At 42.2% G+C, this 105,846-nt stretch overlaps 2 protein-coding genes and 3 long non-coding RNA genes across 11 annotated transcripts; 4 read left to right on the plus strand and 1 right to left on the minus strand.

Annotated features, from left to right (window-relative positions):
- Positions 1 to 15,018: 15,018 nt before the first annotated feature.
- On the plus strand, positions 15,019 to 16,154 carry LOC138924863 (uncharacterized). The gene is made up of 2 exons (XR_011440197.1): positions 15,019 to 15,137; positions 16,037 to 16,154. It is a non-coding gene; the product is annotated as an uncharacterized lncRNA (long non-coding RNA).
- Positions 16,155 to 23,842: 7,688 nt separating this feature from the next.
- On the minus strand, positions 23,843 to 78,022 carry LOC111774033 (uncharacterized). Of its 6 annotated transcripts, XR_011440192.1 has the most exons (7): positions 77,885 to 78,022; positions 66,842 to 66,998; positions 56,753 to 56,958; positions 54,163 to 54,322; positions 35,430 to 35,637; positions 24,927 to 25,027; positions 23,843 to 24,686 (listed from the first exon to the last, which is right to left on the minus strand). It is a non-coding gene; the product is annotated as an uncharacterized lncRNA (long non-coding RNA). The 6 variants fall into 6 exon arrangements; XR_011440193.1 differs by lacking the exon at positions 35,430 to 35,637; XR_011440194.1 differs by lacking the exon at positions 35,430 to 35,637 and having other exon boundaries at positions 23,853 to 24,683.
- On the plus strand, positions 68,544 to 73,514 carry LYZ (lysozyme). Its single transcript, NM_001434680.1, has 4 exons — positions 68,544 to 68,782; positions 70,239 to 70,403; positions 71,972 to 72,050; positions 72,596 to 73,514. The coding sequence occupies exons 1-4, from the start codon at positions 68,647 to 68,649 to the stop codon at positions 72,660 to 72,662; spliced, it is 447 nt and encodes a 148-aa protein (NP_001421609.1). The 5' UTR covers positions 68,544 to 68,646; the 3' UTR covers positions 72,663 to 73,514.
- A 43-nt stretch (positions 78,023 to 78,065) lies between the features above and the next one.
- On the plus strand, positions 78,066 to 93,902 carry YEATS4 (YEATS domain containing 4). 2 transcript variants are annotated; one of them, XM_023643986.2, is made up of 7 exons: positions 78,066 to 78,326; positions 79,948 to 80,067; positions 82,754 to 82,820; positions 82,917 to 83,011; positions 85,841 to 85,933; positions 86,025 to 86,112; positions 93,255 to 93,902. In XM_023643986.2, the coding sequence occupies exons 1-7, from the start codon at positions 78,276 to 78,278 to the stop codon at positions 93,422 to 93,424; spliced, it is 684 nt and encodes a 227-aa protein (XP_023499754.1). In that variant the 5' UTR covers positions 78,066 to 78,275; the 3' UTR covers positions 93,425 to 93,902. The 2 variants fall into 2 exon arrangements, with proteins under 2 accessions (XP_023499754.1, XP_023499755.1); XM_023643987.2 differs by lacking the exon at positions 93,255 to 93,902 and adding an exon at positions 86,384 to 86,514 and having other exon boundaries at positions 78,114 to 78,326.
- Positions 88,970 to 89,922, plus strand: LOC138924862 (uncharacterized). Its single transcript, XR_011440196.1, has 2 exons — positions 88,970 to 89,093; positions 89,829 to 89,922. It is a non-coding gene; the product is annotated as an uncharacterized lncRNA (long non-coding RNA).
- Positions 93,903 to 105,846: the final 11,944 nt, after the last annotated feature.

A 105,846-nucleotide genomic window follows, 5' to 3' on the forward strand; every position in this document is an offset into this window, starting at 1 on the left:
AGGAAAACTTGAGAAAATAGAGTTTACTTCCTTAGTTATTACACTGACATCTTGATGAAGGAATAAGGCGTAGCTTGGTGAAGAGGGAAGGGAAGTACCTTCTAGACAAAGAGGTTTGCACAGAAGGCCTTTGGCACTAGAGAGCACATTGGAAGGAACTGGAAGACAGCCCGTTTGTCTGAAATAGAAAATGAGGAACACAGATTATGTCTGAGGCTCCAGAAATAGGCAAGGGCCAAGGCTGCAGGGCTTCTAAGTCACATTAAAGATTGTCCCAAGAATGATATGGGACCACTGGAGTGTGTGAAGTGTCACAGTTACATTAGCATTTCAGAAAGCTTGGCTGCAGATTAAATTGGGAAACGAATAGATGAGGTAAACCAGTGAAACTTAGCAGAGGCTTCAGGCAGATAGGATCATAGAGGCACAGAAAAGGTGATTGAGTGAAAGAGGAGGCAAAATTGATAATAACTGGAAGTTTGGATATGAGAAGGATGACCAGAGCTTGTTTAAGGGTGTGCCATTGTCCGAGATGGGAACTTTGGAAAAAGATGTACGGATAGTGTGAATTTAGTGCCTTTGAGATCCAAGAGAGAGCAGGTAGTCATGTAGGTGTATGATTTTGGAATTTAGAAGATGTGGGTTAAAGCCATAACTTTGTAGTAACAGATAAAGTAGAGAAGAAACCATCTAAATGCGGGGAGAACATGGAGAGTGGGTAAACGGGGAAACTGAGTCAGGCACAACTTCCAGGTTTTTGGAAACAGGCTGTTACTCATTGAGGTGAGTAGTAGGAAAGGAAGTGGCTTTGGATTGTGAGAGAAACACCCCGTCCTCAGGAGGGAACAAGAATAGACAAAAATACGTGGAAGTTTGTGGGCGGTGGGTAGGTCGTAGAAATTTTAAGACAAACCTAGTGACTTTTCTTTGAAATTGAAGTTGAGGGCATTGTGCAGTGGGTCGTGGCTTAAGTTTGGGAGAAGGACTGACGTTGGTATGTAGAAGGATTGTCAGGGCTTGGCTAGTCTACCTGAGCGAAGGCTCCATTTTTTGTTGGTGATCCACTTAGTAACACATTCAGTCACCCAGGAGAAGGCCGGTAGTTGGATCAAGCTGTGGGGTGGGAAAGGCATTAATAATTCTCTTCATCACTTTTCAGTTTAATGGTTGTCAACCCAGCTGTAGAATAGAATCACTCATGTACCCCTTGTTTTTTTTTGGGGGGGGGGTGGTTGCCATCAGTGTTCTTTCAAGTTGCTATTATACCACTTACCTCCATAGTTTCTTGAATCACCCTGTAGGATAGTATTCTCCGGTGGGCTCTTGAGAGGTTATGACTAGCAGAATGGTGAGTCGAAATCAGAATGGATTTTTGATTCCGGATCAGCTTCTTTCGCAATTTGCTGAATGTTACCAAACTAAACCCCCCCGCAGGAAGTGCTAACTTAAGCTGTACTGATGCCTTCCCTGTCAGCGTTTGGGAATATGCTGTGACTTTATGATGTGTGTGACAGGCCATGGCAACTTAGTAGTATCTTGTTACTCTCATTTTTGAAAATATATCAATACTTGCACAGGTTCTACCTATGTAATTACTACAGATAGCTGTCCTGTCAGATAGAAGATGGGCATAACATTTGTGGAAACTTTTGGCACTGACTCAGGAATTTGGCCTCACCCCAGTGCGGAGTAGAAATTTGAGGACCACTGTGTACCACTTGAGCTCTGCTTTCCCCAAAACTTGTTTTCATTTTACTTGATTACCTTCAGCTTTCCCCAAGTTGAGGGGCAGGGGGCAGGGGGCATCACCTTAAATGAAAACACAAAATGTGTGACTCTTCCTAAACATCTAACTCATCCTAAGTACCTGCTTGGTTTATTAGAAAGTGATTTGCCTGAAGTGAAGACTGGAGCTAGGTTACTCACTCAGTTTGGTGATGGCTGGCTTTTCACAGTTAATAGTGGATCCATTTAAACACTTATCTGTTGAAGTCACTGTTTTACAACTCAAGTTATTCCAAGATTGCTGGCGACTGTCTTCCCCGGATGTGTGAACTTAAGCTCTGTTCTGTTTCACGTGACTTGTGCACGTGCTCTGTGTATCTGCACACTGGAGGCTGCCTACCTGTGGACGTCTGCAGTGCACCATCTCCTCTTGTCCATGGCCTTCTGAACGGTCTGAGTATGTGAGTGAACACTAAAGAGAGGAGCAGGGTGAATGGCACAACGCCTCATCCCTCCTGAGGATACGTGGGCAGAAAGCTTTCGAAGTAACTTCCACCAGGTGTTCCCCTTCCTTGCTCACATACTGAGGACGCAACATGTCATTCTCTCAGAAGTCAATCAGACGATCAGTTAGCATAAATAGGCAGATAAAGCAGGGAGGCACGAATGAAGATTCTAATAGGTTTTCATTCTTCCTTACATTCCTGTCCATCTCCTTTGCAGTTTTTCTTCCCTAACCTTTCCCCTTTCGGGGCACTTCCAGGAGGCTTCGTCTTTCCATTCCATAGCACTCTTTCCTGCCTCGTGGCTTTTAAGTATTTTGATATGCTCTCATTCCTAAGTTTCTATTTCCAAATTAGACGTTTTTCCCAGACTGGAGACTTAACTGCCTAGTGGACATCTCTACTTGGATAAGAGTTATCTCAGATGCCAAGGTGGAGCTCACCTGCTCCAGCCCACGCAACACCTGGCCAGCCCAGTCTTGTGCAACAGCTAACACCAGCACCACCATTTCAATTGCTTAGGCCAAAACTGAAATCATGCTTGACTGTTCTCACACTCACATCCAACATGTCAGGAGATCTTTGTCTACCATCAGAAAATACCTAGAATCTGACGACTCAGTACTACTTTCATCCTTTGCCTGTATTATTGCAGTAATACCTAATAGGTCTCTGCTTTCTGCTTCTGCCTCTCTACAGTCTATTCTCAGAACAGCTGTCAGTTTTCTATCATGTCTGTTCAAAATCCTGCAGTGGCTCTCCATTTCTATCAGGGTAAAGCTCCAGGACTTAAAAGATTCCTCTCTGATTTGGCCCCTGTTACCTCTCAGCAGATCTCCCATAACCGTCCCCATGCTCACTCCATCCTAGCCACTGTGGCCTCCCTGTTTTTCATACAGCTAACGTGCTGCCGTCCCTCGGCTTTTGCATGGGCCATTCCTCTTGCCTGGAATGCTTTGAAGACCCACGTGACTGTTACCTTAATGAGGTTTGCTTTCACCTTCCTTTTGAAGAATGGAACCTGCTATCCCCCTTGCTCTGCTTTATTATTTTTCCAAGCATTTCCTGCCTAACACAATACATCTTTTCTGGTACAATATATATTTGCTGTCCATTAGAATGTAAAGGCCCATGAAAGCAAGGATCTTGTTTTATTTTCTCAGTCCCAAGTGCCTACATCAGTGGTGACACATAGATGTTCAGTATAGTTGAATGGATGAATGTCCTTTTAGTGTAAGTCTATCACATCTTGTTAGCTTAAGCTTATAATACTACAGTTGTAAGAGCTAATTTGGCGGCATCTTTCAAATTGTAAAATACGTAATGGAAAAATTGCTAGTTTCACCATTTTTAAGTGTACGTTTCAGTGGCATTAAGTACATTCAAAATGTGCAGCCGTCACCAACTATTTCCAGAATTTTTTCATCATCCCAAACAAACTCTGTATACATTCGACAATTCCCCATTCCTGCCCCACCTCCAACCCCTAGCAACCTATACTGCTCTTTCTGTCTATGGATTTGCCTATTTTTGGTACCTCGTGTAAGTGGAATCATACAATACGTAGTCCTATATGACTGGTTTATTTCACTTAGTGTAATGTTTTCAGGGTTCATCCATGTTGTAGCATGTATCAGAATTTCATTCCTTTTATGGCTGAATAATATTCCATTGTATGTATGCCACGTTTTGTTTATCCATTCATCTGTTGATAGACATTTGCGTTGTTTCCACCTTTTGGTTATGGTGAATAATGCTGCTGTGAACGTTGGTGTACAAATAGCTGTTTGAGTCCCTGTTTGCAGTTCTTTTGGGTATATACCTAGAAGTGGAATTGCTGGATAATATGGTAATTCTATGTGTAACTTTCTGAGGAACCCTCAAGCTGTTTTCCACAGCAGCTGCACCATTTTACGTTCCCACCAGCAATGCATGAAGTTTCATTTTCTCACATCTTGACCAACCCTTGTTATTTTCCAGTGAAGTGGTATGTCGTTGTCAACTGCAGTTTTTAAAGTGACTCATCTTTGTTGAGTCTTTCCAAGTATTTACCTCAATTTTCATTGAACTGGTTCTGTATGCACTTGCATTTCATTGGTTTACAGAATATTAAGTCATGAAATCACAGGAGAAAGTACTGTTGACATAGTTTAGGAACAAACACAACTGGCTGTTAGTAAAAGTATAATGTACTTAGAGCAGAAGTTCTTGGACACGTGTTGTGTGGGTCAGTCAGTTTTATAGGGAGAGTATATGGGGAGGTTATTTGGGAGCATTTGAATGTGCTTACTGTATCAGCATTTTCTTACATCACTCAATGGTCTAAAAGCTTGCTATTCACAAAGTGTGCTTTCAGACTGCCAGTGTCAGCTCACCTGGACTGGAACTTGTGACAAATGCCAAATCCAGGCCCCCAGACCCAGGGAGTCAGCATCTGCATTTGGACAAGATCCCCAGGTGACTCATATGCACATTAAAGATCGACAAATTCTGTTTTTAATGGCTACCTGGCATTTGAACTTACATCATAATTTTAATGCGTTCTTGTCACTGGGTATTCAGGTTATTTCACTAAATTGTTGACTAGTATACAGGATACTGCAGTGAATATCCTTATATGTAAATCTAAATCCACGTTTCTGTTTTCCAAAAAGTAGTTCCTTGGAGTGCTTAATTCAATGAGGGGGAACATTTGAGGTTTTTGACACATCAGGTTACCCTCTGAATTGCCTTCACCTCACCTGTAGTGAAAATGCACATTTCTCCACATTCTTTTCAATAGTAGGTGCTTTAGAAAAGTCTGTCAATTTTAGGGGTGAAAACTGGTATCTTATTTTTAAATATTTTGTGATTTTTGCAGTAGTTTAAATATTTTTAAATGTTTTAAAATATTAGTGTGCTGCCATCTAGTGATAGCTTTAAGTAAGAGTTAAAGGGTAGGTCATGATTTGGTAATTCCCTTTTATAATTGAGGAAACAGTTCAGTGTATGCCTTCAGGCCCAAAGTAACACAGTCGATAAAGTGCAACCACAAGAACTGAAAGATCCAAGCCAGGCTCCAGTGTGCAAGAAAGATCTGAAAGATGCTTTTCTAATCAGTGTCCGTAAGTCACAGCAGCACAGCCAAACAAAAAGGAAGTAAGAAGAAGAATACCCTGATTATTCTGGTGAAATCAGTTAATAAAACCCATTAATAATCAGTTGAAACCTTTTCTTTTTTTTCCTTACACTGGAAACATTTCTAAATTTGTCAGTGCACACAGTGAGAGTCATTTGAAGGGAAGGTATTTTGTATCTACATATATTGTACTTCTGTACATAGATATTAATTAGAGAATGTGTTGAAGAAATGTACGCATTTATCTGAAGAGGTGTGGAGTATTCTGCTTTCATTCTGAATCAATTCCCAGGGCAGCTGTAGAGTGGGCCTGGCTTGACTTAGCTGTGTAGTCCTGCTTTGTCTGTAACCCTGGCTGAAATCCTATCTTTTTTAGATTGGAGTGTCTGCTCCGTGCTAAGTATGGGATTCAGGAAGGAGGATAGGCCAAGAAATATTCTTTTAGCCCTTTGGGAGCCAGAAAATGAAATAATTCCTACTCAACACTCATAATGACTGCAATGTGCAAAAACTACCTTGAGAAAGGTAAACAAAAGAAGAAGACTGAGTGCCATGTGGAGGAGAGAGCTGGAAGGCTGACGTGTTCTGCCACTTCCCATGTCTTCCTGCATGGAAGCATCAGACACTCCTCTTGGGGCTCCTCATCTTAAAGGTGAGGAAATAAATTCAGAAAGATGCAGTAACAAAGCAGTAAACCAGGGGCTGGCCTGATGGTGTGGTTACTGAGTTTGCATGCTCTGCTTCGGCGGCCTGGGGTTCATGGGTTCGGATCCCGGGCATGGACCTACACCATTCAGCAAGCCATGCTGTGGCAGTGACCCACATGAAAATAAAGAAAGGTTGGCACAGATCTTAGCTCAGGGCTAATCTTCCTCACCAAAAACACCCCCAAAAATCAAAGCAATAGTCCACTTTAGAGTCGTGAATGTGACCATGGGACTTAGTGGTTATTAATTTACAGACAATATGAGTTGATATGAAAGAGTACAGATTCTTTTATTAGAATTAAAAGTTTAGCAAGCCCTGTGAACACAAGATCCATATAGAAACCAGAGATAAAGTAGCTAGTATTTAATAATAAAAGTGTACAAGCCCTCTTGGAGAAAGCTTTAAATCTTTCATGGAAGACATTAATATAGACCAAAGCAATGAACTTACCATGTTGGTGAATAGGATGAGTCAGTATTGTAAATTTGTCAGTTCCCCCCACATTGATCTAGCATTACTGCAAATCCAACTAAAATCCCAAGAGATTGGTTTCTTTTTGTTATTGAACTTAACAATCTGGCTCTAAACTTTATGTGAGAGTTAAAGGCAAATGGTAACCAAGAAAGAGGTGGGGAAGACTTGCCCTCTCAGATCCCGAGACCTGTGATAGGATACTACAGACTTGGTGCAGGAATAGACAAACCACCCAGGGACAATATAGAGAGACCAAAAGCCATATAAATATGAAAATTAGATTTATGCTAGAATGGAAGTTGTTGTGGACTCTACTGAGATAGAAAAAATAGGATCTTTGCCTAATGCTATATAGAAATGCAATTCTAGGTGGACTTAATGGGAGAGGCGAACTTAGGGCTGTTTTAAGAAGAAAGTATAGGACATAATTTTATGACCTTGGATTAGAAAAGGATTTCTTAAAAGTACAAATCATAAAGAGGAAGATTGATATATGTGAATACATTAAGTTAAGAACTTCTGTTCATTAAAAGACACCACAAAGAGAGTGAAAAGAGAAGCCCCAAACTAGGAGGAGATGTTTAAAACACAAAACTGACCAAGGTCTAATACTGAGAATATAGAATAAACAACAGATCTATCAGAGAACTACTGAAACCCAACAGAAAAATGGGCAACAGATGAACTGATATTTCACAGAAAAAACACAAATATTCCATAAATATGTGGAATGATAGTCAACTTCATTAGTAATCCAAGAAATGCATATTAAAATCACAGGTGCCATGTCACACCTGCAAGATTGGCAGAAGTTTAATTCATCAATTCTAAGTACTGGTTAGGACATAGTGCAATGAAAAGCAGAAGGGGTGTAAATTGGTACAACCACTTTGGAAAACAGCCTAACATTACTTTATAAAGTAAATGTGTATGTATACACTAGGGAAACTTGTATCTCTGCACTAGGAGGCATTTGCAAGAATGTTTATGGCAACATTTCTTCTAATAGCAAAAAACTGGAAAAGCTCAGATGTCCAGCAACAGTAGAGAGGACTTTTGTGCAATGCAGTGCATATACCCTAAAAATACAAGAACTCCAACTGCACAAGCAACATAAATGAATCTTAAAATTACATTGGCTGGAAGAAGCAAGTCACAGAATTCACACAGTCTTATTCCATTTATATAAAGTTCTGAAACAGGCAAAGTTGTGTGTGTGTGTGTGTGTGTAGTAGAGATTCGTATGTTAGGGAGACAATAGAAGAGTAATACAAGGAATCATTAACAAAATTCGGCATGTGGCTCTGGGGCGGAGAGGTGGAGGAATGCAACCCCTTAGGGGCTCCTAAGGTGGTGTCACGTGTTCGTTAATCAGAATGGTTGATATCCATGTGTTTTGGCTGTGAACTGCAAGTATATGTTTTAATATACCCATACTTTACAGTAAAATTACAATGATAGAAATATGCTATTTCTTGTATAAGGCTAACTGAATTCAAGCTGCCGTCATACCTGGAATATGATACTAACAAGTACTGAAGGTAATACTTAGGGTATTTCTCCAAAAAACATAAATGTCCTTTAAAACAGTCTCCTATTTATGTCTGAAATCTTATTTGAGTACAGTTGATGAAGTGGGAGACAACGAACGGTCCAGTGAAGCTGTGGAGACAGCAAATAGGTAAGGTTATAAACAGTCTCCCGCTCTGTCAGATTCTCGACGTGGAAGAAAGGGGCATGTGTGGTTTGAAAAAGCATACTTTAAAACTACCATTGCTTTGATAGGTTTTATTTCAAAATTTCAAATAATGTCAAAGGAGAGCATTGGGTTTACATTTATCAGAAGTGAGCTCATGACACTACTTTCCCACTGAACAGCCTCAAGGTTAGTCTTCACACAGTGCTGGGTGGAGGAAGCCAAGTGCCTGATCACCAGGATCCAGGGTGCTGGCCTGGGTGTGGGAGAAGTGTAGTTACTCGCGATGGTTAGTGACAAGACAGACATTCTGAAACTTTGAGTTGCATGTGAGGCTACGCAAAAGTGCCTGCATCATTGTCTTGGATGGGGTGTAGTGATGAATACAAGTAATGTGCTTTGCAGTTTCCTGAACGGCCATCCTCCCTCACCGAGCAGACTGTCTGGAATCTTATACCTCCCAGGGTCACTCTCGTGGACACCTTTGCACTTAGACGGTAATCTACCCGTGCCAAACCATTTCTGCCCTTCTTATGGTGATATGGTGTCTCCTTTTTTCAAATACTGTTTTGAAAAACAGCTGTTTGTGCTAACACTTCAAAATCTTGGATTGAGGACCTTAGTTGGAATCTGCTTCATGAAGAAATCGGCTAAGATAGAGGTCACTAGAACCAGAGATTTCCTGAGGTGGACTGGGCCCTAGCACGGTGCTGGAAGCAACTACCATTGGGTAGCGGCCAGGCTGAGTTAGGGAAGCTAGTACTGGGTGGCAATGGATAGTGTCTTCCAATACTTGAAAGGCCTCAGTTACCAGTGGGTTTCATGTGTTCATTCTCTCATCAATTACTGAGTTGCCCACTGGGTGCCAGACACTGTTCTAGGGCCAAACTAAAAAAATGCCTTCATCTCAAGATTAGTGAAGAAATGAGAAGTTGATTTTTCTGTGAAGCAGTGGATATACTGTCATCCATTAGGAGGGCTCCCAATCTACTATGACTAAGTTCTTGTTGAATATTATGGAGATAACTTGATTGAAGAGGATGTAGCGCAGGAATTTCACTTTTTGAATGCTTTTATATATATACTTTTCAGGGTTAACCCCAAAAGAGGAAGTACTGCAGTATTCAGGAAGTCTTGGAATAGGGGTTTATGTGAGGGCCATATGGGGTCTGCATCAGGACATCCTATAGTTAGCGTCTCTTTCTAGATAGGATTCATTCATTCTTTTAACAAATATACTGGCTTGATCTAGGTGCTAGAAATGCAGCACTGAATCCGCAGACACCATTCCCCTTCTCAGAGCTTATTTTTAGTCAGAAAAGATAGACAGTGGTCAAATATACCAGTTGATATTAAAGTTATTAAGTGAAGTAAAGCAGAGTGTTTTTATATAGGTTCATCAGGGAAGGCCCTCCTTGTAAGGTGCAGGTTGAACAGAGATCTGAAGATCTTGAGGGAGTCAGCCGTGTAGACCTCAAGGAGAAGACCGTTGTGGCAGAAGGAATAGTAAATGCAAATGCCCTGAAGGTAATGGAGCAGCAAACGTTGGTAGAACGGTCGGACATGGGTTCAGGGATGTATTTGAGGGCATGATTCTGTAGGGCTTTATAGGGAATGGTAAAGGTGCTAGCTTTTATTCACGGTGTGACAGGAATCTTGGAAGGGTGTGAGCAGAGGAGATACATCCTACATTTTATCACTAGTTGCTCTCTGAAGAGTAGGCTGTTAGGGAGCAATTGTGGAAGATGAGCCGATTGGAATGATTTTGCATTATTGTCGGTTTAGATGAAGGGAGAGGCAGTGGAGAAGCAGTAGGATTGTGGTTATATTGTTAATGTAGAGCCAGCTTCATTGGTTGATGGACGAGGTGAGTGTGAGAGAGAGAAGTCAAAGATAATCTCTACAGTTGTTGACCTAAGAAACAAAAAAGTGCAGTTGTCTTCTACATTACCGGAGAGTGGGGTGGGAACATTTTTTGGTGATGTAGGGGAGGAAGACATTTCCTCTACCCAATGTGGGTTCTTCTGGCCGGAGAATGAATTAAATTCACATGAGACAGAATAGAAGGAGAAAATTAAACAAAGCTTTATAACATGTATACATGGGAAGCTGAGCAACTCGCCAAAATGGCTGAAGCCCCCACCTTAAATATCACATTCAGCTAAAGACAAAGGAGGATGTTGGGGGTGAGGGGAGTCAGTTACAGGAGGTTACCAGACAAGTACAGTAAACAAATGCAGATTTAAGTCCTTGCCTTCCCCATTGATTAAGAGTTTCTAGAGATAAGGTTATCCCCCCTTCTTCCTGGTACAGAGAGGGAGACAACTTTACAGATGGAGATTTCCTTTACAATATAAACGTTTCCCAACAAAGGGCAAGCAAACTCCACTCCTCAGAGTTGCTGTTATTAAAAGTAACCAGCCCCAAACAATCCTCATGCCAAAGAGACATATCTTGGGGTGGCCAATTCCAGGCCCCCACAGTGGGAATGGGAATCCAAAGTTTTGTATTGAATATCTTGAGTTTGAGAAAACTATTGGACCACCAAGTGGAAACATCAAGTAGTCATTTGGATATCTGGAATTCAGGGACAATTTCTGGTCAGGAGATAGAATTGTGGGCGGTGTGAGTGCCCAACAGTATTTAAAGTGGTGGGACCAGGTGAGATGGATGAAGTGAGGTGAAGATGGGTGAAGAAAAAAGGGCAGCAGACTGAACCATAGGGTGCTCCTATGCCTAGAAATAGGGAAAAAAGGATGCAACAGAAAAGATTGATGGGGCCAGCATGTGAAGTGAAAGAGTCAAAAAAAAGAAAAGGAGAAGTGGGGTGGGGGAGGAAAAAATAAGAGGGTGTCTCAGAAGTCACGTTTCACAAAAGAGGGAAGGAAGTGTCACCTGATAAGGGTTCCATTAGGTGAAGACTGAATTGACCATTTGATTTGACAATCTGGAATTCATTGGTGACTGATTTTAATGGAGTGGTGAGGATAGAAGGATGGTGGGAGGGGATGGGAGGTCTTTAAAACTGTTGTTGTAAAGAGCAAAGAAATGGGACAGTAGCTGGAAGGGGAGGTTATTGATCAAGGGATGTCTGGGATGCTCCACAAACCAAGTGTCATGAGGCCGTCTCCACTTGTTGCCCTGTAAGAAGTTGAAAGCCCCCGTTTTTACAAAATATCCACCCTCCAGTGAGCTACTACTGGTCAGCAAGTAGCGGGAGTATATAAAGGTCTGGAATAGTGACCTCATGGAGGCCTCCACGGTCCTAACCTTGAAGCTTCCCATTCTTCTCACGTGGTGAACCTGCGTCCTCATAGGGGAGTGATGGATTTTACCGGGACTGTGTGTCTCCTTACAGGGCACCTCTGTTTCTAACAGTGCATGCTTCGTGAGGACATAACTCACTACAACTCAAAGCCTCACTGCTGTGGTCAGACTTAGGCTATGAAGTTCCTTTGCCTCCATGTTTGGAAATACTCCATATATACTTGTTTACTCAGGATCCTTTGTGGGTTAGCATACGGAACAGGAACTCATTCCTTTTGGGGCATTCATATAGGCAGTTCCAGTGACAGAATTCTTTTGTAAAAGTGGAGAAGAGTGGGCAGACAGCTCGGTGACAGCTTAGATCCAAAGTTCCTTCCCCTTTCTCTAGAAACCAACCAGAGCTGCGAGGGAGGGACACCGTGTGTGTCACAGACCGAGTGTTGCTGTGGCAGTACCACAAAAACAGCAAATTTGTTGACTCAGTTCCAGGGGCTAGAAGTTCAAAATCCAGGTGTAGGAAGGGCTGTGCTCCCTCTGAACGCTGTAGGGCGTTCCTTGTCTCCTGTCTTCTGGAGGTTGCTGGCCATCTCGGGCAGTCCTTGGCCTGAGCTGCGTAACTCTGGTCCCTGCCTTCATCATAACATGACGTCCTCCTCATGAGTCTCCGACTTTTCATGGCCATCTGTTTATAAGAACACCAGTCACATTGGGTTAGGGCCACCCCACTCTAGTGTGACTTAGTCTTAACGAATTACATCTGCAGTGACCCTGTTTCCAAGGTCACAGTCTGAGATACTAGGTACATACCTTCTGGGGAGGAGGAGAGCGGGGACTCAGTTCAGCCCACAACACCCTGCACACTGTTTTCAGCCGAACTAGATTACAGATCCAAGTCCACAAATGACAAGACATGTCAGTACTGTTGTAAACAGGTGTGAAAGGACAGACCTATTGGAGTAGTGGGGGTGGGGGGCAGCTCTTAGAAAGAGCCGCAAGGATGTGTGGTGTGAAGTGGTTGGCATGGCACTGAAACAAAGATATAAAGAAAAAAAGTGACCAGAAAAACATTCCATAGAGAAGATGAAAATTACAGCAGTACGACCCTCAGACCCAGACAAAAGGGGCCTTGCTCTGGGTCCCACACCTTGGAGGGACCCGCATCTCACAAGCACACAGATTTATTAAAGACCCAACAGCTGTCACTTTGGATCCGGCGCTCAGGGCCAGCATAGTGCAGTTACTGACTCTGAACTCCTGCACCTGTGGATGGCACCATTCAGGACCCAGGAAAGGGCTGCTCCAAATCCGTCTCTTCAAAACCTAGTGCTCTGTGTCCGAGCCTCAGCCCGGGGTGTGGGTCGTCCCGCCCTGACATGCTTCATACAGCAGGATTTGTGTCAGAAGTTTTAGGGAACAGAAAAGACAAATTAATTATTTTATTAAATTCTTCCTCTCAGCACAATGCCCAAGATTCCTGCGTAACAAGGTGCTGTTTCCCACTAACTGCCAAGCATTGATTTTCTTTTCTTTGTGTTCAGAGTGTACCAAAATCTATACACCTCTGTATAAATTTGGTATACTTTAAGTAAAATTATTTAAATTGGTAATCCTGTAGATAATTACTATTTACTGTAGATAATCATGTAATTTCTATTACTTAGTACTAATTACTACTAATGTAATTATTAGTAGATAATTAGTAAACTGTGTGAAAATAGTATAACAACATTATTGATGATTGTGCTGAAATAAAGGCAAAAAATAAAATTCGTAGAATAAGTAACATAAGCTATGAAGTGTGTGTGCTCGTTTTATTTCTTGTGCAAACACTGCTGGACCATCCAGAGAACACCTAGACATGTGCAGAAATGATAAAATTTAGTTATCTCTGATATTTACTGAATTTCAATCATATAAAAACCATAGCTGTACAAATCTTTTATTGTTTTGAAGGTATATTTGTCAAGGTAGAAAGGTAGAGTATATTTTACTTAATAGTTTTAAAGCTTGCTTTGTAACTTGTAAATGTAAACACATGGTCGGCAGCTCCCATTTGTGCTCTTACCCCAGAGAGCAGCCTGCCCAACATTTGCCATGAATTAAAATCAACAGACAATGAAGCAATACCGCTACAATGGGAGAAAACAACACAAAATATGAGACTGTAGATGGCGCAAGAAGATGGAATGTGAAATGAGAGAGTAAAGAAAGAAAAGAAAAAAAACCAGGGTAGAAATGAAAATAAAATTGAAAGGAACACAGGGAGATAAAAGGGTTTTTTAAAAGGTTTAAGAATTATTGCTTTTTAAAAAGGACTGAAAAATGACAGAAATAGAAAGCCAGGCAAAAAAAAGCCTAAGATTCATAATGGAAGTTCTAAATAGAAAATCAACATAATGTCCTGAACTGAAGACTCAAACCCAGGCACACCGTCTACTAGGTATACTCAAAAGTCACACCATACACTAGGAAATAGTGACCCCGAGTGGTGAGTACAAAGCAAGTTTCCAGCAATGGCAGAATAGATGGTTTAGGCCAACTCTCTCACTGCAGATAACTGGAAAAGCTGGAGAAATTAGGTATCTTAGAAAGCAAACCATGCACGAGGAATTCCAGAATTAGCCTCTAGGAGAGGAAATAGGAGTCTGGCATTCGAGACCACCTCTCTCTGCCAACTCTGAAAGTCGAGGCCAAGAGTTCTGGAAGCTGGAGACAGTTTTAACAGCTTCATGGGGCCGAAAGGACAGAAGTTAGAGTTGAGGGCTGCAAGGAAAAAGGGTGCGCCTCAAGTTTTTACTTGGCACCCAGAGGGCTCCTCCAGCTTCAGACATTTCAGTCCCTGTTTGGATTAAAGGGACTGCAGGTGACATTAATCTACCTGCCTGGCAGAAGCAAAAGTAAGTTCTCTGGAAGAAGATGAACATCATCCAGAGCTTCAAACTATCGACAGTGCTTCAAGGGCAATTCTGTCACGCGATCGAGAATAACCCGACTTACCAGAAGACAAGAGATGAACGAGAGCCCGGAGAAATAACAGACAGTGGAAACAGGCCTGTGAGGGATCTGATGATCTAAGCGAGGGGGCAGCACAATGTGGCCCACAGGCCAAACCCAGCCCCCTGCCTGTTTTTGTAAATAAGGGTTTATTGGAACACAACCACACGTGTTCGCTTACGTGTGTCTGTGGCTGCTTTGGAACTCTAACAGCATAGTAACAACAGACACTGTGTGGCTCAAAGCCAAAAATATTTACCATCTGGCCCTTTACAGAAGAAGGTTTCCTCCCCCAATCTATGAGGCTACCTCAGTAAGATGCCAGAAGAACAGCAAATTAGAAAAAAAAATAGAAGGAAGGCAGTTATAGAGATAAATGCAGAAATTGGTAACATAGTAAACAGAGAGTCAACATAGCCAACAATTGGTACTTTGAAAAGATGGTAAAATAGATAACCCCCTAACGAGAGTGATAGAGATTGTGAAGGACAAGGTAAAACTGACCAATCTCAGGAATGAAGATGGGGAGGTAAGACAAGTTTTGCATGATATAAAAGATAAGATGATTTAACAAACAAATTATGCGAATAAACTTGAGATTTTAGATGCAGTGGACAAATTCCTAGGGCGAAAACCTGACGTGAGAAGACAAGTGAGTAGTCCTTTGTTAAAGAGTTTTAATTCCATAATTCCCACAAAGAAACCACCAAGTGAATTTTTTCAAACATTTAAGGAAGAAATAATACCACTAGCCCAAAACCTTCCGGAGAATAACAAAGGGTGACCCGGCCTCCCCTGAGCAGGTGAAGAGGGAGCCCAGGCAGGTAGCTGGACCAGGGTGTGGTGTCAGAGCCCAGGCAGGGTGATGAGGCTGCCCACATGGGGGCGGCCTTACCCAAGCTGTCGGAGCCCAGATGGGGTGCACAGGGTGTGTGTGTGGAAGAGGTAGCCTGGTGTGTGTGTGTCGGGGGGAGATTAGAGCCCGAAGTCCACAAGGAGGAGCATCCTTGTAAAGTGTTACACCCAAGGCGAGTGAGGAAAGTGTCCACGGGGGCTGCACCTTGGCGTGGGGAGTCCAGGCCTGAGTAAGATGAAGGACGCCTGTTGTGGGTGGCCACAGCCTGTGGGGAGGAGGGCATCATGCAGGAGGCTGGCCGAGTGGGGGGTGGCAGAGCCCCAGTAGGGAGACGAGATATCTGGGTGGGTGAGAGGGTAGCAATGGAGGTGGGAGATGGTTACATATGGGGGAACTGATTAGGGAAAAGGAAAACAGAAGGCTGATTTCTTACTTTCTGAGAAGGGAGTTAAAAATACAGAAAGGGTGAAACTAGAATGGACCCTGTGGTTTTGGATTGGAGTTTCGTGTAAATATATACATTTTCTATCTCTGTCCACTGAGAACAGTGGCACTTTAATATCAGAGAGGACACCCAGCATCTAGGTCTCAGCTGCTAAATGTCGTATCCACTACTAGGATTCAGGGCTCCTCGAGAAATGGCTGATTTTGAGGCTGGCAAAGGCCAAGCAAATAATAACAACATCTCATTTCAGAAGGCATCAAAGAATGATGGAGACACATCAAAGCAACCCAGAAGCCAGACAGAATGGGTGCTCCCCTGGCCACACTGGGGGCGGCATGAACAGCAAAGAATGGTAGTACGGACTCAAAGAACAAGGAAACCAAACGGGAAGTCCAGACATAAACTCTTGTGTATATGGTCAAATGACCGTTGACACGGCACCTAGACCACAAAGGGGAAAGGACAGCCTCTTCAACAAATGGTGCTGGGTAAACTGGATATCCACATGCAAAAGAATGAAGTCGGACCTTTACACCATGTACAAAAATTAACTCAAAATGCATTAAAGACCTAAATGTAAGACCTAAAACTATAAAACTCCTAGAAAAAAACAGGAGAAAAACTTAATGACATTGGATTTGGTTATGATTTGTGGGTATGACACCAAAAACACAGGCAACAAAAGCAAAAACAGATTAATGGGACCACTTTGAACCTAAAAACGTCTGCATTCAAAACATTAAAGGAAACAATCAGCAGAGTGAAAATGCAACCTGTGGAATAGGAGAAAACTGTAAGTCATATATCTGATAAGGAATTCATATCTAGAAGATATAAAGAACTCTAACAATTCAACAACAAAAAATCAATTAATCTAATTAAAAAATGGACAAAGAACCTGTATAGACATTTCTCCAAAGAAAATATACAGATGCGCAACAGGTACATGAAAAGATGCTCAACATCACTAACCATTAGAGAAATGCAAATCAAAGCCACAATGGGATATCACCTCATACCCATTAGGATGGTCACCATGAAAAAACAAAGCGTTGGTGAGGATGTAGAAAGATTGGAACCCCGTGCACTGCTGGTTGGAATGTAAAGTGGTGCAGCTGCTGTAGAAATCACATGGAAGTTCCTCAAAAAACAAAATATAATTACCATGCGATCCCGCAATCCCTCTTCTGAGTACATATCCAAAAGAATTGGAAGCAGGATTTTGAAGAAATATTTGCACACCCATGTTCACTGCAGCATTATTCACAATATCCAAGAGGTGAAAGCGGCCCAAATGTCCATCAACAGATGAATAAATAAAGTAGTATAGACAGACAGTGGAATCTTATTCAGTCTTCGGAAAGAAGGAAATCCTGTCACATGCTCCAACATGGTTGAACCTTGAGGACGTTATGCTGAGTGAAATAGGCCAGTCCCAAGAGGACAAATATTGTATGATTCCACTTATACGAGATATCTAGAGTGCTCTCCCAGTCTAAATCATGATTGCAAATTTCCAGTCAAAATCATGGAAACAGAAAGTGGAATGCTGGTTGCCAGAGGCTGGGGGTAGCTGGTGGGCAGGAGAAATGGACAGTCGTGTTTTGCTAGACAGAGTTTCGGTTTTTCAGTTTTGTAAGACGGAAACATTCTAGAGGTCTGTCACACATCATTGTAAGTGGAGTTAAGGCTGGTGAACTGTACACTTGAGAATGGTTAAGAGGATAAATTTTATATGTTTTTACCACAGTTTTGAAAACTGCAAAAAAGAGTGATAAAAGATTTTAGTATACTGTCAAAATAAGCACAAGCCTATACAGACATAAACAAATAGATTGAAGATATGGGTGAATTGATAAGGAATGGGATATTTGCATAGTTTCAAATATCGCCCCACAAAGTGCTTGCTAATTATAAAGGGAAAACATTAATTTGACAGTGGAGATGCCTCGTAGACACCTTAATCAAGTGATCAAGGTGAATACCATGAGCAACAGGGCAGACGGAACCCGTGTGCTACCTGATGAGATGCCCTGGGAAGACCACAGCCCAATATCCGAAATATTCCTGCCAAAGACACATAACCTAGTCGAGTCATGAGGAAAAATCAGACGAACCAAAATTGAGGGATATTTCTACAAAATAAAAAGACTTCAAAACTGTCAAGGTCGTAAAAGTCAAGAAAAGACTAAGGAACTCGTCTAGCCTAAAAGGACTAAAGAGACATGGCAATTAAAGTCAATGTGTGATTGTAAACCAGACCCTTTTTCTCTAAAAGACTTTATCAGGATAATTAGAGAAGTTTGAATGGGATCTGAGGCTCAGATGGTCATAAAGTAACAGTGCTAATCTTCTGATTTTCGTTGTGGTTCCCTTGGAGAATGTCCTTGTCTGTAGGAATACACCTAAAGTGGTGAACATCACTTCAGTAGTTTGCTCTCAAATGATTCAGGGAAATCAGTTCTTTATAATATTCTTTAAACCTTCCTGTAAGCTTGTAATTGTTTGAGAAATTTAGTCGTATATTTCAGCTTTATCAACTCTTATAAAACACATGTTGCATCTTCTTCACAATCAGGTTTCTCTTCAAATCTTTGAAAATGTACTTCAGAGTCTTTAAAATGTTTTTGAGTCCATGTGGCGACGTTTGAGAAGTTTGATCATGGGCGGATCATCTAAGTTGGCAAGTATTTTTAAAATACTTTATCTGCAAGATGAACCTGAGAAGGACACAAATAATAGTTGCAAAATGCCAAATCCAAGTCAACAAATCCTTTTAGTGAGGAAGCAACATTTTTCTAATGAGATTTAGGAAACTAGCTAGACAGCATATATCGTGTATTTATTCATGTTTTTAAAGAATGCTTGGTTACACCTTTCATTGTAGCTATATTGTCATAAAACTGACGACAAATGCCATTCAACAGCAGTTTCAAATCTTCCAGAACTTGCTTCACTTTGTTGAATAAAGTCACAGCTAGATCGTTTTTAGTTGACAAGAAAATTAAAAATCACTCATAGGGTTTTCTATCATAACTATATTACACAGTAATCAACGATTGATCAGAGTCATCATACCTGAAGTAAAATCTCCAATAGTGAACTATAGTTTGCTGTCTGATTTGTTTATTTTCTTTGCCACCTAATTTTATACTTATTTTCTCATTTTTTGATGAATTCTTAATAAAGCATTTTGGATAACTGTTAAATTTGCTTTTCTTATTTTAGTATTTTCTCAAATGCTCATGGATTAAAAGCAGCAATTATTTCGATGATTCCTCTGAAATATTGGTTACTTAGGAATGCCACTGTTCATTATAACCTCAAAGGGGAATTCTCTATTTTACTTTAAAATCTTAATAGCCATAAATATTAGCATTTCAGAATAATACTTAATTTTCTTTCTTGTCTATGTTTTAAGACTTTGATCTAGTTCATTTTTATTTGATTTACGTGTAGACCAAGAAAGCAGAAGAAGACATTGAAACAAATGCAATGTGGTATCCTGGATCGGGTCCTGGAACACAAAAAGGACATTAGTGGAAAAATAAGCAAGATCTAAATAAAGTTTAGAATTTAGTTAATAGTAATGTACTAATGTTAGCATCTTACATCACTCCATTCATTTGTCAAAACTAAGAGATTAACGTTGGGGAAACTGGGTGACGGAATTCTCTGTACTATCTTTGCAACTCTTCTGTAAATATAAGAAATGTTTTAAAGACACAAAGGCAATGTAGTGGAGAAAGCACAGCCTTTCCATGAGCAGTGCTGGGACAACCAGCCAGCCATGTGCAAAAAAGTGAACTTGGATCCGTACCTCACACCGCATACAAAGAATAACTCAAATGCATCATAGACCTAAATGAAACACATAAAACTTCTAGGAGAAAAAACAGGAGAATATCTTTGTGATCTGGAATATTAGGCAAAGATTTCTTAGATACAAAACCAAAATGCAATCAAGAAAAGAACAAATAAACAAATTGAACTTCAACATAATTTAAAAACTTGTGCTTTTTAAAAGATACTGCTAAGGTAGAGAAAAGATAGGGAGAAGATCTTTGCAAAGCATATATCTAATGAGATACAAGGAAACTTTTGGAGGTGAAGAATGTGTTCACTGTCTCAACCAGTGATGGCCTCATGGGTGTATGTGTGTATAAAACGTAACAAAGTGTATACTTTAAAAATGTGCAGTATTCCTTTATACCTCAATAAAGCTATTTTAAAAAAAGGAACTGAGGGAAAATTCAGGTAAAAAACTAATAGAATATGAAACAAAAGTGATTAAAAAATGAGCATATAAATGAGTGAAAATTATCCTGACACTGAGTAGCCAATTGTAACAAATATTTTCAGACCATACAAAAGCGGTAATTCATAAGAGAAACTTTTAATACAAGTAATTCATAGGCTTTTGGATCGTCTGATAATACAATTGAAGAAAAGGAGAGAATTATATGAGAACACACTGGAAAAAATACAAATTTCTTCCTGATTTAAGAAAATAGTGGTATCTACAAAGATAAGACAGAACTCATGTCAATACAACAAGGACATTGGTAAAAACTGGTCATTAAGAATTTAGAATCTCATTGCACAAGAAAATCTTGAATGCCCTGAAATCTGACAGCTCATTTATGAAAAAAACTTGATAGACGTTGTGTCAAGTTTGATCATGACCCTAAAGATTTACTTGAAGTTACCTTTACTTTAATCATGAAGCCAAAACTTTTTGGTATCATCAATAGCAAAAGATAAATTTGACCAACCATTCTAAAACAAAGGCTGAACTCCCTTTCCGCCTCCCATAGGACATATTCAAAATCACCATCATATGGAGAGGTAATCACATGATATGCACTGTGAAGTTGTAGGGGGCAGGAGTATTAGAATTTTCAGCCAGCATGGACCCACCCCCAAGTATTACCCATTAAAGATGAAGTAAAATGCATCAAGCGTGTTTGCATAAGCCCCAGCAATTTTGAGGGGCTTTCTCTCCCACGTAATTGTGAAACAATTCACCAGGACAGCATCTTTTATTACCTCAGTTACTATGCAACTGTTCCTTTTAATGAGGATGCAGTGTTTACCGGAAGCTGAAACAACCCCCTCTCCCCACATTTATACAGTGAGAATAACAACTTGGTTGGATGATTCCTTCTTTAGAGGCCATGTCTCTTAGGTTAGGTTATGCTACAGTAACAAACAGAATCCTGGAATCTCAGTGGCTTAAAAGCAAAGATTTTTTTCTTATTCATGGTGTACATCCATGCCAGATCACTGGTCCTCATTCAGGGACTCAAACTCCATCTCTGTCATCTGCAGTCTACAATGGCAAGTCAAAGGAGTGAGTGCGGTGCTGTCTCCCTGGCAGTTAAATGTCACTGTTGTATTTCATTAAGATAAGTTACATGCTGTATTCGTTTCCTATTGCCACTGTAACAAATTACCACAAATTTAGCAGCTTAGAACAACACACATTTATCATCTTCCGGTTCTGGAGGTCAAGATCTGAAACGGGTCTCCCTGGGCTAAAATCAGGGCGTCAGTAGGGCTGCATCTCCTCCGGGGGCCCTAGGGAGAACCTGGCTTTGGTTTGTTGTTATTCCCTTTCCAGCTTCCTCAGGCTGTCCTCATTCCTTGGCTCATGGTCCCATTCCACCTTCAAAGCCAGGACTGGCCACTTGAGTCTTTCCAGCATCACCTCACTCTGAGTCTTCACTGACTGTTCTTGCCTTCCTCTTCCACATTTGAGGGCCCTTGTACTTACACTGGGCCCGTCCAATGTCATTAAATTTCAAGGTCCTCTGATTAGCCACTTTAATTCTCCCTTGCCGTGTGTCATAACATGCTCACAGGTTCTGGGAACTACGTGGGCGTCTTCGGGAGCCATTATTCTGCTTCCCACACATGGCTGTCTACATTTAACATGGGTGGGAAGTGTAATTCTGCCACATTCCTATAAGGAAGAGGAAAACTGGAATATTTGTGGACATCCTTAATGATTTCCACAAAGCCCCTAAAATTACTTAAATTGACTTAGTAAATTTAAAATTGCTTAGTAGATAACCATTTATTAATGCAGAGGACACAAATCCAAATGCGTTCATGGAACCGATAGGTGAGGTCAATGAGAGAAGGCCAGCGGGGGTGACAGGGAGGGGCAAACTCGAGAGCACATGGTCCGTCTAAAGGACTGTCTTGTTTCTACAAGACCCAGTAATGGTACATGTTCTAATTCTTTGAGAAAAGCGGGAAATTTCAGATTTTTATATGAAATCTCAGATTTTTAAATTTTAGGGACAAATTGAAATTTTAAAAAACAAACACTGCTGGCCAAACAAAGGATATCTATGTGTCCTATTGGCCCATGGGATGCCATTGTTCAAACTCTCACTTAAAATTTTAGTTTATGCTCAGATCAGCTTCTGAAGCTTTGAGAGCAGTCATTCAACTCACATGCTTATTTTTTCTCCCGTGTTAAAGAAACAGAGAAAAATAACCCCCAATCCTGGGCCTCTTCCAGCTGCTCTTTTCACTGACACACTCACAGCTCTGCCCTTCCTGCTGGTGCTCTGTGCTCCAGGAGACTCACCTACTTCAGCATTTTCAGTTACTGCCTACAGGGTGATGCCTCTCAAATGGCTCTTCTGATAGTTAAGATCTTCTGTCCTTCCGTTTTAAGGTAAGAACAGACGATACAGTTCTGTCCATGATGGAATAACAGAATATGGATTTACCCTCCTTCCATAAAAAACAAGGAAATTGGACAAATATTTAAAAGCGACTGTTTTGAGACATTAGACAACAAGCAGCCCAGGACTGTGATCCTGAGAGAGGGAAACAGACGAACTGAACTCTGTCACGGCCTCAGTTTCTGCCTCGAGGCACATTCTGGATGCAGCACAGGTAGAAGGATCCCAAGCAGAATTGAGATAATCCCATGTTGAGATTGGACATCAGGGAGCCAGGCTGCAAGAAGCAGCTCAGAGTTCCAGAGAAGATGATGCCCAGAAAAACAGCTCCAGAAATCTGCGTAAGGATCTTGAGTCTTTACTGAATACCAAGCCGTGCATTTGTAGAGTGAAGCCAGAGGCCAGCCAACGAACACCCGGAGAGCTGTACTACCTGATGTCAAGGTGTACTTGGTGCGGGACACACGCTGATGCATCTCGATTTCAAGATTTACTGTAATCAGATGGTGTGGTAATGGCGTAAGATTAGACATGTAGATCAATGGAACAAAGCAGAGAAGTTAGAAAGAGATCTATACCTACATGGTCAATTGTTTGACAAAAGTGCCAAGGAAATTCAGTGAGGAAAAGAGTCTTTCCAACAAATAACGCTGGAGTAACAAGACACCCCTAAGAAAAAAAGTGAACTTCAACTCTCATCTCATATCATACATGAAAATTAACCTGCAATACATCCTAGACCTAAATATAAAAGCTAAAACTGTAAAGCTTCTAGGAGAGTACATAGAAGAAAATCTCTTAAACTTTAGGATAAGCATAGATTTTTAAAATAGGACACAGAAAACACAAGCCATAAAAGAAAATATTGATAAATTGGACTTAAGAATGTCTGCTGCTTGAAAGATACTGTTTAAAAAAACAAAAAGGGAAGCCACAGGAGAAAACATTCACAATACATTTATCTGACAAACGATTATTATCCAGAATATTTTTTTAAAACTCTACTCAATAGTAACTACCACAATTTTAAAGTGGGCAAAAGATTCAAACGTGTAATTCACAAAAGTAGACATATGAATGACAAATAAACACATGAAAAGATGTTTAACATCATTAGTTATTAGGGAAATTAAAACCACAATGTGATACTATAGTACACACATTGGAATGGCTAAAATTTTAAAGTCTGACAGTACTTAAGTGTGGTGGAGCTCGAACTGCTGTTGGGTATGTAAAATGGTACAAACACTTTGAAAAACAACTTAGCACTTTGTCATAAACAGACACTTACCACAGGATCCGGCAATTCTCCTCCTAAAGGAATGAAAATATATATCCACCCCAAGACTTGAATATAAATTTTCATAACAGTTTTATTCACCATAACTAAACAATGGGAACAATCCAAACGTCCACCAATAGGTGAATGGATAAATTATGGTGTATCCATACAATAGGGTACTGCTTAGCGAGAAAAAGTAATGAACTAGGAATACGTTCATTAACATGGACAAATCATAAAGATGTGCCGAGCTCAACTAAAGAATCCAGAAGCAAGTGTATATACTGTGTGATTTCACCTTTAGGAAATTCTAGGAAAGGAAAAATTATCTATAGCAACAGGGAGCAGGGCAGTGGGACCTGGGGCCAGGTCTAGAAGGGGCACAGGAAGCCTTTGGGGTGATGCAAATGTTGTATTTTCATTGTGGTGGTAGTTAATCAGGTGTTTACATTCGTCAATACTCTTCAAACTGCACTTAAAATGAGTGAATTTTGAATGTAACTCATATCTCAATAAAGCTAACATAGAAAAAAAGAACAGTAGGTACAATCTTTTCCCCCCTCACTTCCCCTTCTCTCTTCAGATCGTTGCAGTCTGGCTTCTACCACCGTCAGGCCCCCAAACTGAGCCAACAGAGATCACCAGTTGCTTTCCAATTGCAAATTCAATTTCTCACCTCTGTGACACCCTGTTCTCCTCATTTATACACTTTTCTGCTCAGTCTTTCTCAATCTGTCTTGATAATTCTTGATAATAATCTGACTGGCTTCAAAGGGTGTTTCCCAGGGTACTTCTTTAGCCTGCTTTTCTTCTGAATTTCTCTAGGAGATCTCATCTCCTCTTGTAGTTTCAACTCCAGCTCATAATGACCCTCAGATGTTTGCTTCCATCCCAGACTTCTCGCTTTCCAGATCCTGCTAGAAACATCTTCACTTTGAAATCCCACAGGCTACTCAAATCAACATGTCCCAAACTGAGCTCATAATATTTACACCCAAATCTATTCCTCTCTCTTGGTGATGATACTACATCTTGGTAACAGCATCCTCATTTATCTAAGTTAGAAAACTGAGAGTGACACCTGCCAAAGCCTGTGCATTGCCCTCCCGTGACTATATCCCAGCCTCCCCCTTTTCCAGATCATCCCCACGCTTTACCCAGCGAAGCGCAGTCCCTGGCATGGAGTAAAGCCTTGGAGTGAATGAACCGTGGAACTTCCTCTTCAATGGTTGCTCAAGGCAGTCGCAATCATAATAACCTTTGGGAATCAAAGACAGTGAAAATTATGGACTCTCTCCCTAGAAAATGTGCATATGCACGTACAGTATTCTGCATAGAGTTTCACAGTGTTTCATGGAACTCCTGATGGTAGTACCTAATTAAGAACATTATAGGACAAAACTGAAACTCCTTAGCCTGACCCTCATCATCTGACTCTCCTACACTCCCATCTCTTCTCTGCTGTGCCCCCTTTGTGTCCTACGTTCTAGCCGTGTAAGATACTTGCATTCATGAAATGAATTAAGCTGTTTAAAGTCTTCTCATCTTTACATTGTGCTGCTCCCTTTGCCTGGAATAAAGCAAGCTGTTCTGTTACAAATATTTTGACACTCCCGTGCCATGACATTACAACCTTAGTTTTTGTTACCAAACATTTAATATAGCAGACATCTCTGATACGTGCTACTTTGGGGATGGGAGTGGTGAGGGATGGTGTAAGGATCAATATTGATATGAGGCACAAAAATGGAATTAAAATGGCTTTTTTGTATATTATTTAAAGATAATAAAGAATTTTGAAATGGAATAATTTATGAAAGTGATAGGAAAACATTTAGGCAAATATTTCTAAAGTTACAGGTAGAAAACAACTAGAAAATTTGATACAAGGTCCAGAAACCATTTTTTTTTAAAGTTTTAAAAGTGACAAGTGATATTTGGAGCATTGAGTACGTTTCTGATAGGAAAGAGCTTCTGTTTTGACTGTGCGTTGACAAGAAGCTCCTTCTCCACTTATGGTTTTATTCGACAACTGGAAAAAATTTCCCCGGATGGTCTTGTGACTCTGTAGACTTCAAACCGTGTTTCTCTCCCGCCCCATCCATGGGTGGCCCCGAGTTTGGTAGGACCTGTTCATTGTGCAATATGAGTTCCATCCCCGTACCATCTTATCACAATGCAGGATGAATGCACACAGTGGATAATAAGAGAATTTCTGGAAGTCATTTCTACACCAGGCCAACTGGCGATAATTTAACTGTACGTGGATGGGATTGCCATCCGCTTAACCCAAACTGAACGTGTCCCTTGAGTCTGCTTTCCCTTAGCCGTATCCTACAAGTGTTTACAGCCAGATTCCCCTTCTCCCTCCCCGACACATCTCACAGAAGGGGAAGCGAGTGGAGGGGAATTTGGAGAGGGAAGATTAGCTGTTTGAGGTTAACATGTCTCATTTTAAAAATTTCACAAAAACATGTGAGCATGTAAACGTGTTATTAGGGAAGAGAACTGGTGGCTGAGGGGCATGTTTGGAAGAAACTTTATGTTGTGTGATCCTTTTGTACCGTTTGAATTTTATACCATGTGCAGTGTTCGCAGGCAGATTTACCATGAAGCTAATGAAGTCTAAGCTTTGGGGCCCCTCACTCGCATGGGCCCTTCACAAGGCCCTCCGAGGGGCCCTAATCATATACGTACATGGTCAGGTGTCTTTTTGTTGGATTCTTTCAAATGCTTTTTCTGCATCTATTGAGATGATCATGTGGTTTTTGTTTTTTATTCTATTGATGTGATATATTACATTGATTTTCAGATGTTAAACCAACTTAGCATTCCTGGGATAAATCTTCTTAGGTCGTGGTGTATAATTCTTTTTACGTGTTGCTATATCAATTTGCTAGTATTTTGTTGAGGAGTTCTGCGTCCATATTCGTAAGAAATATTGGTCTACAGTTTTCTTGTGATGTCTTTGTCTGATTTTGGTATCGGGGTAATACTGGCCTCATAAAATGGGTTGAAACTGTTTCTTCTTCTATTGTTTCGAAGAGTTTGTGAAGAATTGGTGTTAATTCCTCTCTTGTCCGTCCGCATTAGCATCATTACTGATATAGCTGGGCTTACATCCGCCATTTTACCGTTTGTTTTCTATGTCCCATGTCTTTTTTGTTCCATTATTCTTCCTTTACTGCTTTTTTTTGTATTAAGTGAATTTTTCTAATGTAGCATTTTATTTCTTCCACGATTTTTTGATATTTTGTTATTTTTTTAGTAGTTGCTCTAGTTTTTACCAAATATGTCTTAATTTACCAAAATCAGCTGTGGATTTGTACCACCTTACTCCCAGTGGTATATGGGAATGTATATGGAAATGTGGCTCCTGCGCAGCCCTCTTCTCTTCGCCCTGTGCTGGTGGTGTTATGCGTGTTACCTCTAGTGTTGCTGCAAACCCAGCAGCACTTTGTTAAATATCACGTCACCGTCTGTGTCCTTTCCTGAGCTCAGTACAGCTTTGCTCCCACCCACCTCCTTTGTGCTGTGTAATATATTTGCCAATGTTTGTTGGAAACGGGACACTTTAGATAATATATTGTAGTAACTCTGGGTGCTGGTCCCCCACCTCCTCCAGGACTCCTTATTCTTATCATTTGATCGTTTATTTGTTTAGTGCCTGGTTGGGTTATTTCAGTGAAGTCTCTTTCGCCTCCCACAGTATTAAAGCCTCTGCATCTTACCTTTTAGTGTTTAGATGTATCTTGCAGATATACTATATCTGTATATAATTAAATTCCTTAATCTTTTTTTATGACTACATATTATCTCATTGTATGTGTGTGACGTAATTTATTTAACCAGTTCCCTTTAAATGAATTTAAGCTTTCGTAATCTTTTGCTATTTAAAAAAAATGCTGCAGAGAATAACTTTAGACATACCTCGTTTTACACATGTGAGACTGTATTGATGAGATAAAATCCTAGAAATGGATGTGCTGAGTAAATTTGTAGTTTGGACAAATAACAAAAGTGCCGAAATGATCCCGTAGAGACTGTAGCAATTTACTCTCCCAGCAAGAAGGCACAGCGTTTCTCGGTCCCAGAGCCCACAGAGGCTTCTATCAAGCCTTTTCATCTTTGCTGATCTGACAGATCAAAAGCAATATCACTCTGTAGTTTTATTTCACATTTCTTGTATTATGAGTGTCATTAAGCATCTTTTCCTATGTTTAAAAGCCGTGTATATATATTTTTTGACAGTTGTCTGTTACTCATTTTTTCATAGGGTTGTTGGTCTTTTTCTTACTGATTTATAGCTCTTCATGAATTAGGAAGGGAAGTGCTTTATCTGTGGTATGAGCAGCAAATATTTTTCCCAGTTTGTCATTTGTCTTTGTTCGTTATGTTTTTGCCGTGCAGAAAGTGCGTGTGATCAAATTTATCAATCTTTTATTCTAAGGCTTTTGAGTTTCCACTCAGAAATTTTTTTTCTCATCCCTGTTTTTTTTTTTAATTAAGATTATGATAGATTACAACGTTGTGAGATTTCAGTTGTACATTATTGTTAGTAATGTTGTGGGTACACCACTTCACCCTTTGTGCCCTCCCCCCACCCCCCCTTTTCCCTGGTAACCACCAATCGGTTCTCCTTGTCTATATGTTAACTTCCACCTATAAGTGGAGTCATATAGAGTTTGTCTTTCTCTGTCTGGCTTATTTCACTTAACATAATACCCTCAAGGTCCATCCATGTTGATGCGAATGGAACAATTTGGTCCTTTTTTATGGCTGAGTAGTATTCCATTGTGTATATATACCATATCTTCTTTATCCAGCTGTCAGTTTCTGGGCATTTGGGTTGCTTCCACGTCTTGGCTATTGTAAATAATGCTGCCATGAACATAGGGGTACATGGGACTCTTGGGATTGCTGATTTGAGGTTCTTAGGATAGATACCCAATAGTGGGATAGCTGGGTCATAGGGTATTTCTATTTTTAACTTTTTGAGAAATCTCCATACTGTTTTCCATAGTGGCTACACTAGTTTGCATTCCCACCAACAGTGTATGAGCGTTCCTTTTTCTCTACAACCTCTCCAACATTTGTCACTCTTGGTTTTGGATATTTTTGCCAATCTAACGGGTGTAAGGTGATATCTTAGTGTAGTTTTGATTTGCATTTCCCTGATGATTAGTGATGATGAGCATCTTTTCATGTGTCTATTGACCATACTTATATCTTCTTTGGAGAAATGTCTGTTCATGTCCTCTGCCCATTTTTTGATCAGGTTGTTTGTTTTTTTGTTGTTAAGCTGCGTGAGTTCTTTGTATATTATGGAGATTAATCCTTTGTCAGATAAGTAGCTTGTAAATATTTTTTCCCAATTAGTGGGCTGTTTTTTTTGTTTCAATCCTCTTTTCCCTTGCCTTGAAGAAGCTCTTTAGTCTGATGAAGTCCCATTTGTTTATTCTTTCTATTGTTTCCCTCATCTGACTGAGGAGTTATAGTGTCCAAAAAGATTCTTTTGAAACTGATGTCAAAGAGTGTACTGCCTATATTCTCTTCTAGAAGACTTATTGTTTCAGGCCTAATCTTTAGGTCTTTGATCCATTTTGAGTTTATTTTTGTGACTGGTGAAAAAGAATGGTCAATTTTCATTCTTTTACATGTGGCTGTCCAGTTTTCCCAGCACCATTTGTTGAAGAGACTTTCTTTCCTCCATTGTAGGCCCTCAGCTCCTTTGTCGAAGATTAGCTGTCCATAGATGTGTGGTTTTATCTCTGGGCTTTCAATTCTGTTCCATTGATCTGTGCACCTGTTTTTGTACCAGTACCATGCTGTTTTGATCACTGTAGCTTTGTAGTATGTTTTGAAGTCAGGGATTGTGATGCCTCCTGTTTTGTTCTTTTTTGTCAGGATTGCTTTAGCAATTCGTGGTCTTTTGCTGCCCCATATGAATTTTAGGATTCTTTGTTCAATTTCTGTAAAGAATGTCCTTGGGATTCTGATTGGGATAGCGTTGAATCTGTAGATTGCTTTAGGTAGTATGGACATTTTAACTATGTTTATTCTTCCAATCCATGTGCATGGAATGTCTTTCCATCTCTTTATGTCGTCATCAATTTCTTTCAAGAAAGTCTTGTAGTTTTCATTGTATAAGTCTTTCACTTCCTTGGTTAAATTTATCCCAAGGTATTTTATTCTTTTCGTTGCAATCGTGAATGGGATTGAGTTCTTGAGTTCTTTTTCTGTTGGTTCATTGTTAGTGTATAGAAATGCTACTGATTTATGTATGTTGATTTTATACCCTGCAACTTTGCTGTAGCTGTTGATTGTTTCTAATAGTTTTCCTATGGATTCTTTGGGGTTTTCTGTATATAAGATCATGTCGTCTGCAAACAGCGAGAGTTTTACTTCTTCATTGCCTGTTTGGATTCGTTTTATTTCTTTTTCCTGCCGGATTGCTCTGGCCAACACCTCCAGTACTATCTTGAATAAGAGTGGTGAAAGTGGGCACCCTTGTCTTGTTCCTGTCCTCAGAGGGATGGCTTTCAGTTTTTGTCCGTTGAGTATGATGTTGGCTGTGGGTTTGTCATATATGGCCTTTATTATGTTGAAGGTTTTTATCATAAATGGGTGTTGGATCTTGTCAAATGCTTTCTCTGCATCTATTGAGATGATCATGTGGTTTTTGTTTCTCATTTTGTTAATGTAGTGTATCACGTTGATTGACTTGCGGATGTTGAACCATCCCTGTGTCCCTGGTATAAATCCCACTTGATCATGGTGTATAATCTTTTTGATGTATTGCTGTAATCGGTTTGCCAAAATTTTGTTGAGGATTTTTGCATGTATGTTCATCAGTGATATCGGCCTGTAGTTCTCCTTCTTTGTGTTGTCCTTGTCAGGTTTGGGGATCAGAGTGATGTTGGCTTCATAGAATGTGTTAGGGAGTACTCCATCTTCCTCAATTTTCTGGAATAGTTTGAGAAGGATAGGTATTAAATCTCCTTTGAATGTTTGGTAGAATTCTCCAGAGAAGCCATCTGGTCCTGGACTCTTACTTTTGGGGAGGTTTTTGATTACTGTTTCTATTTCTTTACTTGTGATTGGCCTATTCAGATTCTCCATTTCTTCCTGGTTCAGTTTGGGGAGGTTGTAAGAGTCCAGGAATTTGTCCATTTCTTCTAGGTTGTTTAGTTTGTTGGCTATAGTTTTTCATAGTATTCTCTTATGATCCCTTGTATTTCTTTGGTATCTGTTGTGATTTCTCCTCTCTCATTCCTAATTTTATTTATTTGAGATTTCTCTCTTCTTTTCTTGGTGAGTCTGGCTAAGGGTTTGTCGATTTTGTTAATTTTTTCGAAGAACCAACTCTTTGTTTCATTGATCCTTTCTACTGTCTTTTTTGCTTCAATATTGCTTATTTCTGCACTTATTTTTATTATTTCCCTCCTTCTACTGACTCTGGGCTTTGTTTGTTCTTCTTTTTCTAATTCTGTTAGGTGTCGTTTGAGGTTGCTTATGTGAGCTTTTTCTTGTTTAGTGAGGTGAGCCTGTATTGAAATGAATTTCCCTCTTAGGACTGCTTTTGCTGCATCCCAAATGATTTGGTATGACGTGTTCTCATTTTCATTTGTCTCCAGATAATATTTGATTTCTTCTTTAATTTCTTCAATAATCCATTCTTTGTTCAGTAGCGTGTTGTTTAGTCTCCACATTTTTGCACCTTTCTCTGCTTTATTCTTGTAGTTGATTTCTAGTTTCACAGCATTATGATCAGAAAAGATGCTTGATATTATTTCAACTCTCTTGTATTTATTGATGCTTGCTTTGTTTCCCAAAATATGGTCTATTCTTGAGAATGTTCCATGCGCACTTGAGAAGAATGTGTAGCCTGCTGTTTTTGGATGAAGTGTTCTATATATATATCTATTAAGTCCATCTGGTCTAATTTTTCATTCAATTCTATAATTTCCTTGTTGATTTTCTGTCTGGATGTTCTATCCATTGGTGTTAATGGAGTGTTGAGGTCCCCTACTATTATTGTATTGTTGTTGATGTCTTCTTTTAGTTCTGTTAAGAGTTGCTTTACAAATTTTGGTGCTCCTGTGTTGGGTGCGTATATATTTATAAGTGTTATGTCTTCTTGGTGGAGAGTCCCTTTTATCATTATATACTGTCCCTCTTTGTCTTTCTTTATCTGTTTTGCTTTGAAGTCTACTTTGTCTGATATTAGTATAGCGACACCTGCTTTCTTTTGTTCATTATTAGCTTGGGGTATTGTCTTCCATTCCTTCACTCTGAGTCTGTGTTTGTCTTTGGGGCTGAGGTGTGTTTCCTAGAGGCAGCATATTGTTGGGTCTTGTTCTTTGATCCATCCTGCCACTCTGTGTCTTTTGATTGGAGAGTTCAATCCATTTACATTTAGAGTGATTATTGAAATGTGGGGGCCTACCGCTGCCATTTTATGTCTTGTTTTCCGGTTTTCTTCAGTTTCCTTTGTTTCTTGTCCCATGGTTTAATCTGTTCTGATGGAGAGCTGCTACTCTCTGTTGTTGTCCTTCTACTTATCTCCTTTGCTCTTGGTTTTGTAGCCCCTTTCCTTTTTTTGACTTTTGAGGAATGAGGGTTTCCCTGAGCATTTCTTGAAGAGGAGGTTTTGTGGCAATGAACTCCCTTAATTTTTGTTTATCTGGGAAAATTTTTACTTCTCCATCATATTTGAAGGATACTTTCGCTGGGTAGAGAATTCTCGGCTGCAGGTTTTTGTCCTTCAGATTTTTGAATATATCATTCCACTCTCTTCTAGCCTGTAAAGTTTCTGCTGAGAAATCTGCTGATAGCCTGATAGGGGTTCCTTCGTAGGTTAATTTCTTCTGCCTGGCTGCCCTTAGTATTCTCTCCTTGTGGTTGACTTTTGCTAGCTTCACTACTATATGCCTTGGGGTTGGTCTACTTGCATTGATAAAGTTTGGAGATCTATTGGCTTCTGTCACATGAAGTTCCATCTCCCTCCCCAGGTTTGGGAAGTTCTCAGCCATTATTTCTTTGAATAGGCTTTCTGCCCCCTTCTCCCGCTCTTCTCCCTCTGGTATACCTATAATCCTTAGGTTGCATCTCCTAATTGCGTCAGATAATTCTCGGAGAGTTTCTTCATTTCTTTTTAGTCTTAGTTCTCTCTCCTCCTCTGCCTGCAGCATTTCTATATTCCTGGCTTCCAAATTGCTAATTCTTTCCTCCATATTATCGGCCCTACTGTTCAGTGCATCTAGATTTTTCTTAATCTCCTCTATTGTGTTCTTCATTTCCAGTATTTCTGTTTGGTTCTTCTTTATAGTATCGAACTCTTTTGTGACATAGCTCCTGAACTCGTTGAGTTGTCTATCTGAATTCTCTTTTAACTCATTGAGTTTTCTAATGATGGCTGTTTTGAAGTCATCATCATTTAGGTTATATATTTCATTGTCTTTGGGATTGTTTTCTGTGTGTTTGTCATTTTCCTTCTGTTCTGGAGATTTAATATATTTTTTCATATTGCTTGATGGTGTAGATTTGTGCCTCCGCATAGAGATAGAGTTTAGTTACTGCTTCCACTTGTTTCTACTGGTGTGGTGGGGGAGCAGCTGTTTATTCTGCACCAACCAGGAACCCTATCAGCTGTTGCTAACTGGGCCTGGGCCCCTCCTCGCAGTCACAGTGATCCTGTGGGTTCCCTCTTCAGCTGTGGGGGCCGTCACAAGGGGGCTTCAGGCTGCTGGTGCCTACTGTTGCAGACCACCTAGATGTGCTCCCTCCTTAGGGTCTGCAGTGGTGTTATGGGTTTTCCCAGTGGCCAGGGGCAGGATCACTTATATTTGCATCTCTGTCACTGTCGGCGCCCACAAAATCTCACTTGTCCACTATGGGTCACAGCAGAGCTATGGGCATCTTCTGCAGTCTGTGGTTAGCTTACCTAGCTATGCTACTTTTGTCCCGGGGTCTTCCAGCCTTGTGGTTGCCAGGTGGGTGCTCTCTACTAGTGCTGTGCAGAGGCTATCGCTGAGGCTGCTGTGAGACTGTAGAGTTTCCCCCTGGGCCACGGAGCTGGGTCGCTGGAACTCCACCCAGCCCCAGTCCTCTCCCCTAGGATCTCGGGGAGCCCCTTGCCCTGTCTGGGGGATAGCCAGAGACCTTGAGTTCAGTGGTAGCTGGCCAGCTGCTGCCCTGCCTGGGATTCTCCTCTTCGGGACCCTCCCGGCGTTGTGGATGCTGGGAAGGGCCTCTCCGCTAATGGCAGGTAGAGACTTTGCCTGTTGCCCGGACAGAACTCTGGAGTTTCCCCCCCGGGCCACGGAGCCAGCCACTGGAGCTCCACCCAGCCCCAGTCCTCTCCCAGGAGATCTCCGGTAGTCCCGAGCCCCTCCCAGGCGAAAGCCCGGTCAGTGGAGCCGGCGGCGGCAGCTGGCGGGCCGCCACGCTGTTTTGGATTCTTTTCGGGAGCCTCCCACTGTTGTGGATACTGGGAAGGGCCTCTCTGCTAATGGCAGGTAGAGACTTTGCCTGCTGCCCGGATGGAACTCTGGAGTTTCCCCCCCCGGGCCACGGAGCCAGCCGCTGGAGCTCCACCCAGCCCCAGTCCTCTCCCAGGAGATCTCTGGTAGTCCCGAGCCCCTCCAGGGTGAAAGCCCAGTCAGTGGAGCTGGCGGCGGCAGCTGGCGGGCTGCCGCGCCGTTTGGGATTCTCTCTGGGAGCCTCCCGGCGTTGTGGATGCTAGGCAGGGCCTCTCCGCTAATGGCGAGTAGGGGTTTTCCCCGCAGCCTCTGGTGTGTAACTCTGGAGCTTCCCTCTGGGCTTAAGTGTAGTTGCGGGGGACTTAGGTAGGGCTCTGGTCACCTGTTTCCACCGTCGCTCCTCTGGTGTGCGCTCCCTCCTGCCCTTGGTGTGTGGCGATGTTCTGGGGGCGTCCGCTGGAAGAAGGCCGCTTGCAGGTACTAGGCTGTTCGGGGGTCGGGGTTGGAGAGTTTTCATCTATCTCCACCTCCTCCCGGAGGGAAGTCCGTCCACCTTCTGATGTATAGCAGCGTGGGTCTCTCAGGCGTCCTGAGATGCTATATGGATATCCTTTGTTAAGCGATCAATGTCCAATTAGTTGTAGATTCGAAGGGGGAGAGACAAAGAAGACTACTCACGGCGCCATCTTGGATCTTCTCCTTCCCACTCAGAAATTTTTAAAAGATTTCTCCCATAATTTATTTTAATGCTTTTTTGATATTTAATATTTAAGTATTTGATCTATCTGTAATTCATTTTTTTACGAAGTATGGATCCAACTTATTTTTCCAGATGGTTCTCCAGTTGTTAGAATGCCATTTATTGAATAATCCATCTTTTCTCCCATCAATTTGAAATGTTGCCTTTACCATATACTAAATTTTCACATGGACAGGTGTATTTATAAAGTTTCTATTACATTTCTCTCATCTGTGTGTCTAGTCAAGCCAGGAACATTGTTTTAATTATTGAAGCTTGAGAATATGTTTTACTATATGATCAAATTAATCCCCCTTTATTCTTTCTTTTAAGATTTCATGGCTGTTATTGCTTATTCATTATATTAGTTACCTATCGCTGTACAGCAGATAACCCCCAAACTTAGTGACTCACATGGTAAACATTTGCTATCTCACCGTTCTTGTGGACCAGGAGTGTGGGAGCTGCCTCGCGGGGGACTTCTGGCTCAGGGTCTCTCCTGAGCTTGTGGTCAAGATGTCAGCTGAGGCTGGAGTCACCCGAAGCCTTGACTGGGACTGGTGGGCTTTGGCACGAGGCCTCAGTTCCTCACCACGTGGACCTCTCTGTGGAGCTTTCTGAGTGTCCCCACAATGCTGCAGCCGGCTGCCTCCAAGAAAGCAAACAAGGTGGGGGCCACATAACTTTCATGACCTTGTCTCAGAAATGACACTCTGTCACTTTGTCATATTCATTAGGAGTAAGTCTAGCCACACTCAAAGAGAGGGGAATTAAGCGCCACTTCTTAAAGAATTTATAGATGTATTTTAAAATTACCACACTCATTTTTCTGTGTGAACTTCAGGATTAGTTTACTACTTTTCGAAAAATAAACTCAAACCACTTGGTATTTTTATTAGGATCTATTTTAATTTGTAGGCAGGAGAATTCACTTTCTTTTTTAAAACAATTCTATATTGTTTCCAATTTTGCAACATCTTTGTTCTTTTTATGGTCATAAAACAAAATACAAATTAAGTAAATAAAACAAAAATAAAAACAGCATTGAGGTCCAAGCAACCTGCAATACATACAGGAAACATTTTTAAAATAAAAGGTACTTTTTTTTTTTTAAAAAGATTGGCACCTGGGCTAACAACTGCTGCCAATCTTTTTTTTTTTTTCTGCTTTATTTCCCCAAACCCCTCCTGTACACAGTTGTATATCTTAGTTGCAGGTCCTTCTAGTTGAGGGATGTGGGACACCGCCTCAACGTGGCCTGATGAGCAGTGCCACGTCTGCGCCCAGGATCCGAACCCTGGGCCGCCGCAGCGGAGTGCGCGAGCTTAACCACTCGGCCGCGGAGCCGGCCCCAAAAGGTACATTTTTATGCCCAGTTTATTGTTTTCTTTTTCCTAAAGTGACAGAATGTCCAGCTCATTTATGGACACTTGGCCACCATATAAGTATATTACTCACTGGCCTGTTTTGCCCATACTAGCTTCTAATTGTCAAAATAATTCTGTTGAAAGATTTTCCATAGAAGGGAAAAGAAGGAATGGGTTTTAGTTTCAGGAAAGGTTTAACAAATATAAACGTCTTTTCAGAATATCTGGGAAACCTATTTATCATAAATAAATTATGCATTTTTTAAACCCTCATAGCAGCTTTTTTTAACTCTTTATTTTGAAATAATTATAAATTCATAGAAATTTGCAAAGAAATGTACAGAGGAGTCCCATGCCCTGTTCCGCCAGCCTCCTCCAGTGTCGGTGTCTTACAAAGTACGGTACGGCATCAAGTCAAGAAATTGACGGTGATACAATCTGTAGAGCTTATTTAAATTCCACCTGTTACCCACGGACTCATGTGTGTGGCCCTACACTATTTTGTTACCTGTGGAACCTTGGATAACCGCCACCACAATCAAGATATCTGACTGTGCCCGTCACCACAAGACTCCTTCCTGTGGCCACTTTACAGCCACACCCATCTCCTCCCTCCCATCCCTAACCCCTGGCAACCACTACTCTATTCTCCATCTCTATTATGATGTTATTTCACAAACGTTAAATAAGTGGAATCATCCAGTATGTATGCTTTTGAGGTTGGCCTTTCCCACTCATCATGATTTCCTTGAGGTTCCTCCAAGATGTCGTGCGTATCAATAGCTTGCTCCTTTGTATTGCTGAGCAGTATTCCATGGTGTGGGCATACCACAGGTTGTTTAACCATTCACCCATTAAAGGAAATTTGGATAGTTTATAGTTTTTGGCTATTAGGGATAAAGCTGCTATGAACATTCATGTACAAGTTCTTATGTGGAAATAAGACATTTCTCTGGAATAAATACCCAAGAGTGGATTGCTGGGTTACATGGTAAGTCCACTTTTAATTTGACAGGAGTTTCCAGGCTATTTTCCAGAGGGGCTGTGACATTTTATGTTCCCACCAGCAGTGTATGAGTGATTCAGTTTTTCTGCATCTTTGCCACTATTTGGTGTTGTTGCTGTTTTTTATTTTTGCCATTTTCATATGTGTGTAATGCTATCTCATTGTAGTTTTAGTTTGTATTTCTCTAATGGCTAATAATGTTGAAAATCTTTTTATGTGTTTTATTTGCCATCTGTATATGCTCTCGGGTGAAATGTCTGTGGGTGTCTTTTCTGTGTCAATGTCCAATTTTCTAATTGGATTATTTATTTTTTTGATGTTGAGTTTTGAAGGTTCTTTATATATTCTAGATAAAAGGCTTTTGTCTGATAAGTGATTTGCAAATATTTTCTCCCAGGCTCTAATTTGTCTTTTCATCCTTTGAACAGGGTCTTTTGCACAGCAACAGTTTTTTATTTTGATGAGGTCCAATTTATCTATTTTTCCTCTTATGAATTATGCTTTTTATGTCAAGCCTAAGAACTCTTTACCCAGTGCTAGATCTCAAAAATTTTCCCCTATGTTCTTTTCTACAAGTTTGATAGTTTTTTGTTTGAATTCGTGATCCATTTCGAGCTTATCTTTGCATGAGATGCGAGGTTTGGTTGAGGTTCTTTTTTTTTTTATGCCAATGGGTGTCCAATTACCCCAGCACCATTTACTGAAGAGGCTATCCCTCCTCCATTGAACTGCTTTTGTTCTTTTTTCAAAAATTAACTCAGGGGCCAGCCTGGTGGTGTGGTGGTTAAGTTTGTGCACTCTGCTTCCGCAGCCCAGGGTTCATGGGTTTGGAGCCCAGGCACAGACAATACACAACTCATCAAGCCATGCTCTGGCAGCATCCCACATACAAAATAGAGCAAGATTGGCACAGATGTTAGCTCAGCGACAATCTCCCTCAAGCAAAAAGAGGAAGATCGGCAACAGATGTTAGCTCAGGGCCAATCTTCCTCACCAAAAAAAAAAAAAAAAAAAAAAAAAATTAACTTAGCATATTTGTGTGGGTCTATGTTTGGACTCTCTATTCCATTCCATTGATCTATGTGTCTATTTCTCCCATAACACCATACTACCTTAATTAGTGTGATCAATTTTTAATAGCTGTCTTTCCAGGTGGTATCTTTTTATTGTTTATTTTTTCCTCAAAAATTTCTAAAATTAATTAATAAATAGATATTGTGAAGGGAACAAATTTTCTGATTTCTTATTCTAATATTAGGTTGAGTCAACTATGATAAAATCTTCTCATCTTATTTATTTATTTTTTTTGAGGAAGATTAGCCCTGAGCTAACTACTGCCAGTCCTCCTCTTTTTTGCTGAGGAAGCCTGGCCCTGAGCTAACATCCATGCCATCTTCCTCTACTTTATATGTGGGAAGCCTACCACAGCATGGTGTGGCAAGTGGTGCCATGTCCGCACCGGGATTCAAACCGGCGAGCCCCAGGCTACTGAGAATAGGAACATGCGAATTTAACCGCTGCGCCACCAGGCCGGCCCCCTCATCTTATTCTTGTCTACCTGGATTTGTGGTTTAGTCAAGAGAGTGTTATATAAAAATGCTATCACATGTGATGTATTAAAAGTCTGGAATTTTTCTCCAGGGTCTATTACATTTATAGACTCATGAGGTCATACACATAAGCACTAGAATAGTTTTTAGTGCATGGTGAGGGCTCAATTTATATCAAGTTAATTGTTCTGGTTACTTTATTTAATTTAATTAATTAATTTATTTATTTATTTTGAGGAAGATCAGCCCTGAGCTAACTGCTGCCAATCCTCCTCTTTTTTCTGAGGAAGACTGGCCCTGAGCTAACATCCGTGCCCATCTTCCTCTACTGTATATGTCGGACTCCTACCACAGCATGGCTTGCCAAGCGATGCCTTGTCCACACCCGGGCCCGGGATCTGAACCAGTGAACTCCGGGCCACTGAAGTGGAACGTGTGAACCTAACTGCTGTGCCGCCGGGCCGGCCCCTGTTCTGGTTACTTTATAACAAGTTGTTTTTATTGTTTAGAAAGGAGAGACAACTGGAGGGCAGAAGAGGAGGAGCTGTCATCTCTAGGCTGTTTAAGATTTGCCGTGATCTTCACGGTATGATTTCAACAAAGCTCCAAAGTAAACGTTAGTACTCTCCTCTCAGAAAGGAGGACACTGGGCTTCGTAGAGTATGAATAACTGGCCAGGATCATAGACTTTCATACAGCTTCTCCTTTTTTTGGAGAAGTTACTTGGGCACCTGGAGCCAAGTTTGTACCCTCCTCAGGCACGTGGGCTCTGACGGTGCTCGGTCAGCCGTGGGTAAGCTATTCACGGCAGGAGGTGTTGGGAGGAGAGCTATTGATCCAGCGCCTGGGTTTCCTAATTCTCCGTCCTGAATGGTGCCCTGTCTTAGTGTCCTGCTTCCCCATTCAGAGGTGCTTTCCCAATTAAGGTCCTGTAACCGAAAGTTCGGTCTCTGAACCCGATGCCAATCCAAATAACAAGAACAGAGTCTTGAGTAGAAGAGGAAAGGTTTTTACTATGCCAGGCACAGGGAGCAAAGCAAGGGCTCATGCCTCAAAAATTGCTAGCTCCCCGATGAGGAATGGGTAGGGATTTTTATTTGGGGTTTTGGGTAGGGGAGGGGGGAACATGTAGCTTGTGCAGCTCAGTGCTTTCCCACCAGCCTGCGTTTGGCCTTGAGAGGCTGCTTGCAGCAAGGCAGGGGGGAGGGTGAGATAGGAGGATGGCAGGTGGGCGTCCTTCGCCGTTGTCTTGTCTTCTTGTTTGAGGCGGGTTCGAGCGCCGGGAGTCGAGGACTTGAGGTCTGGGAAGCCTCCGCTCCTTGATATTCTTGAGACAGCGGCTTTCCTGGCAAACTCAAGGCCACATGATTAGCCAAACTTTAGTGTGCCTCCAACTCCAGGCCACCTGGGCTTTTCACAATTTGTAACTCCCATTAAAGAAACAGGTATTTACATATGAGTGGGGCTAGAGAAGCAGGAAAGGGGGTGGTGGGTTTTAGTTTAACCCCATATACGCTGGGTTCAATGTGGGGGAACTGATATCAGGGCTGGTGTTAAGAGCCTGTAACAGTCCCACTTGGCCACGTCAGCAGAAAATTATGTTCTACCTTCTATAAGTATCTATTCCTTCAGAGTTCAAAGAATCTGAGGATACTTACTCAGTCCAGAGATCGATCCTATTTACTCTCCCTTCATCCTGAAGCTGGACAGCCCAGACAACTCGAGAAAGTGACCTGTTCCTCATAGCTGTTGCCACCACAGCTAAGCCTCCGTCCTTCTGGAGGAGAGGCCAATAGACTGTCCCTTCCACCAGCCTGGGGACAGCTGTGGCTGACGCACGTGGGAAGCCCAGGCAGGGGAATGGGTTTCTGCGTGTCTTCTCTGTTGCAAGGTGCTGAGGCGTGGGGACCCCTGATTGACCTCCTGTGGGGCTTCAGGCTGGGACTCCCTCTCGCCAGTCCCAGAACAGGGTTGTCTGTGCCCCTACAAAGCTGGCTCCTCCCAGACTACTCTTGTTCCCTAATCTTGCCACCCCAACCTGCAACAGAGCCTAGAAGAGCTCCCTGTTAATGGGGCTGTCAGCCTTATCCAAGCAGCGCGCGTCAAAATGTGGCTTGACAGAGAGAAACCCGGGCCTGGGTCACCCAGAGAGAAAAACCAAGTCATCGCTCAGAAGCTGCTGAGGGGAGAGTGGGGTTGACAAAGACAGGGAGGACGAGGAAAGAGTCAAGCACTCAGCAAGTCCGTACTAACACACCAAGAACTAGGATAGTGTATGAACCATGTCTTTAATTTTTGTATTTTATGATGGTTTGATATCTTGGGGTCCTTGCTGGCTTGGGAGAGACTGCCCCTCCCAAGGCTAGCTAACTCCCAGAGAGAGTAAATACCCTGCCTGGGAACGCGCCTTTCACACACAAACCGACCAGCGCCAAGCCCGCACTCCCAGCCACCTTTCTCTAACTCACACACGAAACCAGTATTTCTCCTCTCTGAGCATTAGCGACCCATTTACCCACAAACAGTTTTATTTGTAATGGCACGGTTCTCACATTATTGAGAATGAATCTCTGTTCTGCTTCTGATTTAGTTGTAGAAAGTCATAAAAGACTGTCAATCTTCTGTTACCAAGCCAGGTGTTGTTTTTAAAAATGCTTCAGAGAGCTGAAGACACAAAGGGACAGAGGAAAAAAGAAACACAAAGACCCTCCAGGAGGTGATGACCCCTCTCACAGCCACTCTCGTCCCTGGAGCAGCAGGAGGAAGAATCCACTGTAGGTGGGTGTAAGGAGAAATTGGCTAAATGTTAGTCAACATTTAGTGGCCACATACGAGCTGGTGTGACAGATTAAAATTACAAGGACACCCGGCCACAGAGCGAGTCTGCATCCACCCATTCTCTCTCTCCTATGGGTCTTTACTCAGCGGTAGCTGGCAGAAAGTAGGGAGGAGGGGAGGACAGCTCAGCCAGATCCCCTCCTGAGGCACAGGGAGCCTCCCACTAGTTCAAAGCAGCTGCTCTCTGGAGGCAAGAGGAACAGGGAGGAGAGAGGAGAGAAATCTGCCAGAGGTACTCCAGTGTCCAGCTGCCAGAGTCGAGATGGATCAGGACTCCTCATAAGCAATCCAGACTTCCAACCACCAAACCCTGGGGACTCCAAGGGGAGCTGAGAGAAAGGCCCCAAGGTGTTCCAGACCTTCCTGGAGAGAAGGGCAGCTGCCCTCCAAAGGCCAGAGAGAGAGCAGCAAGGCTGGAAGACCTCCAAGCACAGAGGGAGGAGGACGGACTGAAGGACACAGCAGGCCAGCCCCAGCAACCCAATAGCCTGGCAGCTTGGCGTAAAGCAAGGGATTCCCCCCAGTTCTGAAACTGGGGACACGGCTGCGAAGCCCGGGGGGTCTCTAGGGTCTTAGTGCTCAGACCCCAGGCTCTGCTGAAGGGAAAGTCCTGATTCCACTCTCACAACATTTGAAGCCAGTGGTGAACTGAATCAAACTAAAACCACAGCACAGCCAGACACAGCTCCACCCCAGATGAAACTGACTCCAACAGCCTGACAAGGAAGAGGAGATGCACCTGGAAATGGTCCTTAGTGGGAATCACCACCCAGAAAGAAGTCTGCTATTTTCCTTGAGATTACAGTTTTATCTCGGTTATTTAGTAAGCTTAAAGTGTGTGTGTGTTTGCACATGTGTACATTTGTGTGTGTGTCCATATGCAAAAAAATCAGTTAAGATTTGTACATTGTGCCATGTCCCCACGTAAAAATTGTCTCAAAATGGATCTTAGACCTAAATGTGAAACCTAAAACTGTAACGTGTCTGGGAGAAAGTCTTCGGACCTTAGCTACAACACCAAGAGCACAATTCATTAAAGAACAAATCGACAAATTGGACTTCATCACAGTTAAAAGCTGCTATTCTTCAAAAGACAATGTTAGGAAACTGAAAGACAAGCACCCGTCACAGACTGGAAGACAATGCTTACAAAGCAAGTATCTGATAAAGGACTTGTATCTAGAGTATATACAGACCTCTCAAAACTCAACAATAGGAAACAGACAACCCATTTTTTTTTAATAGGCAAAAGATTTCAGCAGACACGTTACCAAAGAACATTTGCATGTGGCAAATGAGCACATGAAAAAATGCTCAACATCTCTGCTCATGAGGGAAATACAAATTAAAAGCAAAATGAGATACCACTACCTACCTATTAGAATGGCTAAAAGTAAAAAGACTGCCCATACCGTGTGTTGGCAAGGATGTGGTTGACCTGAAACTCTCATGTGCTGGTGGTGAGACTACATAAAATTGTAAAACCACTTTGGAAAATAGTTTGACAGTTTATTAAAAAGTTAAACATACACTTATCATTTGAGCCAGGCATTCTAATCCTTCTACCCAAGAGAAGGAAAGTATATATCCCATGCAAAGATTGGGACACAAATGTTCACAACAGCTTTATTTGTAATAGCTCAAAATTGGAAACAACCCAAATGTCCATCAACAGATGAATGGAGTAAGAAATTGTGGTATAAACCTACAATGGAATAGTGCTCACCAACAAAAATAACAGACTATTGATACATGCAATGATATGGATAAATCTCAAAATAATTATGCTGAGTTGAAGAAGCCAGACAACAAAGAGTAGATACTGTGTGATTCCATTTAAATAAAACTCCAGAAAATGCAAATTTATAGTGACAGAAAGCAAATCAGTGGTTGCTTGGAAATAGGAGGGTGAGGATGAGGGAAGGGAGAGATTACAAAAGGGCACAGAAAACTTGTGGAGATGCTGGATCTGTTGACTGGGTGGTGATTGTCTCACGGGTGTCCACGTATGTCAAAACTTATCAATGTGTAACTTTAAATATGTGAAGTTCATTTTATGTATGTTATACCTCAAAAGAGCTGTTTTAAAAAAGCAATGACATCCTACCCACCAGCTAGGCTACAGTTTAACGTTCTGGTAATCCCAAGAGTGTGGAGAAATAGAACATTCATCATTGCTGGTGGAGTCTGAAGGCGCACAACTATTTTGGAAAACTGGCAGAATTTACCGAAGCTGAACAAACGCCTGTCCCGTGACCCAACGCTTGCATTTCCTGGACGACACTCAAGAGAAGTGAGTGCACATGTCTACCAAAACCACGAGCAAGAATGTTCATGGCAACTTTGTTCGTATTTACCAAAAAAATGAAAACATACCATCAATAGTGGAATGGATAAATTGCGGTATGTTTATACAAAGTAATGCTACACAGAAACAAATGAACTACTGCTACACAGTGGTAGCACGTGAATGAATCTCAAAGACATGATGTAGAGCGAGAGAGCCTCAGGTGAAGAAGACATACTCTCTGTTTCTGTTCTCAGGAAGCTCAGAACAGGAAAAACGAATGGGAATACAGATCAGAGCAGCGGCCACCTTTGGAGAGTGCTGATCGGAAGGAGGTGTAAGGGAAACTTCCGTGTTGCTGGATATGTTCTTTATGTTGACCTCTGTGTCGTTTGCACAGAAATATCTAAAAATTCCTCCAGCTGTACACTTAAAATTTGTGAGCTTTACTAAATGTAAGCCATCAGTGAAGAGTAAAACAGCAGCAACAACAGCAACAAATAAATGGAGGCTCAAATCCATGATTTAAAGGGGGCGAGAATGGGAAGGAGAAACAAAGGTACGTGGAACATAATTTCAAGAAATTAGGCAGTGGAAACTTCACTCACCAAGAATTTCTAACCATGAATATGCAGCTGCTCATGCTGTGTTCAAGGATTCTTAATTGGTTCTGACTTCACCCTGTCCTAATCCTGGCTGTCTATATTTATTTCAAGAGATATAATGGAATTCTTTTTAAAAATTGGAATTCCTATTTATTGTTGTAAATGTTCGAGAAACCAAACTATGATATGAATGTTTCATCTTCTAAGTTAAGAACTTAGAGCTTCGGCCCAAACCGTTTTTTCTGAGCTGAAGAATCCCAGGATCCAGCTGCCTACCAGGCGCGTCCTCCTGGGATCTCACTGCAGAGGACTTGAAACTGAACTCCCCAGCTCCTACCCACCCTCCCCTCCTCTGAGTTTATCCACCATCCTGCATTCCCCCTAACTGGCTGCCAGAAACCCCAAAATCAAGCTAGCTCTTTCCTTCGACCTTCTTTCTCCCTGTCCCAGGAATCTGAAAATTCTGATTCTGAACCCCTGCTGTCTCTTGTCTGCGCCCTCTCTCTGTACCCCTGCCATCTCCTAGCTCGGCCTCTCATTCTTTCTCCTGCAGGCTGGAACAGCAGCTTCTCAAAGAATGATTTGCAGTCCACACTCCTCCTTAGAGATCAGGAATGGATCAAAAATGGAAGGGTTTTTTTTCATTTTATGGACAAATGATACACAATTCCGTGTATTTTCTTTTGCATATACAAAAAAGGATTAATTATTAATAACCACCTAAATGAATTACTAAGGACTACTGAAATTTTGTATTAATAAAAACTAAAATTAACGCATTAGTAGGATTTACTGGTTATTCTAAACTATATCCTACAAAGACGTCCAGCTGAGGGGCCTGCCCCGTGGCCGAGTGGTTAAGTTCACGCACTCTACTTCAGCGGCACAGAGTTTCACCGGTTCGGATCCTGGGCATCAACATGGCACCGCTCATCAGGCCATGCCGAGGCAGCGTCCCACATGCCACAACTAGAAGGACCCACAACTAAAATATACAACAATGTACTGGTGGGATTTGGGAGAAAAAGCAAAAAAAAAAAAGGAAGATTGGCAACAGTTGTTAGCTCAAGTGCCAGTCTTTTTTAAAAAAAGGAAGTCCAGCTGAATGCAATGTTACTGTATGTAAATAGTTGGAATTACCCTAATTTTCAGAAAGGTTCCTTGTTATTGGTGTCATGGTTTTCAGTTCCTGCTTGTTTGCTGTTTGATTCTGATTTCCCATAAACATGTTTATACCACAGTGCGTTGGGTTTATGGTTATACTTCAAGATGCGTATGCATTTTGATTCAAACATTAATCATTTACAATCCCAATGCGAAGTAGATGTATATACAATCCCACAAACTCTGGTTTAAAAAGAAATGACATTTCATCGTGACGACTCAGTCCTTTTCCCTCAGGGTCGTGGTAACAGCCAGTGAGGTGAGTTATGGGGTCATTTCTTCCCCCTGCAAAGTGGACCCAACAGAGTCTGAGGATGGCTATCCCTATTGTCGGGCTGCCTTTACTTCCCGCCTTCCTCCTCCACGCCGCCATCCCTTTAGTCTGTACTGCCAAGAAGTGATCTTTTTACACAAAAATACAGTTGTGTCATTTCTCTTGCTCAGAATATATCAGAGTTTGTACGTTGCCTTCAGCAGTGATTACTAATGTATTTTAGGTACTTTTCTCTGTAAGGATAAATGAATAATAAACAAAGCCCGGCTTTCTTCTGAGAAAAGCATACATATACACATACACACGATTTAATTTTACATGATTTCAGAGGTTTTGCAACATCCCTGAAGCCCATCCCTATGTCTTCCAGGGTTCCTCCTCCAGCCTATACACTTTACAGATCGAATGTCCTCTGAATAGCATAAAGGCTCTTTGCCTACCCAGCCTAACTCTTCACTTCCACTCCCCACTTCAAAAGGAATTTCAAGAGCACACTATGTTCGCTTCTAGCTCCTTTTTTTTTTAGAAAAAGAACAGTCTGAAATTTATATAAAAATTGCAAAGAAGTACAGATAGTTTCTGTATACCCCATGCTTTCCCCCATTATTAACATCTTCCATCAGTATGCTACATTTTTTAGAATTAATGAACCAATATTACATGTTATTATTAACTAAAGTTCATACTTTATTCAGATTTCCTTAGTTTTTACCAAATGTCCTTTTTCTGTTCCAAGATCTTATCCAGGGTATTATACTACACTTAGTTTTTATGCCTCTTTTGGCTCCTCTTGGATGTAAGTTTCTCAGACTTTCCTTGATTCTGATGACCTTGACCATTTTGAGGAGTACTGATAAGGTATTTTATAGAATGACCCTTAACTGGGATTTGTCTGATGTTTTTCTCATGAGTAGACTAGGGTTGAGTGATGGGGAGGAAGCCCACAGAGGTAATGTCTCATTTTCACCATGTCATATGTAGGATACACACTATCAACATGACTTATCACTGTTGAGATTAATCTGGACCCACTGGCTGAAGTAACATTTGTCGGGTTTCTCCACTGTAAAATTACTCTTTTTTCCCTCTTTCCATACTGTATTCTTTGGAAGGAAGTTGCTACGCACAGCCCGCACTTGAGGAGTGGGGAGTTACACTCCACCTCCTTGAGGGCAGAGTATCCACATAAATTATTTGGAGTCCTTTTGCTGGGAGATTTGTCTTTTTGCTCTCTCTTTTATTTTTAAATATGTTTTACGTCTTTCAGAAATAACAAAACAATCCCAAAATTTCAATGGCTTAGCACATGATTTATTTCTTGTCCGTGCCACTGTGTCATCACGGTTCAGCAAGTGGGTCTGCCCCATGTCATCACTCAGGCACCCAGCCAACAGAGCTTCCACCCTCAGGTAGCTCCACCTTCCGACGCACGCAGCCTTGCCAGTGGCCGAGGCAGGCAGGCCGCACTGGAGTGTTTTGCACCGGCAATTAAATGCTTCAGCTTAGAAGTGACACACGTCATTTCTCCCTATGGCTCACTGGCCAGAAGCAGTTACGTGGCTCTGCCTAACGACAGGCGCGCGGGCAAGTCTGGAAGGAGAGAATTGCCCCGGGCGAGCACTAGAAGTTTCTACCGCAAGTCTCTACCCCACTGCCCACCAAACAAAGTCCTGTTCTTCCTCCTGTTCTTCATCAGCCTTCAGTGTCGTTTCCCCCACAGACTTCAGGTCCCCTCATGCTCCACCAGCACTCAGTACAGACCAACAGGAGAGCAGCTCAGACGGGACTGTAGCTGTTGGCTGGGGTGCCCTGTAGAGGAAGATGGTCGTGCTTTGACCCCTTGGTCTCCTCGGCATGAATACAGTGACTCTACAGAGGAGATGTTCAATCAACTTCTATTATTTATTGAATTAATGAATGGAAAAATTACTAAATTTTATAGCCAGATGTTACACAGGACCTTCTTCCATAGTAAAATCAAATTAGTCAAATATAATGTATTGGCAAATGAAGTAGAAATATTTTTCCCTTACTAACTTTAAATGAAGTGTTGACTTATAGCTTCCAAAATGTTATATCTACATTGGCGTGAGGAATCCTGTCTCAAACATATGGTCTTCTTTCTACTTTACTCCAGAGGTCTGAGTTAACTCTGTATAGAAAACTATTCTCTCTCCTTTAAATTCTAGGCTGTCTTTAAAATTGTTTTCTCATGTTCGAGGAGCACATCCTCCCATAGTTTGTAGTTGGTTTTTATTTGCACGTTTGTATTATTTCCTTGCAACGTTTGTAATGTCAGAATTTTATTTTACCATGTGTGGTCAAGAGAGGAGAGTAACACCTTGATTATAGGTGGAGTGCATTTTTATACAGTGAATTTACCAATTTCGTTGAAAGTCTGCCTTGTACACGCAAGTGTGCTTCTCGCTGAGAGGGCAGAGGAGGGGCCTCAAAGGGCCTGTGATGATGAATGTGCAGACGACATGACCATAAACAAGAGCAACGGGCAATAAAGTCACAGGTGGCGTGTAACTGACATACATGACTGTTGTCAACGAAAATAATCCATAACCAATCTATAAATGAAAATTCGTGTGAGTTTATTCTGAGTTTAAATGTGAGGACCATGTCCCAGGGCCCTTCTTCCCGAAGGAAGAAAGGGCACTAAAGAAGTGGGGTGCACAGAGTGGTTCTATACCCCCAAACAGGATGTTTCACATAGGATTGAAATGTCCCTTTTACGATAGTTGTGAGTCTGCTCTGTTGGCACAGCGATGGATGGACACAGCAGGTAGGTCTGCTGTCTCAGTGGACACAGCAGGGTGGCAGGTCTGTTGTCTCAAGCTGGGTGGTCACAGGTGAGCTGGGTGGTCAAAGGTGAGCACAGCAATCAGTTCCTAGCCTAGGGAGAGATGCTTATCCTTAAGGAAATGCCAATGTGGGGGGAAGTTGCACCTTTATCTTAAGGGCCTTTGTTCTTGCCATAGGAAATGTTTAAAGTGGATATACAATGCATGCTCGATGGCAATGTCAGGCCCTTTTGGGAAAACAAAGTCAGGCCGAATTAAGTTTACACCAAATGGCTTCCTCATAGACTCCAATATATCCTATTGCTTGCCATTTCTATTTGTCATTTCCCCTTTTGATCTATAATCTTTCAATAGAAAGCATTGATGATCAAAATATTGTCCCTTGGCACCAGGGTTGTTGCTGCCTGCCCTGGGTCCATCATGTCCCTTGGTGCTAGGCTTTTATCTCATTTATTTGTCCAGTTGTCCATGTTGAGGGGAAATAGCGGACAAGCACAGAGGTATATATATCAACAAAGGAAGCATCTTATAGGTTACGTAATTTTCAGTTGATTTTAGATTGTTGCAGAAACATTGCATATGTGCTTTTTTATGTCTCTTCATGTTTACATTGCATATGATCATAGAACAAGTACAGTGATAATGATAATAGTTCAACATATTTGAAAACATTAATTTAAAATGAGTTCTTAGGCATAGTCCTTATCAGAAAAGGAAATTTGTCCAGGATTATAAGGTAGATCAACCATCTGGAGTCACCAAGCAACCATTACTCTAGTTTGTATGCCAGTCTTATAACACTGAGTAAAGAAAACAACAGTTAGTTTGAACATTATGACTAGTACAAGAATTCAAAGAAGTAATAGAAATAGGAATTGCAATCCGGATTGAAAAAGGGAACTGATACTGAAAGGGAGCCAACCAAACAAATCAAACTGGGTGTAGGATCAAAGAAGGCATTCACCTGTCCTTTCATGTAAGCAGAGATGACACATTGGAAGATCCATCACGTGTAAAAGCACAGCATCCAGTCTGAATGATTGCATATGTACCACCTTGGGATGCAGTAAGAATATCTAAAGGCGTTCTGTTTTGAAGGACAGCCCTTCTCATTAAAGACATTTCAGTATTTAAATAAGGTTATTCCTGCTTGACTATCATTAAGGGCTTCTTGACTAAATTGAGTCAGAGTTTTCATATGTAATAATGACATCTTTTAGCCCCACAGAAAGAGCAAATGTAGGCACTTGGTGGCCGTACCAGTGGAACGCTGAACAAGCCCATCCGGCCTTAAAGAGAGGGAGATTGGCAACAGATTTTAACTCAGCCTGGCTCCTTCCCCGCTTTTAAAGGAAACTCAGGGTGCAGTGTCTTAGCCATGCAGCAGTAGCCAAGGCCAAAGATTTGTTCCACATAACCACTGAGTTCCATTAGGAGTCACTCGATAAATGCCTGGCCTTCAAGACCAGTCTGTTCCAAATTAATCCCTTTCTTTAAGTATGATAGTATTCCAAACAAATTATAAAATAGGTATACAGTTTAAGCACAACAAAGGCTTAAATGAGGAGATATAAGGTCGGGAAAACAGGCCTGGTCCAGAGTCTTGGAACAGCTGTCAACAACAGATGCTGTCTTCTTCTCCTCCTGATATTGTCCTTTCCAACTGGGCTGTGTAGAGTCTTTTAGTTGATGTCTCTTTCGATAAATAAATTCTGCAGGTTATAGTCCCTGATCCATAAGTCCTGGGAGCTCTCTGTGAAAGAATCAGCTACCAATCTTTCATTTTTTTAAGCACCTCAATAAGACCATGACAATGTAATATATCCCTTAAGCAAAGTTGGTTCATATATTTCTTCACCTAATTGCATAGGCTGTTTTATTATTATTTCCAAAGGAGACAGCCGATGTTTACAAAAAGTATAGATGTAAGATTAAGGAGCACGAGCACAAGAGCTTTTGGCCTTGAGAGAGTAAATGCTTCTGAAAGCTTTGCCAATTAAGTTTTGGTTGTGCCGTTAGTTCTTTCCACCAATCCTGAGGATCGAGGATGGTAAGCGCAGTGGAAATGCTGCATAATTGGCCAAACATTACAAATAGATTTGAGTTCCCCAGTCACTGTGTAACTCAGGAGTAATTCCTCAAACAGCAATTATCCTTTTCAATAATAATTTACCTAAAGCCATCACTCTTCTGCAAGGAAAAGCCTCAAAACAATGTGAGAACATACAGATCATTACAAGACATATCTATCCTTGAGATGGTGGCATTTGGACAAAGTCCCATTGTCATACCTCAAAGGGTCCCTTAGGAAGGGAAAGTGGCCTTGTGACTCATGAAGTGGCTTCTCTGGATTATACTTTGGGGTTATAGCACAACAAGTAGAGGCCATATGAGCCACTGGGAGAAAGTTTCCAAAAGTATTGTTTTTCCCTTTTGTTGCAACCTTTATGTATATATATTTTTTCTTCTGTGGCGATTTCTTAAGCCTATAGAAGGAAATCTTTCTACTGGATTAGCAGAGTTAACAGAAAGTAGCAGGCATGTTTAAGGCTGGACAGCATATCCAGCTTCATAACACCCTTGCTTATCATTTAAGTAAGACTCATTTGTAAACCAAATTAAACAATAGAATGCAGTCGTGGTCTTCTCCCCTTGTGATGTTGGAAGCAAGGTAGCAGGGTTAAAATAGTGAATAATATTTACCTACACAATAGAACCTAAGGTTTATCATCATTTACTTGACAATGCTTCCCATGCAATTTAGCACCAAACAAGCCTAATCAGTATCCCTCCTTGACAGGAAGAGAGAACAAATTTCTTTGATAAATCCCAGGGGCCCTCTGAAAATCCTCAGAGAAATTCTCTTCCTTCATCCAGGTCAAAAGAAAGTCTGTACTCAGGACTTGAATATATATATATATATATATATATATATATATATATTCTTTTTTTTTTTAAGGGAGAAGCTTGTCAAAAATATCAAAAAGTTTTCAGACACTTGCCTACACAAGATCAAGAGGTTGTAAAACACGGGTCACTGAAACAATGCTCATAATAATATTTAACCAAAGTGACAACAGGAACAGCCAGAGAAAACCTCAATAGAGAGAGCTTTGTCTTTTTGCACACAGGAAATTTCTTAACCAAACATGGATCTTCTGTCCTTTAGGTAAACTTACTCAGAAGGAAGAAACCTTTTATAACCTCTTTATCAAGAGCAGACTAAGAGTTTGGAAAAATTATCCTTTTTAGAGAGACAGCCAAATTTTAATCTTTGTATCAGTTTTTCATATTAAAACCCATTTACTTAATTAGATTCATTTCAATTTTAACCAACTTGACCATATACAAAACTCTTTTCAGAGTTTCTTTCACAAACTTTCTATAACTTTCTTTTGCATTCAAAATTTGTCCCATGTCTTTCTTTTTTTCCTCCTAGTACTTTAGGACAAATTTATCTTTCTTAACCAACCAAGCAAAATATTTCCATTCTTTTTATGCCTTCTTTACTGAAAATTTACACCTTACTTTCCTTGAATATAAATACATTTTCCTTATTAATTCCTAGTAGCTTTAATCACATGTATTAGAACTCTGTAACCTTTAAGAGACCCTATTAAACACTAAAATGGTTGGCAATTACAAATTGTCTTTTATATCAGCATTCTAAACACTTTTCATAATTTCTAGAAATGCGCCACACTTTACAGTAAAAGACCCAAACACTTTTAGCCTCTCTGCAATAAGAAGCCAAAAGTAGATAAACTTACATTTAGTAATTAATGTCTAATATCTTATTTGGAAATGACCTGGATACTCAATGAATTTTATCATTCATTTACATTAACCTAGCAAAACTTCGAAGTTTCAAGTTACCAAAAAGATTTTGGAAGTTATTTTAAATACACATGCCGTAAACTATAATTATTGCTGAAAGTTTATCTGTAAACTCTTATTTCATTTATATCTAAACCATTTGTTCCCAATAGTGATGTTTAGATTACCCGCAAAACTTCATGAGACATTAGGCAAAACTGGTTACCATTTAAAGCTATTATTTTGCTGAGAAATTTCTAACAGACAATGTGAGCTTATTTGACTAGTAAACCCAGGCTGCATGTCTGCATCAGATTCAAATACTGACAACTCTTGAGGACATGCCTTTTCAATCAAACCAACTTAAACTTTCATTAACCAAAGATTAATCTATATCATGTTAACTTGAAAGACATTTGGGTTAGTTCTATTTAGAAAAGCTTTTTGTAAGTGCTTACTTTAAGTCAATGGAATAGAGCTCTTTAGAAATTGTACCATCCGGAGTTAAATACCACACATTTGTAACATATATAGACACACACGGACAGACACAGCAAAGATTCCCCTTAGATTTCCGAGAGTTGTTCTCACAGCAGACCGCAGTGGAAAAACTTGTTTTCCCAGGTTTTTTCCTCTTTCTCTCTTTCTTTCTTTCTTTCGGCCTTAGCAATCTGGCTTGGGATCCCCCTTTGTTATGCAATTGCAGTCACAGCATGAAGTCAACCGGAGTCCAGAGGAGAGGCTGCCCATTAGGGAACTGATTGGGCTGCTTTAGAAGCTCGATTTCCCACTTCTCTTTTAATTTTGTTTTGTTATATATATATATATATAAAGTCCGAACAACTTCTAAGGACGGTGTAATGGGTCAGAAAGTGTGCTGCTTGTGAGTATTACTCCCTATATAAAGGTCATAAACACTCTCTTATGTGCCTCGGTTTCTCCCACTGGCAGTCTAACACCGCCATGGGGGCTCGGAGCACTGGGTGACCAGCCCTTACGTGCGCGTCTCCAGACGAGCCTGTAATTATTTACCATGAATGAGAGTGGAGTTCCCTATGGGACCACCTCGTGTCGCAAGGATTGATCCTCTGACACTCCTGCTGAGGTCCTTAGTCACCTAAGGACGCCTTTTGGTAAAGGCCAGGAGGAGCAAGTGTCCCTTTTCTTCGGAGCTAAACACGTTCATTCTCTCATTTCTCTATCAAGCAGTTTGTTCAGACTTTATCAACACAATTCTTTCCCATTTAAAACCAAATTAAAAAGGTCAGCCTTCCCCATTCACTCCCAAGTTCCTCTAGGCTCCTCTGGCCTAGCAAATTCCTCCTAGGTTCCTCTTACCTAGGGTATGTACCGGTACCCCTTAAGACACCTAGTCTTAAGACCTTAAGCAGCTCGCGTAAACTCTTGGACCGTCAACTTAAAATAAGGAGGTCCGGGTTTCAGGAGAACTCACCAGGGTCACTTGAAGAATGCAGTGATCCGGGGGGCTCAATGGGCCCCTGTTGGTACTGAATGCCGGCTCAGTGTAGATTCCAGGTGGTCTCCAGTGGGTTTCTCTGAAATCCTGCTGTGACTACTCCAAGAAATGTCGACAAAAATCATCCATAATCAATCTGTAAATGAAAATTCGTGTGAGTTTATTCTGAGCTAAAATGTGTGGACCACGTCCCAGGGTCCTTCTTCCCGAAGGAAGAAAGGGCACCGAAGAAGTGGGGTGCAGAGAGTGGTTATCTACCCCCAGACAGGATGTTTCACATAGGATTGAAATGTCCCCTTTACAATAGTCGCGAGACTGCTCTGTCGGCACAGCGATTGATGGAAACAGCAGGTAGGTCTGCTGTCTCGGTGGACACAGCAGGGTGGCAGGTCTGTTGTCTCGAGCTGGGTGGTCAGCGGTGAGCTGGATGGTCAAAGGTGAGCGCAGCCATCAGTTCCTAGCCTAGGGAGAGATGCTTATCCTTAAGGAAATGCCAATGTGGGGGGAAGTTGCACCTTTATCTTAAGGCCATTTGTTCTTGCCATAGGAAATGTTTAAAGTGGATATACAATGCATGCTCGATGGCAATGTCAGGCCCTTTTGGAAAAACAAAGTCAGGCCAAATTAGGTTTACACCAAATGGCTTCCTCATAGACTCCATTATGTCCTATTGCTTGCCATTTCTATTTGTCACTGTAAACCACAGCAACAGGCAATAAAGTCACAGGTGACGTGTGATTGACATACGTGTGCGGTACAGACTGAGTCCTCTGAGTTCAAAACTGGCATGCTCTGGGTGCAGAGTGGGCTGGAGGGCAGAGAGACTGGAGTTAAGCAGACTGCTTAGAAAGCCAAGTCAGTAGTCCCGTCACGGAATTCAGGTCTAGACCAAGTTCCACACACCACGGTACTCGGAGAATGTAAGTTGCAGTGTGATGGAATTTCTTACATGGCGAGGATATTTTAAGTGCAGTTCCTCTGTATTTAGGTTTATTTTATTCCTATTATTTTTCACAAAAATAGGTACTTGTGTGTGCGTGTGTGTGTACAGATTTTCAGTTTTAGAAGATAGTGTACTTATGAGAAGACTTTAAAATATCTTAAGTTCCTAGATGTTAAAACATCCATTCATTTCTTTTAGCAGGCTAGAGTTTACCATTCTATATTTTCATAACATTTCTAATTTACTCAGGTACTTTTTAATTGAAAATCACTGTGAATCAGCAGTCCAGGAAACTTTTCCAAAGCGAGTGTGCGAGACACTGTTGCCAGCCCTCATCCTCTTTGCGTCAGGTCGTCAAGGGCCTGTGTGTCCACGGCGCTCTGTTGGTGGGCTCAGTTCCTACCTGACTGGCTCCAGAGTAGGCTGTTCCCGCGCCAGCGTCAGCCCCTCCCAGGTACGGTGCTGACCTGAGCTGGGGGTGAGGGGAGAAGAGAGTGTGGCTGTACCCAAAACCGCTTAGAGTGAGGCCCCAAGGACAGCAAGCAGCGTGTCTTCAACTCACTGTGCACCTATAAATCACTGTCAGTCAGGGTGAAGCATGTTATCTGATCGCTTGCTAAGAATGGCAATAAAATATTTGCTTCTTAAGAGCGGGGAGAGAGACAACCCAAGGGTGTGCGCTCTTCTCGTATTGGCCACAGGGTCTTCTCTTCTCCCCCAACACTTTGTGATGTCACCAGAGCTAACTTACAGCTTGAAATCCTGGGGTTCGAGTTCAGTGAAAGGAAATTTAGTGAATATGCAGTTGCACTGGCACAAATGAAAAGATCGTACAGAACCTGAAACTCAAAGATCATACTTAATAAAGAAATGAAATCAGAATACTCTTCTGGAAAGGGGAAATCAAAATGGGAACCTTTCCATCTTCCTTCGCAAACCAGACTACGTTTCATCACACTTGAACAATCGGTTAGCCATTTCACTATAGTTTCTCAATGTAGAACGCTCACTTATTGTGTAACTTGATAAAAAAGAGTTTTGTAACTTGACCAAAGTGAAGAAGAAAATGTTTGTTTCTAAGGTGAAAAGAGGAAGTGAGATCCAGCCAAAGTCCTAATTACATTGGCCCTGGAAGCTTAAAGATAACAAATAATAGAGTATTCAGGAAGTCACGAGAAATCAAAAGCCGTCCAGAATTATTTTATCAGTTGCTCACACACCAAGCATATGGATTTTGAAAACAGCCTCTAATTGTTCAATGGCATCTAAGAGCTGTTAGACCAACCTCTTAGAGAAAACTCATACCTTTAAAATGAATATATAAAGTGGGTTTGCACAACTAAATCAGAAACTAAAATCAGACAAGAAGTAGACAAAGAAGCTGTGCTTTGTCAAGGAGTGAGAATTGGGTCTCAAAAGAATTTCTTCCCTTGCCGCTTCAGTTTTTACCAGGTGGTGTGGGAGACTGAGAAGACCACGGCCCCGCGTGAATCCGGACCCTGCTCTGCCACTCACCAGCTGCATTGCTTCAGGCAGGTGACTTTGCTCCTCGGTAAAATGGAAATAACATCTACCTCTAAGACCCTGGTAGGAATTCTAGATAATGTTTATTAAGTGACTAACCTTTGTAAGTGTTCACACACGCAAGCTGGTATGACTTATCTTTCCTTTTTCCTTTATCTCCAGATCACCTGGGTTGTCACCAGTCTTGATTATTCAAACCTCCTAGGCATCTCTGGAGCCCTCTGGGTCCTCTTCCTGCCCCACCACCATCGCCTCTGGATTACTTGTGTCTCTGGCAGGAGGCCCTGAGGCCGGTCTAGAGTGATCTGCAAAAAGATTTCCATCCTGTTACTCTCCAGTTTAATTCTCATGAATAGTTTCCCGTTGTCTTTGGGGTTGTCTTAAATCTCATCCTCTTTGGGATCAAGTGCCCAGCTCTGGCCCTGCTCACCCCTCCAACCCCATTTCTCTTTGCCACATTTCACCAGACACCCTGGCACTTCATTCAGTGTCTGCAGAGCACATGGTGGATGGCAGGGGTGAAGGCAGAGAAGAGAGAGAACACATCCAGGGACGCGAACTCCCCCTGTCCCGGCAGCAGAGTGCAGGGCGGGTCTTGCTGGGCTAGTGCTGTGTACTGGGCTTAGTGATCAAGTGCTGGATTTCAAGCACAGCAACGTGTGGCTCTGTGCTAGAGCCTCTGGTGGCACAGTATTGGCACCATGGTAGAAGTCATTCCCCTGTGTGTCTTAAATAGTGTTATTTCCTCCCAGTAGGAACCAGTTTCCTGACTCAAAACACAACAGCAGCAAGCCCATAGAGTATATTAAGGGTGAAAGTTAAATGATTTCTGGAGTTTGGATGGTGTCAGGAGACCCACGAAGAAATTATCTTGCTTGTGTCGGGGAAGTGGGAGAATTCCCCCCACCGCTTTTCCTTAAGGTTCTTATGGCTGGTCAAATAATCAAAGAGGCAGGTTAGCAAGAGAAAATCAAACAAAATTTAATAGCATGTATACATGGGAGAAACCCAGAGGAAACTGAGTACCTCAGCCATCTGGCTGAGTCCACGTGTTTAAGTACCCTCAGCTACAGACCAGAAGGACACAGTGATCTGGGACTTCAAAGGGGAGGAAGACAATCTACATAGAGATGGAATGCAAATGTTTGTTAAACAGGTTTTGCTAGGCCCCAAAAATGGGTTTGTTGGGGGTTTGTTGGTGTCCTTTTATCACACCTATTTTCCATCATACTATAGCTATCACCCGATAGGAGCTCCTTCCTGGCACAGACCTTCTATGTTCAAGTCCTTTAGGCAGTTTGAGGGTGGAAGGTCGGATGCTCTTGCTGAGTCTTTTGAGGCTTCATTGTCCAAATTATGGTTCAAATTATGGTGATATGGAGAGCTAGAAGCACAGAAAGGGATCACTAGTCCTTAGGGAAAATGTGCTGGTCTGCATTTGGCCAACCCAAATCATACCATTTGCCAGAGACCGGGCACCTCAGGGCCAACAAAATGCCGCCTGTGGGTTGGGGTCAAGGCCTTCTCCCGAGGCAGGAGACGCTCCCACAAGAAGCCGCTCTGACCTGCGGCCAGGCCACCGCACTCAGGGGGAGCAGCTGCTAGGGGCACTAGCTGGTTTCACAAGGTCATTACACAACGAGGTGAGGGCAGCTCCACTAGCAGAGGGGGAAATTACTTCACCCTAACCTTTCAGCATCTAGGCTCCCCCGGAGAGCCCCACAGAGCGGCCCCTCCACTGCCCTCCCACCCCTAACCCTGCACGTTCTCCCGGGAGCCACACTGCCCCAGCAGAGACGCAACCATGTCCTCTGCGCCCCTGAGCCATGCTCCACAGGGACAGCGTCCACTCTGCTGACCATGGTCTCCCAGGGTCCTTCACGGCGTCCAGGAAATGGCGCTGCTTCACTGGCAGGTGGTCATTTATGCCTTTGAAAGACCCGTGCCAAAGGCTCCCTCCATTCTTACAGTTTTGGTTTACAAAAGTGTCACTTACCTCCTGAGGCTCTTTTTTATACAGTTTTTCACGTCCTTCATATACTAACACAAATAGATTTTAATTGTTTAATACTAATAGAGAAAAAAGCATTGTGGGACCAATAACGAAAAAACAGTGGTGGCATAAATTACAGTAAAACAAGACTGTAAAGACAGAGGGTCTGTCCCAGTGGTCAGAGTCACTGAAAACTGATAATGCCGAGGCTTTACCTCTGGGCTAACGGTGACCCAAGTCACGGAAACACAGAGCCATTTCCAGGAAAACTGTTTAATCTCTGGCGCTCCAGGGAACCATCTCGCTTCCCACTGTCCAATCACATTCTAATGAGAGCAGAGAAGTCTAGATCAAACAGTATGGGGGTATAAATTTCTATACCATCCATCAATGCAAGAAACATCGCTTCGCTTTATTTCTCTAAATCAAACATGCTTTGTCTCTGAGCCCCACGTCCCCGAGTGGTGAGGCAATGAGACTTTTTTAGCTGATCCTCTGCCCAGGAGCTTCCAAGCATCTCAAGAAACTAGAACGTCCAGAAAACTTGAGGAAGACCTGCGAGCTTCGGTCCATCACGGTCATGCCTGAGATGTTCGTACAGGGGTCGTTGCCCAGGCTGATTCAATCAGTGATTCAAAGGCAGGAAGGCCCTGTTCCTAGCTTCAGTGAGTCCCAAGGCTGGGCAGTGAGCCATCAGTTTCTGCAGCAGCTACATACCCTCCAAGAGACCGCCTGCTCTGGGCCGCCTGGCAGTGGGATGCAGGGCCCTGCCACTCTCCAAACCTGCTACCACTGTCAGCTTAGATCTGGCCAAATTTGCACCCTCAGGGAGTCTCCTCCCCAGGCTATCCCCCGTCCCTGGCCTTAGCCTCCAGAACAAAAGCCTGGATAGGACGTAGAGTTCCAGGAGCTTGTAAGAGTACTTTTTTAGTCTTTTTAAAAAAGGAAGTATGCAATAAAAATGATCCTACCGAAACAGTATTGTACTGAGCCATTCTTTCTGGTTACTTTTTATATAGCCTATGTGCTATTTTAATGCAGTTCATGAAGCTCAGTGAAAATTAATATTTAACTCGTTTCCATTGAAACTTGAGAGACCATTGACCTGGGCCCAGATAGCTGCAGAGGAGAAAGATGATTATAATGTTAAGTGACAGAATATTTCAACATATATGACTGAGTTCATACACACAGAGAGATGTTGAAGACTTCAAAATAATCACCCTTATTTTAGTGATTCTGCACATTTCCCTGGGTGTATGTAATTATTTATTATTTTGCTAATTGCGAAAGTAATATATGCCAAAAGAAGAAAATTTGGAAAATGCAAAAAAATACAAAGTAAATAAAAATTCTAAAACATGTTTAGAAGGAACCACTGTAAACATTTTGGTGTATGTCTTTTTGCTCTTTTTCTTACATATTTTTTAACTTTTATTTTTTATCATAAAATACAAGTGTATATTTTTAAAGTCAAATAGAATGTTATAAATTTAATGATGAATAAAAGCCCTAATCTTTTTCATCTAATGCCCAGCATTATAGGTAATCCCTTTTTAACTTCAACTATTTCTTCTAGTATTTACTGCATATATCTCAAGAGCGTGTTTTTTCTATTTCTTGATTTTCAACCACAGACATTTTCTATTTATTTCCACCAAGGAAGATGGATATTTAGTTCCCTCTCAATGCCCCCACCCTTGGTGTCCCATTTGCAAACATGCACAAACACTCACAGATAACTACAATATGAGAGTGCAATTTGGTTGTTTCCATTCTTAAGCTTTTTGGTTTTTTTTTTATTAATAGTTGCCTTGTTTTTCTGGTTGCTTAATTTTCCGTGTACTTAATTGTGTATTAATTCATTACCCACAGTCTCAGCTGGAGTTGCCTGGCTCCCTTCATTAGGGTAGACAGTCCAAGCCATCTCTAAGTCTGGCTTTCCCCATGAGGTCCACACTCCTGGACCCTTCACCCTCTTGCCACAATCTGGACTGGCTTCTCTTTAACTTGCAGCATGGTTGTCAATGTTGGGCAACACTTCTCCCTTCGTCTTGGTGATTTCCTTCACTTCTCTCCCGTGTTAGAACCCTGTTTCCTGGATCCCACACCTTCTTTCTTCTTTGCTCCTTTTAAATGGAATGTGTCTTTCAGAGGCTTCCTGATAAAAGGTGCACAGTGGTAAGGTTTCTTGCCCTTGAGCATTTGAGAATGTCTTTTTTCCCCTCCCCTCACACTTGACTGGATATAAAATTCTAGGTTGAACATCATTGTTCTTAAATTTTAAAATTTCCTCTTTTTTTTTTCTGAGGAAGATTTGCCTTCAGCTAACATCTGTGCCAATCTTCCTCTATTTTGTATGTGGCTCACCACCACAGCATAGCTGCTGATGAGTGGTATAGGTCTGCACCCAGGAACCAAACCTGGGCAGCTGAAGCAGCGCACACCAATCTTAACCAAAAGGCCAAGGGGCCAGCCTCTCAAATTTCTTCCTTATCCCTGGTGTTCTGAAACTCACAATGACGTGCAGTGGTGTGGATTTTACCCCACACGGTTATGCTGAGCTCTTGGTGGTCGTTCCTTTCTATCTGGAAACCTGTGTCCTTCAGTTCTGCAAATTTATTTTATATTTCCTTTTCTTCTGTAATTCCTTTTAAGAATTCCTATTAATTGGATGTTTGATCTCTTCATTCTCTAATTTTCTCATCTTTTCTCTCCTATTTTTCGTCTCTGTCTTTTATTCTATTTCTGGGAATATTTCTCAAATTTATCTCAACTCTTCTAGTAAATGTTTCATTACTGTGGTCATATTTTTAAATCTCAAGCCCTCCTTTTTTTCTCTGATAATTTCTTTATTATAGCATCCTTGCTCCCTCCATGGATATGATATTTTTTCTTATTTCTCTGAGATATTCATTATACTTTATACTTTATTTTATTTTGCCTTTATTTCCTCTGAGTTCCTCTTCTCTAAGTGTGTATTTTGACCTGCTTCCACATTAGTGGCAATCTTTGCTGACTGTATATATTTAAGAGTTAAGCACTAAGAAGATAAGTGGAAAGTCTGTGATCCTGGACTGCGTCTCACCACCAGCATTTGGGCAAGACCAGCCATTTCACCGTGGGCCTCAAATATTAATACACATAGCCCTTTTCTCCTGGTTCAGACATTTATCTAAGAGAGGAGTCTTACCAGGTCCTGCCTGGGCAGTAATTTAGTCGGCCAGAAATCAAGGGGCTCAGTAGGGGCAGGTTGAGAGCTAGGGAACTGGCTTACTGCTCCAGACTTTCACTGAATCCCCTGTTTCCATTATGGCATTGCACCCCTGCCTCTAACTATGCCTTGAGTTCCAGTCCAGAGTCTCTCTGGCTCATCCTCCCAAAAGAATCCTCCCATTTTCTTCTTCTGGGATTGGGAAAGGGCAGCGATCTGGGTTCCTGGCCTGGGGGAGTAGATCTGAGAGTTTAACAGCTGTACATATGGACTTCCAGCCAGGCTTCCTGTTCATAGCACGGCCATGCAGTCCTGCTGCCAGAGCTGCCTAGTCTCTTGCAGGTTCTAGGACAAGAACCAGCTTGCTTCTTCTTGATTTCCCCGTCTGCAGTCACGTAAGGTGTCAGCTCTCTTCGTTATACCAAGTTACTTACCTCTCACCCACTCCCTTCCTGTATTATAGATTTTTGACATTTCTCATCTACTGTTATCTCATCTCCTTTTCCTTTGCTCTTGCTGGTTTATGCCTTTTCAAACTTGTTTTGTTGATATTTTAATGGTATTTGGGAAGGGAGCAGAGATAAACCTATGTGCCCACTCCACCTCTTTTAATGAGGGCCTATATCACATTCTTCAGAATATCTTAAAACCTGGCAAATCTTTTTCTTTTAAGGATGATTTTAGCTTGGGAGGATAGTCAAAAGTCTGCGAGATCATTGGTCAAATTCTCTTTCCTAGGCCTGAAGCCCCCAATACACCATGATTAATTATTTGTTTTCTATCATGGGAAACAAATAGGAAGAATAAATGATGACTATTGTCCATTGTAATCCAACAAAATAATCTGGGATGTATAAACACCTTTCCCGAAAGATGAGATGCATATATGGTATCAAATAAAACAAGCAGTACATACAAAATTTCTAGGGAAAAAAAATCTCTGCCCCCAAATCATGCTTATTTGCTATTTTATTTTTAAATAACTAGCTCACTAAACCTACCCAAATGATATAATAGGATTATGACTGGATGTTATCACTGCCCATAACTTCTGCTCCAAGAGAAATAACTAAGGATTAAAACAACTCTTCCCTTTGACATGGTCACACGGTCTCATGCGGTCAGTTTGCTTCTGAAGGGCAGGCAAATATTTCCTTATTCCACCCAAACAAAGTATAAGGCCATAACTATTCAGATGGATGAAAAGAAATCTCATTGGTAGAAGGCTGAAACTAGCATGGGTAACAACTAGATGCTCTTTCGCACTGACTTGGGAAGAATATGAAGAGAACGAAGATGACTTAACTGCTTCCTCTCTGGGTTCTGACAATCTGTCTCACTACTTATTATTAAAGAATCAAAATTGGGCATAGCTTCATAAAAGGAGTTATTCTTGATTTTTGAAGAAATTACAAGAATCAAGTGTTCACTTAGAGCCAAACTAGTGAGTAATCTAAGAGGCCCATGGAAAGAGACCACTATAGGTGAAAACCAGGGTGACTGTGAAATGATGACATTTGCGTAGCTCAGAATCTGTCTTCAGAAGCAGATGCAGAAACACAAATCCTTTTGAGTTCTGCCGGCATGGATTATTAAAATGTGCACAGCCTCTTGAGATGACTATTTTTAAACATAGCACGTAGTTGAATATATGTGTTTGGGTAGAGTAGAGGAGGAAAAAGCTTTTTGTTTTTGAAAAATATTCCAGTAATGTAATTAAACAAAAAGTCACAAAAAGTTATTATCAACCTCATCAGTTCATTTGGTCCCCTGTAATTAGTTCCTATTCTGTTTGATCTTGGGTTGGCAGTTTCAAACGTTTTCACAGAAGAATCAGAGTGAAACAATACCTATCTGTAGTTGACAAAAGACTCAAAATGGCGAGGAAGTAAGCAATTGTGAACTGTCTGCCACATACTAATATTGTGTAGTAGATTAGCAAATTTATGAATACACCATTTCACAATTTCTAGACACATATGCCATTTCATAGTACAATTTCTTAGTGTGGCAAGAAGAACATGTTATTAATATGCCCAAATTTCTCTAGTTTCTCTGTAATGAGAAGCCAAAAATAGATAAACTTAAACCTGTGCTAAGTGATTAATGTTTCAGTATTTTCTCTTATTTGGAAATGATGTAGATATTCAATGAAGATTTCTCTTTTAAAGTTAAGATTAGAAAAAGATTTTGGAAATGATTTTTAAGACATTTTTTAAAACATAATCATTTTTGCAAAGTTCATTTATAAACTTTTATCCCACTTCACCTCAACTTAATTCATGTGCTCTTAACAAGTATGTTTGAATTGCTCATGGAAATTTCATGAGATATTAAGAACTAACCATCATTCTAAGTTATTTTTCTCATTGAAATAAGGTAAGCATCAAAAATCACAGAGGCAAAGAAACTAAAAAGTATAATATATGGGGTTTTTTTCTGCCATGTTGGCATACACTAAGGAATTTGTTTTAATTATAAGTTTTGTTCTTAGGTTGATTTTACAATTTTATAGTCTTAAACATCTAGTAGAGGTAACCTAAACTTGTTTGATTAGTCTTAACTTATATGAGTATTTATTGTTTCTTCTTTAAGCCACTTAAATAGAGGTCTTTTACAGGTTACTTCTTAGCAATACGATCCGGAGGTGGAGAAACACCACATATACATAACATACATACATACACATACATAAACATACAGACACAAACAGAGAGCTTACAGCTTAAAATTGAGCCACGTGTGAGGTACAACAATACAAAACTCAGGAGCTTATAGAAGAATTCTTGGATCAAATGGTGTTTCTGTTAGATGGAGCAAGTTAAGTTCACCCACTCAGATGGCTAAAGCTTTTTTTTCTTTTTTAAGCTTAAATACCAATTTCAACATGATTTATTATGCTTTTATGACTGTTGCCTGGATTCAGTTGGCGATATTTTGCTTAGAACTTTTTGTATCTTTTGTTTTTTTCCTTTTTCTCCCCAAAGCCCCCCGGTACATAGTTGCATATTCTTAGTTGTAGGTCCTTCTAGTTGTGGCATGTGGGACACCGTCTCGGTGTGGCCTGATAAGCGGTACCATGTCCACGCCCAGGATTTGAACCGACAAAACCCTGGGCCGCCTGCAGTGGAGTGCGCGAACCTAACAACTCAGCCACGGGGCTGGCCCCTAAAGCTTTTTACTAATATTTGTGGAGAAGGCTTTTGAGATTTTATTTGTCTTTAATAGGTAATCCTGTGGAGGCTGTGGACCAAATTTTAGGCAAAGGAGTCTATGGAAATATCAAGTGGTAGTTCGTTTTTTCAAAAACTCTTTCTTTTTCATCCTAGTTTCAGCGGTAGCTTTAACCAACAATTGTCTCTTTGGATGACTACAGTTCAAAGACATGGTAAGATTAGTGCTTCCAAGCGACTGAGATAAAATGTAGGTTTTATCTAAGAAGGAACTCAGGGGCATATTTGCCTATTATCAGGAATCTAGGGTCATTACCAGTTAAGTTTTTGTTTTCTTTAAGGGTAGGAGTGTAATGAATTGTTTTCTTGCAGTGGAGGCCCAAACTGTGGGAAGGCCTGGAACTGGCGGGTCTGCTTTCAAAGTTAGGACAGTATATCAAGGCTTCCTGGGCGTTTCCTGGGCCTTTGGCGGAGCTTTTCCTGGCTATCAGTATTTACGTATGACTCACACCTGCTTGAATGCCATCTGCAGGTCTCGGCATTTGTTTTAAGTCTTATCTCCTAATCTTGATAAAGGTGTGTTTTCATTTATTTTTTTCTTACACTAGACAAGGCATTTTTGTGTATCTCTTTCTCTTTTTTCTTTCTTTTTTTCAATCTGATCTTCCCATAGGTACCAATAGGACATTTGCTTAGAATGAGAGCTCTCTAAAAAATCTTTGTAGATGAAAAAGTCAAAATCTTGAAAAGTATACTTATTTCACCTGTAACTCTATTCCAATAAGCCTTTTTATGGCTTAAAACCAATAAGCATTTTATGACTTAACCAGGGACACAAGAGGTGTCCCCAAAGAGGGGGCGGAAGATATAGCCCCTCAAGATGCAGAGCACCTCTAAGATAGTCGAGGAGAGCACAGGTCTGCACTGTGACAGGCAATAGAGAAACTTCTGGGACTGGCCCAGTGGCACAGCGGTTAAGTGCGCATGTTCCACTTCGGTGGCCCGGGGTTTGCCGGTTTGGTTCCCGGGTGCAGACATGGCACCACTTGGCCGCCATGCTGTGGTAGGCGTCCCACATATAAAGTAGAGGAAGATGGGCACAGATGTTAGCTCAGGGCCAGTCTTCCTCAGAAAAAAGAGGAGGATTGGCAGCAGATAGCTCAGGGCTAATCTTCCTCAAAAAGGAAGGAAGGAAGGAAGGGAGGGAGGGAGGGAGGGAGGAAGAAACTTCTCTCTCCTGGGAAGTGAGACACCTTAAATGACAGACCCACTAATCTGTGTTACTAGAAAGGGGATACTGGGATGGGAAGTTTTGTCAGTAGACACAATGCAACAAAGGCAGAGATGACAAAGGCCCCTTATGGACTAGGACCCTTTATTAAGACAAACTGCCCTGAGTGCTGGCACAGTGGGACAGATGCTGCTTGTCACTCCATGTCTCAAGCTCCTGGCCAGCCAGCCTCCTGACACTTGCCTGACAACCTGCACTCTCCAAGTGGCAGAAACCAGAAGAACATTCTCACTGGTTATAAAGCCAAGTTCTCAGGACACAGAAACAAGGCAAAGGGAGAAACTCATCCTATGGTTTTCTTCCTTATGGCAAATGAAGAGACAGAGGCTAAGAATCAAAAACCTATGGGTACCTCAAACTCACAGTGGTCACAATTCAGGAACAAATTGTTGCAAGTGTTTTTCTCAGGACAACATGAATTTGGAAATAAAAGGACAAGGGGAAAGTTTTATCCTCCTCTCGTGACTGGGCACTAACACACAGAGATGTGGGAGACTGACATGGGAAGAATTCTGACCTTCTGCTGGTCTGTTGTCAGGAATCCCATATCTCAGCTGCAGTCTCCAGGGAGAGTGGAGGGTGCCAGCCTTTAACTATCCCATCCCTGTCACCAGAAACTGTAGGGCAGGGGAAACAATCTTTCCTTCTACCTTTTTAGGTTCTCAGCTGGGGCTCTGTAACAAAAGACAGAGTAACAAGAGAAACATAAGCAAGGTTATTAACATGCATATATACTTGGGAGAAATTTAGGGAAGAGTAACTCAAAGAAGCGACTAGATCTTGGGCTGACATAGCATCTTATCCACAGAACAATACAGTAGTCCCCCCTTATGGTGGTTTCACTTCCTACGGTCTCAGTTACCTGTGGTCAGCCACATCTGGAAGCTGAATATCCTTCTTCTGACCTTCATCAGAAGGTCAACAGCAGCCTAATGCTGTGTCCCAGCACTTATGCTGCTCACCTCACTTCATCTCATCACGTTGACACTGTCTCATCTCACATCATCACAAGAAGGGTGAGTACAGTACAACAAGATATTTCGAGAGAGAGAGACCACATTCACAGAACATTCATTACACAATATTGTTATAAGTGTTCTATTTTATTGTTAGTTATTGTTGTTAATCTCTTAGGGTGCTTAACTGATAAATTATATCATAGGTATTTATGTATAGAACAACCATAGTATATATAAGTTTGGGTACTATTCACGGTGTCAGGCATCCAGTGGGGGTCTTGGAACATGTCTCCCATGGAAAAGGGGAGACTATTGCACATTTTTAGTGGAGTGTAGGACAGAGGCAAAGAAATTTAAGTTCCAAGGGCGGCAAACTACAGGATGGTAAATATATGGGTGCCTAATCAAAGATAATAGCCGGTCAGGAAAGTCATTTATGCAGAGTCCTCTGGTGCCATCTCAGGGCTGAGAAGGGTCTAGGGTTGTCAGTGGTTAACTTCTGTACAATTGATGTTCTGCTTTCATTCAAATAGGGGGAGGAAAGTGGGCTTTTCTTGAATCTGCTTCACCTCAGTTGCCTTCAGCTCAAAATAATCCATAGGCTAAAGGAGCAGAATTGGGGTGGCAGTTTCTGCGACTCTTCTGTGGGTTTGATTACTCACGTTCTAAGTAAGTTCTAAGTTCTAAGTAATAAGTTCTAATGACACTTATGTTCGAACACGGAAATGTGGGGTAAGGCGTTGCAGAAAAGGAGTTAGGAACGTTGTTCACATGAGGCTTATTTAAAGCAGTAAACATGGATTTAATAAATGAAAAATTTACAATAGTAACAAAAAAGATATGGGAGGAACCTGGCTGAGCAACATGGTGAGTGCTATAAACCTATTAAAACGACAGGCAATGTGTCACGTTCTTGCGGAAAGTGTATACAAAATAATGTTAAGTGAAAATTTGAACACACATAGAGAGTGCACGGAAACAATTTAATGAAGATGAATGTTGTCAAAGATCGGAGCTCATTCCCAGTTGTGTAAAATGTTCGTTTTTCTTTATAGTTGCTCAAATGCATATTGAAACAGGAAAGTTCCCACCTTGGTAACAGGGCCACTCCCAATTCTTCCCGAGCCAAGTCTTTCAACAATGTCATTTCATCATTTTCCTGTGGGTTTGTTCTTAGGATGTCAGAATCTCTCTCTTCAAACAAAAGAAAAGCCTTTACAGTCATGGACCGATAAATAGCTCCTGTTTTTGACACATCTGGAAGGGTGGAGCCCCAAACCATGAGGGCGAGAAGGAAGTCAGAAGACCTTAAATACTCTCTCCTGCTCCCTGGTCAGCCTAGAGGTCTGGCTTCGCACTCACCATGAAGGTTCTCCTGACTCTGGGGCTTCTCCTGCTGTCTGTCACTGTCCAGGGCAAGGTCTTTGAAAGATGTGAGCTGGCCAGAACGCTGAAAAGACTTGGACTGGACGGCTTTAGGGGAGTCAGCCTGCCAAACTGTAAGTTCACTCTTCTTCACGCTCCCAGAGAGCTAGCCCGACGTGGGAAGGACCCTCAGAGAGGATGAGTAATAAGACAGGAGCTTGGAGCGAGCAGACCGTTCTATTTCTTTGAGGGTTTGTATAGTTACAATGGTTAAACATCGGCTTGTTCCATTAGAACCAGATGTGCCAGAGGAAGGAATGAGGGCACCGGAAGGCAAAATTCTATCTCATTCCAGTAAACCAGGACCTCCTCTACTCTCCTAGTTTCACCAGATTTGCCCATTGCCTCAGACAGCGGTGCATGCAGCTGACTGATGGACACATCTGAGGCCTGGGGATATCTCCATCAAGTCCTTAGTACTTCACTCCAGCTATTTCCCAGTTGGAACTTGCGTTCTGCGAGCCTAGAGTAATGCAGTGTTTTTCTCTTTTTTAATTCCCTGCCATGATGTGGGTTTTTAACAGCAAAATTTTTAAAAGTTATGTTGAACTCTCAATGCAGGGACAGTAGGAATCTATTTCTCCTCAATCACTGTTTTTATAAGGATCCCTGCAAACAGCATAAATGATCTGTTATTATTCCTTTCCACTCTAGTTGATTATTTTTCAGTTTCCTCCACACAATTTAAGATGTGCTCTGAGTAAAAGTCACTTTATATTTTAGTCCATATTTGTCAATGTAATCACTGTATTTTTCAATGAAATTGAAACGTTTCCCCTCAATAACTATTTTTGAATGAATGAGTGGATGGATGGAGGGAGGGAAGGAGGGATGGATGGTGGAGGGAGGGATGGATGGAGGGAGGGAGTGATGGATGGTGGGAGGGAGGTATGGATGGAGGGAGGGAGAGATGGAGGGATGGACTGAGAGATAGATGGTAGAGGGAGGGATGGATGGTGGAGGGAGGGATGGATGGAGGGAGGGATGGAGGGATGGATGGTAGAGGGATGAGTGGAGGGATGCATGGATGGACCAATGGATGGGTGGATGGAATACTATTTCTTAGTCTATAACTCTTGTTTCCCAGATTCTAAATTGATACCCATATTCATCTTTAGGTAGCATAAGAAAATTCCTATCTCCCAGAAAATGCTTACTTTTCTTAATACATACGTATCTGCTATTAATGACAAAAAGCACTCAACAACTCTGTGGATTTTATATTCTAGGCTGAATCTTGCCCCAGGGATGGGAAGAGGGGAAGGGTAGGAAGTAATGGCAGAAACAGCTATTTTAATATTTTTAAAAGTATGTTTTCTTGCTTCATTAGTACTACAAAGTTTCTTGCTAACCAAAGGATTCTCTTCAGGGCCCTGTAACACGGAAGTGTTAAAATATTATACAAGTAAAAGACATCTTTATACTTATAAAGGAAGTCTTCAGTGAAGAGGAATTAGCCAAATAGCACTGATTGTGGTGTGAGGTGTCATGTAGTGTTCCTGTTGATTAATAAAAATAAATTCTTTTCAGGGGTCTGTTTGGCCAGATGGGAAAGTAATTACAACACACGAGCTACAAACTACAATCCTGGAAGTCAAAGCACTGATTATGGGATATTTCAGATCAACAGCCGCTACTGGTGCAATGATGGCAAAACCCCACGAGCAGTGAATGCCTGTCGGATTCCCTGCAGCGGTAAGCCAGATAACATGCAAGTACGGCACAGGACCCATGTGGTTATTCTCACAGGGACAGAGAGTCCAGGCCAACAAAACAGTCTGGACGGGTCCATCAAGGACCTGGAGAAACTCCATCTCGACCTCTGGAAACACTATTCTCCTCCTAACAATTCCCTAGTGAGAAATCAGAGAGCTGGTTTCATAGGACAGTGCTGTTTTCTAACGTACAAAAGTTTCTGGGATGACCTGTTAATTTATTGGACACAGACTTAGTGATGTTTCATCAGGAACAATGTCATTCCTCCCGCTTACTCTGGGGAGGTCTAGGATAATTTGGTTGTATGGTCTTTCTTTTAAATTGTTTTTAACTTTTTATTATGAAATGCTCTTATTATGTAGAAATTGAGAGACATTAGTATAAGAAGCAGTCATATGCCCATCAAGTAATTTAAAAGTGGTTAACATTTACTCATATTTACTTCTTTTGTGTATATGTGTATATTTTTCGCTGAGTGATTTTAAGGTGAATTGGGAACATGATGACATTTCGTTTCTAAATTCTTTACTTTGCATCTCCAAAAAGTACACTTTCTATATAATCATTTTCATACCTAACAAGTTAATTTACGGATTTGTTAAGTTGAGGTGAAACAAATATTCTTTTGAACTCCTATAAAACTGGAAATAACATGTGGAATCTTTAGAGCATAAAATATTGGAGAAGTACTGCAAAACTGATATTGTTAAAATTCCTAATATAGAAGATTAGTCTTAGAATATTCTTTTGTATCTGGTTAATTTTTTAAAAATACGTTGCATTATATAATAATATTGAATTCTTGAATATTGAATGTATTGGTCATTACATAAAAATTCTTATTACTCAGAGATTTATGAGCACTGGTATATATTTTGGTATATACTTTTGTTATATACAGGATATGCATCAATACTGTCTATGAACGTAGAGCTGTGTCATGCACGTATGTACTCACAAACATGTGAGCAATGTGAATGAAATTATACTATATATACTGCTTTACAATTTGCTCCTTATCACACAAAGTTATTTCTATGTGAACACATGCAAATCTGTATTCTTTTTAAAGGATGAATAGAATCGCACTATATAAATATTCTATAATTTATTGATCCAACTCTTACTGTTAAGCACTCAGGTTGTTTCCATTTTCCCCTTTTATTAATTGCTATAAAAGGCCTTGTGCATACATCTTTAGGTGCATTTCTCATTATTTCTTTAGGATAAATTTCCAGTAGTCGAATGGCTGATTAAAAAATTGCTAGGCCGTTTTTTTTACACTGCCTGTACAAAGAGAACCTTCTATCACATTAGTTAATAATTCCAGAGCTTCCAAAGACTTTGGTAAAGGAGAAACAGAATGCTTTATTTCATGCCAAATCAGATGAAATGAAAACAGTTTTCCCCCAACATTCACACATACGTGGACTCTTGGAAAATAATGTTCATGTGCCTCCCTCAGCCTGAGAGAACAAAGCTGGCAACCTGAGCTTAAAATGAAATTTCTATGACAGTGGTTTTCATGCCTCACACCTCTTTTTCAGCTCTGCTGCAAGATGACATCACTCAAGCCGTGGCGTGTGCAAAGCGGGTGGTCAGTGACCCACAGGGCATCCGAGCATGGTGCGTCTCAGCATTAGCGGGGAAAGCTCTTTCCCCTTTCTGTTAGGAGAGAAGTGGGAGGGGAAGTTCAGAGACCACAGCACGTGGCTGAGAGCCGAAGACTGAGGCTCTCGACTTGGCGTAAACAGCCTGTGACTGGAAAGAATCCACTTCAACTGGTTCGGAATCCCACTCTCCACCCTCACTTTATTTTAGGGGATTGTCTAGAGTTGTAAGCTTCTCCACACTCTACTAGTTCCTTGTCGTGTCTTGAAGTTATTTTTGGAATTAGGTAAACGTGGAAGGCACTTGGCAGTCACCCTGGGGAAATGCACACACCCAACATGCTATGCTCCAGCATTCTGTGCTCCAGCGAGGGCTTTGGGGAGAAGAGAGGCACTTGAGATATGGATCCCCGTGTAATAAACAGCACGAGCTGGATCCATCCATAGCCCGTGCTGTGTGTACTGATAAACTATTCCGTTCTCCCCAAGGATGTGAAGTATGCATATTACAGTGAAGATGCGTTTTAACCTTATGCCCATTTTTTTCACCTTTCTCTGCAGGGTGGCGTGGAGAAATCGTTGTCAGAACCACGACCTCACTCAGTATGTCAAGGGTTGCAGAGTGTAACTGAGGAGGTGTCCTTCTTCAGCTCATCTTGTCTTTTTCACATTAAGGGAGTCGTAGTTGAGTGAAAGGTCACACTACCATTCTTTCAAACAAATAAGGTTTTTACAGAAGGGAGAGGAAAATGTGTTCTTTCTTCTAAGAGGCTTAATGTTGACTAATGTGTTTACTTCATAGGAAGTCTACAGTTTTTTCAGTTTGCGAATAGAACTAATGCTGGTGACAATTTATCTAAAATCTTGGTTATCAAATACATCTCCAGTACATTCGGTTCTTAACCAAAAATATAACCCACACTTAATCTTGAGTGATACAAGTCCATCCCAATCATCAACAAAAATAGATATAAAAATGGTCAATAACAACAGACTATCTGAAAACAAACTGATTTAGGCAAAATCCCAGCTGTGCAGACATCTGACGCCCTCGTCTGTTCTGTCATCTCCAAAAACAGTAATCCCAACCACTCTTTCTTGGGCAATATTATATTTAAAAAGTAGCAGAATACCAAATGGCTAAAAATGGAGACAGCCTGAATAAAGAATGGTGTTTTCACAAAGTGTGACCTTTGGTTGAAAGGATCTCTTAGAAACATTGCTTTTCAACAGCTTCAAACGTAAACTCACATTTATATAGCCATCTCTTTAGCCCTTTAAAGAACTCTTTTCTGCATCTCGGTGATCTTGGAGCGATGTAAAGGACTGCACGAGCTGCTGGTTCTCGATTTCACTAGCTTAGAATCAAGCGCTATGACGAAATCTGGGGCAGATGAGTTCACCACTACTGAAATAATTCCTAATTAACCATGCATGTTGTATACAACAGAAACAGTATCATTAAAGGCCTTGCAACTCATACCTTGTCTTTCTTTGTTTAGACCCATCTGGTGTCTCTGAAGACAAATATATATATATTTGAAAAAAAAAAGATTTGACTCTCAGTCGTTTCTATATCCTCACCTGTACCCAAACAGCTGGCTGTTGCTGGAGAAAAATCCACACGCGTGCTGAGAGCTCTCACTTTAAATTCTAACCCAGAGATCGCACGTGGGCCCTCCAGTTGGCCTGGCCATCTACCTTGGTCACTTCTCTGCAATCCTTCTTGTGGTGTCCCCACTCTCCAAAATGACTACTTTACTTCTCTTTCTCTCTCCTCGGAGCCCAGCATACACGCCCGACCATTCACCTCCCACCCCTCTCTGCGCTCAGTAGGTGACCTGGCCTCAAAGAGCACTGAGAGAGAGGAACCAGCCTCACAGGAAATTCTCCCTCCTCACCACCTAACAGGGGCCACACCTTCCCCTGGCCATCCTCCCTTCCTCTGCTCCTGCCAACGACAGTGTCTCCTCATGCAATCTTCACCGCATCCCTCTCACTCCTCCAAGTTGGGCTGAGCGTTTCCTGCATCCTTGGTTTCTCCCTCTTTGCTGGATCACCCCCGTCATTGTACAAACAGCCCTGGTAACCTCCTGTCTTACAAAGAGCTCTTCACTCACGCTCCAACACCCTCCAACACCGACATCATTCTCTGCTCCCTTTCACGGCACGACTTTGGGGATGAGACATCTCTACTCACCAGCCCCAGTCCTCACCTCTCCCTCTCTCCTCAACCCTTCTTCACCTGGCTGCCAGCCTCACTCAGCTAAAACCGCTCCTCCATGACTCCGCCCAGGACTCCTGGGCCTCTAGCCATCAGCTCTTCTCTGTTCCTCTTACTGGATCTCTCAGCAGCACCTGACAAAGTGAACCACTTCCTGCTACAGAAAACTTTCTCTCCCTCAGCTTCTCCTCCCTTACATCCTGCTTCACAGATTGCTCCTTCTCTGTCCTTCTTGGCTGGCTCTCTCTCTGATATTTAATTTCTAACTGTAGGAGTGCCCCAGGGCTCAAGCCTATAACCATTTGACACACCACATTTTACTTACTCCTCTCTTCTTGCTAAAATATAAGTCTATTCCCACTTTGAAAGACTTTGGAATAATCTTAATCTCTCCCCAAGTTTGCAAGCACAGTACAAAGGCCTTTTGTTTTTTATGAACAGTTTGAGGGTATATTGCCAACATCGTGCCCAGTGGCCCTGAATCTTTCCGTGTGGTATTCCCACATAACCTCAAAGCACCATCCAACTCCAGAAGCTGACACTGATGCATTCCTGCCACCTGATCTTCAGATCCATCAATTTCATCACTGCCCCCAGAAGGCCTTCATAATAAAAAGAGAATTCAGAATCACGTGTTGTATTTGCTTGTCATGTTTTCTTAGTTTCCCTCAATTGGCTAATTCTCCAGGTTTCTTTTTCTTGACTATGTCTTTAACATTTTGAAGACCACAGACCAGTTATGCTGTGACGCGTCCTAAGGCTTTTCTGCTGTTTCTTGGTTGGATTGGGTCATGCATCCTTGGCAGGAATACACAGAAGTGAGGCTGGGCTCTTCTCATGGCATCCTCTGGGTGGCATGCAGTTTGAAAGGGTCTATTACTGATGACGTTCACCTCGGTCACTTGATTGAGATGACGTCTGCAGGTCACCTCCACTGCAGAGTATTTGGGAGGGGAAGGTGCTTTGAGACTGTAACGCATCAAATTTTCAACTTATGCATTTATTTATTGTGTCAGTATGGACCCGTGGCTTCCTGTTTATTCAGATTGTAATGGGTTATAATCCATGACTACCACATATTTTGATGTTAACATTGTCCCTGATTTGGCCAGTAGACCCTGCAAGCTGGCTTCTGTGTCATTTTGACGTGTCCTCATCATTTTTTGAGCACTTCCTTGTTTTCTGCCACAGATGTTCTAAGGCTCACCTTGTTCTTTCCCTCCTTCAGCCCTGGAATCAGCCGTTTCTCCAAAGAGCCCAATTCCTCAGAATGGAGAATTGTATTTAAAAGCCAAGATCTGGGCACTAGAGTGCCACTGTTCCCAGGCCCCATCAATGGATGGAGCTAGGGCATCAATCTATTTACACAACATTTACCCCTCTATCTGTCTCCTGATATTGAATTCACATCAACTCCTCCACTTGCACTCCCACACCACAGGTGAGGCTAGTGTTCTCCTTTGCCATGTTGGCAACTCCCTTCTCCAACAGTGAGAAACCTGGCACCCACTGTCCTTGAGCTGTATCCTTCGCACATGTATGTGCTGATGAACTGGCCTGATGTAACCAGTCTCCCAACACGGACACACCATGGAGTAGATGCTCTCCACTCAGGCTCTGACACCCTTCTTGGGCTACCCTCCCCCACATCTGACACCCTCTTTACCGTGTCACATCTCTGACACACCATGCTGGGCCACCGTCCTGATAGCAAGGAGGGCAGAAATTTGTTACTCTTGTTTACACCCACATTCCAGACACCTAGACAGTGCCTGGAACATGAGACTCGCTCTATAAATATCAGTTGGTGGAGTGAACCTCTTTCTGATTATTTTGTATACTCCCCCATGTTGAGCATTCTGGTTTTTTTCTTACTTTTCAAGCCCACATGATTCCAGCAGAGCAGCTTCTGGGGTTCCCAGGGTCAGGTCTCAAGTCCACGTGACTGTAGTGCATGGACCAGCCATGGGAGGGCAGCAGAGGGCCCCAACACTGGGGCAGCCCTGGCTTCCAGAGTCGGGGACCATTCTGATGTGAATAAACCCAGGAAGAATATGGGTTTATTCATAGCAGCATCTCCAGAGATGTACAAAGAATGGGTCAAGGCAGGGGAGAGAGACTTGAAGAGTGACAGCTTAGATACAACCAGAGAGTAGCAAAAGTTGGCTGAAGAGGGAAAGCAATGTTGTGGGAGATTTTGCTTAGTGTTTTTGATAAACATCATTTCTTACCTATACCTGTTATACTACTACAATCAAGTTCCCAAACCAAATTTCGACTCTTACTCTGGGGATGGAATACAAATATCAGTGTTTGATCATTTGTAAAGGAAACTCAATTCCTATGTTGCTTAGTTTCACCCAGGATGTTCTCTGAAATGCAGAACGATATTCCAGATGAGGACTGAGCTCTTCAGGCGGCACTCAACGTAAGGAAGCCCTGAGCACATTTCTTGCACTTCTATTCATCGGACTCATTCAAAAACTGTTTTCTTGCAAGTTGCTAAAGGGAATTACTAAAAATGGTAATCAGGAGTGATAATGTCATTCACAGATGTTTTTCAATTAAATCCATGTCTATTATGCAAATTAACTTTTAAAATCATTTTTAATTTTAGCAAGCTTATAAATTCTCAATGTTTAGAGTCAGATGGTCTTTGAAGGTTTGTCATGAAAGCCGTACCTCCCTGATTCTCCCCCTTCGCGTGCACCCCCTCTCTACTCTTCATGTTGATATTTTTCCATTTACTTCCATGTCTTTAAGTATTAGGCTTATATTGCTCCTTCTTGAGTTTTCCCCTTTGGGATACTGACTTCCCCCTATCTTCTCCCCCGTCTCCATCACACACAGCACCCTTCCTCAAAGCCCATTCTTCCAATGTAACTGTATTATTTTTGGTTAGATCAATACTGAGTATCTACGTAGCCAGAAACACAATTACTTTCTTCTGAGACTGTATTTTCCCTAGAGCTAATAACTGCATGATTCTCAGATGCGCTTGGTTTCCCGCGTACCCATGGTTAGTTCAACCCTCTAACTCCAGGTCTCATATTGAAATCTCCTCTCCAGGCTTCAGATGCAGCTGCAGTCGCGTCCGTTTCATCCTTCTACAGCAGCGATCCTCCGAGAGGTCTGACCAGGTCTATGCCTAACACGCACGCCGCTACCGTTCCGGGCTCCCGCTTCAGCGTCATCGTGGGATTCTCTTCTCTTCCCTCCATATTTGATATTTAGGGGTTTCCTGGATTTCACAGCTTCCCCCTTCCTGGTTTATTCCCTCATTTTGGCGGACCACACCTGCCCCATCTTCCTGAGCAAGGGCGCAGGAGAGGCACTGTTCTGCGGACCAGCCCGTCTGACGCGGGCTCTACTCTGCTCGCACTCGGGTGAACGTCGGCTCGTGTGGAGGATAAGCAGGGACTCACTTCCCTCCTGCATTTTGAAGGGGTCCATCCCACGGCCCGCCCGGGACGCCCACCCGACCCCACCGCCCTCGCGGGAGCCCCTCCGCGGCGCTGGGGCCGGCAGCGGCCCGACGGCCTGAGGGCGCCCGGGTCGGGGGCTCGGCCTCTCCGGAAGCCCGCGCGGGGTCAGCCACGTCCTGCCGGGCGCGGCGGTTTCATCACCTTGACTTCAGACTCTGCGCGCCAAGCGGCGACGACGTCCCGACTCCCACAGCAGACAGCCAAGAGGCCCGGCCGGCGAGCGCCCGCCAGCAGACGCGCTTCCCCCCGACCCGGCGATCCGCTTCGCCAGCCCGCCGCGAGGCAGCGTGCGCGTGCGCGGCATGCCAGCGCTCTCTGCGCCTGCGCAGCGCTCGGCCCCGCCCACCTCCGCCCCGCCCTCCGCGGGGCCGACTTCCGGGCGCGGGCCGACTTCCGGGACGCTGCTGCGCGCTGCCCGCTCGTCCGCCGCCGCACGCCGGCGCCTGGGCCCGCGGAGGAGCGGGGTCTGAGGGCGGCGGCTCCGCCGGCCCGGCTCTTTCCCTGGCGGCGGCGGCTTCTTCCGGGGGACAATATGTTCAAGAGAATGGCCGAATTTGGGCCTGACTCCGGCGGGAGAGTGAAGGTCGGTGCCCGGCCGCGTGTCCCCCGCGCCGTCCCCTCGGCCCCGGGCACCAGTGCGGGGACGCCGGGGGGCGACCCGGGCCCGAGGTCCCTCGGCGAGAGCAGGCCCTCCTCCTGCCGTCCCCTCCACGGCGGCGTCCCCGCGGCCTCAGGCGACCGGGACCCGGGGCGGGCGCGTCCGGAAGACCCGCCCGAGCGCAGGTGCGCGGAGCCCGGCGCGACTGCCGGCGGGGCACGCTCGGGCCGCGTCCCTCTGCCCCCGCGTCGCCGCGTCCCGCACGGGCGTCCTGACCGCGGGAGCGGTCGCCTTCGCCCCTCCGCGGTTTCACCGGTCGCAGGAGGCTTCGCTCTGAAAAGGAGTCGCCCGCGTTTGCACCGATGTCGTGGGTCCGCGGGGTGTTTTCGGGTCGCATCCGCGTCCCGTCGTGTTTGCGTAGTTGTCATCACACCGTGCACGCGGCCGTCGTGCGCAGCGTGTTTCTGTCCCACGCGCAGTGGGCGTGCGCCGGAGCCCCGAGGGCTGCTGCACGGAGGGGAGGGGAGAGCCGGCGAGCTCGTGGTCCCGGAGCCTCGTCCGCACGTCCATTGCCCGGGCTTCGGGGGGTTCTGGGCTGGCGGGGGACTTACCAACGGGCTGAAACGAGAGGTTGGGAGAGACTGCGGGATGCGCCCTCCCTGTAGTCGTGCCGGGCCCCGGGAGCGTGTGAGCCTCCGTGCACGGTGATGGAGCGGGTTCAGTCTGCAGGCTTCTGGTGCTCCCCCCAGGAACGGTGTGCGTGCGGCTGACGGCCGGGGCTGCGGGAGCGTGTGAGCCTCCGTGCACGGTGATGGAGCGGGTTCAGTCTGCAGGCTTCTGGTGCTCCCCCCAGGAACGGTGTGCGTGCGGCTGACGGCCGGGGCTGCGGGAGCGTGTGAGCCTCCGTGCACGGTGATGGAGCGGGTTCAGTCTGCAGGCTTCTGGTGCTCCCCCCAGGAACGGTGTGCGTGCGTCCGTGCGACTGACGGCTGGGGCTGCGGGAGCGTGTGAGCCTCCGTGCACGGTGATGGAGCGGGTTCAGTCTGCAGGCTTCTGGTGCTCCCGCCGGAAACGGTGTGCGTGCGTCCGTGCGGCTGACGGCTGGGGCTGCCGGAGCGTGTGAGCCTCCGTGCCCTGTGATGGAGCGGGTTGAGTCTGCAGGCTTCTGGTGCTCCCCCCAGGAACGGTGTGCGTGCGTCCGTGCGGCTGACGGCTGGGGCTCCGGGAGCGTGTGAGCCTCCGTGCAAGGTGATTGAGCGGGTTGAGTCTGCAGGCTTCTGGTGCTCCCCCCAGGAACGGTGTGCGTGCGTCCGTGCGGCTGACGGCTGGGGCTCCGGGAGCGTGTGAGCCTCCGTGCAAGGTGATTGAGCGGGTTGAGTCTGCAGGCTTCTGGTGCTCCCCCCAGGAACGGTGTGCATGCGTCCGTGCGGCTGACGGCCGGGGCCACCGCCTCCTCGCTGGCGCTCATGGCTCTTGCCCGCAAGAGAACCAAACTGTAGGTTATTAGACAGTTTGCTGTTACATAAAACAAGCTTTCAGAACTCTCATTCTGTTTATTTGGGTAATGATACAGTATTAACTGGTATTTAAATTATTTTTCCTTTAGGGGGTTACTATTGTTAAACCAATAGTTTATGGTAATGTTGCTCGGTATTTTGGAAAGAAAAGAGAAGAAGACGGGCACACCCATCAGTGGACAGTGTATGTAAAGCCCTACAGAAACGAGGTAGGTGCTTGTTTTTTCTATAACTTCTTTTGAAGCTACAGTTTGTTTTGCTTGAAAATAAGTTGTGATTTGTGTGTGTGTGTGTGAGGAAGATCGTCGCTGAGCTAACATCCATGCCCATCTTCCTCTATTTTGTGTGGGACCCTGCCAAAGCATGGCTTGAGGAGCAGTGCTAGGTCCGCCCCCAGGATCCCAACCTGCAAACCCTGGGCCACCGAAATGGGAGCACACAAATTTAACCACTATGCCACCAGCTGGCCCCATGCAATTTTTTTTTTATAGTAACTTTCCCATTATAAAATTAGCCCACTGTAGAAATGTTACCAAAAAATTGAAATAATAAAGTAAGGGCTGTCATCTTCATATAATTCTTAATAGAAATCAATTTTCCAGAAATGTTTTCTAATTAAAATTAAGTGACAGTGACAAAAACTATGCTGTAGGCTCGGTTCTCATCCCAACACCATTTCTTAAACTAGCATGGGATTCTAATCAGGTGTTGTAGGAATAAGCAGCTCGTGCTTTGTAAGTGATAATGGGTGATAAGACCACTAGGGGGTGTGAGAGAGAACTCTGCTGTGTCCTCTGCCTGGTGGTAATTGTATTTTAGGGCTGAAGCTCCAGTGCCTGGAACACAGCCAGCACATAGTAGGTATTCAACAGATGTTTATCGAATGAATACACATTATATTTTAAATCCTTCAAAGTCCACCCAAAAACTTGTATATAATTGCTCATAGTGGCATTATTCATAATAGCCAAAAAGGGGGAAACAACTCAAATATCTGTCATCTAATGAGTAGATAAATAAAATGTGGTGTATCCATACAATGGAATGTTGTTAGGCAATAAAAGAAATAAAGTACTGATACATTCTACTACCACATAGATGAAACTTGGAAACATGCTAAGTGAAAGAAGCCAGACACAAAAGGCCACATACTGTGTTATTCCATTGTGTTTTTTTTTTTTTTTTTTGAGGAAGATTTGCCCTGAGCTAACATCTGTTGTCAATCTTTCTCTTTTTGCTGAGGAAAATTAGCCCTGAACTAACACCTGTGCCAATCTTCCTCTGTTTCATGTGTGGGTCACTGCCACAGCATGGCCACCGACGAGTGGTGTAGGTCTGCGCCTGGGAACCAAACCTGGCTGCCAAAGTGGAGCATGCCAAACTTAACCACTAGGCCACAGGGCCAGCCCTTCCATTTTTACAGAATGTCCAGAATAGGCAAATCCATAGACATAGGAAAGAGGTTAGTGGTTGCCAGTGGGTGGGAGGAAGAGGGATTCGGGAGTGAGTGCTAATGGGTGTGGGGTTCTTTTTGTCTGGTAAAAACGTTCTAAAATTGATTGTGGTGATGGTTGTACAACGCTTTGAATGTACTGAAAACCATTGAGTGGTTCACTTCCGATGGGTAGGTTGTGTGGTAGGTGAATTATGTCTCAAGCTGTCACTAAAAGGAAAAAGCCCTCAGTGGCTCCCTCCTGCCTCTCGGTCAACTTGAGCTCTGGTGTTGAGCAGCCCTGCTGCAGACTTCCCCTGCCCTGTCTGCAGCCCGCTCCCTTGTCTGGGTTCATCCCATCATTTTCTAGGCCCTGCGTCTTTCCAACACCTAATTACTCTTAAACCTCTTCACTCATTCCTCCCCACCCACTCCATTCCTGCTGTTCCCTTAGTTCTCAGTTTGTGTCATTTTCTTTAGAAATACTGTCTTGCTCACCCAAGACTGTCAGGCAGCCCTCCTATGGACTTGTACCTAACGCCCTCGTAACAGATTACATAGAAATGCTGGTCTTCTCGACTGCCTCCTCCACACTGAGATCTGGAGGGCAAGACCCCGTTGTTGACCATTATAGCATCTGCTCCCCAATTTTGCTAGTCACTCATTTGCAGGAAAAAAAGAGTGAAAGTATCCCAAAAGAGTCTTCAAAAATGCTTATGAAGATCTGCCTCAGGAAAAGCGTTGGCAGTATACTGTTCAGTTATGAAAGCAGATAATAATATATCACTACAGGATGGTCCCAATTTTTAAAATATAGGTATATATTTAGATAATAAGCACATAAAAATTCCTGAAAGCAAATAAAAAGATTAATAAACATTACTATTGAGTATGACTTACTGTTTTGCATTTTCCTCTTTTTCTATAATGAGTTATTTTTTAAGGGCCGCCTTTACCAGAAGAGGCTCTTTATGTGCCAGAACCGATGCACGTGCGCCTGTGCTTCAACAGAGTTTAAGGAAAGGAGCAGCTTTATATCCAACAGCTTGGGCTTGCTTAGTTTAGTTGGCCTTAGCTTTATCAGACTTTGTTCTTTGAAGTTGATTAGGTCTTAGATTTGCTTTGGTTTCTATGGTTATTTCTATAAAAATATTGAAAGGGTAATATTGTTTTTATGGAAAAATCAAAATTGATTTAGAGTATTGTGTTTAGAGATGTATAAAAACAGGATTTGCAAAACACATCGGGGACATATATTCCTATATATGAATTATGAAAGAATTCATGGGCCTCCTTTGTTTAAAGTAAGAAACAAACCTCCCACGTATAATTCATGTTTTTTAGAAAAGTGTATTCCATAAAATTTAAGGGAAAGTGTATTTAATTAGGTACATATGCTCAGTGTATTTCCCTCCTACTTTTTCTATGTGGATGGCAGAACTAATTAAACCTCTGTATTCTAGGATATGTCAGCATATGTGAAGAAAATCCAATTTAAATTACATGAAAGCTATGGTAATCCTTTAAGAGGTACAGTACAGTTTTTTGATTCATAACATACAAATTTTCAACAGGGAACTGAATCAGTAATTTACAACTTATAGTTGTTTTTCTCTCTCTCTTCAGTTGTTACTAAGCCTCCATATGAAATTACTGAAACAGGATGGGGTGAATTCGAAATAATCATCAAAATATTTTTCATTGATCCTAATGAAAGACCTGTGAGTAATGTTAATTTTTGCACCTATGAAGTGGGTTTGTTAGTAATTGTGAAACTGTAGCCATACTTACTGAGTCGCTCGCTGTGTGCTGACGTTTTCGTGAGATGTCCTGGATGTACGCTGGGGCCTGGGGCCTCTTGCTGTGAGTTAAAGTTTTCCATTTTTAAGTGAAGTGCCTTTCAAAACTCTTTTATTTTTCAAGTATAGAAAGAAGGGGTATAATGTGAACATTTGTTGGAAAGAAACCTTGGAAAGCATATGATTACTAGAGCAAAAAAGCTTAAAATTCGTTAGTATCATTTGGTTATTAGTGACAAACAGGTTGAGTCATAGGCTGTCTGAAATGGGGGTATTCAGTTTTTTATAGTTGGAAGCCTTAGAAACACGCTTCTTGCTTTTTCAAGCTGCCATGAGTACTAGCAGCTCTACTTAATATCCTCCTCTGTGGCTTGATTGTGTGAAAACTCCCTCAAACCTTGCACTTTGATCCGTCAGCAGCTTTGTGAGGTTGGTGATGTCGTTTTAGAGATGAGGATCCTAAAGTTCAGGGATCAAGCGCTGCTCAGAAACAGTTGTGGCAGAGCTAGTTTTTGAACCCAAGTACTGCATTCACGCCTCAAACTCTCTCCGTTACTCTTTCTTTTGACTAAAACCACTAAGCCTTTTTTATTTTTGAACACATGGGGTCACAACTCAGTGTGGCTCTCCCACGTCTGTGTGACTGGGGCGTGACTCCGGCTTCAGGCCCGTAACGTTCATCATGGTTAGTTTTCGTTAGACTCAGCCCGTTCCCTTAGTTCCCTTAGCACCAAATATTTGCACTTTAATTATCAGATTGTGTTTTTAAAACTGTGTGTGTGCTTTTACAGGAGTTGAACATCACCTGGGCCAGTGAATCAGAGAATTAGTTCCTAAATGGCTGCACCAGAAACGCCTGAGGTGTTTTTTTAAAAATTCAAACTGCCCCCGCCTGCGCCTGACTCAGTGGGTGTGGAGGGGCCGGCACCCAGGTGATCTCAGTGCCCGGGGATGCTCTTCCCACGTAGGAATTCCTTTCCGCAGGCTCTCTAGTGAGAATCCAGTTTGGGCTTGCCTGTCTCCAGTGTGGAGAACATTGACTTGTGTCATCCTCTTCAGGTGTGAGGTAGTTCTTGTTTTAAGAAAGCCCTACTTTATGCTAGGCTTCCTTGAACTTTTGACTGGTAACTGTTCCTACATTAGTTTTCTTTTCTCCTGAAGAAACATCCATAGCTCATTTACACATTTTCCATGTGGTAAGGTTTCCAGATCTCCTACCATTCTTGTCCTTCTGGAATACTCTCACAGACATTATATTCTATTTGGCAAGAAATTATTAAATATCGATTATTTGCAAGACACTGTTCAAGGGTTAGGATACAAAGATGAGACCCTGCTCTTATTCTTTTTTTTGAGGAAGATTGGCCCTGAGCTAACATCTGTGCCCATCTTCCTCCGTTTTATATGTGGGATGCCTACCACAGCATGCCCTGATGACCAATGCTTAGGTCTGTGCCCAGGATCCAAACTGGTGAACCCCAGGCCACCGAAGCAGAGCAGGTGAAGTTAACTGCTGTGCCACCAGACTGGCCCCCCTGCTCTTATCCTTAATGAGAATAATCTATTGGGGAGAATAGGGCACAGGATTCAGCAGATGTTGTGGGGGGAGAAGTCGGTAATGTTACTAGAGCAGAAGCTCTTTTTAGCTTTGTGAGATTGCTTTGGGTTCATTTTTATTTTGAGAATGTGCTGCCTTACCTGTCTGTTACCTCCTCTGTTCCCTGCCTCACCCTCAGCTGGAAAATACACCTGTGAAAGAAATGACTGTGTTGTGTAAGCTCACTAAGAGACAGCTCTGCACGTCCTCTCTTGGAAGAGAGGCAGTGTGGTCATTTGCGCTACTCTGATTGACTCATTGAGTAGGTTTCCATGTGGACCTACATAGGCTTCAATTTTATTCCCTAAAAGGTGTTATGATGTTCTTCTGGTGTGGTGAAACCATTATACTTGTTCAGTAGTTGGCTCTTACAGAAAATAGGTCATATGAAGGTTTAATTAAACGATGGCATATGATGCATGCTCCGTATAATGATTTTAGCTAACTTTTTGGAAAATTCTCTGAGGCCTCTGAATTGTTTTCTGCAGCTTCACTGTAAACTCTGACGTTTGCCAGCTAGGTTTTATTTTGCTCGAGTAATCACACATTGTGCCTCAAAGCTTTTTCTTTGATGTCTTACTGCACCTGTGTTTGAGTATTTTGAAGACATGTTGCTCTTGCCAAAGTGAATTATCACTAACTTTTTATTACTTATGTGATAACCTTAAAGATCAGCACAGAAACTATCTGCCTTCACTGAGCATTTTAGTATTGGTCATTCCTTTTGAAGTATCAGAGATCTTTTTTTCCCCAGAGTAAATTTGTAAACTTTAATCTTCACAGAATAACTGTCACAGTTATTCGAATTTCACTTGTGTGAGTAAAAGAACTCATGCCTTAGTGATTTAATTTCCATAGCTCTCTCTTGTGTTACAGTTATGCATAGTCACTCTCTGGAGATGCTATAGCAGACCCTAACTTACGCCCTTCAGAGCATTCCTGTTAAGCAGATGTAGATGGATGCTGTGATACCTAATGGGGAAATGACAGTACAGAGAGTTTGGGCAATTTGTCACAGTAAGTGGTAGTTGAGACAAGCTCCTGAATTTGATGTTTTTGCTACTTCCAGCCTCTAAGTCACTTACAGAAATGACAGTGTCTCACAGTGATGATGAAAACCATTCACAGATGTGACGTCTGTTTTTGTTTCATAGGTAACCCTGTACCATTTATTAAAGCTGTTTCAGTCAGACACCAATGCAATGCTGGGAAAAAAGACAGTGGTTTCAGAGTTCTATGATGAAATGGTAAGAAGATTTTATAGTGAGTGAGTTTTAAAAGCATTTTAAGTTGTATAACTTCAACATTATTGGGCTTTTTTCCATTCTATCCCATTAGATATTTCAAGACCCAACAGCAATGATGCAACAATTATTAACAACATCTCGTCAGCTAACATTAGGAGCCTATAAGCATGAAACAGAATGTGAGTATCAAGAATTCCTAATTAATCCTGAAAAATAATGTATTCTGTAATGGTGAAAGGATTGTGTGATTAGTGACTATTAAATTTTTTCTTATGTTTTATATTTATATGTGTAGATATGTCAATTTTTTGGGACTTAAACAACCAAATATGTATTACCATAGAACATATAAGAGGGATATTTTAAATTGCTCCCAGAGCAGCCTACTTTTAAATGATAAAAGGCAGCCTCTCACATTCTCTGAAATATTTTCTGTCTTTTTTTCCCTAGGTACATTTAAGCATAACTTTTTGTTAATCTTGCTTAACCTGTCACTCAGTTATTTTCTGTTTACTAGTTTTTACTAACAAAATCTGTGTGAAGAACCTTGAGAATATAATTAAACTTTTGTTTACTGTGAACTAGTTTATCTCCTTTTTTAAAAACCTGTGTCATTCTACATAGTTTCAGATTAATGCTGGGATGGTGAATACCAGTTGGTAATCAGTCATGGTATGTCTTCCCTCAGCATCCACCCCCTCCATCACTCCATGCAGCTACTGCCAGTCATTTGCAGTTGGCACTCAAAACGAAACCTGTTTGCCATCATTCGTTCAGTTCTTCCTTTGATCTTTCATTCATTTGCTTACAGTGTATACTGAGCACCAGTTCTATGCCAGGCATTGTTCTAGGTTGTCCTAAAGCCAGGTGAAGAAAGCGTATCCAGAAATAGTCATTAGCTGTGTGCAATACTGTTGATAGGTCTGGTAAGATGAGAGCCAAGAAATGGAGTATAGCAAGGGGGAGGTCCTTGAGGACCTGAGCAGGAACAGTTGAAGGAGAACAGTAAGGACAGGAGATGGTTGAAGTGGGTCAGGAGAGAAGGAGGTGAGGGGAATTGGAGACAGTGCTGTGGACAACCCTGTCGTAGAGCTGGGCTGTAAGGGAAGCGGTGATCCTTCAAGTAGCAGAAGCGGGATCTGGGGTCAAGAGGGTAGTGTTTTCCAGGGGAAATGAACCAGTATATTTGTCGGCTGAAAGAAGTGAGCAGTAGAAGAAGGGGAGGAGGGGTGAGACTAGGGGAGAGGAGGTGCTGTTTCCCCATCAGTGGCTCTAGCAGGGTTGTGTTTATATTTTCATGAAACTCATCATGGGGAGTTAAAACACTGGAATACAAATGATGCTTTCACCACTTGGTAGTCATTTAAAATGTAAAATCACACTCATTTAAAACCTTGATGCTTCGCTTTCTACATCTGCAGAAATATTTACCTGGCCTACTTTGTTATGAACATAAAACAAAGATATGTGTATGATCACTTTGAAAAGGTAAAAGCACTACTAATATACTATTTTAATTTGTTATTAGTCATTTCCTCTCCATTATAGATCTTTATCCTGTACCATGAAATACGCCCAATTCATAGAGGAAACTTGTCTTTGAAAATTCAAGTGCCCACATTTTTGTGTTTTCAACAAAACTAGTATCATTAATTCATTTGTATATAATAAGTAGGTACAAATAATTTGTTTTATAGAAAGGCACTTCTATACATTTACTTGGATGTGTTAAAGCTTATGTAAGAAGCTGTATAACCTTGGGAAGTTTTTATCAGTAAATTACATGTTTTGTGTTATCTTCAGTTTATTTTCTTAACAGTATCAAATCAATAAGGAAGAAAAAGATAATTTCTTAAATGTTATTGGCACAATTGATAAGCTTTTGGGAGGAAAACTTAATTTAGATCATTGTTTCATAGGATTTACCAAAATAAATTCCAGTTTAATTAAAGATAGTTCAGTGTTTTTTTAAAGTCATTCAGCGTGTTTACAGTATTAGAGGAAGGACTGTCCTGGCTAGGGAAGACTTTCTAAGTTTGAGATATTAGAAGAAATCACTTTATAAGAAAGACAAACTCGATTTTGTAAAAAATGTTTAACTTATGCGTTTCAGAAGGGCAAAGAAGAAAAATTTGTTGAAAATATGACAGAGGACTAATACCTTAAAAACTCTAAAATAGATAAATAAAAAAGAAAAAATTTAAACTTCAATTGATAAATGGACAAAAGACATCGACAGATGAAAGAGGAAATGACTGGTAAATAAAATAGGAAAATATTTGGCCCTTCTACGAATTGAAAAAATGCAAACCAAACAATTATGGGTGGTTGTATTTGTGTCAAATTAACAAAAGGAACCTTTACTAGTTGTACCTTTTAAGGGTGTGGTGAACCCTGCATTTTCATGAATTGTTTGAGTATAAATTGCTTTAGCCTTTTAAAGAGCAATTTGGGGATATTAATCAAAGGCCTAGAAGAGATATGTACACTTTTACCAACTTGAGGGTCTTATACTCAATATTTGGGTAATAATAAAATATTACTTAGATTTATGGAGTGCTTACTGTTTGTACTCTTCGAAATCTGTACCTCTGTAAACTCATTTAGATCTAGAATAACTTGATTAGGTAACCCATGTAGAAAAGGAAACTGAGGCACAGGGAGGTCAAGAAACTTGCCCAAGCTAACACAGCTAGTTAGTGTTGGAGCCAGGACTTGATCCCAGGCAGTCCTTAGAACTTAGACTCTAAAAACTTAGTAATATTTTTAGGTAGAGTAATATTCGGATAGAAGTTGCTCATTATGATGCATATTAAAAGTTTTTAAAGCTGTTTATAGTAGTAAACTGGAAGTTTACTTAAGCCCTAATGATCTAGCTTTTAATAGTAATAATGGCTTCCACAAGGAATAATTAAATGATAGTGAAGACTAATGAGAACTTTCTGTGTACTCAGGTTTCTTCCCTTTTTGGGCGCCCCTAACAACCCTCGGAGGAAGGTGCTGCTGTTAGCCCAGTGTGCGAGTAACCACCCTGGGGCAGAGAGAGGTTTGATAACTTGCCCAGATCACCCAGCAGAGCTGGGATGCAGACCCAGAGCCTGTGCCCGTAGCCATCCAGCCGTGCTGTGTGTGTGGAAGCCTCAGTCTGTGCTCCTAAGCAGTGAGTGATCCTGGATAGGTTTCCTCTAAATTGAGGCTTCCTTTGGAAATTAAGAACAGAAATTTTTCTTTTTTATGGAAGCATTTAATATATAGGAAGCAGAAAACTGGAACAAGCGACAAGAAATTTTAAAATATTTTCCTTCAGGATCTCACTGCTAATTAACCTAGGTCTTCTTCCAAATATATCATGCCCTTTGCAGTCTTATGATTTGTCAAAAATAAAGTATAATGACTAAATCAGACAAGAATCTACATCTAGAGTGAAGGCTGTCCTCTGACAGAGGAGTTAGATCAGGTCTCCCACCTCGATCTCAGACCGCCTGCTGCAGTCGTTAGGACTCCTTGCTGTTCCCAGGCCCTCCTGTGTCAGCTTCCTCTACCTGATTCCTTTCTCATTCTTTAAGACTCACTCAGATTTTACCACTACCAGGAAGCTCTCCTGGATACGCTTACACCCTTTCCCTCGGTGCGGATCCAGTCTGCTCTCTCAGCTCCTGTGACTACCCCATGGCGCTGTACTGCATTTTCCTCTCTTGTATCTCCTACCTCTGTGCCCCAGCATCTCACAGAGTGCCTGTCAGTCAGTGTGTGTTTTTAATTGATGTGGAGAGAGAGAGAGCAAGGGAATAAAACTTTCTGCATAGTAAAAAGCACTGTAAACAAAATCTAGAGACACACAGCCATGAATATTGTACTCATAATCACAAATGACTGGTTTCTTTAATTTATACAGAGCTCCTGCACATCAGTAAGAAAGGCCAGTAACTGAAAAGCTTGTGTGCAGCAAAGGAAGCCATCAGCAAAATGAAAAGGCAGCCTACCAAAAAGGAGAAATATCTGCAAATTATGTATCTGATAAGGGGTTGGTATCCAAAATATACAAAGAACACATATAGCCTAGTAGGGGAAAAAAGCAAACAGTTCAATTAAAAAACTGGCAAAAGATCTGAATAGACATTTTCCCAAAGAAGACACACACATGGTCAACAGGTACATGAAAAGGTGCTCAACGTCACTTAATCGTCAGGGAGATGCACATCGAAAGCACAATGAGAGATCCCCTCACACCTGTTAGAATGGCTGTTCTCAAAAAGACAAGAAATCGCAAGTGTTGGCAAGGATGTGGAGAAAAGGAAACTGTTGTGCAGTGTTGATGGGAATGTAAATTAGGGCAGCCAGTATGGAAAACAGTATGGAGGCTCCTCAAAAAATTAAAAATAGAACCACCATGTGATCCAGCAATTCCACTTCTAGGTATTTATCCAAAGAAAATGAAAACACTAATTCGAAAAGATACATGCACCCCCATGTTCATCGCAGCATTATTTAGAATAGCCGAGATACAAAAACAACCTAAGTGTCCATTGATGGATGAATGGATAAAGAAAGTGTGATGTGTGTATATATATATATATATATACACGCAATAAAATATTCCATCATAAAAAAAGAAGGAAATCTTGCCATTTGTGACAACATGGATGAACCTTGAGGGCATTATGCTAAGTGAAGTAAGTCAGAAAAAGACAAATATTGTATGATCTCACTTATAATGTAGAATCTTAAAAAACAAAAAACACCATGGGGCCAGCCCTGTGGCACAGCGGTTAAGTGCGCACGTTCCACTTTGGCCTGGGGTTTGCTGGTTCATATCCCGGGTGTGGACATGGCACTGCTTGGCAAGCCATGCTGTAGTAGGTGTCCCACATATAAAGTAGAGGAAGATGGGCATGGATGTTCGCTCAGGGCCAGTCTTCCTCAGCAAAAAGAGGAGGATTGGTGGCAGATGTTAGCTCAGGGCCACTCTTCCTCAGCAAAAAAATAGGAGGATTGGCAGCAGATGTTAGCTCAGGGCTAATCTTCCTTAAAAAAAAAAACACCAAACTCACAGATACAGAAAACAGATGGGGAAGTGAAATCCATGAAAGGGGGGCACAAGGACAAACTTCCAGTTATAAAATAAATGAGTCCTGGGGATGTAATGTACAGCTTGGCAACTATAGTTAATAATACTGCATTATATAGTTGAAGGTTGATAAGAGAGTAGATCTTAAATCTTCTCAGCACAAGAAAAAAATTTTTTAACTATGTATGGTGACAGATGTGACTAGACTTATGGTGGTGATCATTTTGCAAGATATGCAAACATTGAATCATTATGTTGTACACCTGAAACTAATATGTCAGTTATACCTCGATTTAAAAAAGGCCAATAACCTAACAGAAAAATCAGCAAAGGAAAAACAGACATTTCATAAAAAGGAAGGGAGAAATGTTTCCTAAACATATAAAAAGATCAGTCAGCCCCAGTAGTAAGAATAGAAATGCGAATTAAAGCTACTCTGAAATACCATTTTTCGCCTCAGGTTAACTAAGGCTCAAAAGCTGACACGACAGGGGCACCCACTGCTCGCAGGACTGTAGCAGCAGAGCCTGAGTCACCAGGCGCTCGTCCAGGATCACAAGGCCTAGATCCCTCGACCTAGCAATTCTGCGTGTCGGGATTTACCCTATGGATAGACTGAAATGATGGTGTGCAGCACACACGTCATAGCACTGTTCATAATAGAAGAAATGGAAAGACTCTGAACGGACATCGAGGGGACACTAGTGAATTACGGGGGTCTGTTCAGTGAGGTCCCTGCAGCCGTTAAAGCATGAGTCTGGGATGTGAGGAGCTTTCAGATAGAGTGAAGTGAACGGCCAGGTGCAGATCAACGAGTGTGGTGTGACACCACTTGTATTGGGTGAGGAGGAGAAGTAACGCCTAGGTGTGTGCTCGTCTGTGAACAGATTATTTCTGGCAAGATACCAAAGAAGCCTACTAATGATTCATTCTGGGTGGGGGGGCAGGGGCGGAAGGAGACATTTTTCATTATCTACACTTTCAGCCTTCTAATTTTGTGTCCTGTGTGTAGTACCTGTTTTCAAAAATAATTTTTAAAATGAAAGAAATTACACATAAAAATATGGATTGTTTTGGCAGTATAAAAATTTACCTGTTAGGAAATGTATCACAAAAAGAAAATCACCAGCAACAAGCAGAATAAGGAAACGTTACTGCATGTTTTTAATGTCTGGATGCTTCATATACATGACTTACTCCTCATAAATCCCCTGGGAAATACAGTTTTAACTGTGTCCTACAGAAAGAAGAGACCAAGGGAGGCTTAGAGGTACCAGCATCCAGCTAACAAGGGGCCAAAGGTGTATTTGCACCCAGGTCTCTCTGATATTAGAGGTTGGGTTTTCAGTGTTTTTTTCCCAAACCCTGCTGCTTCTAGTTAGTGATCATCTTGTTTTAGCAAAAGTACAACTGTGCTTTAATAGTCATCAGCAGCAGTTGCCTTAAGTGTCCACCAGATGGTAATGTTGCAGGAAAGTAGGCGTTTTTCTTTGTAAAACAAGTGGAATATTTAAATAGATGGTGTCCGTTTTTGCAGTAATGATATTTTCTTTAGTAATTTATGTAGGCCCCTAGAATGTTTTACATATCATTTAATGTTCCTCTGTCATAATAGTAATTAATATGGCTTTTTATGTACCAGACCAGTGTTCTAGATACTAAATAGGCATTAATTCACTTAAAATCTTCTCAACAAATAATGTTATGAGGTGTTTGGTCTTATAATCTCTTTTTCAGCAATGAGGAAGTGAGCATAGGGATAATAACTAACTTAGCGTGGCACGGCTGTTAGATGGTAGAGGTGGAATTCAAACCCAGACAGTTAGTGCTGTCTTTTTTGAAAAAAGGGATGGGTTTGTTTTGTCAGCGTGATTTTCATTACCTAAGTTTTACCTGTAAATAAATGTAAGAACACTGTATTTGGTTAGCTCTTCTTACTAGCTGGATGTCTCTTGGATTGTATGCCCCCGTATTTCCAAATTAATGTGTATATGCAGAAAAACAAGGACGTCATGTCTTAAAATCTTAAAATACTAGTGGGCAGAATTTCATTCTTAGTTGTAGACAACATCTGAGATCCTCTCTTGGGAGTTCAGACGTCCTTCCCTTCCGTGTTTAATGTTGTAGATCTTGAGTTGTCCATGCTTCATCATGGAAACACTGACTAGTAAATACCGTGTTTATTACTCAGTGCCATATCTTAGACTTGTGAGAAAAAAGAAATAATTTAATAAAAGTACATGTTTTCCTTAGTTGCAGAACTTGAAGTGAAAACCAGAGAAAAATTAGAAGCTGCGAAAAAAAAAACAAGCTTTGAAATTGCAGAGCTTAAGGAGAGATTAAAAGCAAGTCGAGAAACTATTAATTGTTTAAAAAATGAAATCAGGAAACTCGAAGAAGATGATCAGACAAAAGAGATATAAACCATTCTGAAGAGAACTTGAGAGGAAGCTGTACTGAGAGTGAGGGACTTGGAGAAGTGGACCGTGAATACTGCTCCTCAGGAACTGCGCCTACAGTTGTGACCACGGGCTGCTCATCAGAGGGGTCAAAGTATGTGTACTTTTCAAGCCATCTTTAATGTGAGACATATGTGGGTAATAAGAATGAATGCTGTATAGGCATTTTATCAGCCCATTTTAGGGTAATTCTATGATGTTAAGCACAACTTAAAAAATTTTTTATTGTATTTTATGTATAGCTTATCCTTTTTGACAGGCATCATAATTTGGTTATAAAGTATAACTTGTACAAATTTTATACTTCACTAGTAGTTAGAATTAGTGGTAAAATTAAAGTGTATATTTAATTTTGTAAGTTCTTATCTGTCCCCGTCCTAACCTTTGTGTCTGATATGCCCAGTGCCCTGTCGGTTTCAGTAAATGTAGCTTACGGATCCTCTCTCTGCCTCTTGCTGTGTTTCTTCCTCTGTGAAGCACCTGGAGCTCTCTCGTTACAGGTAACGTATCTCTGTGGTATTGTGACTACACGTCTCTGTTGGCGCTCGTAGCATACAGACGCTTGTGATGGCGAAGAGCTTAAGTATTTTTCTGCCTAACTACTTCAGTGTCATTCGTTTTCACATAGAAAAACATTTAGTCCCTCATGCATGTTCCAATGACACAGAGGAAGCAGCCGTGCATCGGCTTCACAACTGCCTTCTCCTCCTCAGCCTGACCTGTTCAAGCCCACGTGGTGAGCCCCTGCTTTTGGACTCAATCTAATTTGAACATTCAGTAGTAGTTGATCTTTAAGGCTGTGTTAGTGGAACCTCCTTGGCAGCTGAGGGACAATAATAGGTAGGAAAGCATTCTGGGAAAGGTGCAGCATTAACACGTACAAAGCTCGCAAAGGTGGCCCCCAGGCCGGACGCAGGGATTCTGTATGCTCTGTAGGCTCACAGCTAGCCACCCTTGCACTTGAAGATACTTTATCTATCTGCCCTTGTAGATTGGTTACTTTTTACTTTGTTGCTGTATTTTTTAAGTTGTGGCATTTATAAGCATTATGGTGGTTGTGCAAAGGTATCTGTGGCTGAAATCTCTGCCAGAGGCCCTCTGGGGTTAAGGATGGCACTTCTCATTCTGCCAGGCATCATTCAGCTCTTGCCCGGCGCCCACAGCGTAGGAAGGGCCTGGGGAGAGGTCAGGAAAACTAATGGGGGAGGAAAATCTCATTCTACTTGAGGAACCTGACATGGAAGGTCATCCCTCATTATTCTAGCCAGATTAACCCCCAAGAATGTAGAGATTCCTAATACTAAAGTCTGACTTTATGCATGGGTGAATACAAGAATTCAAAATATGTCTTCATGGCTCAATCTCGCCCTTTGTCAGCCCTTTATTCTGTGTTGGCTTTAAGTAGGATCGCCCATGAGGTTGCAAAGAATTCTTAATAATCCAAAAATAAAAAACCTAATTTAAAAAGTGGGCAAAGGATTGAATAGACATTTCTCCAAAGAAATACAAATGGCCAATAAGCACATGAGGAGATGCTCAACATCATTAGTTGTTAGGAAAATGCAAATCAGAACCACAGATACCACTTCACACCCACTAGGATGGCTATAATTCTAAACAAAACAAAGTAAGTTTTGGTGAGGATGTGGAGAAATTGGAAGCCTCATACATTGCTGTTGGGAATGTGAAATGGTGTAGCCACTTAGAAAAATGGTTTGATAACTCCTCAAAAAGTTAAGCTTAGTTACCCTAGTTACCCAGCAATCTTACTCCTAGGTGTGTACTCGAGAAATGAGACATGTTCACGGAGACACGTGTATGTGAACATTCGTGGCAGAATTATGCATAATGGCCCAAAAGGGAACAACCCAAATATCCATCAACTGATGAATGAATGAATAAAATGTAGACACATACAGTGGAATATTACTCAGCCAGAATAAGGAAATAAGTACAGATTCTGTACAACATGGATGAACCTTGAAAACATATGTGAAGTGAAAGAAGCCAGACACAAAAGCCACATATGGTATGAGTCCATTTATATGGAAAGCCCTAAATCGGCGAAGCTGCAAAACAAAGTGGATTCGTTGTTCCCAGGGGATAAGGAGAAGGGGATTTCCACTCTGGGTGATGAAATGTTCTGGAATTAGTGGTGGCAATTGCACAATCTTGCAAATATGCAGAAATCACGAAGTTGTACATTTTAAAAACAGTTTAAATGAATACTTGTGTGAATTTTATCTCAAAAAAACATTTAAGTGGCAAATTTTGTTTAGAATTATACAAACTTTAAAAATATTCTACAAGGTCTTGATTTCTGTTTCCCCATTCTTCTACAAGTGGAAGAGAATATTTATTTACCAAGGATTAATCACTTTATTGAGATAAAGACTAAGAACAATGAAAGGAAACTCGGCTAATTAGGCAGCTCCCGCTCTAAAAATCAAGGTGTAAGTCTCCTTTCTCTGCACAGTGGTAGGTAGGCAGCTAGTGCTGCTATCCTTGTTTTACAGACGGGAGACTAGGGGACTCTAGCTAGATGGTGAGTCAACCAGCAATGTGACTCAAACTAGTAATCTACAGCTAGAGGCCTTTCTGCCTCAGTAACACTTCTTCTCCTCTTCAAAGCGTTAGCATTTTTAATTGTCTGTTGCTCGTGCCTAAACACTTCTCAGATCTCATTTCTTTAACTAATTGGAGTAATCCAGGACTGTCGAATGTGAGCGTCAGGTGGCATGGATGCAGACACTGAGATGCGGTTACCGTTAGTAACATGTAAGGAAATTCTGGTGTTAATCCCTCTAGGTGGAATATGAAAGAACAGATGTCTGAAATCTCTCGTAGAAGATATTCCAGGTACCTATTCCTTAGCATTACCCCCAATGTCTCTAGTTTGTTTTTTTTCTAATAGTAATAGACTTCAAATTCTTGAGATTGAAACCAAAGAAAATGAGATCATACAGGTACTAGCTAGAAAAAACATGAGTAAATATTATTTTTTTGGAATTGGAAAGAACTTTTAAAGCACAGTGGGAAACCCAGAAATCATAAAGTTCTGGATCTCAAATTGGATGAGTTTAGGAATCTCCTGGGACTTGCTTTAAAATAATCCAGAGAATGTGAGATGGTGGGGATAGGGCATGGAGACGAAACAAGACTGGCCATTTGTTGATAATTTTTGAAGCTGGGACATAGGTATATGGGATTATATTATTCTCTTTCCTTTTGTATATGCTTGACATTTTCCGTAATAAAAGGGTTTTTTTGTCAGACAGAGAAAACCATTAAAATTCCTTTTTTATTCTCCCTGAAGTCAAGATCTGATAAAGAATAAGTCATTTTAATCACAGCACACACTCTCAGAAAATGACAGTACCTTCCAATTGCATAGTTTACATGTTTACTTCTGTATTTTTTATTTTAATAATTCTAGCAAATTCTTCCCTATTGATCATTGAATATAATAAAAATCGGGAAGGATGGAAGGGAAGGAAGAAAAAAGAAAAGAGATAGATAGGAAAGGAGAAAGGAAGACAATCCCCTGCAGAGATTTTAAGTACAGAGTCCCAGGTTTCATCCCAGAAGTTTGGTTAGCTGGGTCTGGAATGGGGCCCAGGAATGTGCATTTATACAAAGCATCCAGGTGATTTGAGAAACTGTCACAGTGGCACAGCTTGATAGGTTGGGCTACATAAAAATGCAACACCTCTAGATGGGGAAAAAAGAAAAACAGTCAAAAGGGAAACTGGGCATATCGAACAGGTCTAATTCTTTAGTGTAAAACATTCTTACCAGCCACCAAGGAAGACAAATAAACCACTGACAAAAAGAGCAAAGGATATGAACAGGGAGTTCACTAGAGAGGACATAAAAATGGCCAGTACATGTGCTGATCCCAATAAATCTTAAGAGTATGCAAGTTTAAGTAGCAAATACTTCTCGTCCATTTAGGAGGAAATAAATGTTTCAGATAAATATTGATAATCAGAGAAGGTGCCCCTTATGATACTGATGAGAGACCAGAAATATAGCCCAGTTGACTGATGGAGATGGGTAATCTTTATGTTTTGTTTATCTGAAATTCAAATTTAGCTAGACATCCTATATTTTTACTTACTAATCTGATAACCCTGTATCTACAGGAGATAGGAAGGATTTTCAAAAAACAAAAGGCAAGGGGCTGGCCCCATAGCCGAGTGGTTAAAGTTCCCTGGGCTCCCCTTCGGCGGCCAGGGGTTCACGGGTTCAGATCCCAGGCCTGGACCTACTCCCCTCATCAGCCATGCTGTGTAGGCATCCCACATGCAAAATGGTGGAGGACTGGCACAGATGTTAGCTGAGGGTGAATCTTCCTCACCAAAAAAAAAAAAAAAAAAAAGACCCACAAGACTTCCCAGGGTTAGCCAGAGAGTGGGCAGCAGCTACTCTCATCCACTGGTGGGAGTGGAAATTGGTTCAACATTTCTGGAGGACAATTTGGCAATATCTACTGAAATATTTTGAGTCAGCAATTTCACTTTTAAAATACACATTTGTTTAACTTTTTACTGAAGTAAGCAATTAGACTTTTAAGAATGTATTATTTAGAAACATTTATCCAAATATGCAAGAAACATAGAAGGATGCTCACTGCACCACATGGGCTGTGCAGCATTATTTCCAATATCAAATTGGAACCAAGGTGAATGCCCATCAACAGGGGCTGTGTAGATTATGATACAGTGATACAATGGACTCCTTGGTGATTGTCAAAATGAATAAAGCAGAGCTGGATGCTCTGACATGAAAAAATTTCAGGAGTATACCGGTTAGTGAGAGAAGAAGAAGTTTGCAGAACACTGCAAAACAGTGTTCATGAGTCCATTTGGGTAAACAGCATTGCATTAGGGTATGGAGAGAAAAATTACGTGGAGGAATTTTCACCAATCTTAACAGTAGGAAGAGCAATTATGGGGACTGTCACTATCTACATTGTGTGTGTGAATGTTTGAATTTTTCACGGTAAGAACGCATTTCATTTGAGTGAAAGAGAATTAAAAAAATAGTTTAAAAATTAAATGAAAAGGAACAACAGATGTTCTTTGATTATCAGAATGTTGCCTCCTTCAGGCCGGATCATTGTGAAAGTCACTGACAGTTCAGAGAAATGAAACATGACCTGAGACAGATGCGAGAAGCTGAGGGGCCAGGACTGCTTCAGGACTTTACCAGAGGGACTTATGGGTAAGATGCTCACTCTCGAGCGCATCACCCAGTGAACCTGGATAAATAACATCATGATGCTGAAGCAAAAATAGGTGGTTAGAGGTATGGGTTTATCTGCCTTCTGTCCCAGCCTGGACTCTCTAGTCTGGCTTTTTAATTATTTTTAATTAAAATAATTTTTGCATAATATCCCCCATGATACACCTAACTCTAGGTAGCCTCCCCTACCCCTACTCTGGTCTGTCTACTTTCTTAGCTTCACTAGCTCCCCGCCCTGGCTTACGTGCTCTGTCCTCTGCCAGGCTCCACTGCTCCTCAGTAACTACCCCGTCTACCCTTAGTGAATTCCTCAGCATTGCTGGTTGAAAATTTCCGGTCCACTGAATCACCACTCCCCTTATTCACTAAATTAACAGAGTCCTGAGACTGGACGGGAGCTTAGAGAATATCTAGTTCAGTTCCTTCATCTGATGAGGAAGTAAAGTGTTGCAGAAATTAGATGACTTTCAGAGTCCCACAGTCGGTTGGGGCCCGAGGTAGAATCTGAATTCAGCATTCTCAGTCATGGTACTAGAGCATTGTTGTTCAGCTCCACTAAGGCTTAGGGAGGAGTGCGTGCAGTGGCAGTTGGCTTGGAAACTAACATTCTGAGAAAGAAGGAAATGTAAGTTTGGATGTGCTGTTACCGATACAGTCAACTCTCTATCGTCAAAATTTCTATGTTTGCTTCTTCCAGCTAATCTGGTCCAATCATGATCTCAAAACTAATGAGAACCGTCAGCCCTGCTTGGTCTAATCACACGCATGAGCTGAAACCACAAGTGTGTTCACTCTTATTGTGCACATCAGCAGGTGACCTCTGTTCTTGCGTCATTGAGATCACTGATGCCGTTCACAGTGACCCTGTAAACTTCCAGCCATACAAAGTTTCTCTTTGTTCTCACCAAATCCTGATTTTTTTCGTTTCCCTAATGTTCCTCCCTTCTGTAGTTTTGATTCCAGTTTATACTGTGAACTACTGCAAATTAGTAATTAGGGAACAATCGCTTCACTCTCCTGAGCCTTGGTTCGCTTTAGCGAGTATGAGTATACTGCACACCTCATGGAGTTCCGTTTAAGGGTAAATGAAATAGCATAGGTAAAAGCACTTTGAATGGCAGGAATAAAGAAGATGGTAATGCTGGCTGTTCGCAAAAATCCTCAACAAAATGCTAGCAAACTGAATCCGGCAGCATATAGAAAGGATTCAGTGATCTCATGATCAAGTTGGATTTCTCCCGGCAACGCAAGGTTGGTGCAACATAGAAAGATCAACCTGTGCAGTACTCTGTTAGGGGCTGAATGGTGTCTCCTCAAACTCCAGATGTGGAAGTCCTAACCCCCAGTACCTCCGAATGTGACTATTTGGAGACAGGGCCTTTCAAGGGATAAGTAAGTTAAAATGAGGTCATTAGGGTGGGTCCTAATCCAGTATGACTGAGTCATTGTAAAAAGAGATTAGGAAGACCATGTGAGGATGTAGGGAGAAGATGGCCATCTACAAGCCACGGGGCGAGGCCTCAGAAGAAATCAACTCTGCCCACACCTTGATCTCAGACTTCCAGCCTCCAGAACTGTGAGAAAAATTCCTGTTGTTTAAGCCACGCAGTCTGTGATAACTTGTTATGGCAGCCCTAGCAAACTAATGCATACACCATATTAACAGAACAAAGGACAAAGCCACACGGTCGTCTCAACAGATGCACAAAAAGCATTGGACAAAATCCAATACCCTTTTATGTTAAAAACACTCAACAAACTAGGAGTATAAGGGAACTTCCTCAACCTGATAAAGGGCATTTATGAAAAACCCACAGTCAACATCATGCGTAATTGTGAAAGACTGGATGTTTTTCCCCCTAAGATCAGGAACAAGACAAGGATGTCTGCTTTCACGACGTCTGCTCAACATTGTGCTGAAGACCCTAGCCAGGATAATTAGGCAAGAAAAAGAAATAAAAAGATCTAGGTCAGAAAGGAAGACGTAAAACTCTATTTGCAGATGACATGATCTTGTACCTAGAAAACGCTGAGAAATACACACAAACACACCGACCGTGAGAGCTAATACACGGGTTCAGCAAGGTTGGAGGATACTAGGTCATTATACAAAAAATCAATTATATTTCTATACACTAGCAATGAACTAAAAATTAAGAAACCAATTCTATTTATAATAGCATCAAAGAAAACAAAATACTTAGGAATATGACACCTAAAGCTCAAGCAACCAAAGAAAAAATAGATAAATTGGACTTCATCATTAAAAACTTTTATGCATCAAAGGACACAAGAAAGTGAAAAGACAACCCACAGAATGAGAGAAAACATTTGCAAATCATATATCTGAAAAGAGGCTAGTATCCAGAATATATAAAGAACTCTTGCAGGCCAGCCGGTGGTGCAGCGGTTAAGTTTGCACGATTCTGCTTCTTGGCGGCCCGGGGTTCACAGGTTTGGATCCCGGGTGCGGACATGGCACCGCTTGGCAAAAGCCATGCTGTGGCAGGAATCCCACATATAAAGTAGAGGAAGATGGGCACAGATGTGAGCTCAGGGTCAATCTTCCTCAGCAAAAAGAATTGGCAGTAGTTCCCTCAGGGCTAATCTTGCTCAAAAAAAGAAGAAAAAAAAAGAACTCTTGCAACTCAATAATAAAAGGACAACCAGTTAAAATTTGGGCAAAAGATTTAAATAGACATTTCTCCAAAGAAGGAATATAAATGGCTAATAAACACATGAAAACATGCTCAACATCACTTGTCATTAGGGAAATGCAAATCAGAACCATAATGAGATCCCACTTCACACCCACTAGGACGGCTGTAATAAACGAGAAAGATGAGAAGTGTTTACGAGGATGTGGAGAGACAAACTCTCATCCATTCCTGCTGAGAAAGGAGAATGGTGCAACTGCTGGGGACAATAGTTTGGGAATTCCTCAAAAAGTTAACCATAGAGTTACTGTACATATGACCCGGCACTTCTACTCCTAGGTACATACCTAAGAGAACTGAAAATGTGTGTCCACACAAAAACTTGTGCGTGAGTATTTATAGCATCATGATTCATAACAGCCCAAAGTGGAAACAACCCAAATGTCCATCAGCTGATGACTGGATAAATCAACGTGGCATATCAATACAGCGGATTATTATTCAGCAATAAAAATGAATGAAGTGCTGAAACATGCTACCATATGGATGAACCTTGTAAACATTACGCTAAATGAAAAATGCCAGACACTAAGGACACATATTGTATCATCCCACTTATATGAAATGTCCAGAACAGGCAAATCCAGAGAGAGAACGCGATTAGGGATTGCCAGGGGATGGAGGAGGGTGGGGAGTGAGTGGAGGCAGGATTTCCTTTGGGGGTGATGAAAATGTTCTGGCAGTACACCGTGGTGATGGTTGCACAACCTGGGAATATGCTAGAAAGCCGCTGACTTGTACACTCTATGGTATGTGAATTATATCTCAACTAAAAAAATAATAATGCTAAGTGGTACCATTTACTGAATACTTCATGGCCCCACACTTAGCCAAAGACAACCCAGTGAGAGCACATTATTATCCCCATTTATCAACTAAGGAAATTGAGGCTCAAGGAGATCAAGTGCTTTGCCCAAGGTCACGTGTTAGGAAGCACCTGAGCCAAGGAGACAGTCATTGCTCCCAGCAGCAAGCTGCTCTGATCAGAAATCGTGAATAATCCCCATTACATATCTGGTAATACCCAAATAAAATGTTTGTATGTGGGTATCTAAACAAGGCTTCAATGTATATGACATATGTGGTAATACATATATAATATATAGTAGTGTAATATGTATATATGTAGTAATAACATATAGTATATATATGAGGTATATAATATATGGTAATATGGATGTAAATGTATCTATAGATAGATATACATATTACCCAAAAATCAATTAAAAAGTCAACTCAATAGAAAAATGGGCAGAGAACATGATCAAGTAATTTACAAAAGAAAAATTACAAATGGTGGCCGATAAACATTTGAAAAGATGCATGAACTCACTAGTAATCAGGGAAATGCAAATCAACACATGACCATTTATCGTTTATTATGGTGACAGAATTTAAAGATTTCTAATACACACTGTCCCAGAGAGTGAAGGAGAATTGGTACTCATAGGTGTGCCTTAAGATTAAAAGAAATTTAATATCAGAATTTTAAATTTATCTACCATTTAATCAAATAATTTCACGGCTAGGAAACACTCCTACACGTACGTCAGGGCGTTCACTGCTTGCTCGTAGTAGTGAAAAGTTGGATACGAACTAAATGCCTACCAAAATGTACGCAATCTGACGTGAATTCTTAGAAAAGCTGCGAGCTGGAGCTGCTTCGGAGGACAGCACTGAAGCTGGAGCGGGCGCGGAGGACGGTGAAGGGCCCACAGAAGCTGCTGCGGGCCGTGGGAGGGGTGGCCGGGGGTAAGCTTTGGGCTGCTTCGGGGGGGCGTGGGGAGGCCACCCCGCCGCTGAACGGCCTCCGCGGCCCTTTGACGCGCACGGCGCCCTGCACGCTGCGCCCCGGCGGCTCTCGGCGGAGGGCGGCCTCCTCCGGCGCTGCGCCCCCTCCACCCGCCGCCGCCGGCCCAGCGGACCGCCGCGAGGACCGCGGAGCCCCGCCCGCTCCCCACGGCCGCCCGTGCGCCTGCGCCGTGCCCCCGGGGTGTGCAGCGCGGTCCGAGAGGAGTGGGGAGCCAATGCGGTACCGAGCTGAAGACCCCCCCCACCAGCCGGGCATAGTCAAAAGGGCTTCGTGGCAAATTGAAAATAAATTTAAGTTAAAAATTAGTTTATCGGCGGCCGGCCCAGTGACCGAGCGGTTAAGTTCGCGCGCTCCGCTGCGGCGGCCCAGGGCTTCGCTGGTTCGGATCCTGGGCGCGGACAGGGCACGACTCGTCAGGCCGCGTTGAGGCGGCGTCCCACGTGACACAACTAGAAGGACCCACAACTAAAATACACAACTATGTTCCCTGGGGGCTTTGGGGAGAGGAAGGGGAGGAGGAGGAAGGGGGAGAAAGAAGATTGGCAACAGATGTTAGCTCAGGTGCCAATCTTTAAAACATATACATATATATAAAATTAGTTTATGCACACCCTCCATTTCAACCAGTGGGCTCTCCCTGCTCTTTCTGAAATGGACCCTGCGCTCTCCTGTCTCTTGCGCCCTCCGTCTTCGTCCTTTGCTAAAATCTTTCCTTCCTTCCAGGTCCAGGTTTTCCTTTCCCCGGCTCCCAGGTAAGGTCACCTTCCTCTGAGCACGCGGGGCCTGCTGCCTCTTGTGTGTCGTAGTTCACGCTCCGCAAAAGGGAAAAGTGGAATCGAGAATCCCCCGGGTCCAGCTGCGAAGCTCTGATGTTAGCCCCTTACTCTGTTACTGTCCTCAGACTTTCATTCTGGGGGAAGGAGGGCCTCATCTGTCTTCATAATTGTACATAAAGCACTTGCGTGCCCAGTGTACAGGAAGTGCCCAGTGAATGGTGGCTGGCATTTTACTGTTCTCTGTCACGATTCCCAGGGCTGGGGCGGGTCTGTTCCGCGTGGAGACTCAAGTCCGCTTGCAGATCTCGGCTGTCCCTCTGTCTCCTCCAGCCTGTCTGGGTGCTGGGCACAGCCGTGCCCCAAGATGTCACATCTAAGGACAGAGAAGTCAGATTGCGTTTGGCCTAAAATGGGGGCATTCATGCGGCTCTATTTATGCTGGGGTTGTTCCTACGCTTAAGACTTTAGAAGATTAGACAAATTTTTAGTATGTTTTTGTTGAGGTTTGGTGACCAGAACTGAGCTATTTTTATATCTCTGAAGAGCAACCTGAAGTCCCCGGACAGCCCTGTCCAGTCTTCCAGGGTGGGGGTCTGCGAACGTCTTCAGAAGCGGGCCAGATAGCAAGTATTCCGGGCTTTGTGGCCTACATGTTCTGTGTCACTGCTGCTCAGCTCTCCTGTCATGGCACGGCAGCAGCCACGCCTAAACAAATGAGCACTGTGTCCCAATGACAATGCGTTTCATGATACTCAAATTCGAGTGTCATATAATTTTCATGTCACAAAATATTTTCCTTTATTTGATTTTTTTCAAACTTTGAAAAATGTGAAAAAAAAATCCCTAGTTCACAGGCTGTACAAACAGGCAGAGGGCCAGATGCAGCCCCAGGGCCACGGTTCCCTGACCTTCTACTGTTTCCAAGACTAGGAGTATGCAAGAATTGCCAACCCCAAGAGGGAGCTCCAGGATTTGCTCTGTGAATTCAGAGTAACAGCCTGAGATTGGGCCTTTGTAAATGTCCTGAGCTGACCAGTTAGTCCAAGCTACCCTGTACGAAAAGGTACCCTGTACAGAAAGGTGCCCTATCAAAAGGGAATGGCGGATGAATTGTGAAACGCAAGCAGGCTGAGGCTTGTTGCCTCCCTGTTTCGTGAGTGGCTGCAAAACCATTAAATCATAAGAGATTCGTTTCCTATCCTCCGAAACTCCTTGCAGTTTGGTTGCTTCCTCCCCTCTGATGCGCCCATCAGCGGAGACCTTGGGGCCACGTGCTACCTCGAAGTCTTCAGGGCTTGTCTTATCTAACAGAATTGGCCACTTTCTTTTCCTTCAAACCCTCCCTTTTCCTCTCTTCCTCTCTCCATGATTTTTTTTCTGGTTTTTTTTTTTTTTTTTTTTGACGAGTCCTTTTGGCCAGTTTTTCTGTTTCTTTTAGTGTTTTCTCTTCCTCTGTTTATCCTGTAGATATTTCTTATTCTCCAGGGTTCTATCTTGAAACAGCATTTTCTTTTCTTACTCACCCATGGTTTCAAATACTGTTTCTACACTAATTGTCCCAAGCCTTGATTTCCTGTCCAAATTCCGATGCAGAACTCCGGACTCTACGTTCGGTTTCCTCAACATCTGAGTTGAACATGTCCAAAGCTTATCACCTTCCATTCTGATCTTCTCCCGTCATGAATTCCCTCCTGTGGTAGATGGCATTGGCACCAAGCTGGTTGCCCGTGTTGTCAATAGTCGACAGAACCTCCCCAACCTCGGCCCCCTGCTGAGAACCGCAATGTCCACTCACAGAGGTGAGTCCTGTGGCCCCTCCCCCAGCTAGCGATG

This window comes from Equus caballus, chromosome 6 (assembly GCF_041296265.1).
Source record: "Equus caballus isolate H_3958 breed thoroughbred chromosome 6, TB-T2T, whole genome shotgun sequence".
Taxonomy (NCBI): domain Eukaryota; kingdom Metazoa; phylum Chordata; class Mammalia; order Perissodactyla; family Equidae; genus Equus; species Equus caballus.

Excerpts from the sequence above, each read along its gene's own strand:
- LYZ (NM_001434680.1), top strand. The coding sequence starts at position 68,647 with ATGAAGGTTCTCCTGACTCTGGGGCTTCTCCTGCTGTCTGTCACTGTC. Across the intron at positions 68,783-70,238 it reads GGGAGTCAGCCTGCCAAACT|GGGTCTGTTTGGCCAGATGG; the intron begins GTAAGTTCACTC and ends AATTCTTTTCAG. Across the intron at positions 70,404-71,971 it reads CTGTCGGATTCCCTGCAGCG|CTCTGCTGCAAGATGACATC; the intron begins GTAAGCCAGATA and ends CCTCTTTTTCAG.
- YEATS4 (XM_023643986.2), top strand. The coding sequence starts at position 78,276 with ATGTTCAAGAGAATGGCCGAATTTGGGCCTGACTCCGGCGGGAGAGTG. Across the intron at positions 78,327-79,947 it reads ACTCCGGCGGGAGAGTGAAG|GGGGTTACTATTGTTAAACC; the intron begins GTCGGTGCCCGG and ends TTTTTCCTTTAG. Across the intron at positions 86,113-93,254 it reads CTATAAGCATGAAACAGAAT|TTGCAGAACTTGAAGTGAAA; the intron begins GTGAGTATCAAG and ends TGTTTTCCTTAG.